This window comes from Ovis aries, chromosome 5 (genome assembly GCF_016772045.2).
Source record: "Ovis aries strain OAR_USU_Benz2616 breed Rambouillet chromosome 5, ARS-UI_Ramb_v3.0, whole genome shotgun sequence".
Classification (NCBI taxonomy): domain Eukaryota; kingdom Metazoa; phylum Chordata; class Mammalia; order Artiodactyla; family Bovidae; genus Ovis; species Ovis aries.
This window is the reverse complement of record NC_056058.1, coordinates 93,336,419-93,480,597: the sequence shown is the minus strand read 5'-3', so window position 1 is coordinate 93,480,597 and position 144,179 is coordinate 93,336,419. Positions and strand designations below refer to the sequence as shown.

At 40.7% G+C, this 144,179-nt stretch overlaps 1 protein-coding gene and 1 pseudogene across 1 annotated transcript; one reads left to right on the top strand and one right to left on the bottom strand.

Annotated features, from left to right (window-relative positions):
* The first annotated feature begins 62,067 nt into the window (after nucleotides 1-62,067).
* Nucleotides 62,068-114,401, top strand: PCSK1 (proprotein convertase subtilisin/kexin type 1). Its single transcript, XM_004009088.6, has 14 exons — nucleotides 62,068-62,447; nucleotides 65,475-65,579; nucleotides 69,552-69,662; nucleotides 71,824-71,970; nucleotides 73,953-74,029; nucleotides 80,164-80,252; nucleotides 83,461-83,633; nucleotides 84,669-84,881; nucleotides 87,348-87,448; nucleotides 103,044-103,277; nucleotides 105,563-105,720; nucleotides 107,036-107,169; nucleotides 108,910-109,071; nucleotides 111,283-114,401. Exons 1-14 carry the CDS (start codon nucleotides 62,268-62,270, stop codon nucleotides 111,658-111,660), a joined length of 2,262 nt encoding a protein of 753 aa, XP_004009137.2. The 5' UTR covers nucleotides 62,068-62,267; the 3' UTR covers nucleotides 111,661-114,401.
* An 18,062-nt stretch (nucleotides 114,402-132,463) lies between these two features.
* LOC101102236 (ethanolaminephosphotransferase 1-like) lies at nucleotides 132,464-134,122 on the bottom strand (annotated as a pseudogene).
* Nucleotides 134,123-144,179: the final 10,057 nt, after the last annotated feature.

The window sequence follows — 144,179 nt, the reverse complement described above, 5'->3', positions numbered from 1 at the left end:
ATCATCATACTCAAATAATTAACCAGATGAAACAGCAAAGATAGAAATGGTATGAAGGTTCACCTTGACCAATAGAGTAAGGACCAAAAACCTTCCAGAAAACTGGTAACACTTTCCATAAAACCAAGAACAGATTGTGACAAGATGATTGGAAACAATGAGACAATTTTCACTTTGCAGTTAAATCCTATAATTTGGCCAATGTGCATTTGTATTAAATGTGCTTCACTTCAACTGATGTATAATATTTAAGATGGATAAATTTGATGTGGGGTAAAATGAGGCATAAAATGCACTCAGTTCTTATTCTATTAGTTTTTCATAGCAAAGAATTACACAGATATTTCATTTATTAGCGATACTATTGGTGTTTCAGTAGTCATACATGGATGTTGAGAATTAGACCATAAAGTAGGCTGAGCACCAAAGAAATGATGCTTTTGAACTGTGGTTCTGGAGAAGACTCTTGTGAATCCTTTGGACTGCAAGGAGATCAAACCAGTCAACCCTAAAGGAAATCAATCCTGAATATTCACTGAAAGGACTGATGCTGAAGCTGAAGCTTCAATACTTTGGCTACCTAATGTGAAGGAAAAGACCCTGATGTTGGGAAAGTTTGAAGGCAGGAGGAGAAGGGGGATAAAATGGTTGGATGGCATCACCAACTCAATGGACATGAGTTTGAATAAACTACAGGAGATGGTGAAGGACAGGGAAGCCTGGTATGCTGCAGTCCATGGGGTTGCAAAGAGTTGGACATGACTCAGCCACTGAACAATAACAACAAAATTGGTTTCTACTGGGACCTTGTTAGGATAGATAATATACTCAGACATAAGAGCAAGAGAAGGGGATTCGTACTTTATTTTGATAAAGCAAACTGCAATAAGTTATAAAATGGTGAAATTTTAGAAAATACAAATAATTTAAGTTTCTTAAAAAGAGAAGTGAGATATTTGCCTGAAGTTATCAATTATCTGGAAAATATACTTATATCACTGCTTAAAAAGAAATGCTTAAATTAGCAGCATGAATCAGGGTCATAAAAATGGGTGTTTGAACATTTGATTTGTGTCTCTGGGTAGCACAAGCTCTCCTGTCCTGCTGCCTTAGAATCTAGTTATCATCTTCAGCCTCTGAGCCTGAACGTGCCTTCTTACACAGTTTGCTTGATGAGGAAAATTTGCAAGCCTTCCTATCCTCCCACTTTGTCATCCTCTCTGATGCTCTTTATCCTCATTCTAGAACTCTTGATTATATGTTCAGATTTGGCATTTGCAACCTGGATAATTGAATCAAATTGAGGACAGAAAATGAATATTCTCACCTGCAAAAGACTAGAAAGAGAAGACATGCAGATTTTTGTGTTAGCATCTCTTAAAATAGCCCAGCGGTGGCACTGAGAGCATATATCGCCTGAGCCATCAGCCTAGGAACACTGGGCACCGTCACTGGATGGTGCAGCGCTATGGGTCAAAATACAATGGTGACTATTGTCAAAATAATTGCCGATAATGTTAGTGAAAGCAAATTGTCAAGGTGGTTGTCAAATTGTTCTGAGAAGTAACTATTTTGTAAGAAGGCTTCACAAAGGCACAACTTAACCTAGCTTGATGGATCCATTTGGAAAATAAAAGGAAGAATTGAATGGGCCACATAGAGGCAGAGCCAGTCTAGAGATGCTCATACTGTGTGTACGTGTGCCTATGTCTCTACACTCTCTACCCATATATCCATGTATGTACCTCCTGATGTAGATTACCAAAATCTGATTAAACCGGAAGGATAAGTATCCTGCCTAGATTATGGCGATCTTGCAAGTTTTCAGCAGACTTTGTATATTTTTACCTTATGAAACATAAAAAGCAGTCTTTTGAATTTGCTAGTTCTGTGAAACTTCTGTTGTTTTTTTTTTTTCTTTAACGCATTGATCTACCAGTTACCAGATCAACAACTGTGAAGGAAATAGAGATTGATGTCTAGCTGGGATCTTCGAACTTAATTAAAAGAGTGCTAAGAATAAACTGTCTTTTGAGCTGCCCACATCATGACAGGCATTGATATGGCTTCTTTCTACAGTAAGATCTGTCCACTTATTATTAGACAACTGTGAAGTGTATGTACAGGAGGATGTGTTAATAGAGTGTGCATGTGTGCTTGAATGAAAGAGGAAAGAAAAGTATTATACTGAACAATTATATTCCTACTGATTGGAAGCTGGACTAATTTGCCATGAATATCAGGACTATCCCACGGGATACTCACGTAGGTAGCCTTTCAGGTTAAGCATAGAGAATGGGCTAGCCAAGGAAGTGATGTCTTTGAAATACATTTATAATTTTCTTGGAGCTTCCATTTAAAATGTTCCAAGTGTTTGGAAGAAAGAAAAAAGAATGAGAAATAAAGAGGTGGTGTGATACTGCTCTGGCCTGGCTTTAAAAATTTCAGAGCATAGCTCTAGCTAAAACATCTTTCTGGATAATTCCTAGCATCACTTCAGAAGTGTTGCTGGGATGATGATAAGTAGTCAACTTGGCATCAGATAACCATGACATTCTTTCATGACATTCTAACAATGTTCAAGTGAACATTGTTAAGAAATAATCAAGTGATGCAAACAAGCACAAACATGGAGAAAAATGAGTTTGGTGCTATCTGAAAATAAAAACAAAAAACCCTCGGCATGAAAAAAAATCAACAAAAATAAATTCTAATGAGAAATGTAGTTGCATGTTAAATTTACTCACTCTGACCCCAAATGTGCACCCAAAGGAGCAGCTTTCTTATTTTCTATGGTAGAAGTGATTTTCCTTATGAGGTCCTTACCAGCAGGGAGAAGACTTGCCAAGAAATAGTATTTTACTTTCTTCTAAATGTTCAATCACAAGTAAAGAAGGGTTGAAATTGCTTCTTCTGGAGACTACCTTTTCCTGACCAAAATAAAGCAATGGAGCTCCAGAATATGAAGGGACATGAACCGTGACCCTATGGTAGGAGTATCTGAACTCTTAGATCCCCTGACGGTACACTGGATCCTCTCCTGTCTCTACTGTTCTGTTCTCTTCCTGCACTGCTGACCTTTAAGCTTCAACTGGTTCCATCTGGCCATTCGAGAAGATGAGCTGCCCCCTACTCTTGGGAGCTATAGCCCTAGAAACCTCCCCTGTTTGACAATCTTGTTAGCAGCAACCTCTTTTTTCACCCCCAATCCTTTGCCCATCCACGTCCCCTCACTTGAGGGCATGGGGACTTCCAGGATCCCTCCTTGCCACTCATGGACCCAGTAATTTGTCAAAGTAATCTGTGTGATCAATAGGGCACCCTCTGACCCACTACTGCTGATCCTTGCCCACCTGCAAACCCCAGGGCACTCAGCCACTCTGATCTGCCTTGCAGCGTTTCTCATTATTTAACAGTAAAAGCAGCTGGGTATGAAAGCTGCTAAAGTTAATATCCAGGTTCCTTTCTTATGCTTTGGTGTGAGATGGAAAGAAGAATATTCAGAGATTTTCATTATTTATGACTTCCTGCAACAAAAGCTGGGGCTTAACATTAGTGGGGTTTAGAGATTTCAGCTTCTTAGGGGCAGCAGGAGAAAAGTACCATGGTAACAAATACTTTGGAATTCATTTCAGATGAAGATGCTACTATGAGAGGAAAGATGGGGAGGCATGGTCCCAGATCCTGTCCTCAGCTGTTCACCCTAGTCTTCATTTCCCCAAAAGCTGGGATGAGGGTTCACTCTGACAGACCTACCACTGGCCCAGGAAGAAGCATTAGATTCTGGGCAATCAGAATGGCCAAGGGACTCTGGGAGATAACAAAGTGTGTACAGATATACACGGAGTCCCAAGTGAAAGAAGACTGCAGTCAGGAAGACGGAGGCAGTGCAGTGTTTGAAAGGAGGTTCAAAGGACGAACCCCTCTCATGGATCAGAGCCTTGTCACAGCAAAGGGGCCTGCATAACTCAAAGGAAGCTCTGAGTCATTCTGTGCAGGGCCACCCAAAATGGATGGGTCATAGTGGAGAGTTCTATCAAAACATGGTCCACTGCAGAAGGGAATGGCAAACCACAACAGTATTCTTGCCATGAGAATCCCATGAATAGTATGAAAAGGTAACAAGATATGACACTGGAAGATGACCTGAACTCTTTAAAATCCTAAAAGATGATGCTGTTAAAGCACTACACTCTGTATGTCAGCAAATTTGGAAAACTCAGCAGTGGTCACAGAACTGGAAAAGGTCAGTTTTCACTCCAATTTCATAGAAGGGCAATGCCAAAGAGTGTACAAACTACCACAAAATTGCATTCATTTCACATGCTAGCACAGTTATGCTCAAAATCCCTCCAGCTAGGCTTCAATAGTACATGAACCAAGAACTTCCACATGTACAACCTGGGTTTAGAAAAGGCAGAGGAACCAGAGATAAAATTGCCAACGTTCACTGGATCATAGAGAAACAAGGGCATTTCAGAAAAAGCATCTACTTTTGCTTCATTGACTATGCAAAAGCCTTTTTAAAAAATAAATTTATTTATTTTAATTGGAGGTTAATTACTTTACAATATTGTATTGGTTTTGCCATACATCAACATGAATCCACCATGGGTGTACACATGTTCCCCATCCTGAATCCCCCTCCCTCCTCTCTCCCCATACCATCCCTCTGGGTCGTCCCAGTGCACCAGCCCCAAGCATCCAGTATCATGCATCGATCCTGGACTGGCAATTCGTTTCATATATGATATTATACATGTTTCAATGCCATTCTTCCAAATCATCCCACCCTCTCCCTCTCCCACAGAGCCCAAAAGACTGTTCTATACATCTCTGTCATTTTTGCTATCTCATATACAGGGTTATCATTACCATCTTTCTAAATTCCATATATATGCGTTAGTACACTGTATTGGTGTTTTTCTTTCTGGCTTGCTTCACTCTGTATAATAGGCTCTAGTTTCATCCACCTCATTAGAACTGATTCAAATGTATTCTTTTTAATGACTGAGTAATACTCCATTGTGTATATGTACCACAGCTTTCTTATCCATTCATGTGCTGATGGACATCTAGGAAGCAAGCCAGAAAGAAAAACCTAGATGTCCATCAGCAAAAGCCTTTGACTGTGTGGATCAAACTGTGGTAAGTTCTTAAAGAGATGGGAACACCAGACCACTTTACCTGCCTCCTAAGAAACCTATATGCAGGTCAAGAAGCAACAGTTAGAACCAGACACGGAATAATGGACTGGTTCAAAACTGGAAAGGAGTACAACAAGGCTGTATATTTTCACCTTGCTTTTTTAACTTATACACAGAGTACATCATGCAAGATGCCGGGCTGTATGAATTACAAGCTAGAATCAAGATTGCCAGGATAAATATCAACAACCTCAGATACACTGATGATGCCACTCTAATGGCAGAAAGTGAAGAAGAACTAAACAGCCTCTTGATAAGGGTGAAAGAGGAGAGTGAAAAAAGCTGGCTTAAAACCCAATATTCAGAAAACTAAGATCATGGCATCCAGCCCCATCACTTAATGGCAAAAAGGGAGAAGTGGAAACAGTGACATTTTTTGGGCTCCAAAACCACTGCAGATGATTACTGTAGCCATGAAATTCAAAGACTCTTGCTCCTTGGAAACAAAGCTATGACAAATCTTAGACAGCATATTAAAAAGCAGAGACATCACTTTCTTGACAAAGCTATGGTTTTTCTAGTAGTCAGTTTTGGATACAGACTTCCCTGTAGCTCAAACAGTAAAGAATCTGCCTGTGACGAGGGAAACCAGGGTTTGATTCCTAAGTTGGGAAGTTCCTCTGGAGAAGGGAATGGCAATCCACTCCAGTCTTCTTGCCTGGAGAATTCCATGGACAGAGAAGCCTGGTGGGCTACAATCTGTGGGACTGAAAAGAGTCAGACATGACTGAGCAACACACACACACACACACACACACACACACACACACACACACACACACAGAGGTATGGATGTGAGAGTTGGACAGTAAAGAAGGCTGAATGCTGAAGAATTGATGCCTTCAAATCATGGTGTTGGGTAAGACTCTTGAGAGTCCCTTGGATAGCAAGGAGATACAACCAGTCAATCCTGAATGAAATCATCTCTGAATATTTATTGGAAGGACTGCTGCTGAAGTTTCAATACTTTGGCCACCTGATGTGAAGAGCCAACCTATTGGAAAAGACCCTGATGCTTGGAAAGACTGAGGGCAGGAGAAGAAGTGGGCAACAGAGGATGAGATGGTTGGGTGTCATCACCGATGCAATGGTTATGAATCTGAGCAAACTCTGGGAGATAGTGGAGGAAAGAGACACCCGACGTGCTACAGTCCACGGGGTGGCAAAGACGCAGACACAGCTTAGCAACTGAACAAAAACAAAAGAAGGAACTACTTGGGGTCAGGTTCTCAGGGAATCAAGGCTGTATTTAGGGCTTCCCCTGGGGACAGGGGCAGAGGTGGGCTCCTGCCCATCTCCCCTGCATGGGGAGTAAACGTCTGATGCCTTTGACCGAGAGCACCAGCCAAGAGGCAGAGGACAGGCAAGGCCTTGTCTCCTCTTCTTGTCCAACAGCACAGTTTTTCTTATTGCTATCGTTTTTAAGACAGGCACAGAAGGGCAAAATATCACAGTCGTCTTATTCCACCAGGCAGTTTGGCATCGTCCAGAAGACCTAGTATCTGGTCTCAGTGTGCACACTATCCCCTTGTGTGAAGGCATTTTCTGAGAACAAGACCCTGACCAGACGCCAGGATGGCTCCTCTTCTTAACCTCAACCTCCCCTCTCCCACTTCCTGACCAGCCTTCTTGCTTTCTCTCAGGGATTTCCTGGACATCCTTTCTGTGATCTCAGAGTCCCTTGGCCATTCTGGTTGCCCAGCATCTGAAGCTTCTTCCTTTGTTTGGGGAGTTTCTTGGTAAAAGTAAGAGCCTCTTCTCATGCCAGAAGTTAAAAAACACACACACACACACATAAAACATAACCAACTATGCAGACTTCCTTGCAAGCTGGAATTCAGGCCCATGACAGGGGCCCCAAGACATCAAGACCTCTTGCCCCGACTTTGAGTTTGGAGGTGTTGCAAGTTGTAATTAGCAAGTAAGTCCAGGAGGGGAGCCTTCCCAGGCCCTTGGAAGCACAGCTTAGGGGCATCTGGTATCTGGTGAGGTCAGGGCTCAGCAGCGGTGGCAGGGGCAGCCTCATTCGTCAATTCTGCGTCCTGATTTGGACCTTCTTCCTGACAATGCAGCCCTATGTGTTTCTTTAGGTCTGGAAAGTTCTGTGAGCTCACTCAGAACATTTGAATACTTTCCTTTTCTGCTTAAAACAGCCAAAGTTGGTTTCTTATTATATCCCAAAGACCCAAATTATATATATATATATATATATATATATACATATTAATAACTTTGCTGTTTAATCACTAAGTCATGCCCAACTCTTTTGCGACAACATGAGCTGTAACCCACCAGGCTCCTCTGTCCATGGGATTTCCCAGACAAGAACACTGGAGTGGGTTGCCATTTCCTTCTCCAGACATATAGCTTACTGGACCTTTTATGATTCAACCACTACTTTCTTCCCTAGATCCATCTCATAGTGTGACTTCCTACCGCATATGCTGCAGTTTAGACGTAAAGTATTTCATCTTGCTAGCTCTTTCTTACTTCCAGATCTATATAAACACTCTTCCTTCCTTCCTTTTGGAAAACCCCTCTGTGCCCTCTGCACTTATCCTTTGAGTCTCAGCTTTGGCACCACTATCACTGGGACAGCTTCCATGGCAGAATCTGCTAGTTCCCCTCGTCTCTCTGTGTCAACAGAACCATGATTTTGTACAGACTGGTGTGGGCCCAGTTACTGATACTCACCTCCTTAGTGTCTCTGAAGCTATGAATGGCTATGTGACTCAGTTCTGGTCAATGAGTTACAAATAGAAGTTGGTCAGGTGGGGACTCCAGGGCATAAAGGGTCAGACCCAGTCCTCAGATGCCCTTTCCCTGCTCCTTCCCCTTTTATTTGTAATGTAGACCCGATGTCCAGCTTGGAAATATTTTGAGGCCATAAGAACCACAGTGGAGAAGAAGGAGGTGATTCCCTGGCATGGTTGCACCAGATGCGGACTGCCTACGTCCAATTTCCTATTAAGTAATACAAACAAATCCCTCTTTAGGCCACTGTTGTCAGACTTCGGAGTGCAATTCTGAGTCCGTCAGGCACTCTGACTAGGTGCTCTTTTGAGTTGTTTTCACAGCGTCCTTTATTCCCCCTATGGATTTCCTATTTATGTATTTGTATCTTCACTCTCAATGGTAAGCTCTACGAGGACAGTGACTAGAGTGGGTTGAGTTGTGTTCCCTCAAAGTTATATTCCAATCCTAACCTCCGGCACCGGTGAATTGGGATCTCGTTTGTTGATCAGCTGGTAAAGAATCCGCCTGCAATGTAGGAGACCTGGGTTCAATCCCTGTGTTGGGAAGATCTCCTGGAGAAGGGAAAGGCTATCCAGTCCAGTATTCTGGCCTGGAGAATTCCCTGGACACAGTCCATGGGGGTCGCAAAGAGTTGGACATGACTGAGCGACTTTCACTTGGAAATAGGATCTGTGTAGATATAAACAAGCTAAGAGGAATCTCACTGGCTTAGAGCCCTAAGTCCAGTGACTGGGGTCTGTGCAAGAGAACAAAGAGGAAGGCTTGGATACAAAGACACATACAGCGGAACAGGGCACGTGATGATGGAAGTAGAGCCTGGGGCTAAGCTGCCACAAGCCAAGGAACACCCGGAGCCTCCAGAAGCTGGAAGAGATGAGAGGCCTTCCTCCTAGAGCCTCAGAGGGAGTGTGGCACTGTGAACACGTCAGCTTTTGATTTCTAGCATCCAGAAATGAGACAATATAAATATCTATTGTTTTAAGCCATACAATAGTTGGTAAATTGTTAACAGCAGTCCCAGAAATCTAACATGGTACCCATGCCTGCATTGTCCAGATTTGTACCATGTCACTTTATGTTAGAGTCACCAACGCTAGTACTTCTCTGAGAGCTGGTCAGCCCTCAAGCCATAATGCAGGTGGATCAGAGCCAGAGGAGATACTGGGCCTGCTTTGTGAGGCAACAATTGGCTAATTCCGTATGCTATGGCCTGGCATCCTCACAACGAAGTCAGCATCTAAGAAACGACAATCCAAGGATGGTAAACGGGTCTTCACTTTGATTGCCTAGAGTACTGCATAGGTTATGAAGTACATAGGATTGCATTATACTACATTGTGGTACAATGTGTTGCATAGGATTCTGAGGCTGCGTTTGAGTCATTTCATTCAACAGTTGTTTACAGAATGCCTACTATGTGAATATGTCAGGAAATGTCCTGGGAATCCAAAACACACAAAAGAAAGAAATCAACCAATCTATCAATCCTTGTCTCCATACAGTTGATCCTGGAAAGAGTGTCCTGACTAAGTAAAGACGTCTTCCACAAACATGGGAGACAGGAATTGAAGCAATTTACCTTCCACTTGCCGTCCTTCCAAACCCTTGGCATTGGATTTTCAGGCAGTTTCACAATTGTCTATATCTCTTCTTTGAATCTCATTTAAACAGTTCACTTCAATTAGGTCTGATTGCAGCTCTTTCTTGTTTTAATGTTTAAAGAGCACAAGAGTGGAAGACCTCAATTTGATGAGGAGGGGTTGAATGCTTGGTGTGACACCAGACAGATTGCTAGAACCCAGAAGAGTTTAAAGACATTCTCTTGCCTAAATCATACTCTCAAGAAATTCAGAGTGTACCTCAGTGAAGCAAAGAATTTCATTTTCCATCAGAGACTAAAAGCTAGATGTTGGATGGTATGTAGATAACTTTAAAATAACAGCTGTGGAGAGCTGTCCAGAACAAGCCTGGTAGGAGGTTGACCATGTCTTTAGTTGAACTTCTGAGAGATAACAGGAAAAATAAATGCAAGCTAAATTTAGACTTAATCAGTTCAATTTGCAAATGCGAAATTCACATACACATGTACACCATATATTCAATTTGAAAAGATAACTATAAAGAAAGCTCAGCACTGAAGAAATGATGCTTTTGAACTGTGGTACTGGAGAAGACTCTTGAGAGTCTCTTGAACTGCAAGGGGATCCAACCAGTCCATCCTAAAGGAGATCAGTCCTGAATATTCATTGGAAGGACTGATGTTGAAGCTGAAACTCCAGTACTTTGGCCACCTGATGCAGAAAACTGAATCATTTGAAAAGACTGTGATGATGGGAATGATTGAAGATGGGAGAAGAAGGGGACGACAGAGGATGAGATGGTTGGATGGCATCACTGACTCGATGAAGATGAGTTTGAGTAAACTCCGGGAGTTGGTGATGGACAAGGAAGCCTGGTATGCTGCAGTCCACGGAGTTGCAGAGTCGGACATGACTGAGAGACTGTACTCAACTGAATTGAAAATGTTCTCTTGATCTCAATCAAGCTGGCTTTAAAATTTGGTGAGAGTCAGGAATCAACTGGAAACAGGTGCTGTGTAAACATTTTTATTTTTCAGATTAATAGAATATTATTGTCTGTAAGTCATAAATTCTCCAGTCTGTGTGGAGAATTTTTGTGTCATCATGCCAGACACCTCAATACATGATATATCATCTCCTCTTGACTGTACCTAAGGCCTTTTTACAGTATTTGAAGCAAAATCATTTTTTTTTATTATAATTTGCTTGTGAAAAAAGGAAATGGAACATAATTTTGGCTGGAGGCTGAGGAAATATGAGGATATTATGGTAGTCTCAGGGGGACACTTTGGTTCTGACACAGGAAGACAGGAGTATACCCATTTTGGAAAAGGAATGGGGACTGGCCTTGACCAATACAGGTCCTGCAAGCTAAAGAACAAAGACCCTGGGGGCCTGACTCCCAGAGGAAAAACACTAGGCTTGCAGGGATAAAAGGTGAACGTTATTCCTATTATACTGATGAGTATACCTAGTTGCCATGAGGATATCTAATGAGGGACTTCCCCAGTGGGTCAGAGGTGAAGAATCTGCCTGCAATGCAGGAGCTGCAGGAGATGTGGGTTTGATCCCTGGGTCAGGAGGATCCCCTGGAGGAGGGTATAGCAATCCACTCCGGTATTCTTGCCTGGGGAATCCCATGGACAGAGGAGCCTGGCAGGTTACAGTCCACGGGGTCGCAAAGAGTCAGACATGACTGAAGTGACTTAACACACAGAACACATACCTAGTGAGAGCTGAACCATAAAGAAAGCTGAGCACTGAAGAACTGATGCTTTCAAACTGTGGCGCTGGAGAAGATTCTTGAGAGTCCCTTGGACAGCAAGGAGATCTAACTAGTCAATACTAAAGGAAATCAATCCTGAATACTCATTGGAAGGACTGATGCTGAAGCTGAAGCGCCAATATTTTGGCCACCTGATATGAACAGCTGACTCATTGGAAAAGACCCCAATGCTGGGAAAGACTGAAGGCAAAAGGAGAAGGGGGCGGCAGAGGATGAGATGGTTAGATAGCATCACTGGCTTAATGGGCATGAATTGGAACAAACGCTAGAAGATGGGGGAAGGACAGGGAAGCGTGGCATGATGCTCGCAACGTCGGTCATGACTTAGCGACTGAACAACAACAGTTGCCACAATACAAGACGCTCAGCTTTAAGTCCTACCTTATCTGCTCCTGTGCTTTCTTGCAGAAAATTCTCATGCATTTCTTTCCTCTCAAAGAAATGCTCCCTATTCCTGACTGCCACCATGGAGACACCTGCTACTGATCAAAGAAGTTTGAGGATTTCTGGAAATTATCAGTGATCAAGAGACAACCCTCCCTTTTGAATGAAAAGCAACCCATCCCTTCTACTTGGAAAGCTGGCATTTTTTGCTCCCACCTTCTTTCTTATGCACAAGCTCTTTTAATAAAAAAAGCTTTGCTTGCTAAGAGTCTTGTGGCAGCTGTATTCACTTCTATAATATTGTTATTCAAGAATCTGGAAAGGTCCTGATAACAGATCAATGTGAGGTATGGCTTGAACTTTCTGGTAAATATTCTGGCAAGTATTCTATTCTCGGTCAGCTGCTATCAGTAGAATATGACTCTGGGAGTTACTAATTCAATGTTCAGAAATTATGGAACTGCACAAATTTGACCTGTCTTCAATCTGGCTTGTGACCTCAGTCAAGTCATTTATAACTTCTGTAACCCTCAGGTCCTAACACAATTACAAAGACCACCACATCTGTCTAATCTGACTGCAGAGCTATTGGGAGGAATGTCCTCTCCCCATAGCCTCAAAGCCCTTTTCAATTTTGTAATGTGTTTTTGTGCTAAGAGGCCCTGAGGTCAGCTTAACCAGTGACAACTGAGCACTGAATTTCATTAAGCTCTTAACAGTGTGAAAATCTCAGGCCAAATGACATGTGACATCTGCATACACTAATTTCTGGGTGCTTTAAAAAATATGTACTTTCTTTTTTGGCCACATAACCAAAGACTCTTAAAATAAGCTCCAAGGCTGTGAGTGAATTACTAGTATCAAACACACATTCCTTCTCAGTTCTCACGTGCAAGGGATACACAGAACCAGAGACTCTTATTTTCACATAGGACTTAAGGCTGTTTATGGCTAAATTAAAGGGTGAGCTATTAGAGTTATTTAAATTTGATATTTGCAAAATAAATTAGCACATTAACTGGGCATATCGAGGACTTAAATTCAGTATTCTAATCTGAAGACCATGCTGTTATCAAATGTGGCAGAGTTTGAATATTTCATGCACATACATAATTTAATTCTAGTATTGCTGCAGCACCAGTGTTGGCTTAAAATAGATGTCATTTCAAGATGCTGTTTGCTTTTGCCTTTCCATTCTAATTTATCATTATTTTAGCTCCGCTATTACGTTTATTTATTGTGGTAGCTTGGCTAATGCTATAGTGCATGGTGATACATATACGCATAAACCATATTTTTGGCCTATGACCCATGATTTCCATAATGACTAGATTTTATGCATCTATGTTATGTGGTTTTGGTACAAATCATCCATTCTACCATTTCTAAAATCAGAATGCCTTCTCTTTCTCTGTTTTTCTTTCCAAGTATGTGTTTGCTTATACAGTGAGACTTCCTTCTCTTCACCTCATTCTTTCTCCCTTTGCGAAGTGGGCCATTGGTGGGGTGGTTGGGTCGGCAAGGGATCTTGGGTCCTGCCAAAGCAGGCCACACTGGAGAAGTCTGAGATATTATAACACAGACGGGTACGATGTAACAGAACAAGACAGAGATAACAGATTTAAGAAAAGCTGATACGCATGCTTTACATTTGTATTCACATCATCTTTTTAACATTTTTAAAGTTTTTGGAAACTTTCTACAAACACAAAATACACATCTATTTGCCCCTTTCTCCCCTTCTATTTGTGAGGGATGCTTCTTTACAGAGATACAATTTTTTCAAAAGACTGCAAATCATCATCAAACTAGAAAAGTGTCTGATGTAAATCATATGGATACATGTATACCCATAGTGCATATTATTTGTATAGGGACCTTGACAGTTATTTCCAATGCATTCTATTGTCTCCATTAGAATGAGATAAGAGGTGGTTAGATCTCAACTTGTATTTGATTCCTCAAAGTCATCCAGCTGAGGAATCACCCAACTGGAATAAAATGACCAAGTTTTCTAAATATGCAAAGTTGGTTTCTAATCTTTGGAAATTCCTAGATAAAAGGAAAAAAAATAACCTTGGCAGTTGAATTTTTTCTGGAAGAAGGAGGTCACTTTGGATTTTACTCTTTAGTCCAGAGTCTGACTGGCATATACCATCTCGCCACAGAAAACATAATCATATTCAATGTATTGTGACAGGTGTTTTTGAACATCTAGACTCTCAGATTAGAGTCTGCAGGCTACATGACGATACTGAGAACAAACACTTGCCCCTGTGGGAGTGCATTTAATCACGCTGATGTACTTTACCACCTATTTAGAAATTTGAAATTACTCGGTGGTTGAGCTGCCACAAAAATTACTTTTAGACACAATACATGTGAATGAATCATAGCTGTGGTCTCCCTTTCACCTCCTGCCTGGATCAGTAGTGGAGTAAGAGACACAGAGACAGAATTCTTTTGTAAGGGGATCTGAACAGTAAGTGTGCTTTTGGCATCAATCTATTAATTGAAGTCAAAAGCAAGGGAGACATTTTCTGGCATAAAATTTAAATTTGTGTATAAGCCAAGCACATATTCTTTTTAGTTTAAGTGAAGTGAAAGTTGCTCAGTCACATCTGACTCTTTATGACCCCATTCCATGGAATTCTCTAGGCCAGAATACTGGAGTGGATTGCCTTTCCCTTTTCCAGGGGATCTTCTCAACTCAGGGATTGATCCCAGGTCTCCTGCATTGCAGGCGGATTCTTAGCTTAACTGGAATTCAAAACAAACAAACAAACAAAAAATCTGCTCTAGGAGAGATCCCCTTTGTATTCTGCTTTCTCTAGTTAGTTTTGGAATGCCAAAGAATAATGCATTTTCTGTCTTTCTCTCCATTTGACATATTTGATATATTTCCTCCATTTGACATATTTTGGTGTGGGCAATGTACTAATGTACCCAAAAGTTACTAAATACACAAACAACAGCTCCCTTTACACCCTCATTCCTAATGTTCTTTGTAATCTGCCTCAAAAATTACCTGTTTCAAACAAACTCTAATTGCACTTCCATCGCAATGGCACTTCAATTTTAATTGCACTTTTAGCTTTTAAATCTTTAGTATTTTATCACATATTGGTCTGTAACTGATGTAAAATAGTTTCATGAATATAGTGATTTATGATCCTAGCTGGTTTGTTTTTGCATGTTTGCAGTCATTACCATGGGATGGATAAGATAGGCATTTCCCTTAGGCTCATGCTTCCTGGGATCTGGCTTCAAAATAACACATGGGTTTGAGCACCATGCAGGTTCCTGAACCACACCAGACCCACTCAGCTAGAATATCTAAAGGACAGGGCCAAGGACTCTGCCTTGTAGCCAGCACGCCAGGAGAGTTTCATGAACACTAGTATTTGAGAACCACTGCTCTAGACCGTGTTTCATCTAGATACACTGAGCCGACAGACAGTAGCTGTTTAATAAGAAGGAAATTAGTACTTATTAAGTGGCCAGAGTAGTGTATAGGTTAGATCATTTAAGTTTCACACTAGTATTTTGAGAGAGAGATTATCAACAATATACTCAAGAGAACATAGAGTCTCAGATATTACTGCTCTTTTCTGTTCTAGGATCCAATCCAGGGTACCACACCGCTTTTAGAAAGATGGGCTTCTAAATAAATAGTGCTGAAAAAACTGAGTAGCCATTTGGAAAAATATAAAACTAGGTTCACACACCAGAATGAACTTCAAGAAGATTAGGGACAAATACTAAAAATAGTATTATACATACATGCAAAAATAAAACCATATAAATATTAGAAGAAAAATATGAGTGAATTTCTCTTTAATCTCACTGTAGGAAAAGTTTTCCTAACCATGTTTTAAAATACAGATGGAATGAAAGAAACGAGTAATAACTCTGATGACAACAATACGCATTTGTACATGGCAAAACACACACCATAATCAAAGGAGAACTGATAATCACAGGAGAACTGAATTCACAGGAAATAGTTTCAACCTATATCACAGACCAAGGACTAACATCCCCAATGTAAAAAGAATTCTTAAAATTTAAGGAACAAAAATGAAAAGCAAATAGCAAAGTGGGGAAAAGACATGAAAGACAGTTAACAGAAAAAATAATATAAAATAGCCCTTCAGCATCTGAAAAGATGCTCAAAATTACTAATAATTAGATAAATAAAAGTTAAAACACTAAGACAACATTTTTCATTTATACAATCAACAGTTATGAAAATGTATGGTAATGCAGTCTTTGGCAAGGCTATAAGGAACACTGCTGAAGCAAACATTAGCTGGAACAACCATTCTAGAATTTGGCAATTTCTAATAAATCTATGTATGCATATACCTGTTGACCAAGTGATTCCACTTTTAGGAACTTACATTCCCAACAATACAAATATAGATGCATATGAGGTTATACTGTGGTACTGTTTGTACTGTAAAATATTGGAGATACTGTAAACTTCTTACAGTATTCTTGCCTGGAAAATCCCATGGAGTAGCTGAATAAACTATGGAGTACTATGCAGCAGTAATCGCAACAGTAATCACAGCATTGATGAAGAGATTTATGAACTGATATAGGGTGGTTTCCAGGATAAATATAAAAAAGCAAAATTTGAGTACCTATGATAAGATTTCTTGTAAGGGAAATTGGATATGAGATTAAATGTACTTATTGCTCATTTGTGCAAACAAATTCAGAAAGGATAAAAGATAAAATAATGAGATAGGTTATCTACAAAGGGTGAGTGGGAATGGGTTGGAAAGAATGGGAGAATAACACAGAAGAGAGGAATGATCTGAGTGACAGTGCTCTGAATGCACCCTTTCATACAGTTCTGGCTGTTAGAACCATGGTAATGTTTCACAACCATTAATTTAATCTTATTTTGTGTCAAAAATTTTAAATCACTTGACACATGAAAGCAACTCCAAACAGAATAAAAAGAGTAACCAAATGCACCTAACTATAAAACAAGTCAAAAAAATCACATTGAAGAGGGTAGGGGAAAAAGAAGAGCAATCTAAACAATTCTTTAGACAATATTTTCACAGTAAGTCCAAGGCTAAGGACAAAAGGAACTTTACACAAATACAGAACTCTCATTAGTACATTTGTTTTTGCTTTTTTTTTTTTAAGAGTTATGGGTTAGAAAATCTAAAATTATGGATTCATGTCAATGTATGGCAAAACCAATACAGTATTGTAAAGTAAAATAAAATAAAAATTAAAATTAAAAAAAAATAAAATTACTTTATATTCTAGGATTGAAAAAATAAGTATATTCTGGATAATGAGATCCAGGCTTTTCCTGAAGGAAAAATTACAAATAAGGCAAGGAGAAAGGCCAGAATGAACCCTGTGTACAGATTGGAATTGGATGTATAAGTTATGAACTCAAAGGTACACACACACACACACTCTCTCACACACACATAGAGATATATATACATGTGAGTGTATCTACCCATACCTATATTTCCCAGCTCTTTTCGCTAAAATGGTCTAGAAGCAATGAGACTCCAGTTAACAGTGAGTACCTTCATACATAGATCTTAACAAAATTCAGTATCCATCATGATTTAAATATTAAATCCCATATCAAATGAAGGGGAAAATACCCCCAAAATCCTTCTTGGACAAAGATTATCTATAAACACCTATCACATACATTATGTTTAATGATAAGAATACTGAAAGTCTCTCTCTCAAGATAAGAATAACACTTGTATTTCGTATGGTACTGGAAGTCCTAGTTGGTATTGTAAGGTAAGAAAAGAAAATGTATAAGGATTAAAAATGAAGAGCAAAAATTATTACTTATAGATGAATGGTTTTATACATTAAAAATCTAAAGGAATCTATAGCTGAGCAAGCAGCAGGATAAAAAATCAAATATACAAAAATCTATTTTCTTTCTAAATGACAAAATATGAGAGAGATAAATAGAAATGGTATTTACAGTATTATAAAATATCAAATGTCTGGGGAAAATTTTATCAGTGTTCAAGATTTCTGTGCATAAAATTATAAAATTTTGACATAATTTTTGTAAGATCAAATAATTTGAAATAAATCTTCCAAAACATATGCCAGACTTCTATAGAGATCATTGTAAAATTACAAGAAAAAGGTTTAAATAAATAATAAAATATACTCTGTTCTCCATATCAATCTATAAATCCAGTGCAGTTCTAATGAAAGCCCCAGCAGGATTTTTGTTAGAACTTGACAAGCTATTTCTAAAATGTAAATGGAGCAACAAATGGTGAAGAAGGAAGCCACACCAGAAGGACCAGTTGGGGGGACTTGCTTTGTTATATGTTATCTTAGTCCATTTGGGCAGCAGGAGAGCTTATAAAAAAGAGAATGCCTTTCCTCACAGTTCTGGAAGCTGGAAGTCTGAGATCAGGGTTCCAGCATGGTCAGGTGAGGGTCCCCTTACATGGCAGAAGGGGCGGACGGTTAATCCATTCACAAGGCCTCCACTCTCATTACCTAACGACCCTCCCAAAGCCCCACCGACCGACACCATCATCCTTGGGGCTAGGGTATGAATCTGGGAGGGAGACACGAACATTCGGACCAGAGCAGATGTCCAGATTCCTGTAAAGCTAGAGTTGGCAATGTTCTACTTCTTGACCTGTGTCATGCATGACCATACAAGTATTTACAATATACATTAAACTATACATTTAGGTTTACTCACTTTATTATGGAATAGGTTTCAACTGTGCTATGTTTCATAATAAAAGGGTTATTTGACAAAGAAATATGTTTTTTAAAAGGTTTTTTCTCTTTCTGTCATTACAATCAATATTAATTAGTGGGTATTAAGTATTTGGATTGCAAATGGCTCAAAGCAATATAATATGTGACTTGCTCAATGCTATTTTGATTAAATGCTCTTTGACCTACGTGGAATCAGCTATGGAAATCTCAAGTATACGGACGTTAATATGTAATAAATGACTATGTAAAACCTAGGACTTCTACCAAAAGACACACACACACACAAGGTATAGGACATGATGTCTGACTCTTTGTGACTCTATGGACTGTAGTCCGCCAAGTTACTCTGTCCACGGGATTCTCCAGGCAAGGATACTGGAGTGGGTTTTCATTTCCTCCTCCAGGGGATCTTCCCAACCCAGGGATTGAACCTGTGTCTCTTATTGTCTCCTGCATTGGCAAGTGGGTTCTGGGAAGCCTGGTACTTGAATTCAATTAAATAACTACTCCTTACATGAAACCCTACAAATACATCAGAGACAGTATGTATGTACTGTCATTTCTGGCTGAGCAAAAAGAGTTCCAAAATAATAATGGGAGAGAAATAGCCCAGAAAAATACTTTGTTTACAGTTGTCTATTTCAAAGAGGCAGTGAGCTTATTAAAAAGTCAGATAGCATGTTTCTGCAGTTCTTCTGCAATGTTGGGAAAAGTGTGCTGTTGTCTAGCCTGGGTACTTTTTCTTTAAACACTCTAGTCTTGCCTTCCCAGAAAATGCATCACATTTTACATGATAGCACATTATCAAATGTTTCTCTAAGTGCTGAGTAGCTTGTCCTTTCACCTTATGCTCCCCAATCCCAGTTATCTTTGCTTCTACAACCTCCTCCAGATTTTCCTTCTCATTCTACTTTTTCCTCCCTTTTCTCACTCTCATTTTCTGAGTCCTCATGTTAAAATAGAATGGTTAAAGAGTCAAAAGGTTTGAAAAAGAAGAAGAGACAGAGGTGAAACAAAGTCAAGTGATCGTAGAAAGTTAAATAAAGAAAAATAAAAGAGAAGTGAGATAGAAAATTCAGATTTGGATAGGAGAGGTGGAAGAGGAAGAGAAACCCAAAGATTGCGGGAGTGCAATTTGCCTATGAGGCTCAATTGAGGCATTATTACCTATGTTCCATGAATGTATTTATGACTGATGAAGCCGTATGGATGCCCCTTTAACATAAATCAGTATCAGTATGAATGAACAGAATCAGAGTAACAGCTTTTCTCTAAGTGGAGGTTTGTTATTTTCAAGAAAATACTTCCAGAAGAACAGGAATTAATACTGGATTTCTCTCTTGGGTAAGATCAGAGACTCACAGAAAGGACTGGTATTCATCCTACCACGTGGTTCCCCCAAGGAGCAATGTGTTCTGAAAGTCACTTTGGGACTTTGATAAAATCAATGATAATAACCTTTCCTAAATCAAAAAGCGACCAACCCACAGGATTTTGATTTCACCAAAAAGGACACTTGACATTTTCTTAAACTTTTCTCAGCTCATTCTAGTATTTCACTGTGTATCATCCATATACAAGAGGAAAATAAAGCTGAGTTTCAAATCACAAATGAATTCAGAGAAAAATATCAGTTGTCAAATGGAATTTTGTCTCCATGAATGAAACTGGGTGTTTTCATTGTTATCAAGCTCCTACATACATGCTCAACCATACCATCCTCCCCAGAAATGAAATATTCAGAACCACAATGGGTAGGGGTTATCATGTTAACAAACATACTATCAGAATATTGCCCCTGGGAAGCATGTTAGGGAGATGCTCATTCAGACTTCTTACATTTTTATTAAGAAGTTGATATCTCAGAGAGAGGGTAGTTTCTCAAAGAGCTAAATGGGTAGTCACCACATGATCAAATAATTCCACTTCTATATACCCAAGATAACTGAAGATGTATATCCACACAAAAGCTTGCACAAGGATGCCCAAAGTAGTACTATATAATAGCCAAAAAAAATGGAAACAATCCAAACATCAGTCAACTGATGAACAGAGAAATAAAATGAGATATTCATATGCTAGAATATCATTTAGGCCCAATGTAATGGTTTATGCTACAACATGGAGGAATCTTGAAAACATCATAATGGGTCAAAGAAGCTAGACACAAAAGGTTACCTATTGTATGATTCTATCTCTATTAAAAGTCTACAACAGGCAAATCCATAGAGACAGAAATCAGGTTAGTGGCTGAAGAGGTTGGGGGCAGAAATGGAGAGTGACTCCTACTGACATGGGATTTGGGGGGGTGAGAGATGAAATGTTCTAAAATTAGGTAGTGGTGAGAGTCGTACAGCTCTGAGAATATATGAAAAAGCCCCACTGAACTGTATACTTTCAAAGGATACATTTTACAGTATGAATTATACCTCTATAAACTCCTAAGAAACTATGTCTAACAACATATAGTTTATACAAAAGTCCTGAAATTAGCTTATATTTTTATATATTTCTGCCCACAAAACAAAGTATAAAATTGACAAAAATGTGAGATCATTCAAGCCTAAAAATACTTTTTACCGTGACTATGCAGCTACTTTTTGCAAGCATGACTTTTTCCATCCCATTGCCTTTTTTCTCCACTTCATTTCCATTCATTGGCATAAACAAGGTGACTGGACGCCACTTTTCATTCTGCTCTGGCTCTTTGGACCTGAGCTTTATTTCTCCTCTGGTCATGTCCTTTTTGCAATTCTACCATCTCTGTGTTCCCCATGTCCTCAAGCAACTCTTCCCCTTCTTCTGCGACTTTCAGAACATCCTTCTTCCTAGCTAGGTCATGAGAATGCTTGTCAGAGTGTAGCTAAAGTGCCCGATATTGAAACTCCAAACACTTGAAACGTGTCCTCCTACTGGATCAGAGAGCCTCTTCCACTTGTCTGATATCCGGGCCATTGTCAGCACTTTCAATGTTTAACCGTTGCTGTGTATTTTCCACCCCTTTTGCTTGGATGGGTCTGGAATTGTTAACCAAACAAAAGGAGGCTGGTTGCTAAGTCTGGAGAGACCAAAACAGTTCAAGGACAGCTTCCTGTTTGCCCGGCATGATGTGGGCAGAGGGTAGCACATGGCCTCTTCATGCTTACGTCATGTGTACAGAAGATGAGGAAAGCTTTTTGTGCCTTGCTTACTCAGATACACTCACTCAGAGCTGCTTCCATAACTCCTCTGTGGTCAAATCTGAAAATGTGCTATGCACAATTACACAAGCAAACACAATGTCCCAAGACAAATATGCCCTATTAGTAAGCGGGCCAGAATTGAAGTAAAAACAGGTGTTTCTTATATTGGGTCTGATTGCCTACATGTGTGGCTACTCTGAAATTATTTCTTAATTATGTCAAAGGGTTAGCTCCAGCAGAGAGGGAGAGAGAAAGCTCCGCAGGAGTCTGAGGGCTCTTTGGTCCTCTGCCGAATTAAAGCTTAAGCAGCTGAATCCTATAATTAATTCTTTTTTTTTTTTTTTAAAGAGCCATCATGGCCCATTTTTCCCTAACCAGTGATTATATATTTCAACTACTATATTAGTTTTCCTCTCAATAATCATAGGCTTTATTAACTCAGTTACCCATTTTGATAGGAACCTCAATTAGTGCCATCAACATGGGTTGATATGCAACGTCCGTTAACTTGTGATCTATATTATAGCATCTGACCATTCAGTTTCAGTTCAGTCCCTCAGTCATGTCCAACTCTTTGTAACCCCATGGACTGCAGCATGCCAGGCCTCCCTGTCCTTTACCAACTCCCAGAACTTCCTCAAATTCATGTCCGTCAAGTTGGTGATGCCATCCAACCAACTCATCCTCTGTTGTCCCCTTCTCCTCCTGCCTTCAATCTTTCCCAGCATCGGGGTCTTTTCAGATGAGTCAGTTCTTCACATCAGGTGGCCAAAGTATTGGAGCTTCAGCATCAGTCCTTCCAATGAATATTCAGGATTGATTTCCTTTAGGATGGACAGGTTGGATCTCCTTGCAGTCCAAGGGACTCTCAAGAGTCTTCTCCAACCCCACAGTTCAAAAGCGTCAGTTCTTTGGCACTCAGCTTTCTTTATGGTCCAGTTCTCACATTCATACACGGCTACTGGTAAAACCATAGCTTTGACTATATGGACCTTTGTCGGTAAAGTAATGTCTCTGCTTTTTAATATGCTATCTAGGTTGGTCATAGCTTTTCCTCCAAGGAGCAAGTGTCTTGTAATTTCTTGGCTGCAGTCACCATCTGTAGTGATTTTGGAGCCCAAGAAAATAAAGTCTGTCACTGTTTCCATTGTTTCCCCATATATATGCCATGAAGTGATGGGACTGGATGCCATGATCTTAGTTTTTTAAATGTTTGGTATTAAGCCAGCTTTTTTACTCTCCTCTTTCACTTTCATCAAGAGGCTCTTTAGTTTCTCTTCTCTTTCTGCCATAAAGGTGGTGCCATCTGCGTATCTGAGGCTATTGATAATTCTCCCTGCAATCTTGGTTCCAGCTTGTGCTTCTTCCAGTGTGGCATATTGTATGATGTACTCTGTATATAAGTTAAATAAGCAGGGTGACAATATTATATACAGCCTTGACGAATCCTGTCCCAGTTTGGAACCTGTCCATTGTTCCATGTCCAGTTCGAACTGTAGCATCTTGACCTGCATACAGATTTCTCAGGAGGCAGGTCAGGTAGTCTGATATTTCCATCTCTTTAAGAATTTTCCACAGTTTGTTGTGATCCACACAGGCAAAGGCTTTGGCATAGTCAATTAAGTGAAAGCACATGTTTTTCTGGAGTTCTCCTCCTTTTTCGATGATCCAACAGAGGTTGGCAATTTGATCTCTGGTTTCTCTGCCTTTTCTAATTCCAGCTTGAACATCTGGAACTGCTCAGTTATCTGACCACAGGAGAAGTGAATTACATAATAAGAAGTAAAAGGAAGTATTCTGCCATGTTTGTGTTGCCAACACTGGACCATGCTGAGCAGGCCTGGAGAGCATTTATTTCTAGTAAATAGAAAAGACTTATGATTGCATTGGTTTCTCAACCTCAGTATTTTCTCTGGATAATGCAGAAGAGACATTGAGAGCCAGGAATCTGCTACATCAAGGGGACTAACTGTACATGGTATAGGAGAACTCACTGTGTTTTTGGTGTCATATTAGGCACCACAATGGTGCAAAAATGACAAATTGTGGTCTTTGCCTTTGAGGATGTTAAGACTAATTTGGTACTGGAATGTACAAGTAAAGGTGATGAAAAATAAATGCCAAAACATGGGACATATCCCCATGCTATGGGCATGCTCAGTATGGTGAGATCTGAGGATGTGAGCTGGCTGAAAATAACATGATGTCCTAGAAACCTTTCATTTTATTGAGATAACACTAAAAAGATTGTCTTGAAATTTTTATGACATCCTTTAAATTAAGGAAATTAAAGATAAAAAGGGCTAAGAAATGAGACCTATTTTCCACAGATATAGGAAACTGGACCTTGGACTCAAGCCAGTTAGGTTTAATTCTAAGGTCCCATGCTCTGAAATGCACAATATTATCTTTGCTCTATGAGTATGTTCATTCTAATTTCTTCATGCTATAATACACTTTCTTTTGTTAGATTCTGGTGATGACAGCAACATTTGCTTGTCTCCACTTGGTAAGAAACTAAATGTTGGCAAGCCCTGTGCTTGTTTCCTCTCCCCTCCTATTCTTTAATTTTATTGATCCAGGAAATCCCAAAGTCTAGTAATTATTTCTCTAGATTTAAACTTTTGAAAAGGGCTAGATAGTAAATATTTTAGGTTTTGTAGGCCATATGGTTTCTTTTGCAATTCAGTTCAGTCACTCAGTCGTGTCCGACTCTTTGTGACCCCATGGGCTGCAGCACACCAGACCTCCCTGTCCATCACCAGCTCCCAGCCTTTACTCAGACTCATGTCCATCAAGTCGGTGATGCCATCCAACCAGCTCATCCTCTGTCGCCCCCTTCTCCTCCCGCCTTCAGTCTTTCCCAGCATTAGGGTCTTTTCAAATGAGTCAGTTCTTAACATTAGGTGACCACAGTATTGGAGTTTCAGCTTCAGCATGAGTCCTTCCAATGAATATTCAGGACTGATTTCCTTTAGGATGGACTGGTTGGATCTCCTTGCAGTCTTTTGCAATTACTCAACTCTGTTACTGTAGTGTAAAAGCAGTCCCAGACAACACCTAATCAAGTAAATGTAGCTGCTTGCTAATGGACACAAATATGAATTTCATAAACTTTTCATGTGCCACAAAATACCATTATTCTTTTGATGTTTCAACTATTTAAAAATGCAATGACCATGCATAGCTCTCAGACTGTATATGAATAGATAACTGGGCAGATTTGGCCCTTGGTCCATAATTCTGTGACAGGAGGCTGGACAAGCTGTTAGTTCATGAAAACAGGGAACATGACTTATCTTGACAATCTATTTTCATGTAAATATATACATATATATGATTTAAAATCTATTTTCCAGAGCAAAGTCAGCAATATAAGAAAGAAGAAATGTATAAAGTTTTAAAAAGCCCAGCTGAAAGCTGCATCAGTGAGAAGAAGTCCGGCTTCCTTCCTAGGTGGCCTTCGTCAGGTGCGTGTCCCAGCAGAATAGCTTTACTGGGAGGGGTGGCTTCCAAATGGAGGACAGTAACTGATCCTTTCTGAGTTCAGGGGAATGAGGAAACTTCTGGTCCCATAAAGGAAATGTGAAAGATAGGAGAGTCAGGAATTCTAAGGGACTCGCTTGTACAAAGTTGTGCGGGTAGGAACACATGTTGAGTTTGAAAGACAATGCATAAGTCATAGGCTGGGATTTGGGTTCAGGAAGAATTAAATATACATTTGCAAGCACAGCTAGAGGAAAGCTTAAGGAGGGCTAGAAATATGTATGTTACTGTGGAGAGCAGAGGTTAAAAGGAATTGTCAGGAGCTATACCTAATATATGGATGCTTTATTTAGTCTCTATAGCATTTTATAAATTCGAGGCAATCTTTCAAAATTCAGTTTCTCTTGAAAAATTAGAAGATCTGCCAATACTACCCCAACATTCCTATGATCTTAATATGAATAACTCAATATCCCAGAGTTCCAATTCTTACTGACTCATTTCTGTCTCATTTCATTCATTTTTTAATACAACCCTATAGAAACTTCTCTCAGATCTTTGAAGCTATCATGCTCTCATTTGCCTCTGGGTGTTTACACACACACACACACACACACACACACACACACATGCACACACACACACTCATCATCCCTCTACAGCCCAACATCTCTTAGTTGTCCTTCAGAAACAACATTAAATATGGCCTCTTCCAAGAAGCTTTCCATGATGCACCAAGTCTGGGTGAGATATTTCTAGAGCATCCTGTATCTTTCTGTATCTTCATCCATTCACAGACATTTATTGAGAACCTACAGTGCCAAATACTATTCTGGGTACTGGCAATATAAAAGTTTACAAAATTAAGTCTCAGTTCTCCTGGAGTTTAAATTCTAGTAAAGGAGTCAGGTATTAAGTTAATAAACAAGTAAATAAGTAGGAAGATAGTGACAAATGTTATGGGAAAAGATAGAGTAGGATAGGGGGCTGAGTGCTCCTCCCGTGAAGTGTTCAGGGCAGGCGTCACTGACAAAGTGACATCTGAGCAAAAACCAGAAGAAAGGTGAGGGAACAACTCATGTGGACATCTGGGAGAAGACTGTGCCAGGTGGATGGAATAAGATCAAAAGCCCTGAGGCCCACGTGGCAAGTAATAGGCCCATAATCATCATCAAAACTTGCTTTCAAGGAGGGATATGGAATGTTTTTCTGTTAAACTATACTCACTAGTGGGAGTTAATGTTACCTTTCTTGGTGGAGGTGGATTTATATTTTAATAGTAAACAAAACTTTTAATTGATAGAATAAATGATCTGTGGCACACTGAAATGAATCAGCAGAGCTCATGGAGACTGGAACGTGAAGACCTCATTACCTCTGAAAGGATGTACTTGGATAAAACAGATCTGACCTTGGGAAAACTGTCTGCAATGCAGGAGACTTGGGTTTGATCCCTGGGTCGGGAAGATCTCCTGGAGAAGGGCATGGAAACCCACTCCAGTATTCTTGTCTGGAGAATCCCATGGACAGCGGAGCCTGATGGGCTACAGTCCACGGGGTGGCAAAGAGCTGGACATGACTGAGCGACTAACACTTTCACTTTTTACCTTGGGAAATTACTTGGCACAGGCTTAAATTCAAGCTGTAAAAAAATGAAAGAGCTTCAAAATATTGTTAGGCTATACTTATTAATGTTTATACCAGCGCCCTACTTATTCAGCAGTTATTTATCTGGAAACTCCAACTAGACTGATCACAACAGGGAATGAAGAAGAAAAGAAAATGGTTCTCAGCAGCTAAAACAAATGTCACAAAACCCACATATTAAGTTCATGCCACACTCTACTAATCATATCATGATAAAGCTTCCCCCTGCTTCTCCAGAGCACTGCAGTCCAACCAGAAGAAATATATATGTATATATGTGTGCGCTCATATACATATTGTGTTGTTCAGTCACTAAGTTGTGTCTGACTCTCTGTACCCCATGGACTGCAGCACACTAGGCTTCCCTGCCTTCACCATCTTCTGGAGCTTGCTCAAACTCATGCCCATTGAGTCCGTGATGCCATCCAACCAGCTCATCCTCTGTCGTCCCCTTCTCCTCCTGCCTTCAATCTTTCCCAACATCAGGGTCTTTTCAGACGAGTCAGTTCTTCGCATCAGGTGGCCAAAGTACTGGAATTTCAGCTTCAGCATCAGTCCTTCCAATGAATATTCAGGACTGATTTCCTTTAGGATGGACTGGTTGGATCTCCTTGCAGTCCCAGGGACTCTCAAGAGTCTTCTCCAACACAAAAGTTCAAAAGCATCAGTGCTTAGGTGCTCAGCCTTTTTCATTGTCCAGCTCTCACATCAATACAGGACTACTGGAAAAACCATAGTTTTGACTATGGATCTTTCTTAGCCAAAGGATTTCTCTGCTTTTTAATATGCTGTCTAGGTTTGTTATAGGCTTCCCTCATAAGCTCAGCTGGTAAAGAATCCGCCTGCAGTGAGGGAGACCTGGGTTTGATCTCTGGGTTGGGAAGATGCCCTGGAGAAGGGAAAGGCTACCCACTCCAGTATTCTGGTCTGGAGAATCCCATGGACTACACAGTCCATGGGGTCGCAAAGAGTCAGACACGACTGAGCGACTTTCGCTCACTTTCAGGTTTCTTACAGCTTTCTTTCCAAGGAGCAAGTGTCTTTTTTCCATTTCATGGCTGCGGTCATTGTTTTATTTATTTATATTGAATAGTTACATATCCCAGAATTCTAACAAGCTTAGTTATCTAGAAGCAGCCATTCTAGAAGTTTTAAAGATGGCTGCTGAAGTCAGGTACTATGACAGTGAAAAATAATGATACCTGTCAGTCTTATAATAATGATAGAGAAAGAAAAATATTAAAAGGCAGTGGCAAGAGTCTGGAAGGTTTATCAACATGGGCTGCTTAGTGAGGGAACCAGCTTCGTGAGGCTCACAGCACCTGAGGAAGCCAGTGTTTGTGTTGCTAGGCCTTAGTTATTCAATTCTCCTAGTGACAACCTTGGCACATGGAGGTAACGTCATGTCGTGCTATGGAGAGTCTACTTTAGAGACTGGGGAAGAGTGAAAAACATTGTAGGACAATTTCTTCCTGGAATGATTATAGAAAATCAGGAGCTTAAGTGGCAGGCTGCATTGATTCAATCAGCACATATTCAGGACTGTTTACCACATGTTCTAGTGGCAAAAAGACAGCATCTCACCCTGATGGAGCTGACATAGGAGCATCAACATGGAGAAGGTGTTTAAAGCCAGATGGCGGGATCAAATCACCAAGTTTGGATCTAGGATGTTTGCTTTACACGGCGTGTACATTCTCAGCTAATGCTGGGTAGGAGGGCCATCATTAAGTTTACATCCTAAGGAGAGAATTTGTACAGGAAGCAAGACGTTCTTTAGTTGTGACAACATGCTCAGTTGCTTGGTTGTGTGTGTGCTCAGTTGCTCAGTCATGTCTGACTCTTTGCAACCCCATAAACTGTAGCCTGCCAGACTCCTCCGTCCGTGGAATTTTCCAGGCAAGAATACTGGAGTGGCTAGCTATTTCCTGCTCCAGAGGATCTTCCCAACTTAAGGATCAAACCTGTGCCTCCTGCATTGGCAGGCTGCTTCTTGTGACAGCATGTATTACCTTCATATTCTGGTTTCATCCCTTCAAATGAAGCTCTTAATTAGTAGAACTTTGAAGTCAAGGTTCATTACTTGTTATCTTTTTATAAACAACTTCATCTCATTTCCAGAGGTTGTTTATAGTTTACCTAGAACAAAAGTCACCAATTGGTCACTCTATTTATGACAGCACCTAATTATTGCGAGCAAGGCATACCTGATTTTTTTTTAATGCACAGTTTCTCTCCTGTAATAAAGAACTTCCTACTTGTTCATCTTTGTAGAAGATGTTGGGGACATCTCCCTGCAAATGAGCTGGAGCAGAGTCTAATTCAGGACCTGCTGCGGGATGGACTGTCTATCTGAGACCCTGCCTATTCTCTTCACGTTGTATTTCAGTCACTCAGCTTCTGGGCTGGCTATTTTGCCATATAACTGTACTATTTTTTAACATGTATTATCGCCATGTGTCTATATTATTATTTTGTAAAATTTCGTTACTTCAGTTGACTCACTTTTTAGCCTAAATTCATTTAGAAAGGACAATTTATATCACTGTCACAACATCAACTGTCATAAATAGAAGCTACTAATAAAATAAATGCTCTGTTGTTTGCCAAAGCCTCTGAATCAAATGCCTGGTTTCACTTTATTGGCAAAAGAGATTAGCAGGAGTTTTAAAAGCACACTAGCATCAGGCTGAGCCATTCTTCTTGATGGTCCCTGGAAAGATAGAAAAGGGAATGCATCTCTCTTTGAGATTCAGTATTGTTTAATTCAGGGGTCAGTGGCCTACCTAAAATCATTTCAGCTGCCACTGGTGAAATGCTTGGGAAACAAGGGGATTTGTCAGAGAAACAATGTCTGTTTAGTTTCCAAGGAAGAGGGCTGGGTGTTTCAGTGTTGTGTGTCCCAGTAGGCTCAGCATGCAGGGAGTGGGTCATAAATCCCGTACCTGCCAACTTGACCACCAGAGCTGTATCCCTGCCTCTGCCTGATATCCACAACATTGCATCTTTTGGTTGCAAAAATTTGGGCACAGCAAAATGGCTGATCTCCTGGATAATAAAATCACAATGCTGCATCAGTTGACAGTAAACCAATAACCCACACCTTTTTTGTTTTATAATGACGTGAATGTAGCAATATAGCATTTTAAAGGGATTGACTTTGGGCCCACATTCCAATATTTACTTAGGAACTCACTCGTTTCATGACCTTGGCCAGGTTATTTAATCTCTCTGGCTTGGCTTTCCTTGTCTGTCATATGGGTCTGAAAAAATCTTTCTCTTAGAGATGTTATCAGGACTAATGAGGTATACACATATGATGGTTGTCACATAGTAGGGTTGCAACAATATGGAGCTATTTTTAGGATACCAGATGGATAGGCTTCAAAGGCTCCAAGGCCTTATATAATAGCTAAGCAAGACAAAATTATATCTGAAGAATTAGACAAAGTCACAAAAGCATTTCTATGGATACAAATTAGAGATAAATCTTGAAGAAATTATGTAGGCATTTCAGATAAGAAATCCCACTCAGCAGAACCTAAGGCAAGCCAGTTTGCATTTTTTTGTTGTTGTTTGTTTTTTTACTGACTTGCTTCGCCTTGCTGATTTCCTGAATTCTCCCTTGGGCAGCAAGGACACAGTTCTGATGTGGACCACCAGATGCAGTGCTCTGCCCAATTGTGTTTCAGGGATGTTTTTGCATACTTAAGAATTATTTTTAGATTGAAGGCTTTTGCTTGCTGACAAAGTCTTTCTTCTGATTAAATCAATATACCACTTTTGATTGTGTCTAGTTAGCTGAAAGGTCAATGAATCACACCCCCTGTACATTCTGGAAAAAATTACACATTCAGACCTCAGCTCACACTGTCATAAAGTGAAGTTGATCAGTTGTGTCAGACTCTTTGCAACCCCATGGACTGTAGCCTACCAGGCTCCTCCATCCATGGGATTTTCCAGGCAAGGGTACTGGAGTGGGGTGCCATCGCCTTCTCCAGGGGATCTTCCCGACCCAGGGATAGAAGCCAGGTCTCCTGTATTGCAGGCAGACTCTCTGCTGTCTGAGCCACTAGAGAAGCCTGTCATAGTCAGCGGAAAAATCACACTTGGATCTCCCTCAACAGTGCTTTATGGTGATGCCCAAAATACCCCCTGTAGACACACTGACAGAGCACTGTGATGGAGCCAGGATAGCCCTTTCCTTTTCACACTGTTCCATCCGTGATTTCCTAAAGCAATTCTATTCCCTTAAATAAAATTAAGATTCACAGTTTACTTACAGCCCTCTCTAGAAGAACTCTGTTAAAGTTTACCATACATAGGCAATGGCGAAATAAAGTGACTGGAAAATCATTTTGCAGACTAATTATAAACCTTACTGATTATATATTCTCCTCAAATACAATCAATATCTCTGCCTGAATCAATGACAAATAGGATTAAAATTGGATTTATGTATATACATGGTGGGAAAAAATAACATAATTATTCAACTGGCATTTAATGTTTTAATTGAAATATAGTTGATTTACAGTCTGATATTAGTCTCAGGTGTGTAGCATAGTGATTCAAAATTTTTACAGATATATTCCATTTAAAGTTAGTATAAAACAATAGGCTTCCCTGGTAGCTCAGAGGGTAAAGAGTCTGCCTGCAATGCAGGAGACCTGGGTTCGATCCCTGGGTCAGGAAGATCCCCTGGAGAAGGAAATGGCAACCCACTCCAGTACTCTTGCCTGGAAAATCCCATAGACAGAGAAGCCTGGTAGGCTACAGTCCATGGGATCACAAAGAGTCGGACATGACTGAGCAACTAGCTATACTTCCCTATGCTGCATAATATAATCTTGTTGCTTATTTATTTTATATATGGCAGTTATTTATTTTGGAGAAGGCGATGGCACCCCACTCCAGTACTCTTGCCTGGGAAATCCCATGGATGGAGGAGCCTGGTGGGCTGCAGTCCATGGGGTCGCGAACAGTCGGTCACGACTGAGCGACTTCCCTTTCACTTTTCACTTTCATGCACTGGAGAAGGAAATGGCAACCCACTCCAGTGTTCTTGCCTGGGGAACCCCAGGGATGGGGGAGCTGGGTGGGCTGCTGTCTGTGGGGTCGCACAGAGTCGGGCACGACTGAGGTGACTTAGCAGCATCAGCAGTTATTTATTTTATATAGAGTAATATCACTTAATCCCATATCCTTATCATGCTCCTCATGCCTTCCCTCTCTTCTCTGGTAGCCAGTGGTTTGTTCTCTATATCTGTGACTCTGTTTATATTTTGTCATATATATTCATTTGTGCTACTTTTTTTTAGATCCGACATAAGTGATGACCTAGAGTATTTATCCTTATCTGCCTAACTTATTTCACTAGGCATATTTCACATGGACCTCCAGGTCCATCCATGTTGCTGGAAATCACAGAATTTCATTCTCTTTTATGGTTGAATAGTATTCCGTTGTGTATATATACCACGTCATCTTTATCCATTCATCTGTTGATGGACAGTTGGGTTACTTTCACATCTTGACATGCCGCTTTGAACATTGGGGTGCCTATATCTTTTCAACTTAAGTGTTTTTAGTTGTTGTTGTTGTTTTTCTTTTTGGTCTATAAACCCAGAAGTAGGATTATTGAATCATATGGTAGTTCTATGTTGTTTTTTCGAGAAATCTCTATAATGCTTTCCATTGTGGCTGTAGCAATTTACATTCCCACCAACAGTGTACAAAGATTCCCTCTTCTCCACATCCTTTTCAACATTTGTTTTCTGTAGACTTTCTGATGTTTTGGCAGGTGTGAGGTGATATCTCATTGTGGTTTTGATTTGTGTTTCTCTACAACTCAGCAGTGGCCACAGGACTGGAAAAGGTCAGTTTTCATTCCAATCCCAAACAAAGGCAATGCCAAAGAATGCTCAAACTACCGCACAATTGCACTCATCTCACACGCTAGTGAAGTAATGCTCAAAATTCTCCAAGCCAGGCTTCAGCAATACGTGAACTGTGAACTTCCTGATGTTCAAGCTGGTTTCAGAAAAGGCAGAGGAACCAGAGATCAAATTGCCAACATCCACTGGATCATCGAAAAAGCAAGAGATTTCCAGAAAAACATCTATTTCTGCTTTTGACTATGCCAAAGCCTTTGATTGTATGGATCACAATAAACTGTGGAAAGTTCTGAAAGAGATGGGAATACCGGACCACCTGACTTGCCTCTTGAGAAACCTGTATGCAGGTCAGGAAGCAACAGTTAGAACTAGACATGGGACAATACACTGGTTCCAAATAGGAAAAGTACGTCAAGGCCGTATATTGTCACCATGCTTATTTAACTTATATGCAGAGTACATCATGAGAAACGCTGGGCTGGAAGAAGTACAAGCTGGAATCAAGATTGCCAGGAGAAATATCAGTCACCTCAGATATGCAGATGACACCACCCTTATGGCAGAAAGTGAAAAGGAACTAAAAAGCTTCTTGATGAAAGTGAAAGAGGAGAGTGAAAAAGTTGGCTTAAAGCTCAACATTCAGAAAACGAAGATCATGGCATCTGGTCCCATCACTTCATGGGAAACAGATGGGGAAACAGTGGAAACAGTGTCAGACTATCTTTTGGGGCTCCAAAATCACTGCAGATGGTGACTGCAGCCATGAAATTAAAAGACGCTTACTCCTTGGAAGGAAAGTTATGACCAGCCTAGATAACATATTAAAAAGTAGAGACATTACTTTGCCCACAAAGGTCTGTTGGGTCAAGGCTATGGTTTTTCCAGTGGTCATGTATGAATGTGAGAGTTAGACTGTGAAAAAAGCTGAGTGCCGAAGAATTGATGCTTTTGAACTGTGTGTTAGAGAAGGCTCTTGAGAGTTCCTTGGACTGCAAGGAGATCCAACCAGTCCATCCTAAAGGAAATCAGTCCTGATGTTCATTGGAAGGACTGATGCTGAGGCTGAAACTCCAAATCTTTGGCCACCTCATGTGAAGAGTTGACTCATTAGAAATGACCCTGATGCTGGGAGGGATTGGGGGCAGGAGGAGAAGGGGATGACAGAGGATGAGATGGCTGGATGGCATCACTGACTCAATGGACGTGAGTTTGGGTGAACTCTGGGAGTTGGTGATGGACAGGAAGGTCTGGTGTGCTGCGGCTCATGGGGTCACAAAGAGTCAGACATGACTGAGCAACCGAACTGAATAATCAACAATATTGAGCATCCGTTCATGTGCCTGTTAACCATTTGAATGCCTTCATTGGAAAAATATCTGTTTGGGTCCTCTGCTCGTTTTCAATTGAGTTTTGTTTTTTAAATATTGAGTTGTGTAAACTTTTATATATATATTTTGGATATTAATCCCTTACTGATCATATCATTTGCAAATATTTTCTTTCATTCAGTAACTTGTCCTTCCAAACTGCTTTAATTTCTGTGGCTTTGTAGTTTAGTCTAAAGTCAGGGAGCAAGTTACCTCCAGTTCCATTCCTTTTTCTCAAGACTGCTTCAGGTATTCAGGGTTTTCTGTGAGTCTATGTAAATTTTAGGATTATTTATTCTAGTTCTGTGAAAAATGTAATGAGTATTTTAGTAGAGATTGTATTAAATCTAGATTGTTTTGGGTAGTATTGATGTTTTAACAATACTTATTCTTCCAATCCAGGATCATGAGATATCATTCCACTTATCTGTATAATCTTCCATTTTCTTCTTCAGTGTTTTATAGTTTTCACAGTACAGGTCTTTTACCTTCTTAGTTAAGTTTTCAACTGGCTTTTTAAAATAGCTGTTTCTGCTGTGTTTTGAGACTCAGAAACAATAACTTTGAGGCCCTATCTTTCATCATATTTTACTGCATTCTTTCCCAATTGAAATTAAAGTTGTTGTTTTTTTAAACCTATAGTTTTGGGGGGTCATGGTTGTTCACTGGCTGAAGTCATTCCTTAGCTACCTGGAATTTCTGTGACATGATTTATAAAAATACATCATTTCCTCACTTTCTTTCATTTATATATTCATTCAACAGACATTTATTAAGAACTAGGCAGTGGTAAGCACTGAGTTAAATTGTTGAGGTAATGTGTGGGCAGTAAGTGGTACACAAAGATATATGACTAGGTCCCTGCCTTTCAAGAGTTTGCAATCTAAGCTTATATAGATTTCATATAAGCACTAAAATATATACCACATAAGTAAATAATGGATGTATTGCAGTACTGTGAGGAAAGAGAAGAAGAATCAGAAGAGAGGACACAGCTCAGATTCAGAGGAAAGGCAGAATGTCAGACTGTCAGAAGTATTATACAGAAGTACAGACGGAGGGCATCCCAGCAGGAGAGAATCTTCTTAATGCGAACTCCTTCAGTTTTGTCTGATTGAACCATCATTTGCAGAGCAACTGCTAAGGATAAGATATTTGGGACTCTGAGAGATAAAAACATGAATGAAAAATAATACCAGAGCATAAAAATGACCAGTCCAGGAGGTCTAGCATCCAAATAATAGATAGACAGAAGTCTTATAAAGAGAGAACCAGGAATATTGATGGGAATGAAATCAGTTTCCAGATTGTCCTTCAGATTTCCTGATGGACAGGAGTCTTCAGATTTATTGGTGTCCCAGTAAAATGGACACCAAGTTTCTTCACTGTGAAATTTCAGAATACTGGGCATAATTTTCAAAAGAAAATATAAGACCTCCAGAAAGAAAAAAGAACAAACAACAGGAATCATAAATAACTCTGAACTTCTCAACAAAACTTTTGCCAGTAGTATGACATTAGAGAAATGTTTACAGTTTTCCAAGGAAAATTGTTTTTTCCAATGTGAAATTATATATCCAATCAAATTCTTACTGAAATGTGAGGGTAGATCTGAGGTATTTTTAGATATATGCCCCTTTTCAGGACTACATTTTAAACAGTATTCTATAAACAAAAGGGAAAATAACAGGAAGAGAGAAGAGATAGAATCCAAGAAATTGGCTCCAACTTAAAAGGATGGTGAAGAGAACTTCTGATGATGAAGAAGGTGTCCCAGATGCATCAGGTACAAAGAAAGTCTTGTCCCAACAGGACAGACCAGGAGGGCTCTGGAAGAACATCCCCAGGAAGATGAGACAGACAGATACATTGATACATTTGAACATAACAAGAGGGGAGGAGATTTAGATAAATCAGGGAGAATTTTGAGATAAACTGGTGAGAAACACACAGAAAACTAAGGAAAGAACACACAGGACAGAGTGCAAAAGAAGGGGAAAGTCATCATAGTAGAGAACATGCCTCAAAGGCGAAAAGACTTTACATAATCTAATCATGTAAACACTGAATAGGTGTCTAAGTAGGGTTGTGATATAACCTGTGTAAAGAGACAGAAATTACTGTACATGGCTGGAGTACAATGGTGGTTAAAGAAAAACCAGGACAAGCTCTAGATATTCTGAGTTTCTGGGTTTATCTTTCCAAAAGGGACTAAATGCACTAAGAGCTTCAAGAATTTAAACACTGTTAGAAGCACATCTGCTTTTTGCCTTTTCATACTGTTCATGGGGTTCTTGCAGCAAGAATACTGGAGCAGTTTGCCATTTCCTCCTCCAGTGGACCACATTCTGTCAGAACTCTCCACTATGACCCATCATTCTCAGGTGGCCCTGCAAAGCATGGCTTATAGCTTCACTGATTTACACAAGCCCCTTCGCATGCATCACTGACTCAGTGGACATGAATTTAAGCAAACTCCAGGAGACAGAGGAGGACAGAGAAGCCTGGCATGTTGCAACCCATGGGATCACACAGAGTCGGACATGACTTAGCAACTGAACAACAGAAACATATCCAAACATTCCCAGCTTGTTCTGATCTTGAAAAGGCAAAAGCATTTATAGTCCCAAGGATTTGTGTAAGAATGTCATGGTCAAGAGGGAGCAGGGAAACTGTTTCTAAGCACTATGCCTGGTACTTGGTGAAAGCATAATAAACATATGTTGCATGAGTGAATGAGTATACCAATACATGAATGAGTGAAATATAGCAAGCTCTTCTGAGAGAGCCGACAGGATGGACTACATATGCCAGGGTAAAACTTTCACTTCTCCTTTAAATCCAGCAAGGGAAGGACTTGGGTGAAATTATAAGCCCAAGGGACATAATTAGAAACATTTTCTGCACAAATTTCGCATTCAATTTGGAATTAAACCTAGGCCTTTAAGATTGATAGCACCCCCGCCCATCAATACACTCTCTGTAACATACCCAGCGGCACAAATAGAGCCATGGTTTTCAAAATGGTGTTCTTTACAGAGGCACCTTTATTCCATGAAAATACTCGACAGATGCCCCCAAGCTGCTTCCCGGTTCCTCCTCTCCACTTAGTCAGGGCGACCCTGCTTTTACCATTTTTTACATATGAGAGTTCCATCCCACAGGACATCTCTACCACTTCCAATGTCTGAAACCACCGATGCAGAAATGTGCTGCTCTAGCAGAGCGGCGTCCTACTTCTTGTGTGTTTTCTGGAGAGGCTGAGACAGAAATGCAGTCTCACCACACAGTGGACAGCATGGGAGCAGATTTAATTAGAACCTCAAAGAGATGTCGGCCCCTCAGCTGACACCTGGGTTTTATAAACAAGTGTGTAAGTACTGGCGCACACGCACACCTGATTAGGCACCCAGTGGGTAAAGTACATTCTTATTTATCAGTGAATAAATGTAATGTTTATCACAAATCCACATTGCTGTCTAAATGCACAAAACCTGATCAAATACAAGTACTTTGTACTTGTTCCCAAGAACATAGTAAAACTATTGCTCAGCTATTTTAAGTCCAAACTTGGGCAATTATAAGACTCTGCCTTACTCTATGTTCTTCCCTGAATGACACGGAAATTCCAAAGAGGGCTTGACAGGGTGTGCATGTGTGTGGTCAATAGGCACTCTCTATTCTCTGCTGGCATCAGCTATTTAAATTGTCTTGCCTACCCTTTTCCTTGGGAGAAAAGTTATGATCAACCTAGATAGCATATTCAAAAGCAGAGACACTACTTTGCCGACTAAGGTCCGTCTAGTCAAGGCTATGGTTTTTCCAGTAGTCATGTATGGATGCGAGAGTTGGACTGTGAAGAAAGTTGAGTGCCAAAGAATTGATGCTTTTGAACTGTGGTGTTGGAGAAGACTCTTGAGAGTGCCTTGGACTGCAAGGAGATCCAACCACTCTATTCTAAAGGAGATCAGCCCTGGGATTTCTTTGGAAGGAATGGTGCTAAAGCTGAAACATCAGTACTTTGGCCACCTCATGCGAAGAGTTGACTCATTGGAAAAGACCCTAATGTTGGGAGGGACTGGGGGCAGGAGGAGAAGGGGGCGACAGAGGATGAGATGGCTGGATGGCATCACCGACTCGATGAACGTGGATCTGAGTGAACTCCAGGAGTTGGTGATAGACAGGGAGGCCTGGCGTGCTGCGATTCATGGGGTTGCAAAGAGTCGGACACGACTGAGCGACTGAACTGAACTGAACCCTTTGGAAATTGGACGTTATACCCACGACTTCTGCTACTGCCTGTGATCCTAACATAGGTTCAAGCTTCTTAGAGGTCACTGATGCTCTCAGCCACATCCAAGCCCCCTTGGGGCTGCACACTTTCAGCTGTCACATGACTGGAAGCCTGAGGGAAACTCAAAGAGTTGTCTTATGCCTTCTCACGTTTAGCTCATTTATTTCATTCCTCTCTTGCCACTGTATGGTAAAACACATACACAAGGCTTCTGCCACCATGAGTCCTCAAGTGGAAATCAGGCATCACTGCATTCTGTCCAGGTCTGTTATTTAGCCAACACACACCAGAATGATCAGTGGCTCTGATTGGCTGTCTTTTCTAATTGGCCAATCTTGTGCTATTCTGGTTGTTAAAAACCTAGAATGATGACTTTACTCTCAAATCTCTGAAATGACAGAAAGCTCAGTCACCTCTTTTCTCTCCTAGATATTGGGACTGAAGCTGAAGTCTCATGTCCATATCCCACTGTTGCTTTTTCTTCAAGGTAACTACTTCCCCTAGCCTCAGTTCAGTTCAGTTTCTCATTCGTGTCTGACTCTTTGCGACACCATGGACTACAGCATGCCAGGTCTCCCTGTCCATCACCAACTCCCAGAGTTTACTCAAACTCATGTCCATTGAGTGGGTGATGCCATCCAGCCATCTCATCCTCTGTCGTCCCCTTCTCCTCCCACCTTCAATCTTTCCCAGCATCAGGGTCTTTTCAAATGAGTCAGCTCTTTACATCAGGTGGCCAAAGTATTAGTTTTAGCTTCAGCATCCGTCCTTCCAATGAACACCCAGGACTGATCCCCTAGCCTAGATAACCTTTATCTAGTCCCTAGGATAGGGCACTGTGACTCATCCCCAATTTCTTTCCTTTCTATTGTTTACAGCACAAACTTTATGTCCAAATTCCTTTGGGACTTGGCCTCTTGCAGCTCAAAGGAAACTTGAATATTAATACCCTTGTCTTTACAGATTACTCTCTTTGCAGTGAGGTTGAGGTTTTATTTTTAGAGATTCAAAATTAAGCATTGACTGCTTACTCTCTTTTTGTCTTCTTGGTATAAAATCCTGCATCTTCTCTGAAGCAATGCTTGTTACTGACTGGAAAGGACAGGAAGTCACCAGTAGTAGTGTTAGCTGCTTAGCTGTGTCTGACTCTTTGTGACCCCATGGACTGTAGCCCTCCAGTCTCCTCTGTCCATGGAATTCTCCAGACAAGAATACTAGAGTGAGTAGTCATTCCCTTCTCCAGGGGATTTCCCCAACTCGAGGCTCAAACCTAGGTCTCCTGCACTGCAGGCAGATTCTTTACTGTCTGAGCCACCAGGGGAGCCCCAGAGAGGAGGTTGGACCCTGGATAATATCTCAAAATTTGATCCTGCCACACCAGTAAGAGTGATGGGCCTATCCAGTCCTTTCTTTTTTCAAATACAAAAGAAGGCCAAGAAATCAGAGAGAAGCAACTGGCCATGGTACCCTTCGAAGTCATGTTAACAGTAGAGAAGTTTATAATGTAACTCAGGGTCATGAGTAAACGGTTCCTGCACCATAGTAAAGAGTCAAGTTAACAACAGAAGGATGGCTTTCTTATACAGACTCAATGAAGGGTTCTGGCAGGGAGGGAATCTGATGTTTTTCAGACACAAAATTATTTTGCAATTCCAAATGGAATCCCAGCACCCTTGACATTGTACCCTGATATCACACAGAATAATGAGAACTGGATTCAGTTTTTCTCAGAACCCAGCATGTTTCTTTTCATTTTATGGAAACTGACTCATATATTACACATTCTGCTTATTAATTTATAAAACAGGCTGTGACTAGACCTACCTATGGAGAACCACTGAATACACATAAGTGGAAGACTCCCGCAGTGAAGGTGTAGAATCAAGCAGATCACAAACGTGTGTCATCATAAGCATCTCTGGACCTAGAACCTGGACAGAGCCAGGTGGTAATATTGCTAAACATTACCTTACACAGTAGAAGAGGCAATGAAATGACTTGGAAGCATAAAAGGAAGCAAGCCTGACCACTCTTTGCCCTGGGCCTCTCAGACTTGTCAGATTTCTCACCTGCTCAAGCTGCTGATCACTGCCTTGTCCCTGGAGGAAGAAGAGGAACACTAGAGGCTATGCTTGGTCAGGGGGATCCTAGTCAACACTGTCCTCATACCCTTTTGATGCTGGACACAGTTGTAAATAGAACTCATTGTTGCCTGTGACTTCTCTGTCATTTTTGTAAAAAAAAAAAAAAATGTGTATAATTGCTTTGCAATGTTGCATTAGTTTCTGCGGTACAACAGTGTGAGTCGGCTCTATGTATGACACATGTCCCCTCCCTCCGAGTCTCCCTCCCACCCTCTGTATGGAGCCGAGCTCCTTGCGCTGTATAGCAGCTTCCCACTAGCGACCTAGCGGGGCTGCCCTCATAGCTCAGTCGGTAAAGAATCCGCCTGCAATGCAAGAGACCCGGGTTGAATCCCTGGGTCGGGAAGATCCCCTGGAGAAGGGAATGGCAGCCCACTCCAGTATTCCTGCCTGGAGAACCCCACGGACAGAGGGGCCTGGCGGGCTATAGCCCACGGGCCCCACAGAGTCTGGCTCGGCTGAGCGACTGAACCTCCCCCGCCTGTGTGTGCGCGTGAAAGCCGCTCTCTCAGCATGGCCCACCCTCCCCTTTTCCTACGTGTCCGTGTGTATTTCTGTCATGCCATCCCAAATCTGGGCCAAAGACCCTGTGATTTTTGGCAGATTGCTTCATTTCTCCAAGCCTCTATTTCATCTATAAAATGGATAATAAAGATAGCTTCCCTAGAAATTTTGGGGACTTAGCAAAGGGTAAGGCCAGAGAAAGTGCTTTGTTAGGTACTATTATTAATACTATTAACCTGTCATTTTCCACATGGAATTTGGTAGGTTACTATGTCAATAACTATTCGTTGGCATAATCCTTTAATGATTATGAATAGCCTTCCAGTTTATGAGAGCCCCCTTTGGACAGAGGGGCCTGGTGGGCTGCAGTTCATCAGGTTGCAAAGAGGCGACCACAACTAAAGTGACTGAGCGTGCACATGTGCATGGTTTATTTAACTAGTCAAATATTAGGGTCATTTAGACTGTGTTCATTTGTCTATTATCCTTTTAGGTAAAGTTAGCTGATTAAATATATGTATCTATATGCACTCCCTCCCCAAACCTCTCAAAAACTAGAGGGGAGGGATTTTTTTTTTAAGGCATAAATTCATTGGAATGAAAACAGGAGTGGAAGCGCTAGCAATAGAATTATGAAAGCAGAAAAACACATAATTAGCACACCCAAGAAGATGAGCCTTCAGTCAGCAGAAGGGAAAGCTAAGGACTAAGCCTTTCTACATCTCAGAATTCCCCTAAGGCTTGGGAATTGGTGGCACCAAATAGCTCTGGAAGCTGAGAGGGAAAGACTCGCAAAAATAAAATGGATTACTCGCAAGTCTGTTTCAGAAGCAACTATACTCCCAGATCCCTTCATCACTCTCAGAAAACCACTCATTTGCTACCTCAGCCAAAGACTGCAGGATTCTTCCTGAGAGAGAGTGAAACAGGGATTCACCAGGACACAGGCACAACTAAAGGGGGGGTTTTCGTATGGAATTGAGTGAGGCAAAGGGATGCTAAGTTCCCCAGGATACTTTTCCCTCTGCAGCCAGCCCTGCTCCCCCCAGACTGAAGGCTGGAGGTTAGAATCTTCTCTGTGGCACCTGAACAACCCAAGAGGAAAGACTTAAAGACCTGGCATCAGAGCTTTCTCGCCTCAACTGTCTGCTAGGCCATCCGACGGCAAAGGTCAGGGTCGCCAGTTCCCTCCGCAAGGACCACAGCTTCCAACCACCCTTTTCTTGACTCATTCTTAAACAAGGTCTGGCAATCAAGGATTGCCGGAGATCTGAAGAATGCCTTTGCTCTGACAGAGCAGAAATAGAAAACAACAACTTGGTGGGCTGCACGGGGGAGGAAACGTCTTGAAAGCAAAAAAACTGGCATGAATATTCTCAGAGGCATGAGAACATTTTGCAGTGATGAGAGAACAAGGACAAATAAAAAGGAACATTCATAAAACAAAAAGAATCTCTTAGAAATTAACAGCATGATGGCAAAAATGAAAACGAAGAACTCAGTGGAAAAGCTGGGATATAAGAAAAATTTCCAGAACTAGTAGCCAAAAAAAAAAAAAGAAAAAAAAAAGTAAATGAGAAAGGATTTTTTTTTAATTTATTACAAAAATTATTTGGTGGAAATATTTGAAAGAAAGATTTTAAACTATATAAGCCAACAGATTTTGTAGTGTTGGATAAAATCAGAAAAGAATTCAATTCCTAAAAGGTTTTGGACCTTTAAAATACAGAAAACAGGAAAAGTTTATTCTCAAGTGCCAGAACATCTAGGTAGACAGCAAGTACTGGAACTCAATTAGCGATATTTCTAAATTAAGTAAATTTAATGCCTACCACCTGCAAAGTTAAAAATCTTTTACATTGGCAAATCATGATTTCAATGCACCTATTTTCAATGAGAGCTTAAAAGGCCTAAGCCAAAAATGAGACAAGGGCAAAGAACAGCCTCCTTATGTAAATCCTTCCAGCTAATCTTCACAAGCTCTAGAAAGGGTGAGGTGGAATAAATGAACTCTCAACTCCTGTGGCTGCTTCTAGGACTACGTGGATTCAGCCATGAGAAATTATTGACCAGCAGATGTAACTTGCCTTTTACCTTTATTCTTTGTATTGCTAAGATTCACATGGAATGTCCTTGTGATTCCACATACTGTTAGGTGTTCAGAGTATTTTGACAAGATCAAGTACACCCTAGCAAAATGAAATTGTGGCAATTAAGAAGAAATCCTAGACCAAGTATTTCACTTTCCCTAAAATATACAGGAATTGAGGGTAAAATGTTCTTAAAATTCTCTGCTTTAGTTTATTTCTAATCTTAATCTGTCCTCAGCCTTGCAGAAGGAGGTGGAAAGCGGCAACTGTCAAGTAAATCTGACACAGATATATTAATAACCACCCCTCGGTGCTCAGGAGAATTCCTAGTGAAATTGCTACATGGTATTTGGGGGGGGGGGGTGGTGGCTCCAAGGAGCTCTGGGTTTTTTTTTGTTGTTGTTGTTATGTTTCAGTGCAGAAAGAATTCAGCAAGAGGCAAAGTGATAGATAAGAAGTGATTTACTAGATAGAATAGGATTCTTGTGAGGATTACAAGCAGACATATGAGAGGGTCCCTTACCCTGAGAACTTAGGGGGCTGCAGCTTTATAATCAAAGGAAAAATGGGGAGGGAAAAGGTCATCTTCTTCCTCATTTTTGAGTAGACATCATGATTCCAGCATCAGTTCCTCTTCCACATTGGACAGGGGGGTTTTCTTGTCCTTACATGGTCAAGTTGGGACTGTCATGGTGCAATGGAAATGAGCCAAAAAGCCAAAACACATGCTATAAATGGTAAATCATCTCAGGTTTTAGTATACTGTCACCTTTTGCTTATATTTTTGTTTTTAGTGCACACAGAGGAGAATGTCCTAGGACTCATTAATTTACTGAGCTCACTGGATAGGATGTGAGTCTCATACCAGCATTGTTCCATTGTTTAGAGATATTTCTTGTTTCCATTAAACTGTTTTGTAGCTAAGTAAGCCTGCTTGGTTTTGCAGTTAAGCAAACCTGCTTTTTTTGAGTAATCATTAACTTACAGGGGCTTCCCATAATTTTTTTTTTTTTTTTTTTTTTTTACTGACAATCCCCTAGTGAGATTAACTATTTAGCCACTTACTTTGTCCCTTTACTCTGTCCCTATCACTGGCCTCCCCTTCACAGACCATGGCCTTGTCCTGGCGAAGTTCAGTTCAGTTAGGTTCAGTCACTCAGTCGTGTCCGACTCTTTGCGACCCCATGAATCACAGCACGCCAGGCTTGCATAATTCAATGAGCCATGCCATCCATGCTCATAAGATCATGGCATCCGGTCCCATCACTTCATGGCAAATCAAACGGGAAAAAGTGGAAGCAATAACAGATTTGGTTTTCTTGGGCTCCAACATTGCTGCAGACAGTGACTATAGCCATGAAATTCGAAGACACTTGCTTCTTGGAACGAAAGCTATGACAAACCTAGATAGCATATTATAAAGCAGAGACATCACTTTGTTAACAAAGATCCATATAGTCAAAGGTATGGTTTTTCCAAGTCATGTATGAATGTAAGAGCTGGACTATAAAGAAGGCTGAGCACCAAAGAACTGATGTTTTCAAACTGTAGTGCTGGAGAACACTCATCAGAGTCCCTTGGACTGCAAGGAGATCAAACCAGGCAATCCTAAAGGAAATCAACCCTGAATATTCACTGAAAAAAAAAATGATGCTGAAACTGAAAGTCCAATACTCTGGCCACCTGATTCAAAGAGCTGGCTCATTGGGAAAGACCCTGATGCTGGGAAAGATTGAAGGTAAAAGGAGAAGGGGGCAGCAGAGGATGAGATGGTTAGATGATAGCACCACCGAGTCAATGAACATGAATTTGAGCAAACTCTGGGAGATAGCGGAGGACAGAGGAGCCTGGTATGCTTCAGTCCATGAGATCCCAGAGAGTCAGACACGACTTAGCAACTGAACAACAGTGGCATCAGTAGCATGCTCTGTGACACACTAATTCAATCACAATCTCTAGGTGTAAGGCCATGGCATTAATATTGTCTAAAAGCTACTTAAATGACCCTAATGGACAGAAAGAACTGAAAACCACTGATAATCACATATATAATTTGGGCTAAAATCACTTGGAAACTCATGCTTTGGATCAGCTATTTATATTTCTTTCAAAGCTGGTAATTGCTAAATATCTACTTACTCTGAAGCTATCTAGATATAGTGTCCAGATAGGTGATCATCCTTTGTTAAAGTGGTTTTCATAGCTAGCACCTGGCTGTATTCTCTAGTTTCTCAGCAATAAGGTGCAATAAGCTGGGGGTTGGAATGGGGAGACAGGAACCCAGAATAGCTTTCTTGGGATGCCTGGATGATTCAAAGCAAAATAGCAATATAAGTAAGATTTCTATTGGATTGTCTGGATAACAATCCTATACCTGTGTGGGTGTACTTAGTTGCATCTTAATGGGAAAGACTTTAAAATTTACTGTCAGGGGCATTAAATTGGGGTCTAACATTGACAAGCTCAGGAAACAAACATGGGCTATTTTACTCTTTGTGAGAGGGCCAGAGTCTTACAGTGATGTGAGGGCAAAATGATCACTTCAACTTAATGATTGTCTTCCTAATTGGATCCAGGGAAGTTTTATATATATATATTTCCCCTTTGAGTAATTACTCTGCATTTTTCACCCAGGTTCAGTGGCATTTTCTCTAGAGAGATAATAATAGAGTTAGCATAATAGTGGAAAATAACAGGCAGTCTATGTGAAAGGCAGGGGTGGGGGGCTGGGAGGGGGGAGAAGAAGCAAGCAGTGAGAAGACAGAGAAGACAGGTGATGAAGAGGCAATGGTCATGATGGCAAAAACACCACCAAAAAAAGAGGAACAGAAGGAAAAGGAGTAGGAGAAGCAACAGCAGGAGAGGAGCCAACACTAGCTGAGGGGCTTCCCGAGTTTCCTATGTTCTCCAAGGGTATTGGTTAAAGTTTGCAGATTCCTAGGCCCCATGTCATCCAAGAATCAGAATGGGAAGAGGGACACCTAGCAATTTGCATTTTAGACAAGCATCCGAGATGAGCTTTATGCAAAATAAATTGTTTGAAAACTACTGGCCTCAAGATATGCCTAGTGCCAACGGTCAGGGATGCTGTTCAATTTAATCAATTTATTTTTTGAGCTCCCAGTCTTGCCAGAGCAACAAAGGGTAATCACTTTTTCAGGTAATATAAACTCAGGAGCATGGTGTTTCTAGGATTAATCTCAAACCATGGACAGTTCTCTTTGCTGTAACTCCAAGAAAATGACCAGGGAAGACAAAGAGGCAACAGCTGGCCTTTACTGAGCATGTGGCAAGCCCTGTTCTAAAAGATCTACATGACTGAGTCACCTCCAGTTCTTATGAAGAGTCACCAGTTTTATTTCCCCTAGTGCACAGATAAGGAAGCTGAAGTTTCAGGTTAAAACAACAGTGCTTGTAAGGGGCAGAGGGGACTCATACCCTCAACTGCTTAAACTACTAAACATCAAAATATTCCATGCAAATGAAGATAGAAGTACTGCAAGCCTGAGTTCTCCTTTTAGCTCTATCAGATCAATTAGGCAAACTCTGGTGGACTCAGCCTATGACTTAGGTTACGTGTCTGTAGAATGGAATTGGTGGTACTAGTGTAGTGAGAAGCTAGTAAATGTTAACTCCTTATGAAGAGCATACAGTACGGTATAAGTGCCAGTTATCATTATATTCCTGTAATCATGGTGCACATGGGCCAGATCTAAACCTTCCCAGATGAAGTAAAGAAATAGAAATGAAGTGACTGTGTTCCTGTTCAATCACACAAGTAGAATCACAGACAGGTTCTAATAACAGGAGGGCAAAATGCAGGGGTGAAGTCAAGTTTCCTAAAAGGTGCTCCTTTGATGGTTGTCTATGTGTGCCTCAGGGTCTGACTGCCACTCTTGATACTGACTGTAGGATCCACTATAGCTTTCACAATACATTTCCATCATATTTCACACATCAACTCAACATAGTACCTAATTTTTTTAAAGTGCCATTTTTAGAGACTGTGTTTGGAGGAGCAACTTTCTAGTCTTTCTAGTTCTTCCCATTAGCCAAAACTCAGTGACTATCTTCCACCATGAAATCAAATGCCAAGAGCTCAAAGAGAAAGGAGCTGGTACCCTGGTCACACCAGCTGCATGAGCCACAGCTAACTCACTTCACTCTTCTGCATTTCAGCGCACTGGAGCCCATCAACCCTGGCTGGCTTCTCTCAGCAGGATTACGGGGAAATTTTACTGAGAATATTCAAGACTATGGTCGAAAGAAAAGAGGAAGGGGAGCATATTGGAGTAGAAGAGAAGAGAATAATGTGTGGATTGGGTACCAGAGCCAGTCAGGTTTAAGCTTGGGAATCACACAACCAATGTGGCTCCAAAACGGTACCACATCCTCCCCACTGGAAAAACGCTTTGACAGCAAACTGTGGCATAACTAAAGGTGCTATTTTCTCAATAAAAGTAACTCATTAACTTGCACTAGGTATATCATATAACTGCATCAGGTAAGTTACCATTACAGCCCTTTTTACATATGAAGAAATGAAAGCACACAAGGGTCAAAACCATGACCAAATGTCCCGAGAGAATAAAAGTGGCAGAACTGGGATTCTGCCCTGGGCAGTCTGGCCCCAGAGCCTGCTCTTGCCTCTGCACTTATTGCTTCTCAAAAGAGTGTCCATGTAGAGTTTGGGATCCGTTTGTCAAATGCTGTCATTTTTCCAATCAACTCTCAGTTCACCTTGCAAATAAAATTAAAGGCACTGCTTCTGCTTTTTCTAGTGATAAAGCACCAGGAAAGAAGAAACTGGATCACCAGCCACCACCCTCCACAAACCACTTTCTCAAAGCTATTTTTCCCAAGCTTTCCCAGTGACAAAGCCCCATATTTCCCCAAGTATAGGTGTGGCCCCACCCCAGAATCCTGATTAACCTGGACTGAAGCTGAGTCAATAGCCTAAACTGACTCCTTCACCTTGCTAACATCTGTTCCATCTTCCCTACCACCACCACACACACACACACACACACACACACACACACACACACACACACACACACAAGTCCATCTCTTTTCCAAATTTGTGGGCTGGGAAGGAACTCTTGGCCACAATTATTTTTGCACCAAAATATACTTTCTCAAATAGTAATTTTGTAGTGGAGAATAATCTGGACAATGCCACTTAAGTGATCAGAGATAGCATCTCTAGTAATTTGGACATGTGGATATCTGTACCTCCTGATACCAGCAGTGAAAATGACATACCATTACTTCCTGGGATATAACTTTCTCCCTGGGATGTAACAACCCAGACCTGGCCAACACACGTTTGCTTAAGATATTGGACCTGTTGTCCTCTTCCTTGTTGTGAGTAAACAGCCATGGCTGCAGTGTGACTGGGTTTGGACAACATAGGAAAGAGTCTGCAGGAGGCTTCAGGGAAAAGGGTACAGACACAAATGCTCAGAGGAGACAGGCAGATACCACAACTGATTGTGTAAGTCAAGCTTAAGACAAAGTTTTCTTTAAATCTCTGACTCCCGCTATGCTTTGTTTTCCTACGTTTGATAGAGTCAAGGATACCTGAACTTTATCATAAGAAAAAAAAAAAAGCAGAGGTCAACATAATTGCAGAAATTTGCCCTTTGTCTCAGTGTCTGATAATGGTGGGAATTCAGACCTGTATTTCTTTGTTTTTTTTTTTAATGTCTTTTTTAAGAAGCCAGAAAACCAGATTTGCATTAAACAACTCCCAAGTTTAAGTGTCAGAAATCAACTCAGAATTTTAAAGTAATGTGTGGTGGACCGATTCTACTTTCACAGACCTGTTTGCCCTTTGCAGTGAGTTAGTGGTGCTCAAAGAGGCCTGGGAAGGCAATTGAGGACTGAGACATCTGTGCCAGGGTGGGAAGCAATCCAAGACCCCCCCAGCGTCAGTTGTAGGATTGGTCATCTTCAGGTTCTATTTCTAGCAGGACCACTGAGGGATAAACAACAGTAATAGATTGAACCTAACTTAAAGAGGAGAGTGAAAAATTTGGCTTAAAGCTCAACATTCAAAAAACGAATATCGTGGCATCTGGTCCCATCACTTCATGGGAAATGGATGGGGAAACAGTGGAAACAGTGGCAGACTTTATTTTAGGGGGCTCCAAAATCACTGCAGATGGTGATTGCAGCCGTGAAATTAAAAGACGCTTGCTCCTTGGAAGAAAAGTTATGACCAACCTAGATAGCATATTCAAAAGCAGAGACATTACTTTGCCAAAAAAGGTCCGTCTAGTCAAGGCTATGGTTTTTCCAGTGGTCAGGTATGGATATGAGAGTTGGACTGTGAAGAAAGCTGAGTGCCAAAGAATTGATGCTTTTGAACTGTGGTGTTGGAGAAGACTCTTGAGAGTCCCTTGGACTGCAAGGAGATCCAACCAGTCCATTCTGAAGGAGATCAGTCCTGGCTGTTCTTTGGAAGGACTGATGCTAAAGCTGAAACTCCAATACTTTGGCCACCTCATGTGAAGAGTTGACTCATTGGAAAAGACCCTGATGCTGGGAGGGATTGGGGGCAGGAGGAGAAGGGGACGGCAAAGGATGAGATGGCTGGATGGCATCACTGACTCGATGGATGTGAGTCTGAGTGAACTCCGGGAGTTGGTGATGGACAGGGAGGCTTGGCGTGCTACAATTCATGGGGTCGCAAAGAGTTGGACACGACTGAGCAACTGAAATTAACGGAACTGAACTGAACTTTTCCTTTGTTTCTCATCTCCTTCCAGTGAATGCTGGGATTAATCTGCCTGTTGTTTAAATAAACGTAATCCTTGAAGGACTGGACTGAAGCTGTTGTAAACAGGCAAGAAAAAGCAGGCCTCAAACAATTGTTTCTAACTGTGGTTCTAAGAGTGGACCAACCCTGATCCCAGATATGACAAGTAAGAAATACACTCAGTAAGACTGAAAAGCCATCTCCTGGCTTGTGGAATAATAAATAACGAGGATCACAAGATACAAGGGCCTGTGGAAGTGAAATTATTTTTGTTTTCTCAAATTGGATATTATTAATATACTTTGGTTCTTTTCATCATGACTTAAACAATTATTTTTGTACTGAAATATTTTTTTCTCAAACAGTAATTTTGTAGTGGAGAATAATCTGGACAATGCCACTTTATTCAAGTGATCAGAAACAGCATCTCTAGTAATTTAGACATGTAGATATCGGTACCTCCTGACACCAGCAGTGAAAATGACATACCATCACTTCCTACTGAAAAAAAAAAAAAAAAGCATAATTCTAACCTAATCATGAGAAAATTGAAGAAGCTCTTTAGAATATCTAATAGTAGTATACCAATGGTAATGTCTTGGTTTAGCTAACTAGTACTATAGATATATGATGTGGAAAAGCTGAGTGAAAGATAAATGAGCCGTATATACTGTCTTTACAACTTTTTGTAAATCTAAAATTACTTCAAGATGAAAAGCTAGAAAAGATTTTGTTTTTATAACCTCACTCCTAAGTCTTTTTTTAAACAATTTACAAGGATTTAAATCTACTACATGCTATATTTATATTGTCTAAATTAACTAATTCTACATCAGTATTTGCTTTTAAATGTTGAACGATGCTTAAATGCATGAACCACAGGAGAGATAATACCACAGAATGGGAAAATATGGATTGTCAATGACTATTTTTTACTTACTTTCTGTCTGCTGAAGGGCATGGTGATTGTTTATGTTCCTAGACTTTTTTTTTTCTCTTTTAATTATGGGAACTTCCTTTTGTTTCTAAACACTTTTCCTTTCTTTATTACACAAACCTCCACTTCACCCTTTCTTTGGGGAATTGCTCTTTCCTTACTGAAACCACTGAAATAATGATGTAACTACAAGTCATACTAAAACTAATACCCTCCTTACACTTTCAAATACAGTGTTGGTCACATGGTCTACATCTAGCCAATCAGAACACACTGACTGGCCCAGGGTGAAGGTATCAGTATCAGTGAAGCCTAGCACCCATAGTTTTGCCCTGGGACTTTCACATTGAGGACTGAAAGGAAATCCTCTTTTCCCCCTTATATTATGAACTCAAAAGCTGTGATCTCAGAAGTGGCAATGGTCACATGTGTCACCCTGTGGAAAAGCCTGAGAAATGAGAACTATGACGATGTAGAAGCTGAGAAATGAGAGAGGGGATGAGGAGGGCACTTGATAAAAGCTATTTAAGTCTCTGATTCCAGTCCCTTGGGCCAGTTCTATATTTCATTTTTCATGCTTTAATAACATAACCCAATATATTTCCCTTCTCGTGCTTAAGCTAGTTTTAGTTAGGACACAGCTATTTGTCTTTTGAAACCAAAACAATTTTGATTCATCCAAGATGACTTCTGTTGTATACCACTATTACCTGGGACTAATTCAAGGGGAGGGGACAGATAACATGGGTAAATGTCAATGAAGAATAAATTCGTTATAAAAGGGAGACACCTGAACCAGCGTCAAAGATCACTGAGGAATATTAGAAGGCAGAATAAAGATCAGTGCTGAAAGATGAACTGGTCAAAAATTCTCAGTTCCAAGAATGAAAAGAAAGTAAGTTTTATGAACTAGATCAATGGGCAATCATCAATTCCAAGTTATTAAAGTTTTGGTTTGAATTACTCACACAATAAATTTTGATCACTGATACGCAGCATGACATAGAGAGAGTCAATCCTATAGAAACTGTATATCTAGACCTCTACATAACATGTAACAATGCCCTCTGCTACTCTTTGGAACAGTCACTGGTGAGGGAAAGTTGAAATTGCTTCTAAAGTATACTATTATTAAATTAACTTGTAAGGAAGTTTCTAGTAGTTCTATCTTTTCTCTTTCAATAAATTAACTAACTGAAATCTTTTTATTAATAACCTGAACAAAGCTACTAATAGAAAGCTGACTTCATTTGTATATACCATAAAGCTCATGCAAATCAATGGATGATAAAATCAAGATTCCAAACATCCTGCATCCATATACACAGATAACAAGAACACAAAAACTGTGCAAATCAGGGTGGAAATGTGGCTTAATAGCACATGTGACTATAAATAGAGATTATTGTAAACTATTTGTTCAACAAGGAAAAAGTAAAGCTAACTCAGTTTTATGCTATCGTGGCAGAGGGATAGTTTCGAGAAAGAGATGAAATTCTTGCTCTAATCAACACAGGTTTGGCTGACTATATTAAATTTAATTCTGCATGCCATATTTTTAAAAGTATCTTTAAAAGATCCTGTTCAGACAAGAGTAACCAGAATGCTAAATCATTAAAACAGATTGAGAATGTTTAACCTAAAGTAAGAAAACTTAGACAAGACATAATAAATCTGTCTTCCACATCAGAAAAGCTGTCACACAAAAAAAGAGCTTAATGCCTACCAGTGTGGTGCAGTAGGGAAAAATTAGCATGACTGGAGGAAAAAAATGAGCAAAGATTTATGTCATTATAAGGAAAGGTTTTGTAACCATTTGAGCTAACCCAAACCAAAGAATAGGCTGTTTTGGGAGAGACTCTGAATTACCTATTTGATAGAAATATTCCTTTTTAAAAATTTCTAATTTTATTGGCATATAGTTGATTTACAACGTTGCGTTAGTTTCAGTGGTACAGCAAAGTGACTCAGTGATATATGCACATTTATTTATTTTTTTTAGATTCTTTTCTCACATAGGTTACCACAGAGTATTGAGTAGAGTTCCCTGTGCTACACAGTAGGTCCTTGCTAGTTCTTTGTCTTACACATAGTAGAGTGTATGCATTCATCTCAAGCTCCTGATTTACCCTCTCCATTTCCACTTTGGTAACCATAAGTTTGTTCTTGCTATCTGTAAGTCTGCTTCTGTTTTGTAAATAAGTTCATTTTTATCTTTATTTGTTGATTAGAGTCCACACATGAGTGATATCACATGCATGTCTTTCTCTGAGTTACTTCACATGTTATGATAATCTCTAGACTCATGGTGTTATTTTATTTTTATAGGTAAGTAATATTTCATTGTTTATTGGCACCATGTATTTTTTTATCCACTCAAATCGGTAAAATTTGAAGCTACAGCTAACACTACAGAAATTAAAAGAATCATGAGACTACTACAAATAACTACATGCCAAAAGATGGACAACCTCGAAGAAACAGACAAATTCTTAAAAAAGATAAAACCTTCCAGGATTGAACCAGGAAGAAATAGAAAATATGAACAGACCAATCCCAAGTACTGAAATTGAAATAGTGATTTTAAAACTTCCAACAAACAAAAGTCCAGGATAAGATAGCTTCACAGGTGAATTCTATTAAACATTTAGAGAAAAGTTAACTCCTACCCTTCTAAAACTTCCAAAAATCACAGAGGAAGGAAAACTCAAGCTCATTCTATGAGGCCACCATTACCTTGATACCAAAACCAAAGATAACACACAAAGAATAAAATTATAGGCCAGTATCACTGATGAACATAGACGCAAAAATACTCAACAAAACCAAATCCAACAATACACTAAAAGGATCATATACCACAATCAAGTGGGATTTATCTCAGGGATGCAAGAATTCCTTAATATCCACAAATCAATCAATGTGAAACACCACATTAACAAAGTGAAGAATGAAAACCATATGATCATCTCAACAGATGCACAAAACGCTTTTGACAAAATTCAATACCGATTCATGATAAAAAGCTCTCCGAAAAGTGAGAATAGAAGAAACTTATCCCAACACAAAAAAGGTCATATATGACAAAGCCATTGTTAATGTCATTCTCAATGGTAAAAAGGAATATTCCTTAGAGTTTCGTATATTTAAGAATGTGTTAACTAGATCAATGCTTCTCAAACTTTAATTGTATATGAGTCAACATGGACTCAGAAAAAACAGTTCTGATTCAGTAGTGTTGGTGTGGGGGTTGATAGACCAAATGAATTTCTAAAAAGCTCCCAAGTAATGCCTATCATGTAGTATGTGAACCACACTCTGAGAAGCAAGGAACCAGATAACTGTTAAGGTTACTTTTTGATACTGACAGTCTATAATTTTCACTAAAAAATAAAAAAAAATACACTTCAGGAACAGCAAAAGCAATTATATTCTGTGTTTTCCATATGAAAATGGTAGTGTTTGAGAGCACAGAGGAAGCAAGAGTACTGCCTGGAATTCAAAACTTTCTCAGTAAATGCAAATTTTTAAGGACCCCATTCTAAAGTAAAAAAAGAAGTATTAATAAATATTTGTACATGACTACATTTAATTATCTACTTTCACTAGAAGTGACAAGTCATGTTCAATAATTGGAATTAATAGCACTCATTTTTTCAATTTTAATAATTCAACTTTGTATTAAATTCAGTACTTTGTCCAGTTCACTCAATAAGTGCTTTATAATTACTCATCCTCTCTGGAGCCTTTCAGTGTACAGACTTTGCTTTATTACCCTCTTACCTTCATTCCTGTAGATAGAACTTCCTAGCCTGTAGGATTATAGATGTGCTTCAAGATATTTGGTCTTTTCATCCTTTGGGAGGGCCAGGCAAGCAGCCTGATCCTGGACTCCTGGAGAGAAGATTCAGCCAGGTCGGCAATTAGTCAATCATGATTAGTGAGTGACACATAGCACTCATTGGTCTGGCCTCAAGAGAGTAAGCTCAACCAAGCTGAACGTCTATCTTGTTATCACCTTCAGCAACTTGCTGCAAGCACGTCTGTTTTTATCTTAGGAGAAGGAACTATGGATCTGTTGGAGAAGTTCATGTCCTAAGTGCTTAATTAGCATAGCAGCCCCACCAAAATTTGGCCATGGGAGGTTAGACAATGAGAAAGAAGATTTTGGCAGGTATATCTTTAGGCAATGGCACCAATATCAGTCTTCCCATGCATTAAATACCTTTATCCATTTGTGGCAAAGTAGGTTCATGGTAACATTTCCAAAAGGTACATGTATTTTTCAATTTAGAAAAGTGATTTTGTAATACTTTATAAAATTTAGGTGAATTCTAAATTTACAGCAACCTCTTATGAAATTCCTAAGGTAAATTTAGCAAGGAGCTAAGGGGAAGAATTGCTATATTTAAGATCAAATGTTGCAAATTTTTAATGATTGTAAAAGTTGTTTCAAAATTTTTATTCTCTTCTACAAAATTTTTTTTAACTGACAGCAGCCATAAACAATTCAAAAAGACTGACACTGGAATGTTTTGATTAGAAATGATATAGGCTTTCAAGCATAAAATCTGAGATTAAATGGTTACACTGGTGGAAGTACATTTACAGTTTTTAATTTAATGTTATTTATATTCAATTTTAATATATTGCTCCAAATATTATATTGTATTTTCTTGTCAAAACTGCATCACATTTTTAAAAATGCAAAAAATAGCTTTAGTAAGTGCTGTACAGATATTCCCAAATGTCTTCCAGCTTACCCCGTGTGTCATGAAAATATTATAATTTTCTATTTGGGGCAAAAATACTGCTATAGGTAGATTTCCCTCTATAATATGTTCTGTTACCAAATATCTCTAGTATAATTACAGACTAATTAATCACATACTTATCTTAGTATATAGATACTATTTTTTTCTTTTTTAAATATAAATTTATTTATTTTAATTGGAGGCTGATTACTTTACAATATTGTATTGGTTTCGCCATACATCAACATGAATCCGCCATGGGTGTACATGTGTTCCCCATCCTGAATCCCCCTCCCACCTCCTTCCCCATCCTATCCCTCTGGGTCATCCCAGTGCACCAGCCCCGAGCACCCTGTATCATGCATTAAACCTGGACTGGTGATTCATCTCACATATGATAATATACATGTTTCAATGCCATTCTCCCAAATCATCCCACCCTTGCTCTCTCCCACAGAGTCCAAAAGACTGTTCTATACATCTGTGTCTCTTTTGCCATCTTTCTAAATTCCATATATATGCATTATTATACTGTATTGATGTTTTTCTTTCTGGCTTACTTCACTCTGTATAATAGGCTCCAGTTTTATCCACCTCATTAGAACTGATTCAAATGTATTCTTTTTAATGGCTGAGTAATACTCCATTGTGTATATGTACCACAGCTTTCTTATCCAATCATCTGCTGATGGACATCTAGGTTGCTTCCATGTCCTGGCTATTACAAACAGTGCTGTGATGAACATTGGGGTACACTTTTCTCTTTCAATTCTGGTTTCCTCGGCATGTATGCCCAGCAGTGGGATTGCTGGGTCATATGGCAGAAGAACCCCAGGGTTAGTAGAAGGAAAGAAATCTTAAAAATTAGGGCAGAAATAAATGCAAAGGAAACAAAAGAGACCATAGCAAAAATCAACAAAGCCAAAAGCTGGTTCTTTGAGAAGATAAATAAAATTGACAAACCATTAGCCAGACTCATCAAGAAACAAAGGGAGAGAAATCAAATCAATAAAATTAGAATTGAAAGTGGAGATATCACAATAGACAACACAGAAATGCAAAGGATCATAAGAGACTACTATCAGCAACCATATGCCAATAAAATGGACAACTTGGAAGAAGTAGACAAACTCTTAGAAAAGTACAACTTTCCAAAACTGAACCAGGAAGAAATAGAAAATCTTAACAGACCCATCAGTTCGGTTCAGTTCAGTTCAGTGGCTCAGTCGTGTCTGACTCTTTGGCCTCCCTATCCATCACCAACCCCCAGAGTTCACTCAAACTCATGTCCATCAAGTCAGTGATGCCATCCAGCCATCTCATCCTCTGTCATCCTCTTTTCCTCCTGCTCCCAATCCCTCCCAGCATCAGAGTCTTTTCCAATGAGTCAACTCTTCGTATGAGGTGGCCAAAGTACTGGAGTTTCAGCATTAGCATCATTCCTTCCAAAGAACACCCAGGGCTGATCTCCTTTCGAATGGACTGGTTGGATCTCCTTGCAGTCCAAGGTACTCTCAAGAGTCTTCTCCAACACCCATCACAAGCATGGAAATTGAAACTGTAATCAGAAATCTTCCAGCAAATAAAAGCCCAGGACCAGATGGCTTCAAAGCTGAATTCCACCAAAAATTTAGAGAAGAGCTAACACCTATCGTCCTCAAACTCTTCCAGAAAACTGCAGAGGAAGGTAAACTTCCAAACTCATTCTATGAGGCCACCATCACCCTAATACCAAAACCTGACAAAGATGCCACAAAAAAAGAAAATTACAGGCCAATATCACTGATGAACAGAAATGCAAAAATCCTTAACAAAATTCTAGCAAACAGAATCCAACAACATATTAAAAAGATCATACACCATGACCAAGTGGGCTTTATCCCAGGGATGCAAAGATTTTTCAATATCTGCAAATCAATCAATGTAACACACCACATTAACATATTGAAAAAAATATGATTCTCTCAATAGATGCAGAGAAAGCCTTTGACAAAATTCAACACCCATTTATGATATAAATAACCCTCCAGAAAACAGGAATAGAAGGAACATACTATATGACAAACCCACAGCAAACATTATCCTCAATGGTGAAAAATTGAAAGCATTTCCCCTAAAGTCAGGAACAAGACAAGGGTGCCCACTTTCACAAGTGAACCATTCAACATAGTTCTGGAAGTTTTGGCCACAGCAATCAGAGCAGAAAAAGAAATAAAAGGAATCCAAATTGGAAATGAAGAAGTAAAACTCTCACTGTTTGCAGATGACATGATCCTCTACATAGAAAACCCTAAAGACTCCACCAGAAAATTACTAGAGCTAATCAATGAATATAGTAAAGTTGCAGGATATAAAATCAACACACAGAAATCCCTTGCATTCCTATACACTAACAATGAGAAAGTAGACAAAGAAATTAAGGAAACAATTCCATTCACCATTGCAACAAAAAGAATAAAATACTTAGGACTATATCTACCTAAAGAAACTAAAGACCTATATATAGAAAACTATAAAACACTGGTGAAAGAAATCAAACAGGATACAAATAGATGGAGAAATATACCGTGTTCATAGATCAGAAGAATCAATATAGTGAAAAAGAGTATACTACCCAAAGCAATCTATAGATTCAAATGCAATCCCTATCAAGCTACCAACGGTATTTTTCACAGAGCTAGCACAAATAATTTCACAATTTGTATGGAAATACAAAAAACCTGAAACAGCCAAAGCAATCTTGAGAAAGAAGAATGGAACAGGAGGAATCAACCTGCCTGACTTCAGGCTCTACTACAAAGCCACAGTCATCAAGATGGTATGGTACTGGCACAAAGGCAGAAACATAGATCAATGGAACAAAATAGAAAACCCAGAGATAAACCCAAGCACCTATGGACACCTTATCTTTGACAAAGGAGACAAGAATATACAATGGAAAAAAGACAGTCTCTTTAACAAGTGGTGCTGGGAAAACTGGTCAACCACTTGTAAAAGAATGAAACTAGAGCACTTTTTAACACCACACACAAAAATAAACTCAAAATGGATTAAAGATCTAAATGTAAGACCAGAAACTATAAAACTCCTAGAGGAGAACATAGGCAAAACACTCTCCGACATAAACCACAGCAGGATCCTCTATAACCCACCTCCCAGAATATTGGAAATAAAAACAAAAATAAACAAATGGGACCTAATTAAAATTAAAAGCTTCTGTACAATAAAGGAAACTATAAGCAAGGTGAAAAGACAGCCTTCAGAAAGGGAGAAAATAATAGTACGTGAAGCAACTGACAAAGAATTAATCTCAAAAACATATAAGCAACACCTGCAGCTCAATTCCAGAAAAATAAACGACCCAATCAAAAAAATGGGCCAAAGAACTAAACAGACATTTCTCCAAAGAAGACATACATGTGGCTAACAAATACGTGAAAAGATGCTCAACATCACTCATTGTCAGAGAAATGCAAATTTAAGGTACCATTTCACACCAGTCAGAATGGCTGCTATCTAAAAGTCTACAAGCAATAAATGCTGGAGAGGGTGTGGAGAAAAGAGAACCCTCTTACACTGTTGGGAATGCAAACTAGTACAGCCACTATGGAGAACACTGTGGTGATTCCTTTAAAAACTGGAAATTTACCCAAAGAAAACATATAAGTCTACATAACAATTGGAAAATGTTAGACCTAAGTTATTTCCTCACTCCTTCCACTATGCTTCTTGAAAAAAAAAAAAAAAACAACTGAAAAATTACTCTGAAGGGCTGGCAATACTCTTTTTCTTGACCTGAATGGTTATATGGTGTTCACTTTGTGATAAATCATTGGGTACATGGTTTTGTATACTCTAGTATACCTACTTTATTTCACTGTAACAAAAGGTTTGAAGTTTTTATTTTCTAATACTAAAGAGATATGGTGATCTACAGATCTCTGAACATCTTTTACCTCCTGTTTATAATACCTTACCACCCTCCAAGAATACCTAATAAATGATTAACTGTATCACTGGGCAGTTGGGAGCAGTCATGAAAGGCATGAGACTTGATAATTCATAATAGAAACAGTCCTTTGCAGTTTCTGAATTATCCTGTTTCCTACATAAATTAATCAGATGAACCAAATGCTACTAAAACCAACTAAAGGGTGATAATTGAGACTTCTAATTCATGATATAAAATATGACAGTGATAGGCTTGGAGGTTATCACTATGATCTATATAGCAGGACAGGGTTAGCCCTTGATATGACAAATTTAAGATGACTCCTGCATCTATATTTGCACCCCTAGCCTCAACAAACTTTCATCCCTTCTGCATCCCAGAAACTGTGGCAATTAAGGTCCATCAGATAAAATTCAGAGAATTTCAAAATAAATTACTGATATATATATATATATGTATATTTGGATGGATATTATCTTTCTACTGTGAGAATTTAGTATGCACTTTTAAGTATATCACCCGAATGTTTATTCCAGGTGCATATGTTGCTCCATTTAAGATAAATGATTCATTAATGAGACACTGGCCTCCTTAATGATTTGCTTGAACTTCCAACTGATTTACTTGAAGAATAATAAGGGCAAACATGTTCCTGCTCTAACTATTCCTACCATTATTAAACATTTGCAACAAATTTCTCATGTTTTGCTAGCACACAGTTAGCATCTGTCTGCTGTAAGAATGAAATACCCTAGACAGCTTGAGTCCACAACTCAGCTGAGATATGAAAAGACAGCTCACCTAGCCATCAATACTCACACATGTGAATTTACAGTGCCAACAGAAAAACTATCAATCTGAGTCCATTCTACAGCACTTCATGTGAGAGTTACATTATTGTAATAGACTTAACTGCATCACATGGTTTATTAACATTGGCATTAGTTCTCATTAAGAAGCTTTATGTTTAAAGAAAGTATTGATCTCCTCCACATTTCTGAAAACATGGAGGCAAATGAAAAATCATTATTAACCTTATCCTCCACCAAGCCTCCATTTCATTTGCTTTCTGTCAAGAGTTATTTCTTGCTTCCTTTCTCCACAGGCGCATATGCTTTCTCCCACTCTTAACACTTTTCTCTTTTCTCTAGAATAGGCTGCGCCCCCCAGCGGTTGGGAGCTTTAAAAAGAAAAACAAGAAAGAAAAAACCTTTCTCGGGCAAGACTTTGAATCCCCTGCAATTTTATTTTGGGGCTGAGTGCATTGTGTTCCCGAGAATTCCAGTGCAATTTAGTCACGATCATGACCTAACCATACTTTCCCCTTGTGGTCAAGTTCCTGTTTTTCCTTTTTAAAGAGGGGGATGGTACCAGTCAAACGGAAATATTTTGATTCTTGGGGAGACGGCGATTCTTGGAACTCAGAAGCCGAGCTCCCGCAGGCAAGAGCTGGTGGCGCTGTCCACTCCTTGGTGCTGAATGCAGAGAGACCCTAGCATTTACCACCCGGCTCAACTTCTCAGGATCAGAAAAGGTTCAGCCACAGGACACTGCACCCACTTCCCTTTTCTGGGATAGAGGACCATTTAGACATCTTCTTATTCTCTTTACATAAGAAAACACTCATCCACCAAAAGAAACTGTGCCTCTTACGGGAAAGTAATGGCAGAGTTTCAGTTCAACACCAAAGTGAAAAGGTCTCCTGAAGGAAGAATGGAAATTTCAGAGTCAATGAAACCTACTCTTCCTCTCTCTCTGAATTAACACAATACTACTTGGGTACACTTCCTTGTTAATAAATAAAGGAATTTTTTTTTAAAAATTGTATGATAAAAATAAATAAAAATTTAAAATAATGTGATTAATCTTTTTTTCTGATAAAGACTGTAAAGTGGGTGGTAGTGGGTGCTGCAATATCTGAGACAGAATTTCAGATATTGTTTTACTGAGGTTAAGAAACAGAGGGGAGAAGGATGTAAACTTGTTAACTAAGGTGTCTTGAATGGTTAAAAATATGTTCTTTAAAATGTTGCTTTAACATTGTCTTCCCAGAGATGCTCATTCTCTTGGGCAAATTAGGTCAGAAGCTTCCCTTCTGGTCTCTGCCTTCCCAGCCACTGTCCCATTTGAAAGACGGAAAGGCCCTGTTCCTCATAGCAGGTGCTGATATCGACAGGGTCGTTATAAAAATCCTCCTCTCTCCCTTCCCCCACACAGGAGATAATCAAGCAAAGGTCAAGAAAATGGACAAAAGGGACAAAAGGGAAGGAAAGTGTGCTGCGCTCCAGGTCTTTGATTCTTGGTGGTTATATTCAAATGAGGGGCACTTCTCAAAGAGAAGTGAAGGTGTTTCTCGCGGCTGCAAAATTTACAGTCGGAAAGAGAGCCGACTTAACCAATACCGGCAAATGTTTCTTCCTTTTCTTAATCCCTCGCTGCTTATTTTAGCAGCTTCTCCACCCCGCCGGGAATACCATCCAGATCTCAGTCCAGGTAGATCTGACGTCAAGAGATGGCTTTCGTAGATTTGACGTGTAAACACTCATTTCCATTCCTCCTCGGAAGGGCTGGGGCTCCACTCGGCAGGGAGACCGAAACGCTGCGCTGAGCGCTCGCCACCGCCCAGCGTCTCCAGCGCGTCTCTTATCTCATCGCAGAGCAAGCCCGGGCTAAAGTGGTCCCGAGCCCCGCAGTGGAAGGGGTGGTCATTTCTGGCTTCTCTGGCTTTCTTCTCGCTCCCCTCCCTCCCCACTTGGGTGCGAGCTGGTGTGAGAGCCATGGGGCGAAGAGCCTGGACTCTGCAGTGCACTGCTTTCACTCTCTTTTGCGCTTGGTGTGCAATGAACAGTGTAAAAGCGAAGAGGCAGTTTGTGAATGAATGGGCGGCGGAGATCCCCGGGGGACCTGAGGCAGCCTCGGCGATAGCCCAGGAGCTAGGCTATGACCTTTTGGGTCAGGTAAGAGTTTGCACGTTCAAGAAACTTTCTGGGGCCCGAAGGGACTGGAGGGACTGGAGCGCCATCTCCCAAGTGGGAGTCCCAGATTGCACTCTCCTGAGCCCAGTGGCAAAGAGCAGGAGCTTTTCCGGCTCTCGCCCCTGGCGCGCTTGCAGAAGCCTTGCATTATTTATTGTTTGGGCTGGGCGCAGCCAGGCAGAACCCAGCCGCTGCAGCTGGGTACAGCTTAGTCTTGGCTGTTGTCCGTTCTGGAACTGAAATCCGTTTCCCGCGCAGTTTGGAAGAAAAATCCCTCCACTGTCATTCACGCAACTTGAGATGCGTGCAGGCTCGTACCAACCAGCACCAGGACTGGGAGAGGCAGTGCGCTCAGTCCCCCTGGGTCTCAGCAGGTCTGCGTCAGGAGCCGGCTGTTTCCTTCTTTTCAATATGGCAGCATCAGATCCAAGTCCTGCTGCAAGGGGCCAAGTAGGCTTGGAGATGTTCGCTGCAGCCTTCTCAGATACGCCCACGGCTCAGCTCTCTCTGGAGAGTGCCAGTGGCCTCGACTCACAACCCGGGGCTGGGGGTTTCGGAGTGGTAGATGAGGTGGGTGAGAGGGATGGGACCAACTCTCCAGCCCTCTACTGCAAGCTCCGGGCTCTCACTGGAAACTTGCAAAGTCCGAGCCTCACAACTTCGGTCGGTCAGTTTACCTGAAGGGTCAGGCTGCCGAAGTGACGGTGGGGAAAGGATTTCTTTCTGTTCCTCAGCCAAATGTATTTTAGCTTCCCAGGGGTTTCCATTTGGGGGGATGGGGGGAAAGAAACTGTTGCCTGCTCAAGTGAGGACTGGGTTAATAAATATCTGGGAGGTACGGGCATTGAGCCATTATGTAGGGGGCTGTGAGTTCTCATGGAAGCTTTCCTTTCCCTTGGCTCAGAATCAAGCCCTTGTTTCTTGCCTTGTAAGTTGTTCGCTGAAATGAGGGAGGAGGGAGTTGTAAAACATTTTGGCGCGTTTTTTCTAGAGGTGGTGGTAGAGATGCAGCTGAAGTCAGGGATGAGTAATCGGTGTGGGCGTTGCGATTCCATAGATTCAAATCCTCTGGAGAATGCGCTTCCCTTGCCAGAGGCTTCATGCTCCAACTTTATGAGCCAAACTGCCTGAAATGCCCAGCACGAAAGTCAATGCCCATATTGACTTCTCTTCTCTGTGTACCAGTAGCAGACCAATAGTCTTGCTTTTGCCAAGTCCTTATTCTGTGCTAGGCTCCGTGTTGGGGGCTAAGGAATAATAGGAGGAAAACAAACCTTCAAGGAACCATGAGTCTAGAGACTGATTTAAAAATAAATGATTGCAATTGCAAGTAATTGGTATAGCAACAGAAACTGTTCCTGGAGTCTTGATTGAAAGATTGAAGATGGAAGGGAATTGGGAAGAGGGGAAAGAAGACAATCCAAGGAGGAAACATTTGCACAGGGTTTAGGAAGAAGAGTCAAAGGTGGGAATACTATGAGATTGGGGAAGGCACTCAAGGCATAGAAAACAGCTTGTGGGAAACCAGGGAGATACAAAGAAACTGACTTATTTAGAAGTCAGGAAACTGCAAGGAATTCTTGGAGTCTAAAAAGAGAGTGAGTAGTGGGTAGAATTGTACTGGTGTGTACTGTGGGCACCATGGACATCTTACGTGTTCTATGAAGGGAAAAAAAAAACCTGGGAACTTAATCCTTTGGGCTGAAGCTAAATAACATTGGTAACTGTGGAAGGAGACTGGAGGAGAGAGCAAAAAATAACTCCCTCTTCCTTTTCTTACCTATTAGCCTCAGACATTCATCAAAACCCAGACCATTCATTGTGGGAACTGCTTTTTAAAATCACAAGTCCCAATAAACAAATAAATAATAGTAAATCAGTACTGTTGGTAGGATCTTCAAGGAAGGGGTGGCATAGTTACAAGAAACTTTAGAAAAGAGTGAGAAAATCTACCTAAAATTGCATATGACTTGTATACACATATTTCCAGTTAAATGACATTACTAATAAATGTTCTTAAAATAATAATTCCTTATAAAAGACCGATGGTGTTTTCCTGGTTCTGTTTATTTCTGCCTTTGTTTACACTTAGATGCATCACCATCTTGAACTTCTTAAGGCCTCAAGATAAAGCTAGGATAGGGAGGGGATGACAAAAGGCAAAACCAACTGATAGTAGAAACAGAGCTAAGCACTGGTGATCTTTCTTAAGGCTGCTGTTCTCTCTCCCCAACTCCACGTAAAGCTTATAGCAGATTCACAAATAACCCATTGTCAATTGCTTGTTTCGATTTAAAAAAAAAATACAGGGCATCTACAGAATTTAGTAGGTTCAAATTAAATACTATTTGGAATAAAGGGAAATTATCTTAAAAGAATAATGAACTTAGCTCTAAATGGACCATTTGTATTGATACCAAATGTATTAATAGTCATCTAGAGAAATTTACACACTCTAAGATGGAATACCTGTCCTAAATGTAGCTCAAAGCTTTGAACTACTGGAAAGTCAAGTAGTCATTACTAGTAGCTTATAACAATCATCACTATGGATTCAATCGCTGTATTTTATAACAACAAATTGTTCTAGCTGAGTGTGGCATTACACATGTATAGTACCGAAGAGTTTTCCTTCTTTCTACACAGTATCGTTCTCTGACAGGATACATTTTATAAAGTGAATATATTTTTTAGAAATGTCTTTCTACACAATAACATCACCTAGAAAAGAAAATGTGGTTTCTCTGAAATATGAAAGACAGAAGCATCATCAGCCCTTAAGAATGCTGTGACCCCAAGTGATAATATTGGGAAGCTCATCTCACTGAACAGACTAAGAAGAAAGGGAAGGCTTCTAACACTGTCTTCCTCATAAAGAAAAAGGTTATCTTCAAGTACAAGAAATGCACTTAATAAAAATTGCCTGTTTGCAACTTAGCTGGGTTTCAATCTGACCTATACACACTTATTTTGGAAAGAGGATGTTTATTTTAATTTTTTCTTTTATAGATTGGATCACTTGAAAATCACTACTTATTCAAACACAGAAACCATCCTCAGAGGTCTCGAAGGAGTGCCCTTCACATCACTAAGAGATTGTCTGACGACGATCGTGTAAGTGTTGTACATTTGTCTTCAAGCCAGTAATCTGACTTATCTGCTTTCTTTGTGCTTGCTAACAAGAACAAAAGCGAGTATTATTCTTTTTTCTTGTTCTCACAATTATTTATCTGTAATGTTTCTTATCATTTCCATAGGGTTATAAATGCACCTAATAATAACTGAATCTAATTGGTTCGCTATGGTATATGTGTATATATACGTACAGACACACATACACACACATATATATGAACTACATAACACTAGTTCACAAATTCAGTCTAAGAGCAGGAAAATGAATCCTGAGAATCAAGTGGCAGCACTAATGAACTGTTTGGCAATACAATCAATCAACATCCTTTTATTATATGGCTATCTATCTATGTACCAAGCATTTTGATATCCAATGTAATGATGCCAAACAAATATAATACAGAAACTCCATTCTTAATAACATTTCAGTGTTATCTGAAAATACATTCTGCTGTTTCTATCTGATTTGGTTAGATAGGGAACTAGTGTTTTTGAGAGAGTTTTAAATCGATATCTTCAATAGGCAAATGTTTCCATAAGTATTGTATTATCTGACCCAGAGTATTTGATCTCCTTTTATTCTGGTTTGTATACATATTCAATGATTTGGCACCAGCAGGGAAAGTCTAGAATGAACACAGGTAAAGTGTGGGGCTAATTTCATGTATATCTAATGTACCTTTGATTTTTTAAAATTAATTTATTTATTTTAATTGGAGGCTAATTACACTATTGTAGTGGCAACCCACTCCAGTACTCTTGCCTGGAAAATCCCATGGCTGGAGGAGCCTGGTAGGCTGCAGTCCACGGGGTCGCTAAGAGTCGGATAGGACTGAGCGTCTTCACTTTCACTTTTCACTTTCTTGCATTGGAGAAGGAAATGGCAACCCACTCCAGTATTCTTGCCTGGAGAATCCCAGGGACGGGGGAGCCTGGTGGGCTGCCATCTATGGGGTCGCACAGAGTCAGACACGACTGAAGCGACTTAGCAGCAGCAGCAGCAGCAGTGGCTTTTGCCATACATTGACATGAATCAGCCACGAGTGTGCATGTGGTCCCCATCCTAAACCCCCCCTCCCACATCCCTCCCCATCCCATCCCTCAGGGTCTTTTTGAAGTCTGTTTTGGAGGTCATAAACATCAATAGAAAGGCTGATATGAAATAAAAATTTTAAGTAAAATTTGAGAAAAATTTGCCTTTTCCCAATAATATGCCATACTGATGAAAATTTATCCTGGGAAGCCTGATATCTACATACATGATTTCTGTTGCTTAGGACATTCTCAAGAATTATGAAAGCTTTGTGAGAGATAAAACATACATGTTCAACTTCCCATAAAGAAAAGTAAAAGTGACAAAACAGGGCTAAAATTGTTGAAAGTTCATGGAATTCACAATCGCTGTAAAATAATTTGCTACTTTGTTTTGCATCTGATAGAATTTTTTAAAGAAGAGGAAAAGGAAGACAAATTATGAGAGTAGGAAATGACTGGGCCTGGGTTACCAGTGTCCCAACATGAAAGCAGCAACCTAACCCAGACCAAGAACATTGTATCAGGACCATGGGCAGCAACCTGCAGCTCAGAAACAACCATTGCTGGCTTCTACTCAAGTGAATGGATTAGAAGGGACAGACCTAAGCAGAGGCCCTTAACATCACTTTTAAAGTTTCTTGTCCAATAAAATCTTCCCTTCACTGTCCCAGGGCAGATGGTTAATTGTATATGGACTCTGAAAGTATGACAACTTCCAGTACTCTAGCTAGGCTTAGTCTTTGGACAAAAAAACAAGAACTATTTCCTTGTCTGCCTAAATCCATGCCTGACATCAATGTACAAGGAAGTCAAACTGAGCTCCCTTCTCATCTTCACAGGAGAAAACTGGATAGAGTGAAGCAGATATAACTGTTATTATTCAAAGTATCTCACTAAAATGAACAGATGGCCCAGTTCTATTCTTTAGATAATTGATTTGTAATTCCTTAGTAATTGACTTGGGGGAGAAATCGCAAAACAATGAAGAAGAGCTAAGAATTTACTCTCTAGCATAACTTCATTAGAAGGGAGTCTATATAATCCTATGAAAGTTATCCCCAGAATAATTTAACTTCAGGAAAAATTCTAGAACCCATTGAAGCTTGAAGTGGAAGGTGGACTAGATGCTTTTTAATGACCTTTTCAAAGGGCATTAAGTCCCCAAAAGATTATTTACCATTAAGTACATGATGCTGCTAAGTCACTTCAGTTGTGTCCAACTCTGTGTGACCCCATAGACGGCAGCCCACCAGGCTCCCTCATCCCTGGGATTCTCCAGGCAAGAACACTGGAGTGGGTTGCCATTTCCTTCTCCAGTGTATGAAAGTGAAAAGTGAAAGTGAAGTCGCTCAGTCATGTACGACCCTTAGCGACCCCATGGACTGCAGCCCACCAGGCTCCTCCATCCATGGGATTTTCCAGGCAAGAGTACTGGAGTGGGGTGCCATTGCCTTCTCCGTAAGTACATGATATTTACTATATATACAATTTGCTCTCTTCCATTTGGTCTGCTCTTACAGAGACTAATATGAGACTTGGGGTTAATGACATTAATCATAACTCTGTTTCCACCAATTGGTTGTTTACCTGATCAGATGGCAGAGTGCCTCTTCTATTTTTCCACTTTTTAAAAAATGCTCTTGATTTTCATTTTATTGCTCTTTTTTTTGATAGGGATAATATTCTTCCAAATTAGCACTCTGAAGTGTACCAATACACTATCCGTAAGTCTGTTAATGAAACCTCTAACTGTAAGTGACTCTTTCCCTCAAAGATTAGTACTTATTCTCTAGCAGCCAGCTTCCAAAAACCAACTCAGATGGCAGGCAGTATATTCCAAGCATTGAGGTATTTTGAGCCAAAAAAATTAAGCTTGAAAATACAGGCACTTTAAAAATAAATTATAATGACTAATTTTCAACCCTCAAGTCCCTCCCAATGTTTATAATAGTTTTGCAGTATGTTTTCTAATTGGAAATTCAGGATGGTCTTACTGGACGGTTTTATCCTTTAGCTGCAACTTATTTCTCAGTTTTTATTTTTGGATCTGACTCATTAGTATTCTCACATTAGCAATATCCTCTCACACACTGGACTATCATCATGTGTACGAAAGAGAGGATATGTTTTGGGTAGAAAACAGTCATGTTGCTCAGCAGACTCAGAGCACGGTAGCATCTCATAATGAATATAACCACAAGGCAGTCCCTCACCTCTTGGGGCCTCAAGTGTAATAGGATTAAGCTATAAATGTTGGAAAGGTAATTTTTGTATTGTCAGATCTCCTTGCATAATACATGAAATGAAATTAATGATAAGTGTGCATGGTCAGCAGGGCTCATCCATCATCCCAGATCTGTTTCTCATATTAAATATTCTTAAGCAGAAGGCTGAAGCACAGGGGAGCCAGGATTTTGAATCGGCAAAGACACAGCATCTTTCTCGTCTTTTGTCACATCTGCAATTTCTATTTTTGTGAATAAAGAAAGAAATTAGGCTGTAAGAGCAACATAACAGCAGTCTCTGAGATCTCTTAGCTTGTTGACTCATTCTGTGCAAATGGACAAATGTTCAGCTATGGAACCCTGGAACCTCAATATAAAAACGGGTATTATGGTCCATTTGCTGATGAAAGCAGGCTGAACTTTTACTTCCACTGGAATCACAGTGTCAATAATTTGAGGGAACCATCACTTCACTGACTACTTCTCCTCCTCGTAAAGGCACACTTTACCATAATAGAGGAAATGGTGATCTCCGCAGAGGGCAAGCCCTTGTTCTCACTGAGCTGCCAGTGTGATCTGCAGTCAGGTGAAAACACTGATGGAGAGAATACTAGAGCTAGTTAGAGGGAAGATGATTATACCAGAGGTGGCTGTTTAACTGTTGATTTTCTTGCTATGAAACTCCTGGTAGGTGATATGGGCAGAACAACAGTATGAAAAAGAAAGAAGTAAACGTTCAGTTCTAAGAGACTCAGCACTAGATCTCTTCAACGATCCGATGTGGAATCAGCAGTGGTACTTGGTAAGTACTTGCATGAGGACTGCATAGGCCCTGGGCTACTTGTTATCTCTGAACAATAGATATTTTTAAGTAACAGATAATTCAGTACAGGGCTGTGTTACCCAGAGATCAGGGTGAATGGGACCTTCCATGATCTGGATCTTCTGTTTGGCTCTGTGTGAGAACGTCTGAAAACACAGATCTTTAGCTTCTACAAGAGGAAGTCTCCTTATATTTATCTGGAATAAGTACGGAAGAATCGGGTCTTGTAAGGGTAGGGTTGCAAAACAGCATTCATGGCAAAAATCAGACCTGCTCAAGGTTACTCCTGAGAACCCTTTAAATTACCCGAAGAGGACAGTGAACGTGATTCAGTATATATAGCCCTGAATGATAATTCTTACATGCTCCCAGGTGAGAATCTCTGAACTAGGCTAAAGGAAGGAACATGAGGAAAGGCAAAAGGCATCTATCTGTGAATGTCTAGACTTACAAACCAGTTCTACCTCAAGGGGCTTCCCTGGTGGTTCAGACGGTAAAGAATCTGCCTGCAGTGCAGATGTGTTCGATCCCTGGGTCGGGAAGATCCCCTGGAGAAGGAAGTGGCAACGCACTCCAGTATTCTTGCGTGGAGAATCCCATGGACAGAGAAGCCTCGCAAGCTACAATCCATGGGGTCGCAGAGAGTCAAACACGACTGAGCAACTAACACACACTTAGTCTACCTTGAAGACCGTTTACCAAATCCTTGCAGGAAGGTGGGCAGTGAGTGGAGAAACTGCGCATGCTCCTGCCTGCCTGCCTGCAGAGTGCTCTCCCTTCTGTTTTCACATTAAGCCTCTACTGTAGTAACACATGGGAATAGACGTGCTTATTGTCGAGAATATTGTAAAAGATAAAATTTCATGAGAGCCATAAGCTGAGGGCTAGACATCCTTGTTGCAGAACGGACAGGAAAGGAGATCAATTCCTCTTGAAACTCTCCTAACCTAAGCGACACTTGCTTACTGCAGAAGACACTCATTAACACCCGTGCATCTACCATGTGCCAAATATTAATACTATCCTGTTTGACATGAATTAACTCATTTAGCTCTCACGCAACATTTTGTTGTTCATATAATAAGTATTCCCTTTTAACAGAGGAAGAAACAGAGACATTGGCAAGTTGAATAACTTGCCCCAAATCACATGATTCTTGTGGTGGGACCATAGTTCATAGCTCCAGAGACCATACTCTTAACAGCCACAGTCTTTGATTGTTCCTCCCACTGACAGAGAGTCCTTCTCTGGCTTTGGCCAACAATCTGTGTGCAGTTCCAGCCTCCCGGGATTTGGCTTCATGTTGGCCTAGAAAATTCTGGTTTTGCTCCTCTTCTTTCTGATGGGCATCAGCCAGGGGGCAATGCATTCACTGATACTTTTGATTGCTGTCATTTGTAAGTTTCCTGTTGATCCCTTCACTAAAAACCTGGCTCTCTTCTAATGCATCTCTCTTGAATGCTTGGGGATGTGCTCATATCTGTATTCCTTTGCTGTCCAATTTCTCTTCCCTACAGCCCCACATACTGTAACTCTCAGAAAAGTTACCTGGAAAAAAAAATCCTAAATCACCTCTCACAGATACTGACTCCCTAAATCACTCATATTTGGAAACAGGCAGTTCAATTCCAAGTCCTGGTAAGACCACAGCTTCGCGGGCATTCCAGGTTCTGTTTTTTCTTTTAGAAATTTATATATATATAAAAAATCCACGAGTAACTGTGAACCAGACAAAACAAAGTATGTTCAATGTGGCAGTGAAGGTTTAGGATTTGGGGGAGACAGAAACTTAGGGCAGCATATAAAGCTTCAGTAGATGAAAAGCTTGAGCATGTAATTATAAATGAAAGCAACTTAGGGATAAACTTCTTCAAAGCCACACAGCTCAAAGACAAGGGGCACAGGGTGATTCATCTTTTCGAGTGATTTTCCATTGGAACAACTGGAAAAAGAGCAGAACTGTGATGATTCACTTGGTCCTCCCCTCAACTTTGTCTTTTATTTCACCTAATTGTCTGCTTCTAAAGAATAGAATGACCCCAGGAAAAAGAAAGATGGGTCTCAAGACTGGAGCTTCAGTTCTCATTGTGCAGCAAACAAATTATGATTTTACCAACGCTTCTTTGTTCTTTTTTACCAGCAAGATACAAGGATGACTGCAACCCTGCCCAAGCTGGATCTCCATGTGATACCTGTTTGGCAAAAAGGCATCACAGGCAAAGGCGTTGTTATCACTGTACTGGATGATGGCTTGGAGTGGAACCACACAGACATCTATGCCAACTATGTGAGTCTAAGCCCTCCTATTGCTGCAGCTTAGGGAGCTGTCTACACAGACATACAGTTAGGGCTTCACTTCCCTCAAGCAGGAGGTGCTCTGAGTGAGCCCTGGGATTGATGAGCCAAGCTTTAGTTACTTCCTTCACCCCTCTGCCAGTGCACATAAATTTCTTTCTTTCTTTCTTTCTTTTGTATCACTAGACTTTGAAAGGATTCATTGAAGCCAGAACTGTACAAAAGTTATGTGTGTTGTGGTTGGAGGAGGCACTTACACCGGCTAGATTATTAAAAAGCCATTCAAATTCTATGCCACTCAGTACTAAGAGACATGAAAGCAATCAGATCAAGCCTCACGTCTGAGGTCATTTGCACAGTCATCCTCCTCACATTCCCTGTGGGTCAATAGCTCTCACATTGTGAAGTTATATGAATGTGACTCCATCCATGCAAATCAGAGCATGTACTTCATAGTGCAAAAATAACAAGCTGAGAAAAGTTTACCAAAAATGGGAAGTAAGTAAATTATTTACTTGTTTATGAAGTTCTCCATAATATTTTAGGTCTTTAGGGGACTTCCCTGATGGTCCAGTGGATAAAACTCCATGCGCCCAAAGCAGGGGTCCTGGGTTCAATCCCTGGTCAAGGAACTATTAATAGATCCCACATGCCACAACTAAGAGCTCGCACACTACAACTGAATATTCCACAGGCCACAGTTAAAAGCTCTTACACGCTACATCAGAGATCGAAGACCCAATGAGCCACACCTGAAACCCAGCAAACTAATGAATTAAAAATATTTCAGGTCTTGATTTACAGATCTGTGTTTTATCTTGAATACTACCTCCTGTTTTTATCCCAGCCTTTCTACTCAACCAACGTTCCAAAGCTAAAGAACAAAGGAAATGGGGTGGAAAAGAAGAGACAAAAACAATTAGCAATTATTAAGACAGAGAAACATAAAGAACAGCCCTAGTGGTGACACAATTATTAAAAGGTGGTTGGATCTCCTTGCAGTCCAAGGGACTCTTAAGAGTCTTCTCCAGCACCACAGTTCAAAAGCATCAGTTCTTCAGCACTCAGCCTTCTTTATTGGAGGAGGGAATGGCAATCCACTCCAGTATTCTTGCCTGGAGAATCCCATGGACAGAGGAGCCTGGCAGGCTACAGTCCATGGGGTCACAAAGAGTAGGACGTGACTGAGTGACTAAGCAGCAGCAGCAGAGAAATACAGAGAATAGCAGTCTGTTTTAAGTCTATTTAGTGTAACTGGAGTGGCTGAAGGAGCTCACTGTAGACCTGAGCCCCACCCCACAGACAGCTCTTTGCACCTGTATCCTTAGGAAAGATGAGTGTCAAAGTGTTACTAACTAGCTCTACAGCCAGTTGAACCATTCCACTTCTCTGGATCTCAATTTTCCCATTTGGAAAATGACATGGTTGAACCAAATAAACTCTGACTCCTCCTGTTCTAATAGCCTATGAGATTCTATAGGTTTGGAAACATTCACTGAGAATTGTTGGCTCACTTCTCTGTGCACGTCATCTCTGCCTGGTTTCTGGCTATGATGAATGATCAAAAATGGGGCCAGAAACTCTAAACTGCAGAGTCTCAAGCCATCAGCCAGGATGGGAATAGATTGGAAGGACTGATGTTGAAGCTGAAACTCCAATACTTTGGCCACCTGATGCGAAGAGCTGACTCATTTGAAAAGACCCTGATGCTGGGAAAGATTGAAGGCAGGAGGAGAAGGGGACAACAGAGGATGAGATGGTTGGATGGCATCACATACTCAATAGACATGAGTTTGGGTGGACTCCGGGAGTTGGTGATGGACAGGGAGGCCTGGTATGCTGTGGTTCATTGGGGTCGCAAAGAGTCAGACACAAACTGAGAGACTAAACTGAACTGAAGAAGACTTGGAAAGCACTGCTTTTTTTTTTTTTTTTTTTTTTGATGGTACAGTGTTATTTTTGCTTTCTCTTTAGGATCCGGAGGCCAGCTATGATTTTAACGATAATGACCATGATCCATTTCCCCGATATGATCCCACAAATGAGAACAAGTAAGTAAATGTGGATTTGGGGGTGGGGTAAGTGCTTTAAAATGCTTTCATCTTATTTGAGAAAATTACACTATAAATATGATCCACATTTTTGCTCTCAGAAAATGCTCATGTACACCATCCATACTACAACATTTTGTTGCTTTTAAAACAGGAAACAGAAGCTTCTATTTTTATATTCCTTTTGGCTTACAGGACTATATTTCAATTAAACTTTCTTCTTATACTATGAAATGTTCCCCTCAAAATGTTACTGAATATCTATGGCTTTAGAAGAAATATTTGGGACATTTATTGTTGTTGTTCAGTTGCTAAATCGTGTTCAGCTCTGAGATCCCATGAACTGCAACATACCAGGCTCCCTTGTCGTTCATCATCTCCCAGAGCTTCCTCAGACTCACATCTGTTGAGTTGATGATGCTATCTAACCATCGCATCCTCTGCTGCCCCAGTCTTTTGCCTTCAGTCTTTATCAGCATCAGGGTCTTTTCCAAAGAGTCAGCTGCCCAACAGGTGGAAAAGTATTTATTCAAGCCTCAGCTTCAGCAACAGTTCTTCCAATGAATACTCAGGGCTGATTTCCTTTAGGATTCATTGGTTTTATTTGCTTTCAGTCCAAAGCATTAAAGAATAAAAATCTTCACTCCATTACCATTGTGCCTAGTTCCTCTATGAATCTTTCACTATTAGCAACAAGCTTGTTGCTAGCCACGAAGAGAAATACAGATGGCCAAAATAACAAATCCCTACGACTTCCTATGGTAGCCACAACCATGCTCACTAGTCCCCTCAGAAGAGCATGGCAAGGCACCAGATAAGAGAAATATACCGTCAGGCTTGGCACTCAAATCCATCACAGTCTTCAGGGCATTGGGCTAATTAGTCTGTTCCAGAGTTTCTTCTGGGTATTTTAAAGCTAAAAGGAAGAGGCAAAGGACATCTTCTGACTCCTAAACTAACTCTCCATAGTATCCACTGGGTAATGAGTGAGGCTAAGAGCCAGACTTGGCAAAGCAACAAAGCAAATGAAGACCCAAAGGCAGGAGACATTTTAACCTTTTTTCTTAGCCCCAAAGGAACTTCACCCTCTAGTCACACAGCCCCGTGTCCATGCCCATGGGAAAACTCATCTTTATGCATAAAGACATCTCTCACAGACTTGAAAGAGACATTTCACTCTGCTTTTCATTTGCTTCACCCAAAAGAAACTCACACCAAAAGAGAAGGTCAAGGCAAAATGAGCACGGCTACAAGTGGGGGGAAAAAGCAGGCAGGGACAAGCTCTTTGTGGCTGTCATATAAAGTACTTCCCTGTCCTTTCTTCCTCCCTCTTGGATTAGTATCCAACTTGGGTCAATCAGCTCTCTCTCTTTCTCGCTTTCACTTTCACTCCCAGTTTCTCCCTGATTGTCTCAGAATTCCCACGTGGCTGGTGTGGTACTGTTGACCGAAAGCTGTTACATTGGATTTTCCTCCTCCAGAAGGCTAACAAACCCCAGGAAGGGAGTCTGGAGCTCCAGGACTTGGCTTCAACTTCTGGGTGGATATTTCTTCCCTCGGGGGAAAGGGGAGGCTTGGGGAGGTACCATTTACTTTCCTTCAGTACCATTTATTTCTTCTAGCATTTATCTTTTAAAGGGGTCAACCACAAGCAGCCCTAGAGGCTAGAATATACCAGTAACAACACAATAGGAGCCATGAGGTGGGGAGGGGGGGGGGCGGGGGCTTGGAGGAAAGTGGGATGTCCCAGAAACTTAGAGCAGGACTCCCCCAGAAAAATGTTCAGCCATATTTCTGACTGAGAGCAGTGTGGGACTGGGAGGAACTTCTATCCTTTTACAGCAGTACCTTGCAATGTTAGCCTGGCTGGCAATGAGAGCTTTGCCAATCACCAGAAAGGAGGATGGCTTTGAGGAAGTCACTCACCTCTGCCTCTATTTTTTTTTTTTTTTTGTCTCAAAACAAGGTGACAAGATCCCTGTTTACCTACTCTCCTAAAAGAAACAACCTAAGGAAATGGGCAATAAGTGCTGAGAAGAAAAGGGCATTCTTCCTAGAATGAACTAGAAGTGACAACTCTCACTCCTTTCCCTTGGTCAAGACTAAGAGGGAAATCCGCTCCCACCCACATGGGTTCAGCTGAGGAGACTTAGCTGGAGGGGTCAGGCCAGCCTCTTTCCTAGGCAGTGTGCCTTGGGTCTGGTCCAGGATCCAACGTGGGTGATGATTCATGTGGCAGATGCATGATAGGTGAATACCTGGTTGAAACGATATTCTTGGAGTTTTGTACTTGTGAAAAGGGGAACTCAGATGTCCTTCTTTCCCACTGCCAAACAAAAGAGACTTGCAACTCATGGTACTGATGATAGCCAATTCACAGAGTTTCAAAGACCCCAAGATAGCAGCCTATACAATTTTATTTAATTTGTGCCTGAAAACTATGAGCTTCCAGAGCATAGCAGACCATGGGCCATGCGCATAGTATAGGGTTAGGGTAGCATAGCCAAACACTTAAGAGCACAGACTTTGCAGTTAGATTTAGATCAATTCTTAGATCTTTCGCTTAATAGCTGAGTGACCGTGAGCAAATTATTTAACTTCTTTGTGACTAGTTTTATCTTCTACTGTGACAGACTTTTATTTTCTTGGGCTCCAAAATCACTGCAGATGGTGACTTCAGCCATGATATTAAAAGACACTTGCTCCTTGGAAGAAAAGTTATAACCAACCTACACAGCATATTAAAAGGCATACTTTGCTGACAAAGGTCTGTATAGTCAAAGCTATGGTTTTTCCAGTAATCCTGTATGGATGTGAGAGTTGGATCATAAAGAAAGCTGAGCACCAAAGAAGTGATGCTTTTGAACTGTGATGTTGGAGAAGACTCTTGAGAGTCCCTTGGACTGCAAGGAGATCAAACCACTCAGTCCTAAAGGAAATCAATCCTTAATATTCACTAGAAGGATTGATACTGAAGCTCCAAAACTTTGGGCCACCTGATGCAAAGAGCTGACGCATTAGAAAAGACCTGGGGTTGGGAAAGACTGAAGGCAGGATGAGAAAGGGATGACACAGGACGGGATGATTGGATGGCATCACCGACTCAATGGACTTGAGTTTGAGCAAACTCCTGCAGATGGTAAAGGACAGGGGAGCCTGGTGTGCTGCAGTCCATGGGGTCAGAAAGAGTCAGACACCACTGAGCAACTGAAAAACAACCAAAGAGATAATGATGGTACCTATTTCATTGGGGATTTGTGGGGATTAAATAGGTTTATATATATAATTCACTTGCATAGTGTCTGGTACATAGAACAAGTTAAACATGTACTATGATAATGATGATTAAGGCTTCTCATTTAGCAACTAAGGTAGAACTCCTTTCAGTGAGGAAAAAAGCATGACAAGAATAATATCATCTGATAAGAGCAGAAGCAGAGACAAGTCAATTTTCTGAGCCAATTCAGAATCTGCTATTTGAAAATTACACAAAAAGCAACTATATCTCAGGGTCCTCTTGATCACCAACAAAAAAGCTAACATCCCCATCATTTATCAAAAGGCACAATAAAAAATAGAGTTAGTTACCCTTCCAGCATAGTGTCAGAAATAAATCCCTTAGGTTTAGAAAATGAATTGCCCCATTTTGTTTTGGCTATCATAGCAGTTAGAGACCTATTATCTCCCAGTTCCAAGGGCTTTATCTCTCCAAACTATCTGTGTTGCTGCTGTTCTTTATTACTATGTAAATGAAGTTAATAAAAGCTGCATTTGAATTCTTCTCTGCAAATCAAGAGATGCATCACTAAATAACAAAATCTTAAAAGTGCAGGTAACTCTTACTAGTAATCTAGCATGAATTTATAATCAATATTTCAACCAAAATTTCAGATTATTTTTCTAGCTATGTAACATATATGGCAAGGATATTTTAACAAGCGCCATGGTAGTCTTTAAATTACCATCTGAAATAATTTTTCAAAAATAAATGTGTTTAAATGCCAGTTACAACCACTGTGTTCTAAGATAATAGAGATTGCTTTTACCCCAGAGGCTGATTTAAGGGAAGAAAGCCATATGTCTAAAAAGAATGACATGGAAGCACTTTGATAAAGTCTTCTTTTTCTCAAGGTACGGAGGTGAGAAGTGAGGATAAGAGGAGGGAAAGATATCAATTCCTATTTGTACATGATCCTACATTTTTTAAAGAAAATAGTCCTTAGCATGTAAAGAGAGATAAATAATGGGTAGTGTCATGTTGCATCATTTTTAGGACAGAGGTATAGTGCTGGAGATGTCTGCCCACAGGCTGATTCTGTAAGCTCTATCTATCCACCTGGAGACCTTGCTATCTTGGACCCTGTCTTCCATTTTGTATGAACAGAAATTCAGGTGGTGGTGACTTCTGGTAGCATATTTCTCAGAAGATGGCAACTAAATTTTCCCTTCTACAAAGGTAGAGAGGGCTAAGCCCCCAAAGAAGCATAAGATGCCTTCTTCATGTTCAATATGCATGCATTTTGCAGAGAATGAATGTATATTGGTCAGGACAGCTTCAGTTGCAAGTGAGAGAATCCTAACTTGAAAATGGAGATTTTAAAATATTTTTTACCCAAGAGATGATCAGCTGCAAGCATGGCAAGATCCAGAAACTCAAATAATATGCCTTGAGGACACCTATTACTCTATCTCCATCTCCTAGCGCTGCTCACCTCTACTTAGCTTCATTCTCAACAGAGAATGCCTCATAGCAAGATCCACAAGGCTCACATGGAACTTAAAGCATCAGTTCTTGAAAGCTGTCTGGGAGGACAAATCTCATGATAGAGACTCACAATGAGTGGCTGAGGGTTACTTCCCCAAAAGGGAAAATGCTGGAAAACCAAAAAGAAGTCGGTGCCTGCTTCATCAGGGAAGACTGTGAATTGCATTGTTCTGACTTAGGACTCCTATTCAGTATTAAAATAAAGGAGGTCATCATTCAGTGGAAGGAGACCAGGAAATCATCTTTGGTATTTTAGGTAAAAAAAGAAAAGTGAAACAGGTTTATTTTAAAAGACCAGTCAATTAAGAATTTTTCTATTTCATTCTGGCCTAAATTAATAGATGTCCAGTAGAGTAGTAATCAGAAGGAGCTGGCTGACATTTGCTCAGACCTAACCCTTGCTCTTTTCCCTCTGTGTCAGCATATGTGGTCAGCGGCTCCTCCAAAGGCGTCCACAGCCTTCATGCTGCTCCTGGGAGCTTTCACAATGGAATAAAGGCATGAAGCAACCAAATTCACATTAAAGTTCCCTCAGCTTATTGACCTTCCTGAGGTCAGGAAGGTGACAGGAAAAGACAATCACTATCTCTAGAATTTCAGAAATGATACTTTAACAGTAGACTTTGGTCTGTTTAAGAGATGGATTTTCTTTTCCCCCAAATGTTCTGAAGTCGTAAATTACCCTCATCGTCTGGTTGCAAAACTAGTCTTGTTCAGGCTGCTGGTCCCAATTAGAGTTGCAGGAGCACCCTGGCATCCCAAATAGCCTGGAGTGCCTTGTTAAAAATTTTGAAATCCCCTTGGGACCAGGAAACCTTCGGATGTTTTAGTCTGGTGTATGGTTAGAAGAGGAGAGGAGGGCTTGAGAGGGGGCTCTGTTCTACATATCCCCCTAAGACTGGTCCAGATTAACCTGATCCAAGGAAGTCACCAGTGAGGGGGGAGGGAAGGGGTCACTTCAACACCAAAAACATGGGACCGAAAGCATTTCCTTCATGTGGTTTCTGAAACTGTCAGAGCTGCTCATAGTAAGTATTAATAGCTAACACTTCCTGGTTCTTTCTGTATACCAGCCACTGTTCTAAGTGTTCTGCATACTTAGTATTTCGTGGGATACCACATCTTTTGGAGGAACAGTCACTTTCCCATGGTCATATCCCTAATTAGTGGCAGAAGCTAGAATTTAAACTCATATACTTGGGCTCAGGTACTTGTTCCCTTCACCTATCTACATGTCATCTAACACTGATGGGATAAAAATTGGCAACAAGGCTGACAAAAAGTAGTATATCCATGGACCATCGATTTGTATGCGAAACAAATGTTTGCCCTCATTTACATTTTATAAATTCTATTTTCTCATCCTCAGACATGGGACCAGATGTGCAGGAGAAATTGCGATGCAAGCAAATAATCACAAGTGTGGGGTCGGAGTTGCATACAATTCCAAAGTTGGAGGTAAAGCAGAGGGTTGTTCCCGTAGATTTGCGCTTTGAGTCTTGTGTAAACTGGTGTAAATGGGGTGGGCTGAGGGGACTTTTCAACAACCAGAGGAAGAAGTGAACCCCATGCAAAATTTGCTACAGAACTTGAGTGTGATTTGAAATGTGCAAATCAATGGATCTGGGTTCTCAGAAAATGATACCTGAATAAAGCCCATACATCTCTTTTGGGGGAGGAGGGGGAGGATGGAAATGTTGAATAGCTTTCAAAGCATATCTGATTTTCTCTGTGTTCTGATTTAGAAGGGCTTGTTACTGAGTTCTGGCTAAGAGAACAGAAGGAAAAAGGTAAATTTAGGCAAAGACTTTCCCTGCCTCTGGGTTCTGTAGTCCTTCAGTTCACAACAAAGAACAGTCAAAAAATAAATAAAAAGAATGCATATGTATTACAGAAAGAAGACAAAGGTTATCTGTAGTAGCAAGAATTTAGCATCTCTGGTTGTTTCAATGTCTTTATGGGTAAGCATATGGTAAGTTCCATCAGCACAATTTGATAAAGGAACTATTTACAAGAGTTCAAGGGAACTGAACAGCCATGTGACTGTTGTAAGCAGATGTTACCACCTTCAGACCTAGTGGAGCCATGGGAGGAAGTAGTCATGGAAACTGGGAAGAGAAAGCTGTGGCCACACGAGACAGCCATAGGACAAGAGCTGGGGCCTGGAGCACAACAGCAGAGCTGCTTCGAGGCAGGGAGGATCCTGAAAGGAGCACTTCCTTCTCCCCTCACCCCTCAGCCTCCTGCCGCCATGTCAGTCGGCAGACACCAACTTGAAGACAAGGGAGCCCACTGCTGCCATCCACGTTCCTCTGGATCTGCAGGGGGTCAGAGAGAATAAAGCACTTGCCTCTTCTCTTCACACTAGCCCTTTCTCTGGAGCTCATGGATACACTATTAACTTTGCATTTAATTTGTTTTCTAAAACCACAACAAAAAAGATTCATTGTAGAATATGGCCACGAAGGTGAGACTCTTTCAAGCTCTACATGAGCATACCTTGAATGTAGTTTTGTAATCCTTTTCAGAAATCAAATAAATATACATCCTAGCATACAGAATGCATCTCTCACTAACACAGCACATACTCCTAGGTTTTAGGGGTCTTTCCTGAATCCTTTGATGCCAGTGTTGTCAAAGTGACACGTTAATCTACAGAAAACGAAGGCAGGAGCACAAATTACATAATCACCTACAAAAAGAAAGCACTTTCTAAGGCGTGATGAACAAAGTAGCTATAGTCTGTGAGAAAATCATCTCACCCTTTCATTTTACAGAGGAGGAATCAGAAACAAGATCCTCAAGGAAACTAAAACACACCTACTGTGTGTCCATCATTTAACTCCCAAGACAGGATCCACATCCTGGAAGTTAACAGGATGGAGCTGAGTGACAGATTTCTGGGCTTCAAATCCCAGCTCCCCAGTTGCAAGCCATGTGGCCTTGGGCAAGTCCCTGTCCCTCTCTGACCTCAGTCTCTCTCCCTGGGAAAAATTACAGCATCCACCTCAAATGGTTCTCATATGGATAGATAAGTTCACACACTTAAGGCCTGTGTAATAGTAGCTGCATACAGTATATCCTCAATGCACATGTTGCTGCTGCTGCCAAGTTGCTTCAGTCGTGTCTGACTCTGTGTGACCCCATAGATGGCAGCCCACCGGGCTCCCGCATCCCTGGGATTCTCCAGGCAAGAACACTGGAGTGGGTTGCCATTTCCTTCTCCAATGCAGGAAAGTGAAAAGTGAAAGTGAAATTGCTCAGTTGTGTCCGATTCTTAGCGACCCCATGGACTGCAGCCTACCAGGCTCCTCCATCCATGGGATTTTCCAAGCAAGAGTACTGGAGTGGGGTGCCATTGTGATCAAACCCATTTTACAGTTGAATAAACTGAGGCACAAAGAAGTGGCTTGCCCAAGATCACAGAGCTAGCAAAGAGTAAAGCTGGGACTTTTTTCCCCCCAAAATGCATTTTAAACAATTTTCTTAAAAAAAAAATATGACTTCTATTCGTCATGTCAGCTCCACGTTCCTTTACCCATGCTCCATCGTAAACAGTAGTGTGAAAACCTAAGGCCGTGCACTCCATCTCATCATTAGCCTGAAGCCAGCAATAACCAGGTAGCTGCCGATATCTGTCTAAACTGCTTTTGCCTTCCTGGCTCTTGCGTCCATGAGTCTGATGATGGGTGACAGCCTGTTGGAAAGCACAATGAGCCACTGCATCTGCCTTCTCCTGATGAAAAACGATTCCCCCTCAGGAGTGAAATCCACGGCAATGATTTCATCCTTGAAATTATTTAGGAGAAAAGGAAGCATGTTCCTTTGCAAATGTTTCTTAGCAAACACATAAAAGAATGGCCTCTGGGTTATTTTTAATCAGTGCTTAGAAACAGGAGTTCTTTCCCTATTTGTTAGTCTCCTTTTGTAGGTAGGTCTTCTCAAGCTGCCCGGGTTCCCATACAGAGCCCTTTGTAAAGCGCTGGCTGGGCCACAGCCGTTCATGGTATAGCCATGAGCAGGCATGTTGACAGAGGGTTGTTTGATGCCTCTTCCTGAAAACTATCCCATCATTTTCAGGTTATTAGGTCAGCAGGGGGAAGGGAGACTTTTTTTTTCCCCAGTGGAAAAATAAACCTCTATTCTTATTGATTATACTTTAGCTTTTTGAAAAACATTTCATTTTGTATTGGGGTATAGCCAATTAACAAACAATGTTGTGATCATTTCAGATGAACAGCAAAGGGACTCAGCCATACATATACATGTATCCACTCTCCCCCAAACTCCCCTCCCACCCAGACTTCCACATAACACTGAGCAGAGTTCCCCGTGCTACACAGTAGGTCCTTGTCAGTTACCCATTTTAAATACAGCAGTGTCTACATGCCTATGACACTTTTATAATTGACAACAACCGTGCCCATTGCATAGCACAAATAGTTACCTCTAAAGGGCAGATAAAGAAAGCTTTTGGAGGCAGTGACTTGTATCTTCCCATGGTGCTGTTAGCAGCTGGGTCACAGGCATTTGGGACATACAATGGTTACCCTGTTTTTGACTCTTTGGAGAGTCCTTTGAAGAATAAAATATTAAGAGCCTTGTGCCATCCTGCATGCATACACTGACATCAACATATTTTGTATTTGTCTGTTTTGCTGTTCAGGCATAAGAATGCTAGATGGCATTGTGACCGATGCTATTGAAGCCAGCTCAATTGGATTTAATCCTGGGCATGTGGATATATACAGTGCGAGCTGGGGCCCTAACGATGATGGGAAAACTGTGGAGGGGCCTGGCCGACTGGCCCAGAAGGCTTTTGAATATGGTGTCAAACAGGTGAGATGCTTAACACAGACCCAAGTGAAATGAAACCTGATCACTGGAAAAGGAAAAGAAGGGAAGAACGCTTAGCTTATGTGCAAAGAAATGGTTGTGAATCTCTTGCTGCTGTTAATGATTTGAGCTGCATTTAGGGGCCAAATCATTCTTCAGAGGGATGGAAGTTAATGTTTTCCCCATTTGGGCCTGACATTCAACAGATATTCATTCCTCTTAGAATATTTACTTAAAAGTACTCTGGATAGGTCCTTTCTCATTTTCCGGCTGCTTCTGAATGTCTACACTAGGTAAACTACTCCCCAGACTTCTTTCAGATACTCTGAAAAGGCACCCTTTAATTCAGGAACGTGCCACCTCCCTCTCTACACGTGCCTGGTGGACACTTGTGCCTTGGTTGTGTTGCTCTAAAACTGGGTTTGAGGGCATCCTTGCCAAGATTCTAAGGCCCAGTTCTGCACAGGATGAAACAAAAGTAGAAACTTCGGAGAGCACAAATTGAAAAACCATAGAAAGAGTAGCCTTGACGAGTTCCATTCAATTGAAGAGTCCCTTTTAACGCAGCTGCAAAGCAGATCTGAATAATGCCTGATTTTGTCACGCTATCAGTCAGCCAGAAGATTCAACCAGAAATGAAGAGAGGAAGTTCAAAGACTCAAATGGAGTGACATAAGCCAAGGGAATGGCCAAAAAAAAAAAATAATAATAATAATAATAATGAATGAGTGCTAAAGGCCAGATTATGAATCCACATAATAAAGAAAACAAAAAAAAAAGAAAAGAAAAGTCCTCACTTCACACCATCCCAGAGAGGAGGATGGAGGAGGACCAGCACGCCAGAGCCCACCAGGGGCTTGTAACACACAGTCTCGGGAGAGTCCTCCTGCTGGAGGACCTGGAGACGAAACTGATCACAAATTTCTGTCTCTGAGAACTTCATGCATGCATTTATATACTTCTCGGGGATTTTATTAGGAGATGACAGCGATCTCAGCAGATGATAACAGACATGGTAAATTTTGGCTTTTCCTTTAGGGCAGACAAGGAAAGGGCTCTATCTTCGTCTGGGCCTCCGGGAACGGGGGGCGTCAGGGAGACAACTGTGACTGTGATGGGTACACGGACAGCATCTACACCATCTCCATCAGCAGTGCCTCGCAGCAAGGCCTATCCCCCTGGTACGCAGAGAAGTGCTCCTCCACGCTGGCCACCTCGTACAGCAGCGGGGACTACACTGACCAGCGAATTGTAAGCTGCTTTTGTCTGCCTCTCTCTGCTTAGGTAGGAGAGCACGGTTCGCCTTCCAAAGGATCCTTGGGTCAGATGGATTTGCTTAAGCTTCCTCTCTCAGTTGGGGAGACTCACACGTTACTCACCTGAAGGGTGGGTGTGTATTGGGAAGTCTTCTCTCTCAGGGATAATGATACATCTGCTAAGATGCTGTTACCCCTCGGTCATGTCTAAACTCAGCCCTGAGAAGCCACCAACTTGTCATTCAATGACCGAGACTCCAAATGGCTCTTCAGCTTGTGTAATGCCTCCCTGCAAACAGCCTTAAAGGAGATTTTAGGGTTGTGGGGGCTTATCACCCTGGTACTTGTTGATGCTTTAATAGCAGGGAGAATGCCTGACTTGCCCTTTAGTGGATGATAAAAGTATGGAGCATGCACCAGCTATGTCTCCTAAGAACGGATGACCTACAGGAAAATAACAGCCTAAGTTTCCCCTGAGGTGAACTTCTCAGCATCCGAATAAGCAGCTTAGGAAGGTTATATGCTCAGAGAGCATCTCCAGCCCACGCTTGGCTGTGCCTTCTCTTCCATGAGTCAGACTGCCAAGGGCAATTATTGGATTTCCCTTCAAGGGCACGATGATGAAGGGCCATTCGGGGGCTTTGAGAACAAAGAGAGGCACTTTTAATTTTAAAATGGAAAGCCTCAAACTTAACTCCTGACACAGAGAAGAATCAACTAGCTAAAGCATGTAGATCTTAATAAAATAATAGGTCAAGATCTAATTAGGCTGTGGGTCAACCCCCTAATAATTAGCCTTTGGAATGTGTGTAAAATTCATATTAATGACATCTCAACACAATTGTCAGAATTAAGATCTTCATGCAGGATCACTCTGCAACCTACTCTAGTTAAGACAGTAAAACTGGGGTCTCAACTTGGAAGCCCTGGCCTCCCTCTCATTCTGGTAGTTTCAATTACTCAGAGAGACAGTGACATTCTACCCATGGACTCTTGACAGCAGAGATAACTTAGACCCTTTGAAAGAAGCCTATGAGACATGTGTCCAGCTTGCATGCACAGCCTCCAGCTCTTAATAAACCCAAGGGTGTCCAGAGTAGCTTTTCAAAAAAAATGGCCTCTTGTCCATTTCAGAGTCACCATTTCATAGACAGACCTCATCTGAGCTGCTCTGCTCTGAAGAAGGAGGAAGAATTTGCATCTTCGTAAAGATCCCTCTTTTTAGGTACACCAGCCATAGAAGAGACAGCTGGTGGCTTCTATTTGAGACAGTTGCAGTAACACAGCCTTTGTCTTACGCAAACCTTTTCCTCAGCACAGTCATCTCTGGGGGCTTACTTACGTCAGCAGGTGAAAAGGGCAAACTTGCTTCTGTAGCCCTCAGAGGAACAGAGCCACTATCACTGGAGATATTCAGTGACTCCAAGTGGGAAGCTAAAGGAGGTGATAATGGAACAAATTATTTTTTTACACTTCCCTCCCACACATTGAAATCTCTAGCTAAAAATCACAGTGCAAGAGCCTGGGTGGGTGTCTTGCTAGCAATCCTTTGGCCCAACTTCTGGTTCAACCAACAATACTGTGGTCCTTAAGGAAGACTAATTGGAAGTCTTTTGGGTTTCTTCCCTTCGTTTCAGCAACCTCTTCAGTAAGCTAAAATTAGCCCGGGTAATTCCTTACGTGCAATGCCATTGTGTGAAAATTTGCTTTCACAGACAGGATCTCATTTCAGCTTCAGAATATGAGTCAAGAAATGTCAACCTCACTTGACAGACAGGGACAACCAAGTGACTTGCCATGGGACACATCCGCTGAGTGGCAGGTTTAGAATTTGAGCCCTGATCTGTGTCTAGCACACTTTCATTTGAAAAACTCGCCATTTTCAAAGTAAAAACATGATGCTAACTCCCGGCCATCAGAAGACATCAACAGTGAGTGCAAGCGAAACACACTCAACACGTTTTGTGCAAGTAGTTCAAGTGGCCAAAATCAGCACAACTTCCTTTTGCTGAAGAGGCAGTCAAATGTCAATCTGAAGGTAATGGGGAATTGGGCATGAGGCAAAATTTCTAAATATGCCAGGCCAAACACAATGGACCTGATGATTAATGGGCCAGCATGATTCACAGCGATTCTGAAACAGTCCCTTTTTTACAGACAGCATTTCATTTGGGAATCTCAGTAGAGAAAAAAAAAAAAAAAATTCACAGTGGGAGGACTTCATCCCCAGAAAAGGCATTCTGATGCCAGAATTATAGACAAGTTGCATATAGAGGAGAGGGAGCTAAAATATCAGCAGATGGCAAACATCCGCCTGTGGCCCAGAAGAGGAAGTAGCGAATCGAATCAGCTGGCCTTCCTGATCAGAGCAGATGCAGCCCTTGGTAGGGTTAACCCCCAGGGACGGGATCACACGCCTCACATGTTCTCCCACGTTTCTTTCTCTCCTGATACCCCCCAGACGAGCGCTGACCTGCACAACGACTGCACGGAGACCCACACGGGCACCTCAGCCTCTGCACCCCTGGCTGCGGGCATCTTCGCTCTAGCCCTGGAAGCAAAGTAAGGCCCAGAACGCTTCTAATCACCTGTAAAAAGCTACTTCTTCTTTTTAAATAGCATATATTCTTTTCTGAATAATGGTTATAGAAGAAAACTACCAAAAATAATAAGTTCTTTTCCAGTTAACATCTCGAGGTAGGTTTCATGCACACTTGTCTTACAAAATTGGGATCTTAATTCACACACTATTCTGTAATTTTTTTTAGGCCTTTTAAAAATTTATTTATTTTACTTTACAATACTGTGTTGGTTTTGCCATACATCAACATGCATCCGCCACGGGTGTACATGTGTTCCCAATCCTGAACACCCCTCCTACCTGCCTCCCCATACCATCTCTCTGGGTCATCCCAGTGCACCAGCCCCAAGCATCCTGTATCCTGAATTGAACCTAGACTGGCAATTCATTTCTTATATGATATTATACATGTTTCAATGCCATTTCCCAAATCATCCCACCCTCTCCCTCTCCCACAGAGTCCAAAATACTGTTCTACACATCTGTGTCTCTTTTGCTGTCTCACCTACAGGGTTATCATTACCATCTTTCTAAATTCCATATATATGTGTTAGAATACTGTATTGGTGTTTTTCTTTCTGGCTTACTTCACTCTGTATAATCAGCTCCAGTTTCATCCACCTCATTAGAACTGATTCAAATGTATTTTTTTAATGGCTGAGTAATACTCCATTGTATATATGTACCACAGCTTTCTTATCCATTCATCTGCTAATGGACATCTAGGTGGCTTCCATGTCCTGGCTTTTATAAACAGTGCTGCGACGAACATTGGGGTACACGTGTCTCTTTCAATTCTGGTTTCCTCGGTGTGTATGCCCAGTAGTAGGATTGCTGGGTCATAAGGAAGTTCTATTTGCAGTTTTTAAAGGAATCTCCACACTGTTCTCCATAGTGGCTGTACTAGTTTGCATTCCCACCAACAGTGTAAGAGGGTTCCCTTTTCTCCACACCCTCTCCAGCATTTATTGCTTGTAGACTTTTGGATTTCAGCCATTCTGACTGGTGTGAAATGGTACCTCATTGTGGTTTCGATTTGCATTTCTCTGATAATGAGTGATGTTGAACATCTTTTCATGTGTTTGTTAGCCATCTGTATGTCTTCTTTGGAGAAATGTCTATTTAGTTCTTTAGCCCATTTTTTGATTGGGTCGTTTATTTTTCTGGAATTGAGCTGCAGGAGTTGCTTGTATATTTTTGAGATTAGTTGTTTGTCAGTTGCTTCATTTGCTATTATTTTCTCCCATTCCGAAGGCTATCTTTTCACCTTGCTTATAGTTTTCCTTTGTTGTGCAGAAGCTTTTAATTTTAATTAGGAACCATTTGTTTATTTTTGCTTTTATTTCCAATATTCTGGGAGGTGGGTCATAGAGGATCCTGCTGAGATTTATGTCTGAGCGTGTTTTGCCTATGTTCTCCTCTAGGAGTTTTATAGTTTCTGGTCTTACATTTAGGTTTTTAATCCATTTTGAGTTTATTTTTGTGTATGGTGTTAGAAAGTATTCTAGTTTTATTCTTTTTCAAGTGGTTGACCAGTTTTCCCAGCACCACTTGTTAAAGAGATTGTCTTTCATCCATTGTATATTCTTGCCTCCTTTGTCAAAGATAAGGTGTCCATAGGCATGTGGATTTATCTCTGGGCTTTCTATTTTGTTCCATTGATCTGTATGTCTGCCTTTGTGCCAGTACCATACTGTCTTGATGACTGTGGCTTTGTAGTAGAGCCTGAAGTCAGGCAGGTTGATTCCTCCCGTTCCATTCTTCTTTCTCAAGATTGCTTTGGCTATTCCAGGTTTTTTGTATTTCCATACAAATTGTGAAATTATTTGTTCTAGCTCTGTGAAAAATACTGCTGGTAGCTTGATAGGGATTGCATTGAATCTGTAGAGTGCTTTGGGTAGTATACTCATTTTCACTATATTGATTCTTCCGATCCATGAACATGGTATATTTCTCCATCTATTAGTGTCCTCTTTGATTTCTTTCAGTGTTTTATGGTTTTCTATATATAGGTCTTTAGTTTCTTTAGGTAGATATAGTCCTAAGTATTTTATTCTTTTTGTTGCAATGGTGAATGGAATTGTTTCCTTAATTTCTTTGTCTACTTTCTCATTGTTAGTGTATAGGAATGCAAGGGATTTCTGTGTGTTGATTTTATATCCTGCAACTTTACTATATTCATTGATTAGCTCTAGTAATTTTCTGGTGGAGTCTTTAGGGTTTTCTATGTAGAGGATCATGTCATCTGCAAACAGAGTTTTACTTCTTCTTTTCCAATTTGGATTCCTTTTATTTCCTTTTCTGCTCTGATTGCTGTGGCCAAAACTTCCAGAACTATGTTGAATAGTAGTGGTGAAAGTGTGCACCCTTGTCTTGTTCCTGACTTTAGGAGAAATGCTTTCAATTTTTCACCATTGAGGATAATGTTTGCTGTGGGTTTGTCATATATAGCTTTTATTATGTTGAGGTATGTTCCTTCTATTCCTGCTTTCTGGAGAGTGTTTATCATAAATGGATGTTGAATTTTGTCAAAGGCCTTCTCTGCATCTATTGAGATAATCATATGGCTTTTATTTTTCAGTTTGTTAGTGTGGTGAATTACATTGATTGATTTGCAGATATTGAAGAATCCTTGCATCCTTGGGATAAAGCCCACTTGGTCATGGTGTATGATCTTTTTAATGTGTTGTTGGATTCTGATTGCTAGAATTTTGTTAAGGATTTTTGCATCTATGTTCATCAGTGATATTGGCCTGTAGTTTTCTTTTTTGTGGCATCTTTGTCAGGTTTTGGTATTAGGGTGATGTTGGCCTCATAGAATGAGTTTGGAAGTTTACCTTCCTCTGCAATTTTCTGGAAGAGTTTGAGGAGGATAGGTGTTAGCTCTTCTCGAAATTTTTGGTAGAATTCAGCTGTGAAGCCATCTGGACCTGGGCTTTTGTTTGCTGGAAGATTTCTGATTACAGTTTCAATTTCTGTGCTTGTGATGGGTCTGTTAAGATTTTCTATTTCTTCCTGGTTCAGTTTTGAAAAGTTGTACTTTTCTAAGAATTTGTCCATTTCTTCCACATTGTCCATTTTATTGGTATATAATTGCTGATAGTAGTCTCTTATGATCCTTTGTATTTCTGTGTTGTCTGTTGTGATCTCTCCATTTTCATTTCTAATTTTATTGATTTGATTTTTCTCTCTTTGCTTCTTGATGAGTCTGGCTAATGGTTTGTCAATTTTATTTATCCTTTCAAAGAACCAGCTTTTGGCTTTGTTGATTTTTGCTGTGGTCTCTTTTATTTCTTTTGCATTTATTTCTGCCCTAATTTTTAAGATTTCTTTCCTTCTACTAACCCTGGGGTTCTCCATTTCTTCCTTTTCTAGTTGCTTTATGTGTAGAGTTAGGTTATTTATTTGACTTTTTTCTTGTGTCTTGAGGTATGCCTGTATTGCTATGAACTTTCCCCTTAGTACTGCTTTTATAGTGCCCCACAGGTTTTGGGTTGTTGCGTTTTCGTTTTAATTCATTTCTATGCATATTTTGGTTTCTTTTTTTATTTCTTCTGTGATTTTTTGGTTATTCAGAAGCGTGTTGTTCAGCCTCCATATGTTGGGATTTTTAGTAGTATTTCTCCTGTAATTGAGATCTAGTCTTACTGCATTATGGTCAGAAAAGATGCTTGGAATGATTTCAAAGTTTGAATTTACCAAGGCTAGATTTATGGCCCAGGATGTGATCTATCCTGGAGAAGGTTCTATGAGTACTTGAGAAAAAGGTGAAATTCATTGTTTTGGGGTGAAATGTCCTATAGATATCAATTAGGTCTAACTGGTCTATTGTATCATTTAAAGTTTGTGTTTCTTTGTTAATTTTCTGTTTAGTTGATCTATCCATAGGTGTGAGTGGGGTATTAAAGTCTCCCACTATTATTGTGTTATTGTTGATTTCCCCTTTCATACTTGTTAGCATTTGTCTTACATATTGCGGTGCTCCTATGTTGGGTGCATATATATTTATAATTGTTATATCTCCTTGGATTGATCTTTTGATCATTATGTAGTATTCTTCTTTGTCTCTTTTCACAGCCTTTGTTTTAAAGTCTATTTTATCTGACACGAGTATTGCTACTCCTGCTTTCTTTTGGTCTCTATTTGCGTGGAATATCTTTTTCCAGCCCTTCACTTTCAGTCTGTATGTGTCCCTTGTTTTGAGGTGGGTCTCTTGTAGAGAACATATATAGGGGTCTTGTTTTGTATCCATTCAGCCAGTCTTTGTCTTTTGGTTGGGGCATTCAACCCATTTACATTTAAGGTATTGAAAAGTATGATCCTGTTGCCATTTACTTTATTGTTTTGGGTTCTGGTTTATACACCCATTTTGTGTTTCCTGTCTAGATAATATCATTTAGCATTTGTTGGAGAGCTGGTTTGCTGGTGCTGAATTCTCTCAGCTTTTGCTTGTCTAAAGCTTTTGATTTCTCCTTTGTATTTGAATGAGATCCTTGCTGGGTACAGTAATCTGGGCTGTAGGTTATTTTCTTTCATCACTTTAAGTATGCCTTGCCATTCCCTCCTGGCCTGAAGAGTTTCTATTGAAAGATCTGCAGTTATCCTTATGGGAATCCCTTTGTGTGTTATTTGTTGTTTTTCCCTTGCTGCTTTTTTAATATTTGTTCTTTGTGTTTGATCTTTGTTAATTTGATTAATATGTGTCTTGGGGTGTTTTGCCTTGGGTTTATCCTGTTTGGGACTCTCTGGGTTTCTTGGACTTGGGTGCTTATTTCCTTCCTCATTTTAGGTAAGTTTTCAACTATTATCTCCTCAAGTATTTTCTCATGGTCTTTCTTTTTGTCTTCTTCTTCTAGGACTCCTATAATTCGAATGTTGGAGCGTTTCATATTGTCCTGGAGGTCTCTGAGATTGTCCTCATTTCTTTTAATTCGTTTTGCTTTTTTCCTCTCTGATTCATTTATTTCTACGATTCTATCTTCTACTTAACTAATCCTATCTTCTGCCTCCGTTATTCTACTATTTGTTGCCTCCAGAGTGTTTTTGATCTCATTTATTGCATTATTCATTATATATTGAGTCTTTTTTATTTCATCTAGGTCCTTGTTAAACCTTTCTTGCATCTTCTCAATCCTTGTCTCCAGGCTATTTATCTGTGATTCCATTTTGATTTCAAGATCTTGGATCATTTTCACTATCATTATTTGGAATTCTTTATCAAATAGATTCCCTATCTCTTCCTCTTTTGTTTGGTTTGGTGGGCATTTATTCTGTTCCTTTACCTGCTGGGTATTCCTCTGTCTCTTTATCTTGTTTATATTGCAGCATTTGGAGTGGCCTTTCTGTATTCTCGCAGTTTGTGGAATTCTCTTTATTGTGGAGTTTCCTTGCTGTGGATGGGGTTGTATCAGTGGCTTGTCAAGGTTTCTTGGTTAGGGAAGCTTGTGTTGGTGTTCTGGTGGGTGGAGCTGGATTTCTTCTCTCTGGAGTGCAAAGAAGCGTCCAGTAATGAATTATGAGATGTTAATGGTTTTGGAGTAACTTTGGGCAGCTTGTATATTGAAGCTCAGGGTTGTGTTCCTGTGTTGCTGGAGAATTTTCATGGTATGTCTTGCTCTGGAACTTGTTGGCCCTTGGGTGGTGCTTGGTTTCAGTGTAGGTATGGAGGCATTTGATGAACTCCTATTGATTAATGTTCCCTGGAGTCAGGAGTTCTATGATGTTCTCAGGATTTGGACTTAAGCCTCCTGCTTCTGGTTTTCATTCTTATTTTTACAGTAGTCTCAAGACTTCTCCTTCTATACAGCACCATTGATAAAACATCTAGGTTAAAGATGAAAAGTTTCTCCGCAGTGAGGGACACCCAGAGAGGTTCACAGTGTTACATAGAGAAGAGAAGAGGGAGGAGGGAGTTAGAGGTGACCCGAATGAGATGAGGTGGAATCAAAAGAGGAGAGAGCAAGCTAGCCAGTAATCACTTCCTTATGTGCGCTCCACAGTCTGGACCACTCAGAGATGTTCATGGAGTTATACAGAGAAGAGAAGAGGGAGGAAGGAGACAGAGGTGGCCAGGAGGGTAAAAGGGGGGAATGAAAAGGAGAGAGACAGATCCAACCAGTAATCAGTTCCCTAAGTGTTCTCCACCATCTGGAACACACAGAGATTCACAGAGTTGGGTAGAGAAGAGAAGCGGCGGAGTGGGGGAGGAGACAGAGGCGACCTGGTGGGAAAAAACAGAAAGTCTAAAGGAGAGAGCAGTCAAGTCAATAATCTCACTCTCCAGTAAAAATAGGTACTGAAGATTGGGTTTTTGAAGGTACAAAACTGATAACAAATACCAAAAAGCAAAGATTAAAAATCTAGAGTAGAGGTTGGATTTTCAAAAACACAATATTAAAGAAAAGAAGATGGAAAAAAAAGTCACAAGAATTATTAAAATATATATATATATGAAGTTTGCTTTAAAAATAGTCTTTTTTTTTGAAAAGTAACAGTAGGTTATAAAAATGAAAATTAAAGGAGTAATAGAGGACTTAAAAATTTTTTTTGATTAAAAAAAAGAGAAAAAGTGATTGTAAAAATAGTAAAGATATATCTAGGACTTTCTCTGGTGTTTTGGGCAGTGTGGGGTCAGTTCATTTTTGGATAGTTCCTTGGTCCGGCTTATATTTCTCAAGATATATAGGCCCCTTCCTATGTAGTCGGTACTAACAACAGGGTTTTAATCTAATGCACCTGTCACTTCCAAGGTGGTTCCCTCTGTTTTAGCTTCTTCTGTTTGCTGGTCTGTTCAGTGTCTGATATCCACCCTGACACAAGGGGGGCGGTGGTGGACACTTTTTTTTAGGCTCACTTATTCAGTCGCACTGTGGGGAGGGAGGGACGCTGCAAACAAATAACACTAGCATGTGCTCACAGTGTCCCAGCCACGCTGGGCCTGCCCCTGCTCACGGTGTACACAGCTCAGGCTCTAGGTTGCTCCTCCGGGAACTGTCTGAGGCTGGCCCTGGGCTGCATGCACCTCCCAGGTCTAAGCCGCTCAGGCTCTGGCACTCAGGTAGCCCTCAGAGGTGCAGACTCGGCTGGGCCTGTGTTTTGTGCCCTTGCCAGGTCCGAGTAGCTCAGGTGTTTGGCGAGCATGGTCGCTGTGACTTATTGCCTCTCCCGTCCCTGCTGCTCAGTTTTCTGGGTATACAACTGCCGCAACTTCTCAGGCAGATGATGACTGTCCAAAACCCCAAGAAGTCTTAGTTAGCAAAGAAGCCTGCTTGCAGTTTGGTAGATAATGTCTCTCTGGGGCTGTGATTGCCCCCTTCTGGCCCTTCCAGCTCTGGCTGCCTGTCACTGGAGGGGGATGATCTGCAGCTGGCTAATTCTGTTCCATCCTTTGTTCTGTGCGTGGTCCTGGTGGTGTCTTCTGTTAGAGCTTTTCGTGGTAGCTATCCCACAGTCTGGTTTGCTAGCCCAAGTTAGTTCGCTCTGGTTACCCTCGGGGCATTCGGGCCCGATCCTTAAAAAGCAATGCAGCCCGCGCTTCCCTGCCCAGCCTCCGTTTGCTCGCGGCGATGCAGGCATCTGCGCTGCTTCTCCGCTGGGGGAGTTACCGCTGGGTTTGTAATCTGCGGGTTTTAATTATTTATTTATTTTTCCTCCCTGTTATGTTGCCGTTTTGCTTCCAAGGCTCACCACAGACTCGGCAGTGAAAGTGTTTCCTGGTGTTTGGAAACTTCTCTCTTTTAAGACTCCCTTCCCGGGACGGAGCTCCCTCCCTACCTCTTTTGTCTCTTTTTTTTGTCTTTTATATTTTTTCTTACCTCTTTTCAAAGACAGTGAGCTGCTTTTCTGGGTGCCTGATGTCCTCTGCCAGCATTCAGAAGTTGTTTTGTGGAATTTACTCAGCATTTAAATGTTCTTTTGATGAAAAGACGGGGAAAAAGTGGTCTCCCCGTCCTATTCCTCGCCATCTTAGGACCGCCCCCATGCTGTAAATATTTTAGTCCGTCTATATTAAGAGCACTTTCTCACATCCAAATCAATCTTCCCTGACCTTTAGAAACACATGCCCTCCTCCCACTCAGCTCTAAGGCCTTCTCACTTCAGGTTATTCCCACCAAGACAGACTGTCCAGATAGTCTCCTGTGGGTAGTATTAGGAATAACATGTTTTAAAAACTATCCCTTTTCTTTTTAGGTTATATAAGCCCAGTCGTAGAACTGACAAAACACATCAGGGGACATAAGAATTAAAAACAGGACTTTTACCTTTTTTGTAGTATACCATTCAGTTCAGTTCAGTTCAGTTCAGTCGCTCAGTGGTGTCCGACTCTTTGTGACCCCATGAATCGCAGCACGCCAGGCCTCCCTGTCCATCACCAACTCCCGGAGTTCACTCAGACTCTCATCCATCGAGTCAGTGATGCCATCCAGTCATCTCATCCTCTGTTGTCCCCTTCTCCTCCTGCCCCCAATCCCTCCCAGCATCAGGGTCTTTTCCAATGAGTCAACTCTTCGCATGAGGTGGCCAAAGTACTGGAGCTTCAGCTTTAGCATCATTCCTTCCAAAGAAATCCCAGGGCTGATCTCCTTTAAAATGGACTGGTTGGATCTCCTTGCAGTCCAAGGGACTCTCAAGAGTCTTCTCCAACACCACAGTTCAAAAGCATCAATTCTTCGGCGCTCAGCCTTCTTCACAGTCCAACTCTCACATCCATACATGACCACTGGTAAAACCATAGCCTTGACTAGAAGGACCTTAGTCAGCAAAGTAATATCTCTGCTTCTGAATATACTATCTAAGTTGGTCATAACTTTTCTTCCAAGGAGTAAGTGTCTTAATTTCATGGCTGCAATCACCATCTGCAGTGATTTTGGAGCCCAAGAAGATAGTCTGACACTGTTTCCCCATCTATTTCCCATGAAGTGATGGGACCGGATGCCATGATCTTCGTTTTCTGAATGTTGAGCTTTAGGCCAATTTTTTCACTCTCTACTTTCACTTTAATCAAGAGGCTTTTTAGTTCCTCTTCACTTTCTGCCATAAGGGTGGTGTCATCTGAATATCTGAGGTTATTGACATTTCTCCTGGCAATCTTGATTCCAGCTTGTGTTTCTTCCAGTCCAGCGTTTCTCATGATGTACTCTGCATAGAAGTTAAAGAAGCAGGGTAACAATATACAGCCTTGATGTACTCCTTTTCCTATTTGGAAGCAGTCTGTTGTTCCATGTTCAGTTCTAACTGCTGCTTCCTGTCCTGCATATATATACCATTATATAAATGCAAATCTTACTAAAGCCATTCATGCTTAAACACCCTTGTCCATTGATATCAGTTACTGTTTCTGATAATTTTCCTTAAGATAAACATTTACAACTGAAATTTTGGTGTCAAAGGGAATGCATGCTTTAATGATCTTGATACATATTGTCAAGTTAGTCTAGAAAGACTGTACCATTTTATATTCCCATCAGCAATATACATGTGAAAGTGTCAGTTTCCTAAAGCCTTATCAAACCTATATTTATTATCTTTTAAAACGTTTGCTACTTTGATAGGTGAAAATGGCATCTCATGTTTATATGCTTTTATTTTATTACTAATGAAGCTCAATATTTTATGTTCTTTTGCCATTTATCATCTGTGATTGCTGTTTATGACCTTGATTTTGTTTTATGGTCTTAGTTAGAAAAGCTACTGATGCTCAGTTAGTTGACATTTACCTTTTAATTTTATTTACATGTAATTTTTAATTTAATGAAGTTACTATGTATACAGTTACCATTATAAGTCTCTAAGTTCTTTTTTTTTTTTTCCTTTTTTTATGCTCAGGAAAATCCTTGCAACCCCAAAGTATATAAATATACATTTATGTGTCTTTTATTAGATATTTATTTTCTAAATCCCCCTGGAATTTATCTTAGTGTATGCTACCAAATAGGGATTTAGCAACATTTCCCCTTCAAAATAGTAATTCAATAGTCTAATACTTAATACAGAGGAAAAATCGTCTGTCTCACACTGTATGCCCACACCTTTTTATTCATCCTTATTTCTGCTTTCTGATGTTGTGTGGTGAGAAATCTTTAAATGTTAAGTCGGGTGCTATGGTTGAGTGATAGAGGAAGTGTTTAAACTTACAGATTACTATTATCCTTCCTAATAAGCAGGTTATCCTAGAATACCATCCATCTTCTCTACAGAGAAGACAAAGCAGTCCCCTCAAGCCATGTTCAGTAGATGAGGTTCGCGGTAGCAGAAGAACAGAACGCCTTGGCCTGGGCCATAGCTGGAAAAGATGCGCACTTGCTAGAGAGCCAGCATCACTCCAGGAGCCCTGGGACTACCTGTGGAGTTGCGGTTTAGTCTCTGGTATCTCAATTATGATGCCATGGCAGCTAAGCAAGACAGGCTGAGTAAGGCTCGTACCAAAGCCTACCTACTTGGAGGAGCTGGAAAGGTATCTGATTAGGGAAGAGCAAATCCAGATGCTCAGTCAGAAGCAAGCAAATCTGAAGCTCTTGGGTCCAGCAGAAAAGCTGTGCTCAGAATCTGAGCTCAGTTTTAACAGGTAGAGGATGGACAGAGAGCAAAGTCTACAGGCACAAGCGAAGACTAGCATCGGCAGCCCCAAACCACACGTAAGGGAAAATCATCTAAGCAGTGAAGAGGGCAGGGAACACATGGCCTCAAGTCCCAGGCATGCCACTAGCTATGTGACCTTAGGCAAATTAACCTCCAATTGAGTGCTTAATTTATCATTTATAAAATAGAGGGGCCAGATCAGGTCTTTTTTTTTCTAGCCTTTTCCTTTTAAAAGGATCCTCCAATTTGAAATTGAAGGTGTCAGCTTATACAGATCATCTAACATGAATTGCTGAGATTGGTGGGAAGAGGTCCAGAGTGGAAGAAGTAAGATCTTATGAAGGCAAGTAGTTACACAGGTGGTGAAAAAAGATCGTGTCATTTATGACTTTAGGATATAAGTTTTAGCTCCAGGGAGCTTTTAGAAGAAAACGATCCTTAAAAATCTTGTCTTCCCTATCCAACACCTATCAGATGCTTACAAATATAGCCAGCCAGACCTAACCATCTTGTCTAGTGACCAGAATAGTAGAAACATTCATCTAACTGAACAGATGTAATGTTATTTTGACTAAGAACTGAAATTTTAAAATTGTCATATCTGATTTCTAAAATTTCAAACCTCCTCTTACAGTATAAAGAGAAAATTATCTAAGGATGATCTAGCCTCATTAATCTCAGCTAATTCCTAATGGATCACTTTATAAAGCAGGGGCTCCACAGATTGTTACAAAACATATGAGGTCCAAGAACTTCTTTGCAACTAGATGCAGAAATGTTTAAGAGTGTGTGTCTGGCATTTTGGGGAGAATCATTTGCGGTTCCATCAGATTCTTATGCTGCTCATGATTTAACAGACATTAAGAGTCTATGATCTCCCTGGTGTATGTAATAAGAATTTAATTCCTTTAATTTTGATTCAGTCATTAGTAAGATGGATATAATCTATCTTAACATTTATAAACTTCCTGCCAAAGTACATACAAATATTGAGATGTCTGTTCTCAGATGGACAGTTTGCTCTGCTCTATTCAGTTGTCTATACCAGATGCCTAATTTTACTTCAGAAAATCTGAATGCCAGAATTTCTAGAAAAGTCCTAGACAAACATGATTGGGAGAATCATTTAACCATGTGTTCTTCCTTAAGTAACAACTGTGGAGAATGAAGAACGACTCTGGGCTAAATTTATCATCAATAACAGCATTCAGCATTTATCAGGCTACTACTATCGGCCATAACCTGTGCTAATCTCTTTACATACAATGCTAACTCTAATTCTTACAACATCCTTGTGACATATAAATTATTAATTGCATTTTATTAAGGATGAAACTGAGGCTCAGAGAGGTTGGGAAATGTAACCAAGAAATGACTAAAATCTTTAACGGCCAGGCTTGCCTAGTCGTGATTAGAGGCTAAACCAGGTAGCCTCTAAGACTTTTTCATTTTAGAATTTTGTCTCCAGAATACTTTACCTACATTTTCCTAATTAGAAGCAATGCTTAATTTCAATGTTTAATTCCAAAGCCCTTATTTTCTGTAAACATATCCTTGATTAGCAACCCAATGCAGATTTTTAAAAATGTAATTATTGCGGATGCCATTGATGAGCGAGATGCTAATTAACAGAGGAAGGCTGTCAGGAAAGAGATGCACTGCTGTTAGAAGAAGGTCCTTTCCACGTTATGAAATGCAATCACTCAGATGAAAAATAACTCTGTTAGAGAAACAGCCTTAATTTTCCTAACTGCCTGACAATGAAGGCTCTTTGGATATTTTGCAAAGAATAGGTAAAAGAAAATAATCAAAAATAAAACAAAACCTGCAAGTGAATAAAAACCAAGCTCTTACTATAGAAATCTGCTTCGTGTTTGATAATTATTATCAAGACCGTGACTTTTACCTCCTTGGTACCTACCCTCATCCCAACACACACACACACACACACACACACACACACACACACACACACACACACGAGAGTCCAAGGGGTAAACTGGCATGTGGCCCACAGACTACCTCAGTGTGTCCACCTTTGGTAAGAAGCTTTTACCTAAAACTCCTTTTAAAAGACTAGAAGGAAGCAAGAATTTCAATAACATGCTATATAGGCCAGAATTAGTTTCCACATGGAGAAAACAGCCATTTCCGCTCAGCTAGTTAATTATTCGTCAGCGTGGAATGGCCAGTGTGGATACGAGATCTACAATGAAGGATAATATATATGATCCTGGGCAGATTGGACGTCAGACTGTCATACTCGACCTCTCATCTTAGAGGTGAGTCCACTCAGGCCCAGGGAGATGAAGTGGCTTGCTTAAGGTCACACAGGTCCTTGGTAATAGAATATAATTTAATGTGCTTTTTACTACTCCCTATTCTGACGCCATGATTCTGACCCCAGTGACTTCTAATTACCTTAATTAGGCAGATACTTGTATTCTTTCTTTCAACTCCTATTATTGTAGCTGTAACACAAAACTGGCTAGACAGCTTTTTCAGATATAAAATCCCTCCCTACCCTCAGGTATTTTGGCTCCGTAAGTTCAGAGTGGGACTCAAGAATTTTCATTATTTACAAGTGCGCCAGGTGATTATGATGCAAGCAGCCTTGAACCTTGGAGAATCACTGAACTAGAGTCTTTCCAATCCCTGGGTTGAAGCATGCCATTTGCCAGGAGCTCAGCTGAGCAGAGAGAGGGCATATTAAGCTGCTAGGTGTCAGAGCAGCTTTAAAGTAACACACCAAAAATGAAAGAGTTAAGCCTTCAATCACTTACCACGATGGTATAAGCCAGAGAAAACACCAACTTTCCCTGTTTCATTTCCCCCCACCCTCTCCCATGGAAAGGTGCACCAGCTGAAGGTCAGGTTAAAAGTATGGACATGGGGGCTTGTTGTCTCACTGTTGAGGGAGCCAATGCAAGCCTCTGATAGTTTCCTGGACTCTGGGATAGGGTGGGGGTGAGGGGGGAGGCTGGGAGTGGAGAAGTCCTGGGCACTGAGTCAGAGTGGGGAGAGGTATTTTCAAGGTTTCCCTCTCTTCCGCCCATCAGGAAGCCTTGGCCGAGGTGCCCATGACCTCAGATAAGAAGGCCCAGGAATGTAAATATGCAAAGAGCTTGCTGGGAGAGGAGGACTGGAGTCCTTGACTACTACAGCTTCCTTCAGAGAGGGTGATGCGTGGGCTTAGCACCCAGGCTGGCATGCAGAGGGCAGCGTGCCCACGTGGCCACCAGCTACAGACTTTGTAAAGCTTCTTATGAGGACTGGGATTTCAACAAGGAGCAGACTCCTCCATGTTTAGGAGTGTGCACTGCCCCCTGTTGTCACTAAGGGATTGTTAAACCAGTCCATGGCCAGCTCTGGGGAGACAACACCCAACTGAGCCAGACTCCCCTGTTGGCTGTTTCACAACCAGTGGCATCCCTGCAGGATGCAACTTAGGCATTTCTTTATCTAAATAAGGCTTGACTGGCCTGATAGGAACAATGCAGGTCTCAGAGCTAAGGAAAGGCCTGAGATCACGAAAGACTTCTAATGACTAACGGTAGTAAGTTTTAAAATTGTATTTAAGGCTAGTTAACACTTAGACACGTTCAACCATCCAACCAGCTAATATTTACCCAGCATATACCCTGTGCCTGGCATTCTTCTGAGTGGTTGGTGCACATCAGAGAACAAGAAGGATAAAAATCTCAGCCCTTTTCACTGCTGATTCCAGGATGGGAGACAGATGCTAATAACACACAAAACAAATGAGTTGCTCAGTATGTTAGAAGATGATAAGCAGTATAAAAGAAAAACAATGTACAGCAAGATAAGAGAGCACAGGAGTATTATGGGGGAGTTGAAATCTTAAGGTGATCAGGGAAGGCTTTGTCTTCATTATTAACAGACCCAACACGCCCACACACCTCTGATTTATCATTATATTGCTATTAAATTAATTTTACCAAGACTTCTGATTATACCATTTCATTGCTCAAAAATCCTCTATGGCACCCCCTTGCACAAAGGATAAAGTATAAGTTCCTTTTCCTGGCATTCAAGGTCCTCACCACCTGGCTCAGTATTCCTCTTCGCCTCCCTCTTCCTTTCTCCGGTAAACCAGATGGTTACCGTACTCTGGGCATATCCTATACTTCCCCTGCTCAGAGGTTTTGTTTCGTTGACTAATCTCTCTCATTCCCGCTCTCCACTTCTTAACGTTCTACCCATTCTTTAAAGTTCATCTCAAAATATTTCCTCCTAGAAGAGCCTTCCTAGAACCCTTCCATCCCCAAAGAATTATTTCTCCTTCAAAGTCCAACAATACATTATGGTATGAATACAGGATTCAATAGATACAGTTATTAAAAAGACTTAGTTCTTTTACTGGATTTGAAGCAGGGTGTGCTGCAGTCCATGGGGTCTCAAAGAATTGGACACGACTAAGCAACTGAACTGACTGAAGCTTCTTAAAGACATGAACTCCTTGCATATTCCCACTCTGTTCAGCAAGTTGCCTTGTAAGAATGAGCTCAAGTCGCTAAGAGCTTCTTGACACTTTTGCCATATAAAAAAAGGAGACAAAAAAATATTTAGGAGTGGGTAACCAGTCCATGTCTCAATCTGAGTCTTCCTAAGAAGGAAGTCAAGACCTCAACTGTGGGTTCATAATGTCAAAAATTCTAAGGTTGTTAATGGACTGCATAAGAATGGAGGGCACAAAGGAAGTGTCATCATTTTTAGTTTTTGCTCCAGTCAAGTGTAAGTCATTAGAACTTGGTCCTACATTTCTACAGTACTGAAAACCAAAATTTAATAATTTATAAGACTGAATTTTTAATTCTGAATGAAAGATATACCAATAGTGATACACACTAAAATAATGAGGCACAGTTGCAAAATACACCTTGCCATCTCTGAATGGAGATGCTTGTTTTAAACACTTGCTTTTGCAAGGAAACTCCTTTTTGTCCCTAAACATTCTTTCGGTCACTTCCTGTCCAGTCCAAATCTCACCTGGCGAGATATGCAGCACTTGGTTGTATGGACCTCTGAGTATGACCCACTGGCCAATAACCCTGGATGGAAAAAGAACGGAGCAGGCTTGATGGTGAACAGTCGATTTGGATTTGGGCTGCTAAATGCCAAAGCTCTGGTGGATTTGGCTGATCCCAGCACCTGGAGCAGTGTGCCTGAGAAGAAGGAATGTGTTGTCAAGGACAATGACTTTGAGCCCAGGTAAGTGTCTCCAGGAATTTTAAACAATTGTGTGCCATGGCACTATTTGAGAATGATGCTTGTCACTCTGCCTAATTTTTCTCCCCTACCCTTCTGAAGTAGATGGGGATGGCATTTTCCAGTGTTCCCCATGGCTCCATGAGAGGTCACAGAGACCAAAGATTTGCAAATCATGTTAACAACACACTTGTATTTTCCTTTCATAGCCCATCTCCAGTAATATGGCAGTAAGCTAATGTGCACCAACTCGGTGGATATGAGTTTGAGCAAGCTCCGGGAGTTGGTGATGGATAGGGAAGCCTGGCATGCTGCAGTTCATGGGATTGCAAAGAGTCAGACATGACTGAGCAACCGAACTGAATGTGCTCCACTGTCCTATAGACCACTAAGAAAAATCACTGCCAATTAAACTATTTCAAATCATCAGTTCATTAAAATTCATCCCAAATTCAAAGATGTTAAGTTTGTTTTTCTTTAATGCATCTTCGAATTGATGAGATACAGCACTTGCCAACCAGTGTTACCCAAAACCGACTTCCAAAAGAACCCTGCTTTATGCCCTAAGGTTTTCATTTAGAATATACTTGTCCCACTACATCTAGGTGCAGAAGCAGAATCTGGTATCAAGACAACCACAACTATACTGAAGGCACACTCACACAAAATATCCAGGGGTGGGAGGCTTGGAGGGCATGCATTAGGGAGATAAAATCATTTCTGAAAAAGTTCTGTTTCAGTAATGGACCATTTTTGGAGTAATATAAGACAAACCTGTTTGAATTTGATGCCATAACAAATGGTTTATTGCATTCAAATATCTGTGTTTGTGTTCCTTACCATTTGCTTTTCTCTCCTTATGTTCAGAACTCAACATGAGATCTACCCCCTTAAATTGTTAAGTGTACAATACATAACTGTTAACTATTGGTACAATGTATAGCTGATCTTTAGAACTTACTCATCTTGCTTAACTGAAACTTGATGCTCACTGACTAGTAACTCTCCATCTCCCACCCCAACAAGCCCAAGAAAACCAACATTCCACTGTCTGAGTCTATGAATTCGACTATTTTAGACATCTTGTATGAATAGAATTACGCAATATTTATCTACCTGTGACTGGTTCATTTGCCCATCATAATGTCTTCCCATTGTATCCATACTGTCACATATAGCAGAATTTCCTTCTTTTTTAAAGCTAAAGTTCCATTGTATATAAATATCATATTTTCCTTATCCATTCATCTATTGAGGAATACCTAGGTTGTCCCCCTATCTTGGCTGTTAAGAATAATACTGCAATGAACATGGGGATGCTGGTAACTCTTTGAGACCCCAATTTCAATTGTTTTGAATAAATATCCAGAAGTGACATTGCTGGATCATATGGTAGTTTCATTTTCTAAGGAAGTTTTATATTGTTTTATATACTGGCTGCGCCATTTTGCATTCCCACCAATTGTGCAAGAGCTCCAATTTCTCCACATCCTCACCAACACTTGTCTTTTCTTATCTTTTTTATCTTTATTTTTTTTTAAAGTAATAGTCATCCTGATCTTGATGGGTATCTTGATTTGGGTCTTGATTTGAATTTCCCTGATGATTAATTATGGTGAACTTCGTCCCCGCCCCCCAAATATCAATTGGCCACTTGTATGTCTTCTTTGGAGAAACGTCTATTCAGGTCCTCAGCTCATTGTTTTGAATCAGATTGTTAGGATTTTTGCTATTAAGTTATAGGAGTTTTTATGTATTTTAGAGATTAACCGTTTCTCACATATTGTCTACTATTCTTAGATTGCCTTTTCAGTTTGTTTCCTTTGATGTGGTCCTGCTTGCTTATTTTTATTTATCTTTTGCTTCCTGTGCTTTGATTGTCATATCCATTAAATCACTGCCAAGACCAATGTCATGAAACTTTCCACCTATGTTTTCTTCTAGAAGTTTTGCAGTTTCAGGTCTAATGGGTGGGTTTATTTCTGGGTTTCCACTCTGTTCTGTTTATCTGTATGTATGCGTGCTTGCATGCCAGTCCTGGCTCTTTGAGACCCTATGGACTATAGCTCGCCAGGCTCCTCTGTCCTTGGACTTTTCCAGGCAAGATTACTGGAATGGCTTGCCATTTCCTCCTCCAGGGATTTATCAGCCTGTCTTCATGGGGTTCTTCTCATAACAGAGGTAACACGCCTAGCTGAGTATCTACTTAAGAGTGCTGTGTATGCATTTCCATAAAATGTAAGGAAGAGATACAACTTTGTTCACTGATGATTCTTTAATGTATTTAGAGCCCTGAAAGCTAATGGAGAAGTCATCATAGAAATTCCAACAAGAGCTTGTGAAGGTCAAGAAAATGCTATCAAGTCACTGGAACATGTGCAATTTGAAGCAACAATTGAATATTCCCGCAGAGGAGACCTTCATGTCACCCTCACTTCGGCTGCTGGTAAGTTTAAAAAAAAATTCAATTTATTCTAAACTATGTGTTTAAAATTTTAAGCATAAATTAAATGATTTCAAATCAATGATTGATATTTGCTTCTATATAGGCCTAAGTCTTTCAATAAATACTTTCAGGTCTTAAAAAATATGCTTTATTTTTTGGGCATCAGAACTCTATCTACTTTGTTTATTTCAACTGATCCTTAGATAAGCAAAGAATGACGTTTACTCAAATAATACCAATTAATAAACCCTCTGAGTTATGCATTTTCAAACTGTGTTCATTTTCCCAAGTCACTGATCTATATCATTCATTTCTCTCATTAGTGAAAGTTAGTCTAATAATTAAACTGACAGATACATCAGACACATCCAAGGAATTAATTAAAAAACCAAGAATTCTGATCTATGAGAGTTGAGAAGACTACAGAAATTTTCCACAATTACATGATTAAGGGTATATGGTATGATATATTGACATTTGTCCTTTCCTGAAAGGTTACTAAATCAAACAAGATCATGGGTGGTAAAGAGTTTGAAATATAAGCTACAATCCAACTAGGAGAAGCTGTCCCAATCCTTTTTTATACTTTAATAGGATTCAACTGACTAAATTCAATTCCCATAAATGATGTATGAAAAAGATGAGCTATCTCTATAACATCCTTCTAGAATATGAACTTACTAGAGGTTTGGAGCTGGCTCTGTTAATTTTGGAAATGTGCTTTCTTAATATCTGGGAACTGGCCCCAAATACTGGTAGAATGCTTTTTCATTGACATTTTCTCTTGAAAATATTATTTACTGATCTATAGAGAACTTGGATGTGAAAATTTACAGTGACTCTTACTGGGAATTTTTATATCAAAAGATATTAGTAAATTATACATGGTTTTATTATGTCTATGCTGCATTATAGACTCAGGAACCTATTACATTTTAAAATTTTTCTCTTAAATTTCAAAGTGATAGTTCCATTAATATGTATGTTAGGTCTCTGACTCTCTTCTTTCATGTAGTTCATAAGCATAGTTCTCTGAGTTCTCCTTATTCAAATAAACCTTATTCAATATATCCATTCATTATGTATTTTTCTAGGATATTTACTGAAAACTTATTATATGCCAGGCAATGCACTAAGTACTGTGAATAAAACTTTTTTTCCCTTGGGCATGTTGCCATCCTGGCGTTATATTCAGAGGGGAATTAAGAAGGCTTATGTCTTCCCCCTCTCACTTTCAGTTATCAAACACTGGAGTGTGTCCTGCTATCCGTTCTCTCAGGACACTCATTAGCTTGTGTTTCTTGCATGAAAACAGGAACCAGCACCGTCCTGTTGGCTGAAAGAGAGCGGGACACATCTCCCAATGGCTTTAAGAACTGGGACTTCATGTCTGTTCACACATGGGGAGAGAATCCCATAGGCACTTGGACTTTGAGAATTACAGACATGGTAAGTATGAATGAGAGGATACTGAACCACAAGCTCACTTTTAAAGTTAGTGCATCAGTAAGGACCCAAAGGAACTTTGATCATTCAAGGAGAAGGTATATATGTTTTAAGCTATGCCCACTTGGCTATAAAGATAATAATTTTTTAAAAAAATTAGGCACCAGCCATGTAAGAAGGAAGAAAAAACATTTTGATACACATCATGACAGACTGTGGGACAAATGTTTACATGTCAGAACACAGCCAGCCACATGAGCTACTCAGACACCAGAATCAGCTATATTCATAAGCGTGGTTGTGAATGCTACACCAGCTTTACTATGATACTCTGCTGGGGTCAAGGCTTCCCAGGTGGTGCTAGTGGTAAAGAATCTGCCTATCAGCGCAGGAGATGCAAGAGATGGGGGTTCATTTCCTGGGTCAGGAGCTTCCCCTGGAGTAGAAAGTAGCCACCCACTCCAGTATTCTTGCCTGGAAAATTCCATGGACAGAGGAGCCTGGGAAGCTACAGGTCATGAGGTTGCAAAGAGGTTGCAAAGAGTTATGACTGAGCAACTAATATCTGCTGGGGTCATATAAAGAAGCTCTTAACAATATTTACTACAGTGGTTATTTAGAAGTAGTTTACTTGTTAGACAAAATATTTTATTTAATATGATTTTTTTGTTTTATTTCAGTTATGAAAAAGCAAAAGTATTTCTCAGTTTTCTTTGTTTGCTAACACTCTGATATTCTTCTATAATTGTAACACAGTCCCTAAAAATAGTTTCGGAGCAAAATTCAAATTCAGTTGACTCATTTATTTTTGTATCATTTCTCCAGCATTTTCTATAGGTGAGCATATAGATGAATGGTGTTTCGGGTTCAAGCTCTCCAGAGCTAGCAGTGTTATAAAGATTAGTAGCACCAGATTTAATGTCTAGATAACTTTTCAAAAATAAATGATTTTAAATCCTTGAAGATGTCAATTAAATTAATACAAATTCTACAGTCATTTTTACTTTTTTCTCTGAGAACAGCTTTCACCTAAAGACTGTTAAAATTGTGATTTAGCTATGGAAGTGGTAAAAATTTCTGCTCTCACAGGGGGAAGAAGAAAACGTTTTTAGTTGATGGTTCTGTTCCTGAAGTTGGCCTCCATTCTTTAACTCAACGTCACCACAAGGAAACTAAGAAAATCTGTTAACCAAGATGGGACTGTTTTATATCAAGTTTGCAAAATCTGACTACTGTTTTAGAGTAGTTTTTTAAAAAATATTTTAGATTTTAGCATATTATTTTTAACATAATTGTTGAGCCTGTAAAAATTATTATTCCCACAAATATACAGTTCCTAAGGACTGCTCAGTGTTGAAGGCTATTTATAATATTCCAGACTTTCATTACAATGGAATGTTTCTACAAGTTGATAATTGGTAAATATAATTCCAATATAAGGGAATTATATAAGGGACTGTCAACTTTTCAAGAACACACCCAATATAGAAAAGAAGGTTCACACAGAGAGTTCTCCTTTTCAAATTAAAAACAACCAGTTTGTAAATCTCTGAACCTGTCAACTACTCATTTTCATAGCAAGAGTGAGTCTAGTGATTTACGTCTTTGTACACAGAGCTCTACACACGGAATGCACAGAATTTGAAAATTAGATTTTCACTATAAAATCTCTCAGCTATCTTGAAGCCGTGTGTTTTATACTGCTCAGAACACACACTAACATTATATATGCTTATTCGTTAGTCTGGAAGAATGCAAAACGAAGGAAGAATCGTGAACTGGAAGCTGATCCTGCACGGGACCTCTTCCCAACCAGAGCACATGAAAGAGCCCCGGGTGTACACGTCCTATAACACTGTGCAGAATGACCGAAGAGGGGTGGAGAAGGTGGTGGATCCCAGGGAGGTCTGTGTGGCTCTGTTCTTCCTGGCATGCTCTTCTCTGAACTGGGCTTCCCAGGTGGCTCTGGTGGTAAAGGACCTGCCTGCCAGTGCAGTGGGTTCAATCCCTGGGTCAGGAAGATCCCCTGGAGGAAGGCAGGGCAACCCACTCTAGGATTCTTGCCTGGAGAATCCCATGGACAGAGGAGCCTGGTGGGCTACGGTCCATAGGGTCACAAAGACTTGGACATGACTGAAGCGACTTAATATGCACACACAATCACAGTGTAGTGGGTGAACCTGCCTCTAACTTTTAGGCAGGACGTGAGTTAAAAAATGGGTTGGGAGGAAAGGGAGTAGAAGTGAACTTTACTTTTGATAGAAAATTGTCTCACCTCCTCTTTTATCCAAAATTTAGAAATTAAAATGAATGAATTCAATATTATTCAATTCTCGAACATGAATTTTCTCCATTTACAACAGTATCAAATTTTAAAGAAAGCTATCTTTTTGTATGCTCACATATACCTAATGTTTGTATTGCACCTAGCTTTAAAGGATTTTCTACACTGTCTCACTTAACTTATAATGCTTATAACCTAAAAAGGATAGATCTCAGTATGTCCATTTTACAGAAAGAAGACCAAAGGTCAAGTGACCAAATCATGCATGCTTCTCTTTACTAATTCCTTAACTGATGCTTCTTGGCAACTCCAAGGAGAGCTACAGAATCTCAGTTTTTCTCAGAAACTTGCTGAGGAAAGCTGAAGTCAGTCAGTTACATTCCCAGGTCTCAGCCAGAAGCCACTGGCTTCTCCCTTATCAGATGGTGGGCAGAAAACACATTTTCTTTATCTATGTGTCCCCCAGGCCTCTGGCACTGTGCCTCAGATTGTAGCAGGTAGGTTATCAGAGTTTCCAGGACAACCTTCCCTGAACAGGCCCGGCTCTGTGATGGGTGTTTTGGAAGATACAAAGACATTCTTTATTCAAGAAATGTATAAACTAGCTGTGTGACGGCCTCAGCTCATATTCTGGCCCTGTTTACATTCTGCAAAATAGCTTCCGCTGGGACCCTATCCCGGAGGCCTCCTCGGCACAGTCCTGGAGGCAGGGGGCGCCCTGCAGAACTTTTTCCTCCAAGATTCCCTAAGGGGTATTAACAGAACCCTTTGGTTGTTTAGGACTTCCCTGGTGGTTCAGATGGTAAAATGTCTGCAGGAGACCTGGGTTCAATCCCTGGGTCAGGAAGATCCCCTGGAGAAGGAAATGGCAACCCACTCCAGTACTCTTGCCTGGAAAATCCCATGGACGGAGGAGCCTGGTGGGCTATAGTCCATGGGATCACAGAGAGTCGGACACAACTGAGCGACTTCACTTTCACTTTTCTTTTGATTGTTAAAATAGTGAAATACTTCCACAACAGGTGCCCAAGAAACATTTCTCTGATCTCTCCAGTGTCTCCCTTTCCTGGACCACTGCCCAAGTCTCTTCCCAGACCCTTTCTGACAATTCAGCGGCTGAAAGGGCAGCTCCTAACAGAGCAAGAGGCCTCCAGAGAGCTGCCACACGACAGCATTACTGGTGCCTCTGCAGGAAGTTCCTGCCTGTCTTATCAGCAGCTCCTTCCCAAAACACGGACGGGAGGAAAGGGAGTGGCAAACTGTGGATTTTCCATAGGATAAGACCATACTATCTTTTACAATTAACTTTTCCATCCAGAACTTAAGACATTAAAGTGAATGAATTCAACGTTATCAAATTTCCTAACATGCATTCTACTATAGCAGGCTGAAAAGCAAAGGAAACCAACAGGTGTGCGCACTCACATACATCATTCCATTCAGGCTTCAAAACCCACAAGAAACGGAGGAATTCTTCCTGCCATATGACGGGGGAAGTTCAGTGAGATTAAAAAGGTGCCAAAGCCCCTGGAGAAGGGAAAGGCCACCCACTCCAGTATGCTGGCCTGGAGAATTCCATAGACTGGATAGTCCATGGGGTCACAAAGAGTTGGACACGACTGAGTGACTTCCACTTCACTTCACTTCAAAGATGCATTAGTGAATGGGAAAATGCAGACTGAAACCCCAGTTAGTGTGAGTCCAAGCTTTGCACCCTCTCTATTCCCCAGATGGCCTTGCGAGACACAGGCAGTGGATGTGTGTTGTAGCTGCCTTGCTGGCTCATAAATAACGAGCTTTCTCCCCCTGCCTGGTGGCTTTCTGTGTTTCAGGAGCAGCCTACACAAGAGAGCCCGAATGAGAACGCTCAGGCATCCCAAAGCCCCAGCGGCAGTAGAGTCGGGGGCAGAAGGGATGAGTTGGCAGAGGGCGCGCCTTCTGAGGCCATGCTGAGACTCCTGCAGAGCGCTTTCAGCAAAAACTCACCCTCAAAGCAATCACCAAAGAAGCCCCCAAGTGCGAAGCCCAACATCCCTTACGAAAATTTCTATGAAGCCCTGGAAAGGCTGAACAAACCTTCCCAGCTTAAAGACTCTGAGGACAGTCTGTATAACGACTATGTCGATGGCTTCTACAACACGAAACCTTATAAGCACAGGGACGATCGGCTGCTCCAAGCCCTGGTGGACCTTCTGAGGGAGGAAAATTAAAATATGTGCTGGTCCAAAGCTGGAGATAGTCACGCTTCTTCCTCCCCCCTTAGATTTTGCCTGTGTCTGAAGTGGGTGTTTTGTCCTTGATTCTTCTGCTTCTAATATCCTTTGCAGTACTTTTTCTTTTTCTCCCTAAACTGGATATTTGAAAGCTAGGAGCTCATGCAGTAAATCCAACTTCCTGAATTGATTGCACAAAGCTCGTCTTCCCTGCTTGCACAAGTCAAATGTTTTGTTCTTTCTGGGGCCACAGTTCACACCTGGTTCTCATACCACATGAGAACGCCTATTCAGGCCTCCTATTTCATGTCTCAAAATAAAAGGTACACAGGGCAATAGATTACTTTGAAAAAGCAACCTGCAAAAAAAATTAGAGGAAGGAAGACAGTTTCTGATAGCTTGTTCCCTGTCTTTGCCATACAGTTCTTCAAATTTTGATGCCAAAGAAGGGCTTGGAAAGCCTCTAATGAAGGAGCTCTTAACTAGATTCATATCCCAGGCTTTTCTGCTCCCAAGTGCTGCTCATTCAGGAAGAGGCCGTTAGGTCATTTTGGGGAAAGGCTGGGTTATTCAGATCCAGAAACAGGCCTCAAACCCTGCACTGGCTGGTGTGAGCAGTTTCAGAATATTCTTTGCTTGGTGTACCATGGAGAGGCCTCCATGGATCTGAAGGTGACTGCGACTCAGGCTGTGAGCACTGGCCTTCCTCTCTTCGCGCCCCCCCCCCCCGCCTTCTCCTTTCTCAGCCACAAACTAAATACTGAGAGAGCTATTGATACCGCTTTCTTAGAACAAACTTGATTAGGGACTTGGCCAATTTCTAATCATAATTTTTTTTTTAAATAGTCATAACAGGAAACCACCACTCCTGACATGGAAAAGGAATGTAATAACAGGAATGTGTTCATCCCAGGGAGAGCCAATGGAAGGTTTTGTTGTGTTTTAAACTGCATTCATTAGAGCAGGTTTTTTTTTTTTTTTTTTTGATCTTTGAGTTTCCTTGACACCGAAGGCGCTTCTCCAGTCTTACGGATAATAGTCTCCAAATTCTCAAATTGTTTCCAAGCTTCAACTCGGAGGACACAGGCTGGCCACCCACAGGCAGCATCTGACCCTCAGCTAGATTTTGTTTGTCAAGTTAAATGTTTTAAAAATGGGAGTGATTATTGAAACTATGGGATTTCACATAAAACCTGACTGTTAGTGCATCTTCCCTTGCAGCAACAGCTGGCCGGAGCTGAGTAGCAGCTGCCTAGCAGTTACAGACTTGGACGCACATCCCCATGGTGCCCTCCTCACCCATGCTGCTTATCACGGCCAGCTGACCGGCGCGCGTTCAATAGGCATTTGATTTTGCCTATTCCTGCACTAAATGAACATGCACAGTGTAAAAGCATCAGGAAAAAAATATCCCCAACTTCTTTCAGATAGGAACTGTGTGATAATAATTACAAGAATTTGTCACGATCTAATTTATTGGCCAAAAAAGAAAAGGTATTTTAGACCCTTGAAAATACCTCTGAAATCTTGTTTGACGTACATGTTTTATCTCACCTCACCCAGATGCTCACTTATTCTAATTCATGAATTGCCAAGCCCCTAGCTTCCCGCTCTCACAAAGGCTCCAGTCACTGACAGTACCTGCATTCTCCCACTCAGTCGGCTGTTTGCGATCCTTCCATGAAGTCTGAACTTCCTTAGGCCGCTGGACCAGGAAGAGAACTCCATTGAACTAGATCAGGAGAGCCCTAGCGTCTGTCACTTGCTTTAAAGTGAATTTGGTAAGACAGACTTTCACCCCCGATTGTGCAGAATGAGGGTATTTCGAGAGCAATACGCACGATGTATTGAGTATGTCCCCCTGAAGGAATAGCAGTATCTCTCTATCATGGAGGTATTAGATGTTGTATGATTCACAGTGTTAAATAGAATTTTGGAAAATTGCAGCACATCCAAAGGTATTGCATGAAGCTGAAAAGCATCAGAGAGTTACTATAAAAAAAATAACTAAGTTTTCAATGAGTTAAAAATAAACCAATGAAAAAATATAGCTAAAGCCCAGAGAGGGCAATAAAAAAATAACAGATGAAAACTCCCAAACTAGTGCTAATTTGTATGAAGCTTTCTTTTTCATCCTTCTAACAGTATCTTTTTCTGGTTAAGACCCCAACCAACCATTGGACCATAGCCAAAGGTTCAATCAAGAGAAGCTTTAATAGTTAAATAAAGTCATGTTTGAATGTTTCCAACCTGGAACATATTGTTCAGACTTGAAATATTTTCGTCAGTCTTTCTTAGTGCCTGTGTGGATTTTTGTGAAAATGTAAAAAGAGGAAACTTATATAATATTTCCCTCAGAATTTTAAACTATATTTTCTTTACAGGTATTTGTAATGCTTTACCAAACGCTTTTATCAAAAGAATTTTAAAGGGCATAATAAATTATATTAAAAACCAAAATTTTCCTGAGAGTAAGAACATTTCATCCAATAAAATATTTTTGAAAAGCATGTTCCTCTGTCAGTGAGAAAAAAAAAAGGTGTAATATGTTTATGTTGTGGTATTAAAAATGACATTTGTCTCATAACCTAATATAATGTGTAGCTGAGTTTAACATGTGTGGTCTTAGCATTTTTAAAGGAACTCCCACATTATACGCTTGATGTATTAACCAGAATATGTACAATATGCTTATAAATCTGAAGAATAAATGGTTCCTCACTAAGTCAAAAAGAAAATAGAAGCTTATGTTTCCAACAAAAACAGGATCTCCTTCTCTTATTATATTTCCTAAATGAACTGTAAAAACTAAAAGGCGAAGGTTTACATTAAGTTCAATGGGCTTTCTTAAAGACAATTTAAGAATCTACTTTAATAGGTATATTTCACCTTGCTTTATAGGCCAGTCTTTCACTTTTTTTTTTTTTTTTTGGTGACAACACACAAAGTTGTGTGACTGAGCATTAACTGAAGTGCTGAGGAAAAAAAAAAAAAACCTACAGGGACAGCATGTGAGAGCAGTCATTTGCAACAGTCTACTAATTGTGACTTTGTTTATCGGCCGGATTACAGCAACTCAGCATTAAATTCTTCCCAGGGGCCCCTTGTCAGAAGCCCCCCAATTTCTAATTCTGACTTCCTATTCTCAGCCCATTTTCTCTCCTGCTCCAAACCCTTATTCCAGGATTTTCCACCTACCATTTCAGAATGTGACGCCTTCCTATGCAGAGGTTGGTTTCCCCCCAGACTACATTACCCCTTCCTAAGTTATAAATACTCAGTAAAACCAAAACGATTTCTCAAGAATTCCAGAAGAACTGTTCAACTGGTTTTTGTTCTCCACATCTAGCCATCTTCAAAGTCTTTCCACCAGGGGGATTAAAGATAGTTTGATTTCTTTGGAATGTCTACTTAGTAAGTCCTGGATTAACCATGCTCAGGCTGCAAGTATAAACACAAATACACACACATGTCCCAAGGACAGACATTAATTCCTAAATATAAATTTAAACCCAGAAGAAGGAAGAGCATTCCCTAACCGCCTGATGATAATTTTGTAAGGCTATAGCACTAATACACATGATGGTGATTATTATTCATGCTACTCTCTCTGCCCTGGTGGACAGTGTACTTTTGTGGCCTATGGATGCTAAGCTTGATCTGCTTTGGTCATTGGCTGAAATATTAGCAGACAGGAGCTGATCAAGGATCTTAAATCTTGCTTTTCAATGCATCAGTGCTATGAGAAGAGCATGTTTCTGGGAGCTAAGCCCCTTCTGCCTGTTTCCAGAACAAATGTATACGAGGCAAACTCACATTCTGGAACTAAATCCAGGCAACTCACAGTCTGAAGCAGAGCTGTCCAGATGAGTGCAGCCTAAATAAACTGAACTTGTCACCTTGACAACAGTCTCCCGAGTAGTTGGTTACACAGCCTGAGTGTATCACAAAATAATGAAAGAAAAAGTTCCATGTGTTCATTCCACTACCAATTCTATCCCTTTCAAACTGTGCCTTCCTGAGCCTAGAGTACAAAAAAAGAGCCAATATTAAGTCATAAACCTCTTAATACTGATCCCAAGGATAAGCAGAGACCCTGCCCAAGCTCTGAAATTTTCATCTTTAAAGATCTGTCTTGGTTCAGCTCCTCCTAAAAGCAGAGCCTCAGACAATGAATGACTGGGTACAGGCAGTTTATTTAGGAGGTAAACAAAAGCAGAGAGAAAAAAATGACTCTCACATACCTGCAAGGAATCACACAATGAAGCCACACTTATCATCAGCATGAGACTTCCCAAAGACTAGAATGGATGCTCAGAGCAGACATCCATGCTACCCTCTCTCCCTCATCCAATACTGTCACAGTCCACCAGCCTCTCTCAGAAGCTAGATGAAACCCCAGAGTAAGGGAAGAAAACGTGACTGGCTGAAATCAAGTTCATACCACTTATTAGAAAAGCAACTTTTAACAGAAATAAAGTTCTGTTACAAAATAATGAAGAAGCTTTTGCTCACTTCGGTTTTAGCCTGCAATTTGTACATCTGTATAATTTGTATTGCTTGTATATTGCTGCTGCTGCTGCTGCTAAGTCACTTCAGTCGTGTCTGACTTTGTGTGACCCCACAGATGGCAGCCCACCAGGTTCTGCTGTCCCTGGGATTCTCCAGGCAAGAACACTGGAGTGGGTTGCCATTTCCTTCTCCAATGCAGGAAAGTGAAAAGTGAAAGTGAAGTCGCTCAGTCGTGTCTGACTCTTCGGGACCCCATGAACTGCAGCCTACCAGGCTCCTCCGTCCATGGGATTTTCCAGGCAAGAGTACTGGAGTGGGTCACCATTGCCTTCTCCTAAGTGAGCATTATTCTTGGCTTCCCTAGGGGCGCCAGTGGTAAAGAACCTGTCCTCAGTGCAGGAGACCTGGGTTTGATCCCTGGATCAGGACGATCCCCTGGAGCAGGAAATGGCAATCCACTCCAGTATTCCTGCCTGGGAAATCCCGTGGACAGAGGAGCCTGGCAGTCTACAGTCCATGGGATCACAAAGAGTCAGACACCACTGAGTGACTAACACACGTACTCTTATCATCAGTGCATGACAAAAAGGTGACTATGGCCATTATGTGTCCACCATTCCCAAGGCATGTGCAAAGGAGGCAAAAATCACTTCCTGGTTTCTAAAACCGGCCTCCACTGTATTCCAAACAGTTTGCCTGAAACTCCACAAAGCACTTTCACTCTCATCCACAGCCACATACCCTCCACCTCCATAGAAGCCTATGTTGTAGGTATCTTCGTTGAACATTTACCTACCTGGGGAAGGGCCCACAGGCTCAAAAAGGGTTCTTGTTCATAGGAGAAGATAGGGGGAAACAACCTCAGATCTGTTCCTCCAAGGCTGTTGTGACTGTTCCCTTCTACTGTTATCTCTACCCCTGTCTCTTGCAGCCCCAGCAACAGATGACTTATAATTCTAGATGACGTTTTGATGTGAGGAGAGTAGCCTCTATGTCTGGTTCTGCCTTATATCCTTGACACTTACTTCTTGCATCATTATTATTCAAGGGAAAAAAAAAAAGTCTGAAAATGCAACAGCAACACAAAGTGGCTAAAGGTGTAGGTTCTTCCATCAGCCGCAAGTGAATGTGAATTCTGACTCTACTGTATTCTAGCTGTGTGCCCTTGAGAAGGTTACTTTACCTTTCTCGGTTCTGCTTCTTCATTTATGACAATGAAGTCTACCACTCATAAGATTAAATAAGATAATGCAGGTAAATTATTTAGTATGGTTCCTATGCCTAATACATTTTCAATAAATGTTAGTTTTTATTATTAGTGAAACTACTGCTCATATTATTATCATGGTGCTGTGAAAAGAGAGTCAAATAGATGTGAATTTGTAGTTCTTATCTACAAATTTAAGAAAAAAAATTAGAATCAATAAAGAAGATGGAAATACCATAAATTATTGCTGGTCAAAGTGATGGTGCCTTGAGAATTGTCATTCCAATGGGAAATTTCCCCTAGGGTCACACTGGAGACTATTTAATTGTAGTCAGTGAAGACTAGACCACAATGAGACGGAAGTATCAAAGAAGAGCTACTCAAAGCCAAGGAAAGCTAGAGGTGACAACTGAAGAGAAAGGAGTTGAAGAAGAAAGGAAATAGTGAGCTAAGTTTGTCTCATGGCCAATCATTTTTTGTGTGTGCAATGAGTTGGGAATTTTCAAATGCAAGCATTTTATAAAATATTGAGAAATGTTGATGTTAAAAATAACGAGTCCTTAATTGTATCAGCAACACAGTGCATTGCTCAGCTGAAGGCACCCAGGAATTGCAAAAGAAATAGGAGATAAATAATATATGTCCCTATTTTTAGATTAGAGAATTGAGGCAGAGAGAGCTGCTCTAATTTGTTCAAGGTCACATAGATAACAAGCAGTAGAAATGAGATTTTTAACTTGGCAGAAATTTCAGGCTATTGCCTTACATTAGCAAGACAAAAAGAGGACGTACATTTCAGAAAACATTTATAGCATGGGAATCAAATGAATACAATGTGTCTTATACTATCAGTTCTTTTCTGCTATTAGAATGACTAGAAATAGCTTTTTATTAAGTGAACATTTATTGCATATTAAGCATATGGGTTCTATATTTTGTCAGTGATGAGATAATTCATGAGAATGGATGTATTATTTCTAATCCTTGCATTATGCTACAAGGGAAATGTTTTCACAGATACTGAAGATGAGATTCAGAGAGGTGAGGTCACTGGTCCAAGATCACAGAGCCAAGCAGAATTTTAAAACTGGTCTGTCTGACCCTAACTCTTCACCATGTCATCCTCTTTGACTTTTCAGTTGTAGCTCCAAACTTTTCAAACTGATACCTTAATAGACAATCTTACTCTTCCAGGAACAGCTAGATAGTTTTATGCTGCTTCTTTACTCAAAATTTCAAATCTCAATATACTGAAAAATGAGAGAGGCAGTTGTCCTTCTCAATAATCACTTTGACCTATTTTGAAATGAACCAAAGCCCTTTTCTTAAAGGACCAAGAGACAAACCCACTAGCATCCTTTGGATCAAGAATCAGCTCCACATGAATTTATGTGTAGTCCAGCCCAAGGGCTACCAAAACAGATTGAAAACCAGGATGTCGCTAGTCTGGGCATAAACTCTAGGCATTTTCTACTACGGTGGGCCATTTAATTTTTCTCCGCATTCCTTGCCCTTCCTGCTGCTACTAAGTCACTTCAGTCGTGTCCGACTCTGTGTGACCCCATAGGCGGCAGCCCACCAGGCTCCCCTGTCCCTGGGATTCTCCAGGCAAAAACACTGGAGTGGGTTGCCATTTCCTTCTCCAGTGCATGAAAGTGAAAAGTGAAAGTGAAGTCGCTCAGTCATGTCCGACTCTTAGCAACATCATGGACTGCAGCCCACCAGGCTCCTCCATCCTGCCTTGATGCTAATGTATCTTTTTATCCCCCAAAGTGTATTCTTAATCTGTGGTGGGTGTGTGTGTGTGGGTAGGTGTCTTAAAAAGGGACTCCCTGGTCACGCACAGCAGTGAAAAAGTGAATGAGCAAGTGAGTTTTTGTATTCCTTTACTGTATAGGAGTTCTCAGAAGTCCTCTCAAAACAATGCTTTGCATCCTCACTCTTCAAGAGGGATGTTCATTTCTCCAGACATAATCCTTGTTTCCTGGACCATCTTCCAGGATTAGCGTTGTCTCAGCTCATGTGGAGAGACGTGATCCTCCAGCAAACCATCTCCAGTTAATACTTTCCCAGCATGATTCTGGGTTCTATCACAAGTAAGGCTTACAACCAGCACATGCCTGATTATTTCTGAGCGTGTACAGCTCATGTCTCCTCCTTGCCTCAGTACAAAATGCTGCAGCACACATTAGCTGACAGAAAACAGGTGCCAACCGTCACCAACAAGGGGATGAGTCAGAGTCCACCCACAGTGATCCCAGGAAGAGCTGGAACTCATCTCCATGAGGGGTGACAACTGAGAAGGAAGAGAAAAGAGGGTACCCACCCAGCCACTCCCGTCCATAATAGACAGAGTGGTTGTTGTCCCAGTTTGTTGAATACCACTCAGTTTATCTCTTGTTGTCCAAGCATAAATTATTCTTTCAAAAATATCTTGTTAAATAATTGTATTTTGCTACCAGAGCATGGATGTGGATTGCCTTCTTGTCTCACAGATACTGCGCCTGCCGAAATTGTTTTCTACCCGCCACAGTCAGAGAGTCTTGAAATTGAAATGGATCATCTATTTTTCTATCCAACCTCCTACGCTTGAGAGAAATGCTGCAAAAGATTCTGGGGAAAGGGTTGTCCCTCAATAAAATGAGCTGCAGGAAAGGAAGCCCCTTCTCTTAATCATCTCGACCTCATTGAGTTCTGCATGCAAGGTCTCTGGACCTCCCTTTTTACAGAAAATCAATTTCTGGAGGAGCTTCCCAGTTCCATAAGCTTCCGGTCCCACAAAATAGGATCGGCCTCCTTCTCATCTACCTGATCTATGTTACTGAGTCTATAAAGTCTATCCCACAGGTATATCTTTCAAATCTACCCACTTTTCTCCACCTCCAGTCTATTATCCTGCTCTACAGTGCCATCTTTCAACAGAGTTCACCTGTGAGTCCTTTCACACTGTGATTTTTCTAAACTGTGCATCTTGTCACAACACACTTTTCTATAAATCCTGCTGAAGTTGGGGGAAGACCAAAATGCTTAACCTGGTTCTGAAGTTCTGGATAACCTGGCCGTATCCTGTCTCTACAGCTTCATGCGTCTTACTGCCTTTCTCACGCCCTGGGTGTAGCACACTGGCCTTCTTCCCTACTGCAATGTCCTGAGTCCGTGTTGGGTTCCTACTATTCTGCCAGAAAGGTTCTCAATTTATTGTCTAGTTAATTATTTTCTATTTGCCCTTCAGAGCTCAATTTGAAAATCCCTTCACTGGGATAGACTTTCTGGCCACTCGAGCAGATTAAGTTAGAACTTTTGATAAACAGTTGCATACAGCATTCATCACAAAGGCAAATCACATAATTAATTAATTAGCAGCTGTCCCCCTGGATGGGGTATAAGTTTTACTAACATCTTTCATGTCAACCGATAGGTCTGCAAACATTAGTACAGTGTCCTATTCACAAAGGTGAATACTCAGTAAATACTTAGGATATGTTTTTTGGAACAGCTGGATTACCTGCAGGGTGATGACCCTCTTTAGAAACTAGAAATTAAGGATCCCAATGCATACCTCTCAAGCATCATGATAGCCAGTGTTAGCGTTGCCTTCCTAGAGACGCAGCATACCAACTCCAAGCTGAGTCAAGCTGAGACGGTTTCAGTTCTGATTGTCACTTACTAGCTAGGTGACACAGAATAAATGAATCTTCCTACCTTTTAGTTTACCTGCAAAATGATAAGAGTAATTATAGTTACTTCATAGGCTGATTATTTGATTTTGGCACCCATTTTTAAAATACCTACTCTATGTCAAACAGCTGGATAGAGGCTAGGAATAAAATAACATGCTACCTGGACAAGGCGTCTGCCCTTCTGGACACTGTTTTCATTCATCTTGTATCTCCTAACTCTAGCACAATGCCTGGTATATATTAATTTAACATGCATTTGTTGAAGTATCTAATATAGTTCTTTTGTTTTTCCTACTCATCTAAAGTACAGTTGAGATAAAAGCACCAATGAGGAAACAAGAGTCATTACTGATACCCATGGAGGACTCACTGGCAGCAGGCACATGGATTATGTCACTTAATCTTCATTCAGTGATGTAGACTCAATTATTATCTCCATCATAGAGAAAGGGAACTAGAGCACGGACAGGCGAAGTCGCTTGATCAAGGTCACATAGCTAATAAGCGGCGAGGACACATTTGCGCACAGGTGACTTCACTGTACCGACGGCACGCTTCAAGTTCTATCAGACTCTAGCTGAGAAGCCAGAGTCCCAGGGAGACAGGAAATGAAGAGATACATTCAAAGCTCAGAAAAAGAAGTGCTGACATCAGAAAAGCAGCAGGAAAACATCTTTCTTTTCTTTCTCTGGCTATTTTCACCCAGCTGCTTTCCCTCTTCTGTTTTTATGGTCTAAATCAGGTAATAATACACTTGACTATGTCGAACTGAATAGTTTTATTCAACTCTGTATTATATGCCATCAGTAGAAGCCCTGAATCCTAAGAATGTCATATAATGCTGTGTATTTTTGATAAGGAAACCCACTTAAAACTGTAGTCTTCTGAGTATTCCTCATACTAGTCTCAAAGCTCTCAGTGAAATGACATTATAAAAGGTAGTCAGAGAAACAAGCCATATGTTGGAGGTATTAAACACAAAGAAAGCAGACAGAAGACCAGTATCTGAGATCAAAAAAGCATGTATGTGACGTGGCAAAGCAAAGAGCTTCCCTAGGAGACCAAGAGCTGCATTTACCATCTTGTGTCAGTAACCAAGGTCATCGGTCTTTAGTGCATGTGAACAAAGTGTCAGGCTTTTTAAAGCTTTGTTTTTCTTTTGGACTTAATTATTTATGTGACTGATACTGATTGTTATTCTCTGTTTCCTATCCAAATTGGGAGGTCATCCTAATCTACTGCTGACTATATAACTTGCTTGGTATAGCCTCATAAAACTGAAATGCAAAATTCCCCAAGAATGATTTATTAAGGTAGCAATTAAAAAAATTTTTGGAACCAAATCTATTTTATACTCAATATTACTAAGGACCTCAAATAGCTTTTGTTAATGTGGGTGATATCCACTGAAACTTTTTTAAATTAAAAAATGTTTAAACTGTTAATGCCAGAATTACAATAATAAAGTCATTGTATACTAAAATAAATGACATATTTTTAAAAAATAATATTTCCAAAACAAAAAGTTAGTGAGAATGCCATTGTTTTATACCTCTGCAAATCTCTTTACTGTCTTAATAGAAGGTTGGATTCTGTTACCTACTTCAGCATTCTGCCTGCTACAAAATTATGTTTTGCTTGAAGAATATAAAGAAAATGTAGTCTCACAGAAATATACATGAAAATGGAAGAAAGGAAGAAATATACTTATGGATATTCTTCTTTGATGCTGCTTCAAAACCCAACCAGCAGCTTCTTAAAGAGTAGAAGCAAGTAGACTCTGAAACTGTATCCAACTTTTTGCACTCTCTAAGGCTAAAATCCATTGGTCTATCTTAAACTTTAAGTAGAATTTTCACCCACACATAATTTTCTAAGACCATGCGCTGTTATTTGGAAAATATTGATTCAATGAGTCATATACACCTTTCAACTGTTGACATACTTATCAAATGTCAACCGTTGACATTTTTATCATATAATATTTCTTAAAAGCACATTTGCTATTATGATTACAAACTCATAAAAGTCTTTAAGTATTAAGAAGTTGTCAAGCTCATGACAGTAGATACAAATTTTTCAAAATTTTAATTTCACCAGAAAGCTAAAATTGTATCATTTGCCACAAATACTGCCAGTGGGGTTTGCCATGAAGTAGCAGGCTCACTTTATTCATTATCAATAAATTTCTGCCAAATATCCAATTCAGAATAACTAGCTCATCTTCCAGTCACTCTTTTTTAAGTAAAGATGATATGTCATGAAAAAAAAAAAAAAAAAACTAAACAGCTCATTCAACGTGCAACTCAAACTTCACAAATGCTCTTCCACAAGGCAACCATGATTATGAGGTACACAGCAGAGTGCTCCACCGAAGGTAGTCTTGAGTGTCATGGGATTTAGGCGGTTTTCTTACCCAAGAGTTCATGATGGTGAAGAATATAACGACTAGTGATGTAGCTGGTGCCCCTGCTGATTATTAGTATTCCTGCTACTCTCTCTGCCCCAGTGGACAGTGTACTTTCATGGCCTATGGGTGCTAAGTTTGATCTGCTTTGGTCTATCAATGGACATGATACAATCAAGGTCTTAAATCTGTTCCCACAGTTTGGCTTGGCTCTTGCTTTTCAGTGTGTCAGTGCTATGAGAAGAGTATGCTCCTGGGAGCTACAGCCCCTTCAGCCTGTTTCCAAAACAAATGTATATGGAGCAGATTCACATTCTGGAACCAAATCCAGTCAACTCACAGTTTGAAGCAGGTCTATCCAGATGAATTCAGCCTAAATAAGCTGAATTATTTAGCAATAATGAGCAATTATTATTCATTGCTTTTGCACCATTAGTGCAAATGTTAAAGGGAAAAAGACAAATGATGTCAGGACTATTACGAAAATAGTTTTGTCTTTGCAGACACCCTTATAGGGTTTCCAGGGTTTGGGAGCCTCCAAAGGTTGGTGGACTATACTTTAAAAAGACCTCTAGGCCTTCCAGCACTATGACAAATTGGTGTGAACCCGACTTTAGAGGAAAAGCTTTCAACCTTTCACCACTAAGTATCATGTTAGATGTAGACTTGCCATATACAGTCTTTATGATGTTGAAGTACATTGCCCTCTACACCAAATTTGTTGAGCGCCTTTATCATGAAAGGATGTTGATTTTATCAAGTGCTTTTTCTGCATCAATTGAGATGATCATCTAATTTTGATCTTTGATTTTCCATCTATTAATGTGATGCTTCATATATTTATTGACTTGCATAGGTTTAACCAGCCTTGCATCCTCAGGAATGAATTCCACTTGATCATAGTGTATGCTCATTTTAACGCACTGTTGAATTTGGCTTGCTAGTATTTTACTGAAATTCTAGCAGTATCACACTTCCTGAGTTCAAACTGTACTACAAAACTGGCAGTATCATACTTCCTGATTTCAAACTATATGCAAAGCTCTAATAAACAAAACAGTATGATACTGGCATCAAAACATTTACATAGGCCAACAGAACAGAATTGAGAGCTCAGAAATAAACCCACACATATACAGTCAGCTAATATTTGACAGGAGGACCAAGAATACTCCAGCGGAAAAGACTGCCTCTTCAAAAAATCATGTTGGAAAAGGAATGTTCACATGCAACAGAAAGAAACTGGACTCCTATCATATACCACTCACAAACATTAAAACAAAATGGATTAAAGACTTAAAATGTAAGATTTGAAGCTAAAAAATTCCCAAGAAAACACAGGGGAAAAAATCTTCTTGCTATTGGTCTTGGCAATAAATTTTTGGATATGACACCAAAAACATAAGCAACAAAAGTTAAAAAAAAAAATGTCCAGTGAGACTATGTCAAACTAAAAAGCTTCTGCATAGGAAAAGAAATGATCAACCAAAGGAAAAGGCAAAGTATGGAATGGGAGAAAATATTTACAAATCCTATACCTGATAAGAGGTTCATATCCAATATACATAAGAAACTCACACAACTCAATAGCAAAAACAAACAAAAACCAAATAATCCAGTTAAGAAATAGACAAAGAAACTGAACAGACATTTTCCCAAAGATATACAAATGGCCAACAGATCCATGATAAGGTGCTCAGCATCACTAATCTCAGGGAATTGCAAATCAATGCCATTGTTAAGTATCACCTCATTCCTATTTAAATGGCAGTGGCTATTATCAGAAAGACAAACAATAACAAGTGCTGTTGAGGATGTGGAGAAAAGGAAATACTTGTGCATTGTTACTGCAAATGTAAATTGGTATAGGCACAATGGAAAACAGTATGGAGGTTCCTAAAAAAATTAAGAACAGAACTATAACATAATCTAGTATTTCTACTTCTGGGTATATATCTGAAGGAAATGAAACCACTATCTCAAAAAGATATCTGTATCCTCACATTCACTGCAGGATTATTTTAATAACCAAGAGAAGTTAGCTGAGTGTCCACTGACAGATGAATAGCAAAAAGGTGAGATAGATAGATAATATAGATGAAAGATAGAATATTATTCACCCATAAAAAGGAAAGTCTGCCATCTGTGACAATATGAATGAACTTTGAGAGCACTATGTTAACTGAAATAAGGTAGAGGCAGGGGCGGGCAGCAGTGAACGGATAAAAGCGAACAAATAGTACAAATTTCCAACTACAAGATGAATAAGTTCTGAGGATCTAATATCCAACATGGCAACTACAGTTAGCAATACTGTATTTTTATATGTGAAACTTGCTAAGGTAGTAGATCTTAAAAGTTCTCACTGTACATACACACACACACACACACACACACACACAAAGATACCTATGAAGTGATGGATATGTTAAGATAACATGTATCAGATCATCAGCTATTCACCTTAAACTTTTACAACATTGTAAGTCAGCTATATCTCAATAAACCTGTAGCATAAAAAAAAAGCTAATGATAAATTATCCCAAATGATGAATTTAGAGAATTTTTATTTCCTTCATTCTATTTTACAAGCCCTTGAAAATACTCAAGATCTTTTTTTGTAGTGCCTTTCTTTGTACAGCTATGGGAAAAGTTAAAGGAGAAAACCTCATACCTAATTAAGAAAAGAACCTTCAAATTTGAAGGCAGATGAAATCCACCTGCCCAGGTTTTTAATTTTTCTCACCATCTTTTTTAATATAAATTTATTTCTTTTAATTGGAGGCTAATTACTTTACAATATTGTATTGGTTTTGGCATACATTGACATGAATCCACCACGGGTGTACATGTGTTCCCCATTCTGAACCTCCCTCCCACCTCCCTATCCTATGGACGTTTTGACTCTTCCTTTCCGAAGCACTTCTAATCTATTTCTGCTGAAGTGAAACGACTTCTCTGTTACTGTGTTTTGTGTCCAGAATCTCAAGGAGAGCAGAGAATTAGACGTACAGGGAGAATCAGTGAGTCATCAAGTGCCCGAGAACAGCACCCATCCACCCACGGGGAAGCATCCTAATGAAGATACCACTGCTGCCACCCCCAGTGCCCAGCACTGAGCATACCTGGGCCCAGGCGTCAGACGAGCAAGAACCCACCTGCCACCTCGCTTGCCAGGAGACGAGTCCACGTGGGAACACATCCCAGCCTTGTCCCTTCCTCAGCTGTCTCTGGTGCAGGTGTGTCCACATGAGGAAATCTAGGTTATGAGCTCTTTTTGTATCTGAAGCAGCAAGGGATTCTGGTGCAGACTTCTGCATCACATCTCAACAGGCAGAACAACAACAACAACAAAAAAATGGGGACATGATCAAGACAAACAAGAGTATTTTCAAAACACGTTAAACAGCCATAGGTGCCCACTGTACCCACAGACTCATAATTATTCAGATTGGAGTTGATAATACGCTGAGCCACAAAGATGACTCGGGATGGTATTCTCATTGTCTAGCATTCCCACCTCCCTCAACCTGAGCCTGGAGAATGGAAATCAAATTATTACAGTCCACAATGCTTTCTACTATACCTTCTCTATGTCCAAAGTGCTTAATCTATTCTGAAACTTACTATGGGCATAGAACAGATTTTTTTTCTGGAATGTCCTTTCCTAAAGGACTGACCTGTTTTCTGGAAATGGATCTGTGTTACGCGGTCCTAAACATTTCCTGCTGTCTTTTAATTTGTCATAATAGCAAAACTCCAATAAAGAATGAGAACATTCTGAATTAAAGAAAAACAAAAACCTTGTATTTGTATTGGAAAACATATGGTTCAGGCAGACATTGCTTCAGTGCCATGGAAACATCTGTTCTCCACCAAGTATATCTAAATAGCCGGCAATTATCCAATTTTCAGTGGTGCAAAAGAGGTTCTCTACACAAGGTGCCCAATCTTAATGTTTTTACACATGTTTTGCATCAACTTCAAATGCTAAATGAATAACAGCAAGTCCTACTGCCCACATTCGTAATAGGCAAAATGTCAACTTTTTTCAGCAAAAACAACCAGTTTAAGATAGCACACAAGGCTATCCTCTGTCCATGGGATTCTCCACGCAAGAACACTGGAGTGGGTTGCCATGCCCCCACTCCGGGGGATCTTCCCAACCCAGGGATCAAACCCTGGTCTCCTGCATTGCAGGCAGATTCTTTACTGTCTGAGCCACCAGGGAAGCCCAAAGATTTTTGGAATCCTGGTAGACTGAGAAATCTCAATCAGGTTTCTTCCTGCCAATAGTTTGGCAAGGTGCTTCTGCCAGTGACTCAAAGAATGACAAGACTTTCCATTGCTCCAACAACTCAGGTTCTACCAGCAGGAAATCACATGCTCCATATCCAGAAAAACCAGCCTCATCAATGACAAAACTGCTCACGCTGTGCCTTTGAACACTACAGTTCCACTCTTAGATGTGAAGCTATTCACAAGTCTTCAAAGCAGTAGCTGCTTTTATTCCCTAGGGAAGCTTCTACAGGGCTATAAATCTTCTGGGATAATAAGCAATTTTCTGAAAGCCTTAATAAGAGAGGAAAACTTGGTGTTCCTGGGGGCGGGGTGAGAGGGAAGTGGCTACAGTCTCTGTAGAATATTTTGGCAAAATAGAGAAGATTAAGTTGATCTACCAGCATCTGAGAGTTCAGGTGCATTTATCTACCTATTTTAGCAGGAAAAAAAAACCTCACTGTTACAGAAGCTACCTTACCCAGAGAAGCTATTACTCATTATGAAGAGTCCCTTGGTGATCCCTGCCATCTCATTCCCAGCTCACAGGTAGAAATGATCCTGAAGCCTTAATTGCTTTCCATAGGTCATCATCACTGTCATCCAACGCTCTTTAAGGAACAAAATTTTAAAAGGCATCTAACATTATCAGCTGTCAGAGTGTTCAGCTCTGCCTTAAGACAGGCCTGCCTGTCAAATGAAGAGCAAGTATCACAGTGGAAAGATAGGCCTGCCTGCATTCAAGCAGATGCTACAGATTCTCTCATAGAAAGCAAGCAAAGAAAATGGAGGAGCAACTCAAAACAGAGGGGCTGCAGGTCCCAATCCATAAACAACTTCTGCACTAAAGAAATTCTAAAGCCCCTGAGAAAAGAACTGCTGCGGTTCAGTTTGGGAGCCCAATCAGGAAGAACAGAGAGAGGGACAGGCTGAAAGCAAGGTGTCAGTGATGTGAGGACCAGAAAGCAACCCTGCCTTTCAGAAATGGTGGTGTGGCTCCGTGCCTGCTCCAAATGCTGGGCAGAGACAGGCTGTCAGGAAGTCAGTGAAGCTCTGTTTCTTTGGGCTACAGTATAAACTGATGAAAAGACATCTAGGAGCTAATCTTCTAAGGCAACGAAGGTGCTCTCTTTAGTGTGCACTGATGGGGTCTGGGGCGGGCATCCATGAAGCAAGGAAGAAAGACCACAAAAGAGAGAGGAAATGAGAGAATGGTTCCCAAGAACAGCCCCAGGAAAGGCAGAGAGATGGCAGACTTCAGCCAGGATGGAGTGAAGGAAGCCCCAGCAGGGTGTGTTGCTTTTGTAGAGGCAAGAGCAACATTTAAATCTGGAAATAGGACCTCCCAGTTCACCCTTCACCTTGGCATCTGACTGGTTCATCTTCTACCCAAGTCCATGATATCCACATTTGTGACCAATGCCACGCTTCCTGGTGTGTCTTTGAGCAAGTGGAGTTAATCTTCCCTAAGTGTTAGTTTCTCATGGCTTCTGAAGGCAGCTACCACAGGGCTCACTGGCTAGAACAGCCAACTCTACCCCAAGTCAGGTCAAATTCTAAAGGTCATGGGTGCATCTTCAGGGTCATCAAATTCATGGGTCAAAGAAACAAATGCAAGACTGAAGAATAAAGCTGTCAGGAAATTCTATCCTAGATAGAATTCAAGGGGATGAGGTATGCCTAGGGAGCACTAAAGGGGCCTTTTGATGTTTAATAGACAGTGAGATATAGCAGTCAAGCAAGCCTGGGTTCAAATCTTAGCGATTCTATTTATGACCTGTGGGAAGAATTACTTAAACTCTCAGAGCCTCAATTTCTTTATCTCAAAAATAGTGATAGATTCCGCTTCCTGTAATTTACAGGACAAAACAAAGATGAAGCATTCCTGGCAGAGTATCTGTAATTAATAAATGTAAATTTCAAGAAAAGAATCTTAATCAAAGTCAATATATTAGAAGGAAAACCAGAAAGTGAGCTAGGGAATTTCTATCAGTGATAACAAAGGCAGCCAAATAACAAATTACTTCCTAAGTATTAGATTATCAAGTGCCATTTACCTCCATATTGGTTACAAATCCTGTTGTGTTTAGGGGTTTTTCCTGCTTGTCTTTATTTTTTATTCCATTTTCAGCCCATGGCTATATGTCTAGTGTGCTATTTAAAGACTCCCATAGATTGGCCATCTAGGCTCATGACCAAAATTCCTCCCAACGTACATACATAGTTCATCCATACTTCCGGCCAGTGGGTATTACTGAGCACCTACTATATGTTAGGCACTACGGCAGGCAATGAGGCTCTGATACTCAGAATGGTTCCTTCCTTCCTGAAAAGTATATTTCAACAGGTAAAAGGGACACAGAGATTCCTATTGTAAGATAAGTAAAGAAAAGTGTTGTTTCACCCCTTGAGAGTCCATTCACCTTATAAAACACTTCATTCCCACATTACTGGCCAGAATATTCCTGAAAGAAGGAAGGGAAAAGGAAGGGAGAGAGAGGAGGAAGTGCACCATTGAAAAATAACATAAACTTGGATATGCTAAGCTTCTGGCCCATACTTCATTGACATTTGACAGCAATCCAAATGGACTTCCCCTCCCCCACCAGCTGCCATGGGATCAGTAAAGTACCTGCAGGTGGTGGGGAGTTTACCGAATAGCCTTGTTAATGATGACCTTCCAGGAAACTCTGCCAGAATCTCTGAGCAGGTTTTGCCCCCCCTCTGAAGCAATCATGCTTTATCAGTTTTTCTACATAACGACCTATGGAAATAAGCCAGTCATGGCAATATGACTCCATTTACTTAGCTCTGAGCTACAAATGGCCTGGCGAACAAGGTGAGCTAATGGAAAACTAACACACGCTGGCCCAGGTCAACAGCTGTTTCCATTGTAACTGTGGCCTGCGACACACAGGTGTACTTAGTAGGGCCTGATGCAGACTGCCATCTGCTCACTGAATGGTTTTCATTTCCTTTCAACATGCAGACAGATACCAAGAATTGGAAGTGTGACGGACATCAACCTTGCTTCTTTCAGGCCCAGATGGTTGGAGAGCCCTCCTATTTGATTTACGTCGTGAACGGGGGAATCTTTAACTCAGCACCTCAAGATTTCTCATTGATCTTCTCTGGGAGAAACAGGAATGATATGTACTTTTATTCTGTCATTTTGCTTAAACACTTAGTGTTCATATACGTTCATAATTTCAGCACATTAAATCTCTCTGGAGTCATAATTGCACCCCCTTGTAGAAGCATTCAGCCTGGGCACTCCTTACCATATCCCCAGTCTGAATACAGAGACAGTACAGATAAAGCCACAGTGCTTTTGATTCTGAGAACTATCCTTTACCGTCATCCGGGGCCCTTTCCCTGTATTCTGCATTCTGAGTGTCCAGGCTGGTTGCGGCTGTCAGGGTGAGAGCTGAAGGACCAGTCTGGCCCTGGAGGGGCATGTGACAGCTCCACATTGCTTTTCTTAGTTTATGAGGGCTCACATGGTCTATTGCTTGGGGCCTTTAGCTGAAATCACAAGATACTGAGAACAATTCCACTCAATATCCTTGTATGCTTGTGTGCTTGGCATTTGCCTCTCTCACTCCCAGAAACACCCAGCAGAGACCATGTCTACTTCAGTCAGTGCTTTGTCCCCAGAGCCTCCAACGGTGGCTGGTACATATAAGATTCTGGTCTTGGTTCCACACTGCCTGATACAGTGTGGTCTTGAGCAAGTCATTTAACTTTTCTGGGCTTGAGTTTCCTCACTTACTACTTATTAATTACTTTCATACAGTACACTATATAAAAGATATTCAACATCTCCTATAATCGCTTCCCAATCACTAAGAACTCTTAGCCATGAGGATGCTCTTTTATTTCATTTGAACTATATGAAGTTGCATTTTGAAGGTCAAAAACAGCTGAATAGCAGAAATTTCATATGATTTAGCCTATCTCATTACATGAATTTTTATTGATCTCCTCCTACATACAACATTTGGTTGTCAGATATTGGTTATTCAGTAATGAACAAAAAGAGACACTGGCCTTACATTCTACTTGGAGAAGACAAAGATTAAACAAACAAATGAATATATCATGAGTCATGCAGTGAAGGGCACCAAGAAGGAAAATAAAATAGGATAAAGAGGCAGAGAATTACTTAAGAGCATGGAACCCCACTCCAGTACTCTTGCCTGGAAAATCCCATGGATGGAGGAGCCTGGTAGGCTGCAGTCCATGAGGTCACTAAGAGTCAGATACGACTGAGCAACTTCACTCTCGCTTTTCACTTTCATGCATTGGAGAAGGAAATGGCAACCCACTCCAGTGTTCTTGCCTGGAGAATCCCAGGGACGGGGGAGCGTGGTGGGCTGCTGTCTATGGGGTCGCACAGAGTCGGACACAACTGAAGTGACTTAGCAGCAGTAGCAGCAGCAAACTACAAGGAACATTTTGCTGGGCTATTATGTTTAACCAAAACAACACATGGTTTCATAAAAATAAAGTAAGCTGGGAGTTAATAGGTCCAATATTCCACAAGTTCAGATATGTATCATTCCTGCTGCCCAAGTACCACACACACACTGAGTTCCCATGTCTGTTAAGCAGATCAGTTTAGTTCAGCAATGATGGATGAATATTTACAAGCATCTTATTTACAGTACTTCTTTCTGTAGACTACAGGCCAATATTCGTTTCTTCCACTCCTAGTCAATCCGAGTTTGGTTTTCTCAGTGAGAAGGGGTAAATGTGAAAACGGTTGCTCAGCTGCTTTACCACTCGTACTCCATGGTGGACGTGGGCCAGCGTGAAAGCAGCCGTCAACACGAGCATCAGAACATTTAGCTCTCAACCTAAGGGGCTACTCCTACTTTCACCACCGTGACAATCACAAAAAGAGGAAGCAGCAACCGATTCAAAGTTGGGCACCGGGTACTGCTCACCTGACAATCAATCAGCTGACATGTGCTGCTGGCAAAGGCTGTTCCAGCCATTAAGTAGAGCACTCTAGGGTGTAACTCTAAGCATCTGAAGCTGACAGGAGGATCCATGCTGTAGGCAAAATGAATAGCAGACGTGGAGAAAAGACGGGAACCACAGCTTCATAGACTGAATTGTGTTTCAGCGTGTTATTTTTATAGCTTCTGAAAAAATTTAGCAAACTCATTGGAAGAGTCACACACAGTGCACAGCCAATGATCATGGCGGTGAATAGGTCTCTATACAAGAAATTAAACAGGGAAGGTTCCTACCAGGCCTCAACTCCCACAACCGCAGTCACTCTGTAGACAAAAGAAATAGTCACCCGGCTCATGTCATATCCCCACGGCAGGAAAAGAATCCCTGTGTTACACTTTTCCCAGTGGGACAGGATGAAAGAAAACCAAACTACCTATTGCAGGAGATAAGAACAAAAACACTGAAACCAGACGATCCTCATCCAGAAATGGAACTCACGTGACAAAAAGTAAACGCATGACCAGCTGTCCAGGCCATGGTCAAAAAGCTCCCCCAGCAGAGTGCTGGAATTGGTTCTGCGGGCTTGCTTTCTGTCCGCACCATCTAGCGTGTAGGCCATGAAGCTGAGGATGCCCACTACAATCCAGACCCAGTCAGGTACATGCTTGTGACCTGGTGCTGAAGCATAAAAGTCAGGATCAAAGTATGCCATAAGTAGAAAATTGAACACAGCCAGCAGAAAGCCAGAGAAGGTGATCAGATTTGGAGCCAGCCGAGTAGGAAATACCTTTACTACAGTGTTCCAAAATGGGTGCATGACATACAGAGAGAGTGGATTGGTATCCACAGCATGGTACTTGTACTTATTAATGCCAGCCAGCTGCTCTGGGCTCATGTATTCGTAACTTGCGTGACAACCCAAACACGAGTGCCCAGCCGGCAGCAACTCTTCACAATGAGATAGGAAAACAGGAGCACTACACTGCTGGGCAGCCAGTTCATGAGGTTCTCACAGCAAGTATACTGGGGTGGTTGTCCATTCCCTCCTCCAGTGAATCACATTTTGTCAGAACTCTCCACTATGACCCAACCATTTTGGGTGGCCTGACATGGCTCATAGTTTCATTGAGTCATGCAAGCCCCTTCACTAGGACAAGGCAGTGTTCCATGAAGGGTGAAGTCAGGTGGGCCTTAGGAAACACTGCTGTCAATAAAGCTAGTGGATGCAATGGAATTCCAGTAGAGCTATTCAAAACCCTAATAGATGATGCTATCAAAGTGTTGCACTCAATATGTCAGCAAATCTGGAAGACCCAGCAGTGTCCACAGGACTGGAAAAGGTCAATCCTCAACCATTTGCAAGAAGGATAATGCTAAAGAATGTTCAAACCACAGGACAATTGCACTCATCGCCCGTGCTAGTAATGTCATGCTCAAAATCTTGCATGCTAGGCTTCAGCATTACATGAACCAAGAACTGCCAGACATCCAAGCTGGGTTTAAAATAGACAGAGGAACCAGAGATCAAGTTGCCAGCATTCTCTAGATCATAGAGAAAGCAAGGGGATTCCAGAAAAATATCTACTTCTGTTTCATCGACTACACTAAAGCCTTTGACTGTGTCGATCATAAGAAACTATGGAAAGCTCTTAAAGAGTGGGAATACCAGACCATCTTACCTGTCTCCTGAGAAACCTGTATGTGGGTCAAGAAGCAACAGTTAGAACCCTGTATGGAACAACTTATTTGTAGGATTGAGAAAGGAATATTACAGGTCTGTTTGTTGTCACTCTGTTTATTCAACCTATACACTGAACACATCATCAGAAATGCTGGGCTGGATAAGTCAGAAGCTGGAATCAAGGTAGATGGGAGAAATACCAACAATCTCGGATATGCGGATACCACTCTAATGGCAGAAAGTGAAGAGGAACTAAAGAATCTCTTGATGAGGGTGAAGGAGGAGAGTGAAAAAGCTGGCTTAAAACTAAATACTGACAAAACTAAGATCATGGCATCCAGTCCCATTATTTCATGGCAAACAGAAGGGGAAAATGTGGAAGTAGTGACAAGTTTTCTCTTCTTGAGCTCTAAAATCACTGCAGATAGAGACTACAGCCATGAAATCAGAAGAGAACTGCTTCCTGGCAGGAGAGTATGACAAACCTAGACAGTGTGTTGAAAAGCAGAGACATTACTCTGCTAAAAAGATCCATATAGTCAAGACTATGGTCTTCCCAGTGGTCACATATGGTTTGGATAGCTGGACCGTAAAGAAGGCAGAGCACCAAAGAATTGATGCCTTTGAACTGTGGTGTTGGAGAAGACTCCTGAGAGTCCTTTGGACAGCAAAGAGGTCAAACCAGTAAATCTTAAAGGAAATCAACCCCGAATACTCATTGGAAGGACTGATGCTACAGCTGAAACTCCAGTATTTTGGTCACCTGATGTGAACAGCTGACTCAATGGAAAATACCCTGATGCTGGGAAAGATCGAGGGCAGAAGGAGAAGGTAACAACAGAGGGTGAGATGGCTGGATGGCATCACTGATGCAAAAGATATGAACTTGGGCAAACTTCAGGAGATGGTGAGGGACAGGGAAGCCTGGCATGCTGCAGTACACAGGGTTGCAAAGAGTTAGACATGACTGGGTGACTGAACAACAACTCTTAAATATGTTTAAGAGCTGACAGATGTTTGAGGATAACTGCTCATCTTAAGGTCAGGAGACAAAGCCAACCAATAGTAACTTAGAGGAAACAAAACTTCACAAAAAGAAAAGGTCAAAGTTCTTTGATGTCTTCAGAGAGAGGAGAGAAGAAATGGATACTTAATTGTTTAAAGAAAAATTTGGAAAATAAAATAATTCTAAGAAATAAACAAATCTATATTGGAGATGAAGGAAAAACTCAGTGAGGTGGTTACAAATCTCCTAGAAAATAACTAAAAATCAAAAATAGGAAAAAAATATAGGTTAAAAAATAGACAATCATCCACAAGGTCAATATTCAAATAATGAAAGTTTTAAAATAGAGAGAAGAGAATATTGGGGAGGAGGGAATGAAATTTTCATTTAAATAATTCAAGGAGTTGCCAAAATCATTGTGAAGTTTCAGAACCCTGGGCACAAAGAAAGGAGCATTTTCAGAAAGGGGAGAAGACAGGTTTCACACAACGATCCTGGACTATACTGGGGAAAATGAAGCAATACTTTCTCCAGACTGGGAGAAATTCTTTCAAGCTTGAAATTTCGTACCCAGGCAATTAAACGCAGGAGTCAAATAAAATTATTTTTAGACATGCAAGGTTTCCAAACATTACTTTAAAACTTACTCAGAAAAGTAATACAATAGACGTTCCATACAAAGGAGCAAAACAAGAAAGCTTACGAAGGATCCAAGAACAGGAGCTTGTTGACAGAGGGAAGAAGAATCCCAGGGAGGTGGTGAAAAGAAATGCCAAGCTCACAACTCTGCAACCTGGCTAGAGAACTCAGAAGACTCTAGGATGGACACCTGAGTGCCTGAGATTTACACACAGGAGAGTGAGCTTGAGCATAATTACACAGAAATATAAGTAAATATAATAGCTCAGTTGGTAAAGAATCTGAAATGCGGGAGACCCCAGTTTGACTGCTCGGTTGGGAAAATCCCATGGAGAAGGGATAGGCTACCCACTCCAGTCTTCAGCTTCCCTTGTGGCTCAGCTGGTAAAGAATCTGCCTGTAATGCGGGAGACCTGGGTTTGATCCCTGGGTTGGGAAGATCCCCTGCAGAGGGAGAGGCCACCCACTCCAGTATTCTGGCCTGGAGAATTCCATGGACTATGGGGTCTCAAAGAGTCAGACATGACTGAGTGACTTAAAAAAATTAAGTAAATAACTGAAAGTTTTAAAAAGATGATTAAAAACTCCAGTGGCAAACAGAAAGGAATGGGGAGGAAAGAGACAGGATAATTAAAGAGCATTATACGGTCCAGCTATGAAAATGATTGTATAGTCATACTATGAAGATATGGGACTAGTATAACCAAATGCTGTCTTACTGTGGATGAGGGGTATGACAGTGGGAGAGAAGGTGTAAAAGCATAATAGACCTTCACCTTCCATAGTGGGAAGTCAGTGCTTAATGGCTAAACCCAAGAATTAGGAATATAGATAATCATGCTGCTGCTCAGTCATTCAGTCGTGCCCGACACTTTGTGACCCCATGGACTGTAGCCCACCAGGCTCCTCTGACCATGGCATTTTCCAGGCAAGAATACTGGAGTGGGTAGCCATTCTCTTCCAAGGGATCTTCCCTACCCAGGGATCAAACCTGAGCCTCTTGCATCTCCTGCATTGGCAGGGGGGTTTTTTACCACTAGCACCGCCTGGAAGCCCTATATATAATACATGTGTATTTATATGGGGCTTCCCTAATTGCTCAGTTGGTAAAGAATCCATCTGCAATGCAGCAGACCCCAGTTCAATTCCTGGGTTGGGAAGATCCGCTGGAGAAGGGATAGGCTACCCACTCCTATATTCTTGGGCTTCCCTTATGGCTCAGCTGGTAAAGAATCTGCCTACAATGCAGGAGACCTGGGTTTGATGCCTGGGTTGGGAAGATCCCTGAAGGAAAAGGCTACCCACTCCAGTATTCTGGCCTGGAGAATCCCATGGACTATATAGTCCATGGGGTCTCAAAGAGTTGGACAGGACTGAGCAACCTTAGAAGAAATAAAATATATGTATATATCCCCATATTATTCAAAGAAATGAAAGTACCATATTTCTTCAATTCTGAGACATCTTTTTGCATTTCAACATATCCATAATCAGGATATGTCTCAACCCATGGTGTAACACAGTGTAACTGGCAGCTTTTATAGCATCATATAATCATAGGCATTAGTGACTAAATGAAATGAGGCCAATATTAAAATCAGACGAAGGCTGGCTGCCTGCCTCTGGGAAGCAGTTATTGGGAGGGAGGGCGAAAGAAACTACTGTTTAAGTAACAAACTTTTGAAACTAACTCTCTAAATTATGTCCAGGTATACATTATTTTCTCTGTTGGCTCTGATGGTAAAGAATCTGCCTGCAGTGATGTAGGCAATGGTTCAATCCCTGGGTCAAGAAGATTCCTTGGAGGAGGAAATGGCAACCCACTCCAGGATTCTTGCCTGGAGAATCCCATGGACAGAGGAACCTTGCAGGCCACAGTTCATGGGGTCACAAAGAGTCAGATAGGACTGAGCGGAAAAAAAACTTTCACTCTTTTCATACATTATTTTAAAAAGTATATGTTAAAAAAAATTCCTTCAACCGCCTTGTGGAGAAGTGTCCCTAAGAGGACAAGACTGGGAAGAAGGAGATGAGTAGGAGCTTGTTAGAAGTTCAGAGGGTGATGGCTTGGACTAGACTGAAAACAATGGAGGTGGTGATAAGTGGCCAGATACAGGATATATATTTAAAATAAAGCTGCTCAAATCTTCCCATGGATTCAGAGTGAAAGAAAGAGGAAAGTCAAATGTAACTCAAAGTGTTTGGGCTGAGCAGCCAGAAAAATGAAGTTTCCATTTCCAGAAATGCAAAGTCTGCAGGGAAAGCAGGTTAAAGGAGGAAAGCATCAGGAGTGCAGGCGGGACTCATCAGGCTCCCATTAGATGCCCAGTGAGCATGGCTGGCAGGCAGACTGCCTAAACCTGGAGCTCTGTTCCAGCTACACCGAAGGTAAAGTGTAGCCTTGTTTCTTCATGTTGCTATCTCCCCCTTTAACAGTAGGCTAATTTTTTGCCTGCTTTTATAGATAGTAATAAAGTAAGCCTTTAGTTTTTGTTTGCACACGTACTCAAACAAAAGTAAAATTTTCTTTTTTATCTACTGATTCAGTTCAGTTCAGTCACTCAGTCGTGTCTGACTCTTTGTGACCCCATGAACCACAGAATGCCAGGCCTCCCTGTCCATCACCAACTCCCAGAGTTCACCCAAACCCATGTCCATCGAGTGGGGGATGCCATCCAGCCATCTCATCCTCTGTCGTCCCCGTCTCCTCCTGCCCCCAATCCCTCCCAGCATCAGGGTCTTTTCCAATGAGTCAGCTCTTTGCATCAGGTGGCCAAAGTGCTGGAGTTTCAGCTTCAACATCAGTCCTTACAGTGAAAACCCAGGACTGATCTCTTTTAGGATGGACTGGTTGGATCTCCTTGTAGTCCAAGGGACTCTCAAGAGTCTTCTCCAACACCATACTTCAAAAGCACCAATTCTTTGGTGCTCAGCTTTCTTATAGTTCAACTCTCACATCCATACATGACCACTGGAAAAACCATAGCCTTGACTAGATGGACCTTTGTTGGCAAAGTAATGTCTCTGCCATTTAATATGCTGTCTAGGTTGGTCATAACTTTCCTTCCAAGGAGTAAGCATCTTTTAATTTCATGGCTACAATCACCATCTGCAGTGATTTTGGAGCCCAAGAAAATAAAGTCTCTCACTGTTTCCACCGTTTCCCTATCTATTTGCCACGAAGTGATGGGACCAGATGCCATGATCTTCGTTTTCTGAATGTTGAGCTTTAAGCCAGCTTTTTTACTCTCCTCTTTCACTTTCATCAAGAGGCTCTATAATTCTTCTTTCCTTTCTGCCATAAAGGTAGTGTAATCTGCATATCTGAGGTTATTGATATTTCTCCCAGCAGTCTTGATTCCTGCTGTGCTTCCTCCAGCCCAGCATTTCTCATGATGTACTCTGCATATAAGTTAAATAAGCAGGGTGACAATATACAGCCTTGATGTACTCGTTTTCCTATTTGGAACCAGTCTGTTGTTCCATGTCCAGTTCTAACTATTGCTTCCTGACCTGCATACAGATTTCTCAAGAGGCAAGTCAGGTGTCTGGTATGCCCATCTCTCTCAGAATTTTCCACAGTTGATTGTGATCCACACAGTCAAAGGCTTTGGCATAGTCAATAAAGCAGAAATAGATGTTTTTCTGGAACTCTCTTGCTTTTTTGATCATCCAGCAGATGCTGGCAATTTGATCTCTGGTTCCTCTGCCTTTGCTAAAACCAGCTTGAACATCAGGAAGTTCACTGTTCATGTATTGCTGAAGCCTGGCTTGGAGATTTTTGAGCATTACTTTACTAGTGTGTGAGATGAGTTTAATTGTGTGGTAGTCTGAGCATGCTTTGGCATTGCCTTTCTTTGGGATTGGAATGAACACTGACCTTTTCCAGTCCTGCGGCCACTGCTGAGTTTTCCAAATTTGCTGGCATATTGAGTGCAGCCCTTTCACAGCATCATCTTCCAGGATTTGAAATAGCTCAACTGAAATTCCATCACCTCCACTAGCTTTGTTCATAGTGATGCTTTCTAAGGCCCACTTGACTTCACATTCCAGGATGTCTGGCTCTAGGTGAGTGATCAAACCATTGTGATTATCTGGGTCATGAAGATACTTTTTGTTCAGTTCTTCTGTGTATTCTTGCCACCTCTTCTTAACATCTTTGCTTCTGTTGGGTCCCTACCATTTCTGTCCTTTATTGAGACCATCTTTGCATGAAATGTTCCCTTGGTATCTCTAATTTTCTTGAAGAGATCTCTAGTCTTTCCCATTCTGTTGTTTTCTTCTATTTCTTTGCATTGATCGCTGAGGAAGGCTTTCTTATCTCTCCTTGCTATTCTTTGGAACTCTGCATTCAGATGCTTATATCTTTCCTTTTCTCCTTTGCTTTTTGCTTCCCTTCTTTTCACAGCTATTTGTAAGGCATCCTCAGACAGCCATTTTGCTTTTTTGCATTTCTTTTTCTTGGGGTGGTCTTGATTCCTGTCTCCTGTACAGTGTCATGAACCTCCATCCATAGTTCATCAGGCACTCTGTCTATCATATCTAGTCCCTTAAATCTGTTTTTCACTTCCACTGTGTAGTCATAAGGGATTTGATTTAGGTCATACCTGAATGATCTAGTGGTTTTCTCCAGTTTCTTGAATTTCAGTCTGAATTTGACAACAAGGAGTTCATGATCTGAGCCACAGTCAGCTCCCAGTCTTATTTTTGCCGACTGTATAGAGCTTCTCCATCTTTGGTTGCAAAGAATATAATCAATCTGATTTCGGTGTTGACCATCTGGTGATGGCCATGTGTAGAGTCTTCTCTTGTGTTATTGGAAGAGGGTGTTTGCTATGACCAGTGCATTCTCTTGGCAGAACTCTATTAGCCTTTGCCCTGCTTCATTCTGTACTCCAAGGCCAACTTTGCCTGTTACTCCAGGTGTTTTTTGACTTCCTACTTTTGCATTCCAGTCCCCTATAATGAAAAGGACATCTTTTGGGAGTGTTAGTTCTAGAAGGTCTTGTAGGTCTTCATAGAACTGTTCAACTTCAGCTTCTTCAGCATTACTGGTCGGGGCATAGACTTGGATTACCATGACACTGAATGGTCTGCCTTGAACAGAGGTCATTCTGTTGTTTTTTAGATTTCATCCAAGTACTGCATTTCAGACTCTTTTGTTGACTATCATGGCTACTCCATTTCTTCTAAAGGATTCCTGCCAGTAGCAGTAGATACAATGGTCATCTGAGTTAAATTCACCCATTCCAGTCCATTTTAGTTTGCTGGTTCCTAGAACATCAATGTTCACTCTTGCCATCTCTTGTTTGACCACTTACAATTTGCCTTGATTCATGGACCTGACATTCCAGGTTCCTGTGCAATATTGCTCTTTACAGCATCAGACCTTGCTTCTATCACCAGTCACATCCACAACTGGGTGTTGTTTTTGCTTTGGCTCCATCCTTTCATTCTTTCTGGAGTGATTTCTCCACTGATCTCCAGTAGCATATGGGACACCTACTGACCTGGGGAGTTCCTCTTTCAGTATCCTATCATTTTGCCTTCCATACTGTTCATGGGGTTCTCAAGGCAAGAATACTGAAGTGGTTTGCCATTCCCTTCTCCAGTGGACCACATTCTGTCAGACCTCTCCACCATAATCTATCCATCTTGGGTGGCCCCACACTGCATGGCTTAATTTCATTGAGTTAGCCAAGACTATGGTCCGTGTGACTACATTGGCTGGTTGTCTGTGACTGTGGTTTCAGTGTGTCTGCCCTCTGATGCCCTCTCTCAGTGCTTATCGTCGTACTTGGTTTCCCTTACCTTGGACGTGGGGTATCTCTTCACGGCTGCCCCTGACCTTGGGTGTGGGGTAGCTCCTCTAGGCCGCACTTGTGCTCCGCCGCCGCCACCACCGTCACACTTGTGCACCCCCACCGCAGCCAGGCATTTTCAGCAAATGCACCTTACGGCCAAGTAAGACAGCATACCTGTCCAGTAAACGTAAGCATGTTTCACTTAGACTTTGGTTCTTTTAGGCAGAATCATTCTACTCTAGGTATTGTGTTTAAAGGGATGCTGTAAATCCTGTTTGTGAAAGTGGATACTTCCTGCTTGGAGAAAGATCTAAAACCAGGGCTCCTTACTGCATTGAATGATGGATGCCACATCTCTTAAGTAACTGCTCGAATCCCCTGCGAACAGCTGACTGGTCAATAATATCATGTCTAATTTCTTGGCACTCCCTCCACACACACACACATACACACCCTGCAAAGCAATTAAAGATAACTACATCAAGTCAGATGAAGCAACTCAAGCTTACTTTCTTCAAAGATCACTATAGTCCAGTCCTGCTTTTATCTTTTCAGACTTTTTTTGAGCTGTAGTTGACATGTGCAACATGTTGATTTGATACATTCATATATGATTATAGTCAACAAAACCATACCATAAACTTCAGAGTTGCTAAGAGATTATACCTTAACTGTTCTCCATATTATATTTTGTTTAACACACACACAAAAAACTATGTGATATAACAGAGGTGTTAGCTAATGCTATAGTGGTGAATGAAAGTCACTCAGTCATATCCGACTCTTTGCGACCCCATGGGTATAGTCCATGGAATTCTCTAGGCTAGAATACTGGAGTGGATAGCCTATCCCTTCTCCAGCGGATCTTCCCAACCCGGGAATCAAACCAGGGTCTCCTGCATTGCAGGCAGATTCTTTACCAACTGAACGATCAGGGAAGCCCTGCTATGGTGGTAATCATATTGCGAAACGTAAATGCGTCTCATCTGACTTTTCAATTCACATTTCACTCTGAGAAACACTCTTAAGAGACATAAAGAAATCCTTTTGAAACAAGAAAACAAACATATTGACCTGATAAGGTCTTAAGCAATTACAGAAAGGCTCTTTGAAGACTTTTCTTGAGTTCTGACTAGTTTTTGGCTGCCGTACTTGACCTGCCTCATGTGTCAGGGGCAGATCTGATAGATCCCTTCAATATTCCAAGCATTGGAATGATCCTCTAAGATGAGCCAAGCAGAGTGGGTTGACATTCACAGGCTAATTCTAGATGAGGAGTCAGAAAAACACGCAGCCAACAGTTTGTTGTTTTTTTTTTTTTTTTTTTTTTTGGCTCTCTGCGGTTACAGACATTTCTATTAGTTCACACTTCTTTGATCCTTTTTAGAAAATCTGGAGAACTTTCCATTTCTTTGTACATTTATTATTTTCAAGTTCCAACTCCTCCACCTCCTTCTCTACCCCTAAGCACTTGAAACAAAATATTTGATCATTTTTATAGCAGTATATAGTTAAACATGAAAGAACAAGTAGGTTATTTTCACCAATTTCTAGTGACAATTTAAAGACTATTTTCTACCAAATTTTCTTGTTACACCCACACTGCCTTTCCCCCCCAATGTTTCTTTCTTATAAAAATGACTTCATATATATAATAGAGGTGTGTAGTAGAAATACACACCTTTTATCAGTCAAGATAGGTTGACTACGTTTTGGTGACAAACAACTCCAAATCCCAGTGGCTTAACGCAGCAAAGGTTTCTCTCGCTCATAATACATTCCCTTTACATGCTAGCTCTATGCCACTGCGTCCTCACCCAGTGATCCAGCCGGAGACACTACAACTATCAGCTGCCAAGGCAGAAGAGAAGGGCCGCCCTGAAAAAAAATGTACTGGTTCTTAAACGTCCATTGGAAAGGACATGCGCATCACTGCCATCACATTTCTTCAAACAAAGCAAGTCATGTGACCAAACCTCATTTCAAAGGGTCAGATAAGCATTAACGTTTTTTCAAAAGGGGCATTGAATATGAGTAAGGAGTTATACACCCTATTATTCACACCCTACACCCGAGTTACAGTGCATCTGATCTTAAATCACAATCCCTAGTAATAGAGGACATTTCTGTTCATTTTTGCCCAGATATTTTTCAGAAAAACATCTAAATTGTGAGTTCCAAATCATTGTCTCAACGTCACTCTGTGTGTTTGGCTAACACACTCTGTGTGTTTGGCTAATGGTGTCACATTCTGTAGATAAATAAAGGTCATTATCTCATTAAATGAGTATGTTTCAGACCACAGGAAAATGTGTGACACGGTTACCAAGGTTCTTC

Bases quoted from the DNA above. Each gene is read 5' to 3' on its own strand.
- PCSK1 (XM_004009088.6), top strand. From the start codon at position 62,268: ATGGGGCGAAGAGCCTGGACTCTGCAGTGCACTGCTTTCACTCTCTTT. The intron at 65,580-69,551 runs GTAAGTGTTGTA...AACTCCTGGTAG, and splicing joins GATTGTCTGACGACGATCGT to GTGATATGGGCAGAACAACA. The intron at 103,278-105,562 runs GTAAGTGTCTCC...TAATGTATTTAG, and splicing joins GACAATGACTTTGAGCCCAG to AGCCCTGAAAGCTAATGGAG.